This window comes from Eubalaena glacialis, chromosome 17 (genome assembly GCF_028564815.1).
Source record: "Eubalaena glacialis isolate mEubGla1 chromosome 17, mEubGla1.1.hap2.+ XY, whole genome shotgun sequence".
Classification (NCBI taxonomy): domain Eukaryota; kingdom Metazoa; phylum Chordata; class Mammalia; order Artiodactyla; family Balaenidae; genus Eubalaena; species Eubalaena glacialis.
The window spans coordinates 2,639,232-2,783,410 of NC_083732.1; the positions used below are offsets into that span (position 1 = coordinate 2,639,232).

Below are 144,179 nucleotides of genomic sequence, written 5' to 3' on the forward strand. Positions count from 1 at the left end.
AGTTTTCCATTTGGATGCGTTTACATTTGCTAAGTACAAATCTACATCAATATTGTCCCTTGTATATTGTGCCAACGTGTGGCAGGAAAGCCTGGCTGGTCACATCAAGTCTTATTTCTCATCTCAGGGTCAGAGCTGCCAACTATCTGGTGTGACTCGAAAAACAAATGGACAGACCTGCATCACTAAAAAAGCTTGTTTCTTTAAACCATTTCAAATAAATAATTCATATGAATTGAAACCGTACAGCCAAGTCGAATACTTTGCTGATTGCTATATTTAATTATTGCTAACAAATTCGGAACAGGCTGTTTTCCAGTCTACTGTGCTTCTGTGAGGGCGCACATCCCACGAGTGGACGCCTTTTATCTTGCTGTCCCTCCTGCGCATCTTACCTAAGCCTGTTTATAAACACAAAGCCAGTGAAGGTGGTACGGGGGTTGGGGTAGAAGTGTGCAATAAAAATCAAACTGGACCACAGTGCAGTCCTTAGACAAGGATTTCCTTCATTCTTTTTTGTCTTCTCCTTTAAACCCAGCAAGATATGTGATTTGAGAATAGCATTTCTATTTAAATTCTATTGGAAAATAAATTAATAAACACACTTGTAAAAATATGGCAGACTTCAAAATGCAATTAAAAGATTAAAAAACTCTTTGATTAGAAATAAATAAAATATAAAAATGTCACGTTTATTTTACATATACTGTACAAAAAAACCCAAAAGAGTGCAATGAAGAAATAAAAGAAAAGCATATGAAAATAAATAAGATCTAATATTTGACTGCATTGCTTTTCATCCAAAGAGTCTATCATAGTTTTTCTTTCCTTTTCACCTTAGCTGGGGGGAAAAAAATTAGTGCAATGTTGCAATTGATGATGCAGTATGGCACCTGCCTGCCTTAGTGGCCGGGGGGGCCCTCCAGATCCGTACACGCGGCTGCTGGTGGTGAGTCCCGCGGCCCGTGGCACTGTGCTCCTACACGTGGATGCCCTTCACCGCCTGCTTGATGCTCTCCAGCAGAGCCTTGCATTCTGGGGAATAGTCCCGCTCCAGATTGCTGTACATGTCTGTGAGCGTGTTGACGTACGCTTCGAAATTCTGCTCACTGATGGGCCCCTGAAGGAGGACAAAACACATGGCATCAGGCACGTGACCCAGGCTGCTGGGAAAAGGGGAGCAAGTCCACGGGGGGGGGAGCAAGTCCACGGGGGGTACCGTGACTCTGGCATCAGGGAGGGACGCAGGGAGGCAGGCGGCTGCTGGCTCTTCACTCAGTTAATGGGGTGAGCGTGACCGCCCGTAGTTTGGGGTCAGTTTGGAGCCACACCAGGTGGAGGTCTCGCTGCCGGGCTGGGCCCTTCCCAGCTGCACCCTTCTCCCGAGAGGGGCTCTCGGCCTCCCTCACATGCACGTGCTCAGCATGGAGACCTCGTCTGCAGAAGGTGGGTGTGGGCCAGGCCGGAGGAGGGCTTTGCTCGTCCAGAAGCTTCCCCTGACAGCCCTGGGCCGGGGTTTCAGGGCTGTGAGGCGGGACGAGGTGCCACCAGCTGTCTGGCGGGAACCGTCCTCTTTCATCCTCAGACTCCTTTGTCCATTTCCCCCTCGAGGTCAGGGCTAGGCTCTTCCCCTCTCTCTGCCTTTCTAGGTGGAACACAGGATTCACAGGGTCCGGTCTGTTCACCTCCTCCTCTTTGCTTGCGTGTGGGCCCCTCCTGTCCCTAACGTGGTGGCTCAAACAGAGCAGCCCTCGCGACGTGGAAACTGCACGAGTGGAAGGAACGAGCGGCCGGGGGAACTGCTGCTCCGCCACTTCTTGGGCCTGCATTTCCCAGCTTTTTGGAAACGTGCCTTACTTACTGCACAAGAGGCCTGGAAGAAGGGACTTGTGAAAGGTCTCAGTGCAAAGGAATAAAGGGCATTACTGTGATTGCTGCTGCTGAAGAGCTCAGCTTTCTCAGCGTGAAGCTGATCTCATTCTGCCCAGCCAAGCACTGACTCCACCAGCTGCCTGACACTGCTTTCCATTCCCTTGTCATTTCTGCCTTTGCCGTGTCACGAGTTTCTAGCTGGACGAGGACCCGGACGGCAGAGTGATAAAGGCCACCTCGCTTGTGCTGGCTTTGGAACCTCCATCAAATTACGTAAGGCTCAGAGCCTCCATTCCCTCCACCATAAGATGGGAGACCAGTGCTCAAAATAAATTGTAAACATTTAGTGGGACCTGCCCCCAAATCACCGCGAGAGTGCCTTTTATGTAACTATACAAAGTACAACTTATCTTGCACGGTAACAGTGATTTTTATGGCACCATTGAAGAAAGAAATATTACAGAATACAAATTTGAAGTATGAGTTAGAGAAATGTTAAGAAATAATATAAGAAAAAAAGGAAATAATATAACAATAATATTCAATAATTACCTTAATACTGGCCATAAAGTAATCATTTATTTTCCTTTGGGTTCTTTTTTATTACATTATTGATTTTTTAAAAAAAATATTGGTTTTTTTTCTTATTGTCAGGTGACATATTTGGAATTGGTGAAGATGAGGGCTCCATGCTGGGAAGTTGGACAAATTGAGAGATTTATGGCTTTCAGGAAAACCAATCCTATTTCTTTATTAAATTGCTGCTTTTTCAAACCCTTCTGTATATAAAATTTGCAGCTTTAGAAAACTTGTTCTAAACATGCCTGTACTGAGGAAATGAAAAGCATTCAACAATGCAGCCCTCTTCCAAATGTTTATTATATTTATGAAAATGTAAAGGAAACCAATTTTCTATGAATTTTAAATAGTTGCAATGCCTCAAGCATATGTTTAGGTTTTGGAAATAGTATGCCTTGTTCACTCTTGTGCTTTTTATTCTATATGAGGAGTACTCAAGTATGTTCTTCACACTTAGGTAAAGACGCAGACGTAGAGAATGGACTTGAGGACACGGGAGGGGGAAGGGTAAGCTGGGACGAAGTGAGAGAGTGGCATGGACATATATACGCTACCAAATGTAAAACAGATAGCTAGTGGGAAGCAGCCGCAGAGCACAGGGAGATCAGCTCGGTGCTTTGTGACCACCTAGAGGGGTGGGATAGGGAGGGTGGGAGGGAGACGCAAGAGGGAAGGGATATGGGGATGTATGTATATGTACAGCTGGTTCACTTTGTTATACAGCAGAAACTAACACACCACTGTAAAGCCATTATACTCCAATAAAGATGTTAAAAAAAAAAAAAAAAGAAAGCATGGGTCTCAGATTGTGTAAGCCACGTTAGCAAGCTTTCCATTTGGAAACAAATTTTGAGAGTGGGAACTTTGGCCTCCAATTTTCATTTACATTATAAACCTAGTTTCAAATAAACCCTCCTCATCTTTGAATGACTCCTGCGGTATCAAAAGCCCTTGGTCGTGACATAGGGTAAACGTAAATATCCATCACGTTCCCAGGGATGAAGTGTGGGCGGCTTGTCCCCTCGGAGCCCTGGGTGACGGCTCGCCAGCAAGGGGAGCCCTGGGACGGAGCCGCGCGGCCTCAGACTCACCACCTGTGGGAGCTGGATGTCAGCGAGGCTGGAAATGAGCGCTTGGCTCAGGCCCGCCAGGTCCTTCAGCAGGCTCTCGTTGCTCTGCTCTATCAGTTTGTTTTCCTCCTCTATCGTCTTTAAGTTGCTCTCCATAGACGTGATCTGAAATGGAAAGAACGTGGGAACGTGGGAAGCAGTTTGGAAGGACCGGGCTTCAGCGGAGTCCGGTGCTGACCAGGCACGGCCACGTGTCCTCACAAAGCAGCAGCCCTGCCACCCCCCATCGCTCTGAGGGCTGGAACCACGGTCCCAAGCGCGTCTCTTCAGCCCAGATTCTCCCCGGCTGCAGATCCACACCTCCACGTGGCTGTACGGTGGACTTGAAGGGCAAACCTTCGCTATTTCCCCAAACCTGCCGCCCACGCAGCCCCCTCCTTCCCAGCTGACGGCCGCTTGCTTGCTGTGCAGGCCTGGGAGGCGTCCCTGACGGCGCTTTCTCTCGCCCTTCACGTCCACTGGGCTCCCCCTGCAGAGGGCCCAGGATGGAGACGGCGCCCACCTGCACCGCTGCTCCCCAGGTCCAGCCACCGTGGGGACTGGGACCCCCTCTCAGGGGCGGCCCTGCACCCGGCTGGGCACCACCCAATCTCTTGCTGACCCGTCTTCACCCCACCTACCCACGCGGGTCTCTTCAAATGTCAGGCAGATTGTAGGTCAAATATGATCGTGTTAACCCTCGGCTCTAAACCCCCGTAACGGTTCTGTGTTCATTCACAATAAAAACCAACGTCTTAAAAAGGGCCTGGGAAGCCCTGTGTGTCCCCGGGGACTCACCTCCTATAACCCCCAGGTCACTGACCTGTGGCCACACTCACTCTTCTATTTCTCAAAACGCTGGCCCTTCTCAAGGGTTAGGGGTTTTGCATTGGCTGTTTCTACTGTTGGAAACACTCCTCCCTCTTCCTGTTTGGCTAATGCCCTCAGCTCCTCAAGTCTTGCCAAATGTTTCCTTCTTCCTGTGGCTGAGCCCCACTCTCCTCTCTGCATCGAACCCTGGCTGCTTCTCCCCATGCCCTGCCCTCGTGCGATGTAATTTATCGCTTATGATTTTTTGTTATTGTTTACCCCCCCTTCTAGACTGTAAGCTCCATGAGGGCAAAGGCCTTTGCTTTCTTCACTAATGGTTCTCAAGACAAGTTCTCATGATTGGGAAAACCACACATGACGCTCTCTTTGTAGCTTGGATTGCTATTAATGGAAGATTATGACACTGGTCACACAGAAACCTGCTTTTCAGGGGGACTAAAAGCTTCTGTCTTAGGCCCCTGTGAGTGAAGACTTCTGAGAGTCAGTAACCTCGGTGGCCCAAACCCCACATTTCAGGAAAGGAGAAAAAGGAGAGAAAGACACTTCAACTTAACTTTGTCTCATTCTTTTCCTTCTGATTTATTGCAATAGAGTTATTATGAGTGTTTTTAAAAATCCTGGACTGGGGAGTTCCCTGGTGGTCCAGTGGTTAAGACTCGGCGCTCTCATTGCTGGGGCCCGGGTTCGATCTCTGGTCGGGGAGCTAAGATCCCGCAAGCCTTGGGGCTTGGCCAAAAAACAAACAAAAAAGGACAAAAAACAAATCCTGGACTGAACTTTTAATTTCCTTGTGGGTAAATTTAACCAGGGGCTGGGGCAGACATGACCCAGGAGAATGCAGAATTGAGAAATTGCTTGAATTTTCAATAAAGAATGTCAGGAAAATCTGGGAAAAGATCCATTTCTATCAAAGACTGACTCATTCAGAGGTGTTCTAGAAAAATTAAATTTAAAAAGTTGCACTGTTTTACTTGAATTTCCAATAAAACTAAGGCCTCCCATATCTTCTCATGATGGTTTTTCTAAAGCACCACATACTCTAAAGGCTCTGCAATTATAGGATGATCGTCTTACTTGCTGATAAAGCCTTTGGTGCACCCAAGGCAAAAATGTGAGCAGTTTGGCCTACAGCTTCCAAACCAGTGATCGCCCAGGGTGATCCATGTATTCAAGCCTTCACAAGGATTGTGTACAGAAGACACACTCTGTGTGTTCATTGCAAAAGATCCGTATGTTTTTTGTTTTTCTTAAAATTTATTTTATTTAATTTATTTATTTTTGGCTGCATTGGGTCTTCGTTGCTGCGTGCGGGCTTTCTCTAGTTGCGGCGAGCAGGGGCTACTCTTCGTTGTGGTGCGTGGGCTTCTCATTGTGGTGGCTTCTCTTGTTGCGGAGCACGGGCTCTAGGCACACGGGCTTCAGTAGTTGTGGCACGTGGGCTCAGTAGTTGTGGTGCACAGGCTTAGTTGCTCCGCGGCATGTGGGATCTTCCCGGACCAGGGCTCGAACCCGTGTCCCCTGCATTGGCAGGCGGATTCCTAACCACTGCGCCACCAGGGAAGTCCGATAGGTTTGTTTTTTATCATAGTGTTTAATAGTTCAATGTGTTCCCTCCATTTAGGATTATGATTACCTAAAGATAACTCATTGCTCTCCTTCCTTCTCCTTTCCTCCATCCCTTCCCCCACTCCTTCCTTCCTTCCTCCCTTCCTTCTTCCTTTTTTTTTTTTTTTTTTTACCTGCGTCTGGAGTTTCATCATATCTGCTTCAATTTTAAGGTTGGACTCATTGAGTTCCTTTATTTCTTCATCCAAATGCCTAATTTCTTCATCACTCTCTATACCTGTAAAAAGTCAGACTCTTTTAGTTCAAACAGAAAATAAGAGACTGAGACAAATCTGAGCCCTTTTACATTGAATTTGTGGTTTGCTAAGTGAAAATGAGACTTTAATTTGAAACGTTGAATTTTTACCCATATCCAAGATTCTAAAAAAGTGGGTTCAAAGAGTTGCAGGATTTACTTCCTTAGTAAGAAATGCCCCAGCGTTTAATGTAGGTCTGCTGTGTTCCGGGTCTGCTGCTGGACAGGTTCACAAGTAACTTCTCCTTTGAACTTGGCTGGACCCTGTGGGGCAGGTGTCATCACCCTTCCTTCCCCCCACAAAGGCCAGAGCTTCACAGAAGCTAAAGGAGGCCACCGTGACCCCCGATGGGGCCGCATCACCTGCCCCGGGGCCAAAGGAAGGGGCAGAGCCTGCCTGAGATCCAAAGCCCGGGGATTCTCTCTTGTATGACGCTGCCAGGACAGGAAGACTTGGATTGTGCTGATTAACGACCAAACGTATGGGATCTTATGAGCCATTATTAGAGGTGGAGGGGGGTCCCGGCAGATGGGCTCGAGCCCAGGGACACACAGCTTGGCTTCTCCTTGGAATAGGATCAGGAGCAAATGCCGTCTGGGGAGAGTGTGGCTTTGGAGTCTGAATGCTGCCTGGCTCTTGTTCCTGAACTTGGGTCACTTATTCAAGTCCTTGTGCTTCAGTAAAATGTGGTGAGAATTAACGCAATAAAACATAAAGTGCTGAACATACAACAGGTTCTCAATGCACGGGAGTTATTTTCCCATCATTCTTTTATAGAAGGGATCTGAATACATTCTAAAGATTTTAAAAAGCTGAGAATAGGAGCTCATATTCAGGACGCCAGAAGCAGGATTTAAGGTCATTTCAACAGTCCAGAATGATGACTCTAAACCAAGAGATGACAATTCAGAGGGATAAATGTGAATGCCAGCACTTAGATTTAATGAGACCAACGCATGGGAGCAGGATGGGGAGAACGGACAATCTGTGTGAAACAGCTCTAGGCTCTGGTACTTTCCTGGGTCGCTGCTCTGGAACACAGTTCATCACCTACTGAAGGTGGACCTCACATGCTCCATGGCCCAGCAACTCCGTTCCTAGGCACACACCTGAGACAAACCTACAACAGCAGGATGTGTAAGGCGCATGTGGTATATTCTTCACGGAAGCACAACCTGGAAACAAGCCACTCGTTTTAAGAGTCACGCACGGATTTAAAAGATGGAGTGATGCTTTCAGAGAAATAAAGTAGCAACAGGTCACAGTCTCCGGCTTGGTTCTACCCATGTGCTAAAGACGCCGTCAGATAAAATCCCCAAAGCAAAGTAATTGTTTTGCCTTTGTTTCCCAGATGCATCAGGATGATCTTCGAAGGAAACAACACACGCTTGAGATAACGCTGGTGAGAACTCAAGAAAAGTACTCAAGAATCAGAGGGACACAGGAAGATCCAATATAGACCTCAGCTCAGCCACTGTGTATATTAACTGTGGTCGGGGGTTGACACTAGGAAGGCATGTAGAGAAATAGAGATGCTAAATTAAACCATGTGGATTCTCCATAAAAATACCCTTCTGAGGGTAGAGCAGAATTTAAGGATTCAAACATAGGTGCCCAAAACTTGAAATTTGATAGAGGGCTTATACCAGGAACACACACACACACACACACGTGCAGGCTCACACAAAAAACTACCATTTTCAGGACTGAAGCACAAAAGTTCAGCCAGTGTACCCTAATTCATCGAAAGTCTCATTGCTTGACTTTCTCTGCTGGAGATCCTTATTAAAAAGTAAGGAAAAAACCCCAAGAGATGGTTCTTTAGAGAAAGTTATAGTTTAGTTCAAATTTGAGGAAAGCTTCCTTCTTGCCTAGTCAAATCGCACTTCCCGTACGGAGGATGGTTTGGACACAGGACCCGTTGGAGACCAGGCTCCAGACCTCGGGGGTGGCTGCCCCGCCCTGCCCTCTTACCTCCAGATGCTTTGACCTTGATGGTCATTAGTTCTTCAGAGACCTTGCCCTTCTTGATGGCTTGTGCATTGAGAGGACATCCAGATAAGCTGTGAAAAGAGAAATTATACCGATGTGTGAAACACATATTATTTCTTACAAAAATTAAACTTTTGTACTCACTACTTACTCTTTTAAGTCTTTGCTTGCCTACTCATTACATTACAATCTGCAGTCTCTGTGCAGAAAGTAACAATGTCTATTAAAACAAAAGCAAAAGGCCCTCAAATAATGTAAAGTGTTGTGTGCTTTTTTCTTAAAATACAAATAGCTACTGTTGATAATTATCATTTAATTAATTTTGTTAAAATGTTACTATTTTGCATTCATGTAAGGGCCTTATTTTAGTAGTGGTTACTTTATTCACTGTAAATGTAAAACTGTATGCATATATTTTGCATAAGATTTGTTCCAGATTAGTCAAAAATGCCATGAATAATAAATCTACTTCTTCCTGTCTTTATACACACTGTCATCTGATCTTTACAGAATGACTCAAATTGATACAAGCCCAAAATAATATCCCTCCCCCCCCCCGCCACCCCCGCCCCCGCCCCCGGCTTCATGGCAAATTCAGTTTGGGTAGGGGAAAGTTTCGAATTTATTCTTTAACTTTTAAAACATCATTTTTCATTAAAAAATCTCTACCTGAAAGGAAGAGAAAAGGCAGGGCTGTATGTGTATTTAAGCACCCTCACTGCCCAGGCAGTGCGCTGCCCTGCAGGCTCTTTATACGCTTTTCCTGAAGAGCCACACCCTTCAGCCCTGCTTCCTTCCTATAATGTCATCTGTTTTGTTTAAATTACACCAAAATGATAATGACAACATTGAACGATACTTGTTTCCTGTAGTACACGATGAGATGATTTTGCCGCTCTATGCAGCCATTAATTCTTTTGTCATTTGGTTATATTTTTGGAGATAACATTTTTAAATAAAAGTAAAAATTATAATCAGCCATTGAAAATATTTTTTCCCAGAGAAATTTCGTTACAATTCATGCATGAAACAATCATTTTCCATCCAAAGATTGGAACACTTGGCAGAGTGAAAGGAGAATATTTCTGAAACAAAGCCCTTAATGTTCGCAGAATGAATTTTTTTTTAAGAATTTAAAATTGTTCTATATTAAGATTATATGAAATAAAATAATAGATATGTAATATTACATATAAAAGGAAGGCTCTGTGGTTTGCCAAGATTTGATAAATTATGAAATATTTTACACAGGAAAAGAAAATAATGGAAAAGCACAAACTGAACTTTGAACCTGATTTTTCTATTTTGGAAGCTGCTCACTGTAAAGAGTGGCCTTTATAAGCTACATTATCTTCTTTTTTTTTTTTCCTGGAAAGTTTGTACAAGTCTGTCTTGTTTTCTGTCACATATTGTGTTCCGACAAATGGTCACAAACAGGAGTAATGTTTGGCTGGTAAACTGTATTTTAAAAGTCACCTGTGGGAGGTTTGTAACAAGATGTTAATACCTCCCAAGAACTTCTGTCTCTCCCGTCAAGGGTCTGCACTGTTCAGACAACACAGGGTGAGCGTCCGGGGGGGACAGCGTGTGGAATGCTAGTGAAACTCCACAACCATGGGCGTTAGATCCGAGTACAGTTCAGTGATGGGAGGGAGGCTTTGGTCTAAAAAATCCCACTGGATGTTTTGTACCTCCCAATGTGGTTATATCTTCCAGGATATAAAACAAATCCTAAATTTAAGAAAACTGGGGCAAGAAAATATTTTTAACGTCCCTTTTCCTTTTGAGGATGCCACATCCTCCACAAAGCTCAGTCTCGCCGCTCAGGAAAACGGGGAGGTTGGCTGGGTGTCACCTGTGGGGTTTGGGCTCCGTATTGTAAGGCAGGAGAAACATGCTTTATACGGTCTGGACCAAATTCGCAATTCTATGAAGGCAGGGAAAGGCAATTTTTTTTTAAAAAAAGATTAAAAAAAAATTGTTTTTTAAAATTTATCTTTTAAAAATTTATTCATATATATATATAGTTTGGGCTGCGTTGGGTCTTCGTTGCTGTGCGCGGGCTTTCTCTAGTTGCGGCGAGCGGGGGCTACTCGTCATTGCGGTGCGCAGGCTTCTCATTACGGTGGCTTCTCTTGTTGCGGAGCACGGGCTCTAGGCATGTGGGCTTCAGTAGTTGTGGCTCGTGGGCTCTAGAGCGCAGGCTCAGTAGTTGTGGCGCACGGGCTTAGTTGCTCCGTGGCATGTGGGATCTTCTCGGACCAGGGCTCGAACCCGTGTCCCCTGCATTGGCAGGCGGAATCTTAACCACTGCGCCACCAGGGAAGCCCCAGGGGAAGGCAATTTAAAACTATATCTTCATCTGCCCTGTTACAGTAAAACGGCAGGTGACAAATCTGTGTGGTGGACATCACTGTTTATAATATATTAGTAAACCTCAATAAAATTACAGTTATGGTGTGGCACTAAATGAGTTCTATTAGTCACAGGACTTCTGGTTTTAAAGCTGCAAACATCCATAATGATGTGTATTTAATATAATATCATTTGTCTTCTCAGTTGCTATTCTTTCAAAGTGGAAGTCTGTAACATGAAGTCTTAAAGAAAGGTTTTAAAGTAATTAGTATGTAAACAAAATGCTGATGTAATGCACAGGTAATTGTTCTCAGCCATCCTCTAAGGTAAGTTTTGTAATTATTCCCATTTTGCTGAATCTTAAATGGGAAAAGTTACAGAACTTGCTTTAGAGGACGGCTGAGGAAAGTCTGCCTGGGTGCCTGGTGGTCGGGAGGATCCAGGAAACACCGGGGATGGGCTGGTACCTGGCTCGGGAGAGGGGCTCTGGGGTCCCGATGCTGTGAGCTGTGCAGGAGGGGGGCAAACCCTGAACTTCCCTGTGCTCTGATTCTTCTGTCAACTGAGGGTCACCGCAGTCCATGTAGCTTACAGGGTTTGTAAGGGTTTAAAAGGATAAGCCACGTGAGGAACTTAGATCAGGCTGTCTGCTGGGACAGAGCAGCCTGGAATAGCAGTTGGCCTTTGGCAGTGACGGGAAAGAGAACAGAACAACTCAGGACGTCAGGGTCGAGAACAGGACAGATAAAGGTGTGCCGTAGGTCAGTACGTGTGATTCCGGCATGTCATTCCTACTTTAATGAATTATTGCATAGCTACACATATATTAATATAATTGTACAGAAGGGAAAGGAAATAGTCTGTGCTGAACATCTACTATGTACCAGGCAATAAGCCAGGCATTTTATTATCTTATTTGTTTAAATACTATACATAGTAAAGAAAAGCATTCCACCCCAAAGAGAATACCCCAGGTTAAATTTGGGCTCTTAAATCCTTTGAGTAGCAAGAGTGAAAAACAGTGAAACCTGAATTATTCATTTGTCTAAATTCTTAACTGTTTTTCTTCTCCTAGAAAATAATATCTCTGCATTAATACTGCAGCCTATATTTTTGAACTCATAATTTCCTTTTCTTATTATGAAATAAATAGTATGTACACAGATACATACAACGTGTATTTGCAGTTGAAAGAATTCCCTTGAGGGGCATACCTTGAATTTACCTTCAAACACAGAACGTGCTTTGAAGCTTCACCTGCCCCATAGCAATAGCTGTCTCCTGTCCCCCAGAGACAGCCATTAACTCCAACTGCAGATGAAAAATTACCTAGTTTTTTAAAACGTGATTTTGCTACATGGTTTTTCACTTTGTGGGACAGAATCACACCACACGTATCCCTCAGCACTCTGTCCCACTCAGCACCTGCTCCAAATCTGCCCGTGGTGCCTTTGCATCCACACGGATCCAAGGCCCTGCAGGTGGAACCACCCCTGTGCCCTGCGCTGCAGGGGCCGAGGCGGCGGGCAGGCGGTCCCCAGCCTGGAGCCGGGAAGCCGACCTCCTGGCACACGTCCATCTCCATCTCCGGGTGCAGGAGAGCCTCTGGGACTGAGCCTGGCCGCCTGGCGGCTGGACAGCAGGGCACCCTCACCTGCTCCCTTACATCTGAGGCATCAGCTTCCTGACATGGTTCTACCAATTCCTCTTCCACTTACAGCTCTGAGGGTCCCTGCGGCTCCACATCCTCACCAGGCCTGGCGTCATGATGTAAAACCACTCCAGGATTTTTCAAGAGAAATCTGTTGTTCTAACTGAGGGATGCGCTTGCCACAGCCCAGCATTAATATTTCATTATCGATGTCGACATGGATATTACAGGGTCCGTGGTGAGAAAGCACCACTGCTGTGCAGCTGTGAGGCTCACTTGATTTGTGACTATCCTTCCTGAACAGGAAACGATGGTACAGACCCGGAAGAAAACAACGTGCACTACTGTGAACGTGATCAGGCATCTGAGAACCATCAAAAAATAAACCACCTAAAGAGATCAGGTTTTCTCCATAAGCAGGTGTGGCTCTTGGAAAACTTCATTTCCTGACACCGTCGACGTGCACCTCGAAAACAGAACCAGCTTTGCTCTGTTGGCATCCTGCCCATAAGCAGAGCGTCAGGACCCACAAAGCTTTGTTAGATCCTAAATCTGCATCGTGCACCACAGCCCCACGACCAGAGATGTGTGCAGTGAACCTTCTAGCTCCGCTCCTTTTTTTATTTTTTTTGGCCATGCCGCTTGGCTTGTGGGATCTTAGATCCCTGACCAGGGATCGAATCTGCACCCTTGGCAGTGAAAGCGTGCAGTCCTAACCACTGGACCGCCAGGGAATTCTGCTAGCTCCTCTCCCTGATGTAGAATGTGGACAAAAGCCTGGTCTAAGATCAGTGCTCCCGACAAAGAGCCTGGTTGAAATACATGCCACTCAATGGTGAAGGAACTGAGTCCTTGTGAAGCTAGAAAGGGTTTTCTAAATCTCTCTTGTCCTCTGTGTACTTAGTAACTGCTGTGTCATTTTCTTTCTGGCCGCTGGGGATGACTCACAGCTTCCCAGCTGCAAAATAACTACCATTTGGTCTGAAATGGAGCCAGTTCATGAGCGGAAGGGCGTGACATAAACACGTAAAGTGAAAGTTTACGATCACACAACAGTGAGTAGCTATCACCACTTAGAACTGAAATGAACCACTGACAGAACCATTAAAAAAAGCAGCACAAGCAATATTTTAGAATAAAAAAAACAGAAGCACAGTTTCAAAAGCAGTTGAAAATCGTGCAGTGAATTTCAGAAATAGAGAAAATAACATTTTCCATCCTTCAAACTGGTCAAATATCCATCTGGCAAGACTCATTACTTGGACATCTAAGGTGCTATGATTAATGACCTTGAGGGGGTCTCTCCCCTCCCCCGGATAATCCAGGTGACAAACAGTCACAGCAACCACACATTAAGAAGCAAAGCTTACCTCCTGTGGGTGACAAACACGTTGTTCACGTGGCCCAGCCCATTGCAGCCGGGCAGCGGGCAGTGGGGAAGTTCCTGTTTGTTCAGCTTCCAGGAGAGGGGGGCCCCATTGAGAGGGTTCTCCTTCTGTCTCTTGGTGGCCAGGGGACAGCCAGAAGCCGTGCGGTGGGATGTGTATTTACCTGATATGTGACCTTGGCCGTCACACCCGATCACAGGGCATCTGGAGAGACACAGCACAGTCGTTAGCAGCTGGGAGGGACGAGATAAGCCAGGTGAAGCACTGAGGCGAGCGAACGAGAAGGTGGTGGTGAGAGCAGACCACACAGGGGGCAAGTGGGGAAACGACAGCGTCTACCAGATGCCTTCCAGCCAGGGAGACAGCAGTACTGGCAGTAATGATGGGCCTCAGGCTCCCAGCTAAGCAACTGTCATGCATTATCTCATGAGACCCTCACTGCTCACCTGGTGGGCAGAGACGCTGTTACCCCATTTTAGAGGGGCGGAGAATGACTTCTAGAGCTCAGGGGACTTGCCACTAGTTTAGAAGGAGTGGAGTCAAGTTTGTGGCCACACTTCTCAGCTCCAGAAACAACCAGGGAAGCCCTTTGTTACGGGTTACATTGCCTCCAAACAAAGACCAAGGGTCTAACATGTCAACTGGCTCCCCCTCATCACAGAGTCCGTGGCTCAGAGAACGGGAGTTCCGATTTCCAAATGTCTAAATACTGCACGTTGTCGAGCAAGCCTCTGTACATTTCTGCACCTGTATCTGCATCTATCACCCAAGACCTGAAGCATATTTCTCAGAGGAGGGAATTCGCTTTAGATAAAATTGCGCCCTAAGTTTCAGGGGAGCCCGCAGCCATGTGTGTCACACTAGGGCATGTCCACGAGGCTGCTTTCCTTTAAAGCCGCTGGGAAAGGATGAAGTCCTTCTTTCCTTTGCACCATCAGAGAACCGTGTGAGCACCGCTGGGGAGGGGGAGGTGTTCTGCAGCCCCCGAGCTCTCCGTGCTGCTCCCAGGGCCTCGTGATGAACAAGACACGCAGTTGCCTCCCAACAGGAGTCTCCCCGTTTGTCCCACGAGTGGCCTCTGCCCTGATGCCGCGGCCTCAGCCGTCACACTTACTTGAGTTCAGGGTCTTCTTTTTCTTCCTTCGTAGGGGTCACCTTGACACCACCTTTCCTGGCACGAGGGCAGCCGGATAGGCTGAAATACGGACCCAACAAAGAACAAAACAGAAGCATGTGATCTCATGGGCGTGGCTGCCACCGCTCTGATTTCCATCTCGGGCATGGGGTCAGTCTTACCTTCGGTGGGAGGCATAGTTTCCGGTCACGTGCCCCGAACCGTCACAGCCTGGAGTGGGACACCTGGAAGACACGAGAGCGGAGCTGGGGCCGCGTGGGAGTGGCTAGGGGGTCATGACCCATCACACAGAGCCAAGTAGTCAAACAGGATGAGCTGATTTGTGGGACTCTTTTTGCTTGTACAGAACTGTTTTTGGCTAAGAATCCTTTTTTTAAAAAATAAATTTATTTATTTTTAATTTATTTATTTTTGGCTGTGTCGGGTCTTCATTGCGCGCACGGGCTTTCTCTAGTTGCGGTGAGTGGGGTCTACTCTTCGTTGCGGTGCGCGGGCTTCTCATTGCAGTGGCTTCTTTTGTTGCGGAGCACGGGCTCTAAGTGTGCGGGTTTCAGTAGTTGTGGCACGTGGGCTCAGTAGTTGTGGCTCGCGGGCTCTAGAGCGCAGGCTCAGTAGTTGTGGCGCACGGGCTTAGTTGCTCTGCGGCATGTGGGATCTTCCTGGACCAGGGCTCGAACCCGTGTCCCCTGCACTGGCAGGTGGATTCTTAACCACTGTGCCATCAGCGAAGCCCTAAGAATCCATTTTTAAAGGAAATGTTAAGATGTGTTAACTACTGTCCAATGCTTGGAAGACACTGTATTCATTGTTATCCTGCATTCTTTTTTTCCTTCTTTTTAAGCCTTATTTTTTTAATTGAAGTGTAGTTGATTTCCAGTGTTGTGTTAGTTTCAGGTGTATAGCAGAGTGATTCAGTTTTATATATATATATATATATATATATATATATATATATATATATATATATATATATAAAATATATATATATATACATATACACATATATATATACACATAAATATATACACATAAAATTTTTCAGATTCTTTTCCCTTATGGGTTATTACAAGTATTGAGTATAGTTCCCTGTGCTACACAGTAGGTCCCTGTTGTTTAACCTTATTTTGGAAGGAATCTGAAATTCGACCCACAACTTACTGCTGGGCTTCTGTCTACATCATGCAAAGTTCTTATCTTTTGCTTAAGAAAAAAGAGTTTCCAAATTGTTTCTGTGTGTAATTTATTTCCTTTAATTTGCTCCACCACCATGATAATCCCTTACATTCAGATGGACAACGGTGGTGGATGGGACAGCCAGAGACCTGGTGGATTAATGCAACTGCCAAAGAACCTAGGACATTTGCACCTGATCTCTTCTGCCTCATGGTCCACCTTAAAAGGTCTTGTGGAAACTCTACCAATAACTCTGACTGACAATCAACCATTAAATTTGGAGTCAGGGGAGTGAAGGCGGAAGGAGATTCCAATTCTACTTAGAATGCTAATTAGGAGCAGGGTTTCAAATACACTTGAATGCAAAAATATACAGAGATTCTCACTCTTTTGTTGTCTTAAAAAATGCCAGATACTAATAAAAATGCAGAGGTGGGCTTCCCTGGTGGCACAGTGGTTAAGAGCCTACCTGCCAATGCAGGGGACACGGGTTCGATCCCTGGTCCAGGAAGATCCCACATGCCGCAGGGCAACTAAGCCCGTGTGCCACAACTACTGAGCCTGCGCTCTAGAGCCCACGAGCCACAACTACTGAGCCCATGAGCCACAACTACTGAGCCTGTGAGCCACAACTACTGAGCCTGTGAGCCACAAATACTGAGCCTGTGCTCTAGAGCCCGCGAGCCACAACTACTGAGCCCACGAGCCACACTACTGAGCCTGCGAGCCACAACTACTGAGCCTGTGCTCTAGAGCCCGTGTGCCACAACTACTGAGCCTGTGAGCCACAACTACTGAGTCTGCGCTCTAGAGCCCATGAGCCACAACTACTGAGCCCGCACGCCACAACTACTGAAGCCCGCGCGCCTAGAGCCCGTGCTCTGCAACGAGAAGCCACCGCAATGAGAAGCCCGTGCACCGCAACGAAGAGTAGCCCCTGCTCGCCACAACTAGAGAAAGCCCACGCGCAGCAACAAAGACCCAACGCAGCCAAAAGTAAAAAAGTATAAATAAAATAAATAAATAAATAAATTTATAAAAAAAAAAAAACGCAGAGGCTGTCATAAAATGTTTGCTTTCCTGAAAGTTCTTGTAGACAAGGTCATTGTTATTATTTCACTTGTATGCCCACCCGGGTTCAGATTTCTACTAAAACAAGAGTTTGAGAAAGATAATAATCCAAAGAAGAATGTGAACACTATTCCTTTTCTTAAACTGTAACCCACTGAACTTTCACAGAAATTCTTTCATATTCAACCTTGAGGCGGAACATAGGGAGTGAATGCTTTTCTTGAAGGAAATATGAAATCTGCATACATCTCTTCGAGCTAACCAGAGAACCCTGCAATGATTCTCTAATCAAACATTTAGAGATTTAATATGTACTCTATACTGTAGGAAAGGCTCAGATGCTATTAATATTTTTAGTAAAATAGTGGTTTACTAGCATATTGCAATTCTGGAAAAGTCTATGCCAAAAAAACCTTGTTTTGAAATTCTCCCTGCATATCCAAACAAGAGGTCAATGAAATGTCCCCTTTTCTTTTTGTACAGAAAAAACCACAAAGATGTTACTTATTAGGTGGCTGTATAAAGCAGGTAAGTACTGAACATTGTTATAGAACCACTCAATCTACATGTTTTCAATGTATTATCCACATTTTTTTCTAGAAATAATGTTTAGAGAAAATACTTAGGAGAACTGATAGCTATTTTTAAGATACGGCAATATAGAAGTTCAGAGCAATTGAGTAAGATTGAGTGAGTATGCCTAGCTCTTCTCTCCTTTCAATCGGCTAATAAGTCTCCACTTCACATCCTTACATTTCAATCTAGAAAAATAGTAGCCAATAAAATGATTTCTAGAATCTACACTGACACTATCAATTGTACACTCACTTTGTATATTTTAGAGTTGTCTTTACTATTCATGGTACTAAAATTCTGAATTTTTATACCTGTTTAATATCACATCTTGTTTCATAAACTTTTTTTGGATAATTTTTAGATAAATTTTAAACAAGTTAAAAAATGGAAATACTAACAAAATATTAAGAAGATATATTCTCCGAAATTTTACCTGTAATTTAGACACCAAGTGTTAATTCTACTATTTACACAAATATTATTTTATCACTAGACTTAGTAACACTGATTTTTCCTAAAATGTTATGTGCAAATGCATTCTGTTAATTTTGCTTAATGTTAGTCTTCACCTTTTCTAAATGTATGCCTTATTATATTTTTAAAGGGTAAAAAGTGGATTATAACTTTTTATTAGTCTACATGTATTATAACAACACATGAAAATAACAAGTGAGAAGTTTGGGATAAAAGAAGATAATAGTAGGAAAAATAAAATCAGTCAACAAAAGTCAATATACGTGTGACTTTGAGATCCTGTAGACAAGGTGAAAATGAGCCAGAATTGTATGTCGCCCCCAAAAGTGAAAGGCTGTCGTATGATTCAAAATGCCCACAAGGCAAAGTACTGTGCAGTTTCCCTAAAGTCAGAAGATGAAAATGCTGGCCATACCCTCCTAGGTGTGATTAGTATACACGTTCTGAAAGTAACAGAGAAAAGGTGTCATAGGTGTTTAACATCATTGCTTTTAAAAACATTGTAAAATACAAGCCCTCCAAGGCCAGCTAATTAACTAAACTAAATTACAGTGATTTGGTTTCAGCTGTTTGAGTTTTTGGTGAGAGAGCGTGTGGTCGTAATTTACTTAGGTGCCGTCTGCCCCTGGTTAGGGCCACCCTGGCCGGACACTTACTTGAGTTCCTGTGAGTTGGCCGCCATGAGGGATTTCAGAGTCTTATCTGCCAAAGGACATCCAGAAACACTGAAGAGGGAGGAGAAAGCAAAAACAGAGACACACGCGCTGACACGTGCAGGCCCGACTCGGGGGCAGCCTGAGCTGGTGAACACATGTTCAATCCACCGACGGGGTTTGGGAAAAAGTCTGAACCTGGCTTTGCTGCTCTAGCCAGACCAGGCTTTGGGCACCTTGACTACTTGTCACAGATTCTGGTTTGCTATTTACCAAACCAGGGGCTTTAGCCCAGCGAGACCCCCGGTTCCAGTGATGACTGACCCAGAGAACCCTCCCTCTGCATCCCGAGGGATGGTGCTCAGAGGTTAAGGCCCTGCCCAGAGGGAGAGCGAATCACATGGGTGACACAGGTGGGAGGAAGGGCCGAGCACAGCCTCTGCGCTGCTGTCCCTCCAACCCTTTACTGAAGCCTCCCACGGCGTAAAAGGTCAGTTCGGGTCACTGCTGTCCTACCTGGGTTTCACTTGAGTCCTAAAGCTAGACAGGACCCGAGCCTGACATGAGCTCTAACTTCTGGGTTGTAGCCTGGATCATAGATCAGAAAACCATTTTTGACCAGAGAAGTACACTTTCTTTACAATATAAGCAAAAAGACTGAAGACTTAGCTTTATTTCTGAAAAACGAAACGAACCAAAACCCCAACTAACTCAGTCTCCAACTCCCGATCCAGATAATATCTTTCTAGAGGGGGTGAGGGTGAGTCCTTAAGGAGGACAGATGAGGAACGCCTAAGCGAGAAGGTGGGGAGCTACCTGCGATGAGACGCATAGTTGCCCGTGACGTGGCCACTCCCGTCGCATCCTGGCGTTGGACAGCTGGGTCAATAAAAACATAGAATCAGGGTCAGGTGCGTTCACGGATGCACTTGCTCTGTCTGACTGGGTATGAGGTAGCTTCTCTTTTCAAGACCAGTTAACACATATGGGACGTGCAGAAGCTAATGAACTAAAGATGTAGATTATATAAGGACCAGCAGACGAGACAAGAGGAAACCGGCATGATCCTGAGTTATTAGTTTCCAGCATCACATCAGCTCTCTGATTCAGATGATGTAGAAGAGTGATGTAACAGTCAGTGGTGTTCTATTTCTTTGAAAATATGAGTTATAAAACATAAATATTAAAAACCCATGCTTTATCATGATAGCCGCTCTTAGGTACCAATTATATCACAGATTTCAGAAAGGAATTTTTGTGACTTTTTTTTAAAGAAAAAGATAACAGAGTAACCTCATAAACATGTTAGAAAACACCTGAAAAAGAAGGTCTTTGAAAATACTACATATGGCTGAAATGTAAACTGACATTTTAGACGGGACAGTTGCTGATAGTACAGAAATAGTTACGAAGTTTAGTTAATAAAGCTTGTGATCAGTTTCATCCAAAGTTTTGAACCCAGCAAAGACAATCAGGAATTAACCACCTAAGCAGTAGGCTCTCCAGGCTGTCTGCCCAAGACCGGAGTCTGTCCCGGGCACTTCATTTATCTCAGGAGCTGGTCACATTCTGTGCATCTTATGTGTGTTTTAAAAATAATGAAAGTGGATAGTTATCCTGAGCAGTTTTGCTGCCAGAGTTAACAGATTCCTTGGTTTCTCAGCCATTTATTTCCCTCTGACGCTGCTTGAAAGTTGCTGGTGTGAGGTAAGCAGATTGACCCCAGCGCACTCGGTGGTCTTTGTGTCGGTGCCACTAATCAGGGGAAACATCAGCTATGTCACTCGTGCTTTCTGATGTTTTCGGCACCCTGCCTAACGTGAAGGCTCACCCACGTGTGGGATGCAGACTCTGCCTCTTTAAAGGGGCATCTGGGGATAGACTGATGACATCCAAGATTTCTGAAATGTCACCTTCTCAGTATTTTTTTCCCTGTGAGCTACTTTGCAATCATTCTCAGGTACTCTAAAGAAACTGCAAGAGTTAGAGCCTCTTCATCTCTCAGAGGGATGCGCGATTATCAGAGCTTGATCCGAGCTGAGCCAACCAGCTCTTTGCCCACCACCTTCCTAGATGGAACCTCAGGAAGGAAAATGCGGAAGCTACAAATATATGTAAATGAGTAAAGAAAAAAAAGAACAATGACTAACATCTGAGCCGAGTTATCTTGCAAGTGCCATTCACCCGCTAAACAGAGAAACAATCTTTTCTGATAATTACACAGCTAGAATATTCAGAGCGTGAGAGATGGGTTACAGTGCCCTGGGAATTCCTAACTTTGGAAATACATCGCCACCTGGTGTGCCAAAATAGATTTGCATTTATTTTATTTTACTTTAAATTTCATTTCTATTTTTAAATTATTCCTATTAATACCACCAGGAGAGGCAAAGTGCCAATGATTTTTAAACCAGACAGTTATAAATTACTTAGGAAGTATAATGATAAAGTGTGCATTTAAATAGTGGCTATTTTGTTTCAGCTTTGTGGTATAAAGAGGTCAAGGAATAAAGCCAAGATTGAAGGGGGCGAGGTAGTGGGAAAAGATCCTGTTTTGGATCCTGACGGCTGGCTTAATTTACAGATCTTCAATGAGAAATCTTGTACAATAACGTGTGCAGATCCCAGTTGGGTGATATATTCTGGAAAGATTTGCAGATGAAAGTATCACAACTTAGAGAAAGGAAACTAGCTAGTTCCCTCAGTAAGTGGCACTCAAACTCTAAGCAAATTCATGTTGATCAATGACATCAAAAAGTCCTATTTTAGCCAAACAGTTTCTGGTAAGCAATTAAGGTGCATTTATCTGTTAGAAGCATAAAACAAAGCATAATAAGGACAGGGTGAAACTGTAAAGCAGTGAGACATTTACAGAACCAGTGTGTGACACAGGTGTGTAAAAGTACGTGGTACCCACCCAAGTGCTCCCCTGTGCCGAAATGAGCGGAAAACCACGAGGCCTCTAGAGAGCCAATTTCCTAGGAATTCATGACTATATTCCAAAAATTGTTCACCATCTTTTTGGAGCCCTTTCTCTTTGCACCAATGAGAAGTGCCCATTACAAAATAATCACACTTCATTTTTCTGTCCAAAATGGTGATGCAGGTTAATTACCAGTTTTTTACACTTCATTTAGCTTGGAACGACTCTGGAAATTTCCAAAATCTACCTTCAAAGGATAAACATTGGCCCTTTTGGAAGATATTTGATATAATATGCAGAAACAAAATCCATACAAAGATTTTAGAAACTTGACTAGCAGGCCCACGGCAGCCTTAACACGGCTGCTCCAGGTCACCTCCCAGAGGGCGCAGTGCTTGGTGACGTGCAGCTCTGGTACGTGGGCCCTACATCATCAGGAAATGTTAACCTCCTAAGAGAACATCATGCTCGAGGCAGCAATGTCTGCCCACGAAATCCTTAAGGAATGCAGCATATCCGTTTATTTAAAAATCACTCGACCATAAAAAGAAACGAAATTGAGTTATCTGTAGTGAGGTGGATGGACCTAGCGGCTGTCAGAGTGAAGTAAGTCAGAAAGAGAAAAACAAATACCATATGCTAACACACATATATGGAATCTTAAAAAAAAATGGCTCTGAAGAACCTAGGGGCAGGACAGGAATAAAGACGCAGACGTAGAGAATGGACTTGAGGACAAGGGGAGGGGTAAGGGGAAGCTGGGAGGAAGTGAGAGAGTGGCATGGACATGTATATGCTACCAAATGTAAAACAGGTAGCTAGTGGGAAGCAGCTGCACAGCACAGGGAGATCAGCTCGGTGCTTTGTGACCACCTAGAGGGGTGGGATAGGGAGGGTGGGAGGGAGATGCAAGAGGGAGGGGATATGGGGATATATGTATATGTATAGCTGATTCACTTTGTTATACAGCAGCAACTAACACACCATTGTAAAGCAATTATACTCCAATAAAGATGTTAAAAAAAAAATCGCTCGAGGGCTTCCTTGGTGGCGCAGTGGTTGGAAATCCGCCTGCCAATGCAGGGGACACGGGTTCGTGCCCCGGTCCGGGAGGATCCCACATGCCGCGGAGCGGCTGGGCCCGTGAGCCACAACTGCTGAGCCTGCGCGTCTGGAGCCTGTGCTCCCCAACGGGAGAGGCCGCGACAGTGAGAGGCCCGCGCACCGCGATGAAGAGTGGCCCCCGCTCGCCGCAACTGGAGAAAGCCCTTGCACGGAAACGAAGACCCAACACAGCCATAAATAAATAAATAAATAAATAAATTTATAAAAAAAAAAAATCACTCGAGTGTGGACAGGACAGACTGATGCTGGACCGGGGTCTTCTGATCGACAGCTTCTGTGTGCAGGGCCTGTGCAGCGTCTGAGGTGTGTCCCTGTCAATGGGGAAACGAGCGGCAGTGCAGTGGTACCAGGGACCCGCGCGGGGACGTGGAAGCAGCAACCTCAGTGGCAGGAACAGCCTGCCCTCCTGCAGGCTGAAAGGCGGCGGGCGCAGCGGGGCTGGGAAGGGGGGGCCACAGCAGCCGGGACGGCCTCTCGGGTGGGTGACACGTGGGGGAAGAGCTGAGGAGGGGAGGGCGGCCCCGCAGAGATCGGTGGGCGGAGCATTCTGCTCAGGAGAGGGCGCTTAATCTATTTTAGTAGAAAAAGGTAAACGTACTTTTATGCTGGGGGATTCAGAAGAGAGGGTACAGATGCCAGGGCCTAAGTGCAAGGGTACCTCTTTGCTAGAAACTCTCATTAACTGGTAGCTTTAAATGTACTTGGGTAAGAATATACATGAATGTTTAATCACTTTCCTATGGAAAAGATTTTCTTGCATGTCACTCACTCACTCCCGGCAACCACCCCGCCGGGACTACACTATCTGCTGAGGATATAAATGCCCCAAAGCCACGGTTCCCGCCTTGCCTTTGCCTGAAAGCCCTCCCTCTCCCTGTCCCCTCCCTCCCTCAGTGTCCACCCTGATGTCTCCATGTCCCCCGCACAGTGGTGACCGGCAGATGAGGAGGAAGGCGGCCAGGACGGCCTCTGTCCCGGCGGCAGCCCAGGTGAACTCACACCCGTAAGCAAGCTGTGTGAGCCACACTCTAAACTCCAACAGCCCCCAGTCAGAGATCCTCGGGGCGAAAAAGGAATAAGGGTGTGCGAGCTGGGCTCAGGCCACACTCCGAGTTAATGTCCCTGCATCATTTGGCGGCACGTCCCTCGCACCCAGCTCTGCCCCCTGCCCCCCGTTCCCGCCGTGCGTCCCCCCGCTGGCTGGCCTCCCTTATTCCCGAGACCCACTCTCCTGGGGTTTGTCCTGCCTTTTCTGCTTTAACCTCTTTGAACTTGCCGTGGCATCTGAAACCATCAAAGGCCCAGGTGGGAGTTTTCTGAGCTCTCAGCTCCCATGACCATCACTTTCCTCTTCCTCCTCCTCCTCCTTCTCCTCGGCCCCAGGTCTTTATTCTTTGTGGGCTTCTTTTTCCCTGTCAGGTCCCAGCAGGATGTGTGCCCTCGAATTCTGGGACGGGCACTCTGTCCCCTTCCTTGTATACATCTTCCCTGGAGGCCCCATCTCCCAGGCCACACCTCACGATCTCACGTCTGCATCTCTAGTCAACATTTCAGATGATCTTCCTGACCCCAGACGGTCCCCACGCGCACCCGGCCTCTGAAGAATTCTGCACACTGCTTCTCCTAGGATACCCCAGCCCTAGTGCACTTTTCTGCTCAAACACCCTGTGGCTTGTTCACGCGAAACCTGGCCATCTTCTCAGGGCCCTCGTCCTGCTCTCTCTCTCTCTCTCTCTCTCTCTCTCTCCAGGTCACCTGGTCCTGGGGCTCAGCTTGGGGCCTCCTGCTCCGGATGACCAGGCCTGTCTCAGAACCCACTGCAGCTTGACTAGTACTTCCTGCCCTGTCCTTTCAACTTCTGAGTCACAGAACTCCTTGAGAATGTGACGAAAACCATGAACCCCCTTCCCAAATAACACTCTGCAGTAAGTTTTGTGAGTCTGTAGACTCCCTGAAGCCCTGACTTGACGCCAATGAGGTCAGTGGGTGTTAGATTAAGATCTTCTGATCAGAATATAAACATTTCTAATTGTTTTACATGTTTTGTTTTTCAGTCGATTAGACTTTTAATTCTCTTAGCATGAGATCATTTTTTTCATAATCAGGTACATTTTTTTCATAATCCTCTTAGTTCTGAGCATAGGTCTAGGTATATACAGAACATTTAACTACCAACTGGTTGAAATTGCCCTAAAACATTCGCAAAGTCAGCTCCATAAGCCAAGGCGTTATTCATTACTCAAGGTTTTGAATTGGCGTCTCCGTTCTAGAACCACAGAGTAAGCCATTCCAGATGACTTACGTGATTAGTTCTTTCTTGAGATCTCTTGCGTGGAGCTTGGGTTTAGGGCTTGGTATGGAGGCCTCTCCAGGGAACTTCTTTTCCTCTAAATTTTCTAGAGAGCTCACTGGGTCTTTCTGAAAAAAAAAAAAAAAAAAAAAACAGAAGCACACAGGGCATTAGGAAACCCTGGAAAGACAACTGTATTTGAAGTCATTGGGGTCAAATCTGAGTTTTGGCTTAAAGACTTAGATGACATCCCTCATCGGATTTGTACACAAAATAAATAAGATAATGAGTATAAGGGTAGATCTGGACTGCTATGGACATTTATGCTCGGTGAAGAATGAGAAATTATAACTCATGGGCACACCTTTAGAAAGTTTGCATTTTGGCAAATATAACTACGGAGGTATTTCTTGAGCTATGTAAATAAGTTAATATTTTAATATATTTCAAGTTTTACAGTGTAGCAAACATTTCCTAGAGAACATAGGAAGAGTTCTTTATGCATACAGCAGTCATTGGTAAAACACAAGAAACACTGCAAAAAATGAATCCACGAATTTTTAAACAGAGAAGGAAGAAGTAAATTTAGGTTAGTAGAATGTCCTTTCTGATAAGCAAATAATTAAGATTTAAATTGTTTGTATAAATATGTAATCACTGAGTCCACAATATCTAGGAAACATTTAGTTTGATTTTTCTGGATAATTGCTTTTAGTCTCACATCACTTCCTGTTTTTCTTAAATTACCTCTTTTGCTAAGTTGGTATTTTGTAATGGTTTTACTCATTGGATGGAATTTCTTGTTGGATTATCACTAATTTTCATGGCCTTATTTTAAGCTTAGTACTGCTCCTGATTTCATAAGGAAATCTCATTGATCCTTTCAAATCATTTATTTACCATCTGATATAGTATCTTACAGAAAACTAATGATGGTTTTATTCAGTCACATAATTAGCTTACTTGTATCATTAAGTTTATATCCAGTAAATATAATACGTTCTGGATTTAATATTAAAATCAGATAAACTAATATAAAAAAACTGTCTCCTAAATCTCAAAAGTATTGATCCATTTAAGGTGAGAAAACAATTTTGAGTTATTCAAGGTAAATCTCATTTAAATCAAATGAATATGAAATTGCAAGGGCAAATACAATTTTAATAATCCTAAGTCTATACCCAAAATCAATGGAAAAACAAAATCCCTGGATTTTCCCAACCAAAGAAAAATTCTAAGCCTTCATCTCAGTCATAAAGGCAAATGCAATTTCTTTCATTAATTACTTGGATAACAGTTCAATCAATTATTTTACATAGGACCATACAGTGGTAAATACATTTACACGACCTCAAGTAACATTATCTTCAGACCAAATTAATAAAACCTGGTTTGGTCTAATTTCTTCTTTCATATTATTTTTAATGCTGAGTATTCCATTTTATATTATTGATTACTGTTTGAAAATAGTAGCAGATAATAATACACCACTGAAAAATAAAGACAAATAGGTGTTTGATGATAGTTGTCTACTAAGGTAGAAGAGAAGGGCTATTTTAATGCTGCTTCCGTGGAATCTATAGAAAAGAAGTGAATTATGCTTATCCTTTTCACGTTTCACAGTGTAAATGCCTAAAGCGAAGCATTAGCACTCCCTTCCATTTCATTTGGCGCTACCTGGATTCAGCCCGGGTGGTGTTTTCCATTATAATTTACAAACGCCTTGGCCTTTTGAAAGTAGATACAAATGATAAATCCAATTCTGTCTCAGTGTGGAACAGCTTTTGTTTTTCTGTTCAGATGCTGAATTTTTCACAAAAATGGCATAAAGTGAAAAAGAGCTATTTTATTATTTTCTTTGTGATGAACAAGAGCAAAGTATCTCTAAGGAGGCGTGTACATGTACAGGTGAACACATAAAGGTCATTAGCTGTTGTTTGTTGAATCTGCACATTATGGAAGACAAGGGAATAAGGGATTTTGAAAGAAATGGTCAACTATGAAAGTTTAACTTATTTGACTCAAATGCATTCAAAATTCATGCTTGCAGAATATATGGTATTTAACTTAGCACAGTAGTATGTGGTGATGTTTCAATAGGATAATTTTATTGGATATGACCTTTTAAATATTTTGTAACTTCTTTTAAAAACTATGGACTCTTGGGTGTGTGATTGCATTATGAAATAATTGTCTTTTTCCCCTTTTTTTTTTCCTCAGCATTCTACCTCTAGAAGCTTGCAGAGAGCACAGGTATTAAAATACAGGTGACCGTCACTATAAGAATGCTTAATTTTGTTACAGAAGCATTTTATATTGGATAAACTCCTAAATAGCACACCATAAAAATATGTCAACATCATTTGTCAGAATTTTTTCAACATTTAAAGTATCATTTTGAAAATAATAAATTTATATTGGGGAGACATAAAGAGAAAATGTGGCATACATATATGTGTGTGTTTAGAGAGTATATGGGTGCAATGAAATTCCTTTAATGCACAGATAGAAGTTTATATAGATTTCAGTAAAGACCAGAACATAATGGGAACATGAATAACAGATAATAGCATCTGGCACTTTTAACATTTGAAGCCCTGAAATCTTTGGAGAACTGACAGTTGAATGAAACTGACAGCCCTAGTTATTTCTCAGCATTTTCCTTTCGAGATAGTTTGAGTTTTTTCCAGATTCAGGAGTTTTTTTTTAGAGGGCATCTGGACAGGCTATTTCACTGAGAGAGACAGACAATATTTTCTGAAAATTACCACCAAAATTAAGCAACTGTTGTGCATATGAACTAGATAACAATGAATTGGAAATAATCGCCCAGTTTCTGGTTGTGGGTACGGGTGTGAGTCTCGTGTGGGATGTGCGGGGCTGGGGAGGTGGGAACAGCCCACGTTCACAGAGCACCGCCGGGGCCCCGAGCAGCGTCTCTGCAGAGCTCACGGGAAGGACAGCCAGGACCATCCGTCCCTGGTTTGTGTGGTCACGTGGGGTCACGTCCTGTAACCGGGCTCAGGGGCTCTGGTCCTGCCATCCTGAGAAGCACCAAAACCACTGAGGTCTCCAGCACACACCTGGCCAAGTACCACTGCTTCATCATTCTCTTTTTTCTTTCCTTCCTGCTTTTTCTCAATATTTCCTAGCTGTCTCCATTTTCGCGTGTACTTTTTTCTTTTCCTTTTCTCCATTTTCTCCCTCTCCCTTTTCTTCATTTTAGGGAAGCCCAGGCCCATTACTTATTTTCTATATGACCAAAGAACAAAAACTTTACCCCAGCAAGCCTCAATTTTCTCCTCTAGAAACTTTGATAATAATCCTGCTTTTCAGAATTGTTAGGATAATGAGACGCTGTTTATAAAGATCTTGAATCTTTATTCTTACTCGACATGGCCTCCCTCTGCTACCTTCCCAACGAGGACATTGAATACAATCTACTTTTTCAAAATAATAACTATCGAGTATCACATTTTTCATTTAGGGATTCAGAACAAAATGTGAAAAATACTCTCTATTGGTAAATTACCTTGGCACAGAGGAAGGCACAAAGAACAAGGGTGAGAAACTGCCCCAGGAGTTACAGGGGTTCAGAAGCACCTTTGTGTGTGTCCCCGTGGGGACAGCGCCCCAGCAATGAACCACCCACGTTCAGACCGTGACAATAGGCATTAGGCTTAAACCATATTTTGTCAACTCAAACCTAGTGCAAGCACTTGGACTCCAAGAACTCAGCTGCTGTCTCCAAAGTCGTCTTTGTTGCCCTCAGTAACACTGAATTTCCACTTAGCTTGTCAATTCCAGACGTCAGAATACTTAGGTTGCCATTTGTAGCAGTGAGTCTACACTATCAGACCCGAAGGAGGTAAGCCATCCTGGAAGGAGCAGAAATCTAATCTAAACAGATCATCTTCCCCATGATTTTGCTGGCACGTTGAACACTGTCACAGGTCCGTAAGCCTTAGACAGGAGCGTACTCCAGCTGAATCCATAAAGCCACCCGGATGAATCCACACGTTTTGATAAAGAGAGAATATTTGTCATGAGACTGAATTTTCTGGCGATCTGAGGGATCAGAAGTACACACAAGGAGGTCCCTGAGGTGCTCACTAGACCCCCAAGCGGCAGGAGTGTCCCAGAATACGAGGGGTACCCTGTAGACATCGCTGCACAAACTTATAACCGATGTCAAATGACACAAGCACCCTGAAGGGGAAAAAGAACCCACTATGCTCCGTTACTGGTCGGGACTGGACCGGACGCCTGACTCTGTGTGAACAGAAAGGAGATTGCTTGTCAACGGTGACCTCAGCCTGTGTACAGCGGGCTCGCAGGGGTGAGGACAGAAAGTCTAAGCCCCCTGCACACAGCACCGAGACTCCCCAACACAGGGGCTTTCCTTCCAGCAGGATCATCCAAGAACAGGGACACCGTTATGCTTATCCGGAAGGGACCATCCTCTGTGCCACGTGCCTTTGACTGGACCTCCACCTCCAGGCCTCGTAACTGGGATTAGGTCCCCCTGTGGGGAGTGGAATAGGCCCGGTTGGCAATCGGGGGTCTCGTGGACCGGGGGCGTCCCCCGTCTCAGGAGCTGCTGTGCCGAATCAACAAACTTGCTCTCAGCCCACTCCCCCGCTTCCTGACTTCCATCTCAGACCCGCGTGCCGAGCGATCGCTAAGGCGAATACCGGCAGATTTCTGGATTGTACGATGACGTAAGTTAGGTGTAACTTCTGTGACTTTGTACAGCTGAAGCATCCGGGGATGTGGAAGAGGGCAGAGATGCACACTCACCGGTTCACAGTCACCACCTGAGGCGAAGCAGCTTCTTACATGTTGCAGGGTCAGTTTTATATTTATTAGAGTCAAATGTATATGATTTAAGAAACAGTTCTTCTAAAACAGTGTTATGATAGATTAACTAAGACCATCCCTAAATACTTGGGTGAATTTTTTTTTATAAATTTATTTATTTATTTATTTTTGGCTGCACTGGGTCTTCGTTGCTGCATGCGGGCTTTCTCTAGTTGTGGCGAGCGGGGGCTACTCTTCGTTGCGGTGCATGGGCTTCTCATTGCGGTGGCTTCTCTTGTTGCGGAGCACGGACTCTAGGCGCGCGGGCTTCAGTAGCTGTGGCACGTGGGCTCAGTAGTTGTGGCTCGCGGGCTCTAGAGCGCAGGCTCAGTAGTTGTGGCTCGTGGGTTCAGTAGTTGTGGCTCGTGGGCTCTAGAGCGCAGGCTCAGTAGTTGTGGCGCACGGGCTTAGTTGCTCCGCAGCATGTGGGATCTTCCGGACCAGGGCTCCAACCTGTGTCCCCTGCATTGGCAGATGGATCCTTAACCACTGCGCCACCAGGGAAGTTCTTGGGTGAATTTTTAAAAGCCAAGCAGAATGACAATGACTATACCCCGTATGGCAGACTCCAACCTGAAGCTGCCGCTGTGTCAGTCCCCCACCCTCCCCGTGATGGTGTGGCCAGTGGTGACGCAGAGCCTGCCTTGGGTCCTGGGGGCTCCTCCGGCCCTCCCGTCTACTCTGCGTGCCTGCTTAGCTACTCGCTGCTCCGTGAGCTTGGTTACAGGTCGGTCTTCCTACCAGACTGAGCACGCGTGTGGAGGAAGCATGTGCCAGGTGGTGCTGCATCCTCAGGACCGATCTTACTGCCTGGACGTGGGGATCACAGTGGAAGTGTGCGGAGGGAGGATGGGAGGGAGGGAAGGAAAGAAAGGGAACAGGAAACAACCCAATCTTGTCATCACTGCCATTGACATTGACTCATGCCCTGAGATGTTAAAGTAGATGCTAAAATCACACAAGGAACTATACTCAATATTATATAATAACCTATAAGGGAAAAGAATCTGAAAAAGAATCCATATACACACACACACACACACACACACACATACATATGTATAACTGAATCGCTGTGCTGTACCTGAAACTTACATGATATTGTAAATCAACTATACTTCAATAAAAAATAAAGCATATGCTAAATCAAATTAGTCTTCCACCAAAGTCTCTGAGCTTCACACAACTGAAAAAGGTGATGATGCACTTTCAAATGTCTATTTCAGTTCTTTAAACATGTCAACTGGCAAGTACCAACCACTTCCCTGACAAACAGAATCACCTACAGTAAAACTGGGGTCACATTTGCAATGTCACTGAGTCTAACCAGTGGAGGGTGTGGCCATGAACTCTTCTGAACGACACTGAGTCAAGGCTAATCAGACCCAGCTAGGGGGCTCCAACTGTGAGATCTGGGCTGATGAATTCCTGCACGGCCACAGTGTCTGGCTTCCAGGGGTGAAGCCACCTCCAAGGATAACCCAGCCCACAACTCTGGAGTTGCCATGGCTGAGACATCCCACGTCCACGATCAGTCCCCAGACCACGCCTCTGCACACAGGGATGCCAACACCATCCCTCCACGAAACCATGGAAGGGAATCTGACGAGATGCGTCCTTGCCCCCGGTTCGTTCTCGTGTTCCGGCATCCGGTGCAGAGCACACGGAGGCTGGCGGCTTGGTGTCGAGTGGCACCCTGCCCCTCACAGGCTGCGGTGTCCGAGGGAGAGATGACATCACCTCTCACGCAGCACACACTACTCAGCCATAATGGGGGTACAACGCACTCTAATGACATATTGTTTTAGGCAAGGGATGGGAAACGTTGGATTCATTTATAAATTCCTGCTGAAATTTAAAACCATCGTTTTACCAAAATCGAAAACAAGGTACAGAATTACGTATTATCTACACAGGATTGTGAGAATTAATCCAGGAGGAAAAAGCTGACCACACCCTCCGATCACGCTCCGTCTCAAGCTTATCGGCCGACATTGAAACAATACCTCTTTCTCCTCCTCTGTCTTCCCATGAGCTTTGCTATAGTTGATAGGCGTGTCCCAGCCCTCGTGATCACAGAGGGCCTGGTAGAAGGCGGCATTGACCAACAGGCTACTGGTTTTGAATGGGGAAGAGGAAGCAGTTGGAACAGAAGGGTTAGTGGAAGTTAGGGGTGCAGCTTTGTCCAGGATTCGGTTTTTTTTCATGCTTAAGTCCAATGTGCCATTTTCATCCACTTCTATCTCGGCTCCCTGGTATACAATAGGAAACAGAAAAACATTTAAGCAGTTTGCAGTGGTAGCCTAGCCATGTGGGCTTTTAAGGGATCATTTTAAATGCAAGCTTTTATGTAAGTATATCTGATTTTAAATCTAGCTTTCTGATTTGCTTTGGTTAATGTTCAATTCTTAGGCAGACTTTTCAGAGCAGCCCCATTAGTGAGCTTTGTGTTTCTGGGTTTAAACAAAGTAAGCCTAATATAAATAAGATCGTCCAAATACTAAATGTACTGGCTAAACCTGTTTTATCTTTTTTTTTTCCCCCCAAGTTTAGCTTTAAACCTTCCTTTCTAGTTTGCAGAATTATCACTCCCAATTCATCCTTTGAAGCATTAACACTTGAGTTTATAAAGAGGCACAATATTCTTCCCCCATCACAATATTAATCTAACGTGAAAAACATGCACAAATAACCAGCTGGAAGAGACGTTTTACTGGGAAATACGAGAACTATATTAGATTAGTATGAAAGTGACATTTTACCCTGGGTGCCTTGCGCCAGAAAAGCTTGGTTAACTCGTGGCGGGTGGGTTGGGAGAGGCGGGCAGTGTAAACCAAAGTTCCCCTGGGGGCCTGGAGTGGAGGTACCAGCTGTCACATGACAGGACGGGGCGGACGGCGGGGGTTAAGTTCTACAGTGAAAACTCCAGAATAAAGGTGATTCTTTTCCAGATACTCAGTATGAGACTTTAATTCTACCTCACGGCGTTTCTCTTCAGGAGACCTTTGGTTAAGCTTCGTTTTCTTTTTAAGGTTCAAGTGCCAACAAAGTCCCCATGTGCCCTGGACCTTCCACAACTCACGTGCCCGAGGATGGCGTGCATGGCCCTGAATCGTGAACACCGCCAGCCAGTAACTCCCAGAAGGCGGGCTGAATGAGCTCGTCACCCTCGCAAGTGGGTCAAATGAATACCTGAGCGGCATTGTCACTGTCATCCATCAATTCACAATTAGCTTCTGGACAATGTCTCTTCTCTTTTCCTTTTGGCCGGCAAAGCAGAAGTCTTCTCTGAATATGCTCCTAAGATCCCTGACGGTTACTTCCCAGGAGTTTATTTTAACTCCCCATTTACACTGCACCCACACCCCCTCCCCAGTGGTTCCCCCTGAGATGTGATCCACCGTAGCGACTGCCTGAGTTAAAAAATAAAAGCATCTCTTCTGTTTGCTTGTTTGACCTGCAAAGTTCCTATTCTCAATCTCTCAGCCTATGAGGTAGAAATGCTCTATTATATTTGTAGGAGGTAAATACACTTCTAATATATTTGTACTAAGATGTCTGGTCATATCTTTCTGTCCTTTTCAGTAAATAGTTTAATCTCCTGTGATAGTTTTAAGCCCTGAATTTCACAGTACAGCTTATCCGGGATAATAACTTAGTAACCACTACATCTTATGCCATCTGTATAATATCAAATACGTTTTTATACCAGCATTAATAAACCTTAGTTACAAAAATCCAAGATATTAACCATATCAGTGCTACGTGCTCTCTCCATGATACAATGTATTCTGCCAGGAGTACATCAAAGCAATTTTTGGCTTCAAAGCTGATACGTAACTATAGCAATGAAACAGAGCTATAGCTATCAAGTTTAATGGCCAATGTAAAGTAAAATGCTAAATATTGTAGTTGCTGACATTTTTCATTAAAAAAATAAAAAACTTGGGTTAAGACTGCACAACCAACATTCACATAAAATTCCAGACCTCTGTGACAGATGGCTTAGGAAAAAGGAGTCACGTGACTGGGCTGCAGTGTTTTATAGTGCAAAACCCATAAATAGTGCAGATTCGAGCTTGCTGAAAAAATACCAACTATTCCAAGACAACACTAATATATATTTTAGTTTTTACAGAAAAAAAAACTTCCAGTGAGTAAATTAAAAAATCGGAGATTCTCAGAGTTGTGATGGTCCTACATCTTGAGTAATCATGGGCTGATTGAAAAAAAAAAAATCACTCTTAATGTTTAAAAGAGGTGCTTTTCTGCACCCCGTGCCCCAGCCGGCTGCTCTGAGCACCTGACCGGGCTGGGGGGAGCAGGAGGCCGTGCGGGTACAGATGGGCTTTAAGTGAGCTCACAGATGTGTTCAACAATTACACACAGCACCAGGGAAGGGCCCCTTTCTGCCCGTGGATGGGTGGATCACACGTTTACTGCATGGATTTTATTCAGAGCAGTATCAACAGACATCACTTCTCTCTGTGCTTGAAACTCCAAATGGCAGGACAATGAGGGCGGGGTGGGAGAGGCGGCAGGAGGGGGAGGGAACGGCTCCACCCCGACACGGACGCCCAGCCCGACGCCTAATACGCTTATTTCATTAAAGGGCTGTTTTAGACCCTTGTTTTCATTATTTGAATTTTAAGCTTTTTGAGGCTGGTCTAACACTACTCATACACTTTCCAACTTAGGAGCGACATCAGTGACCATCTATTTCAGTTACTTTTGAGTTACAGATGCTACCTGTAATAATACAGATGTATTTATTCATGAAATGACTGAGAAAGCACACAATATTTTCAAGCCACTATGTTTACGGGGAAAAGAAAACTGAAGCATACAGTGTCCCTGACTTCAAGGAGCTTATTTTGTGCATATAGGACATTTTTAGTGAAATAGACTATAAATTATTATTTTAAGTTATATAATTTATATATAAATTATACAGTTATAAATTATTATTCAACTGAAAGTTGAGATAATTTTTCATTACAAGTCTTATCTGTGCTATAAAATAAGAAGTGACTCAGATGTCTGCCAACAGAGAAACGATACTGCACTGCATCTATTAAATGGCACGTTACAAAAATAAAACAAAATAAAAATAAAAATAAATAAATTTTAAAAAAGGGCTTCCCTGGTGGCGCAGTGGTTAAGAATCTGCCTGCCAATGCAGGGGACATGGGTTCGAGCCCTGGTCCGGGAAGATCCCACATGCCGCGGAGCAACTAAGCCCGTGCGCCACAACTACTGAGCCTGCGCTCTAGAGCCCGCGAGCCACAACTACTGAGCCCACGTGCCACAACTACTGAGCCTGCGAGCCACAACTACTGAAGCCCATGCACCTAGAGCCTGTGCTCCGCAACAAGAGAAGCCACCGCAATGAGAAGCCCACGCACCGCAACGGAGAGTAGCCCCCGCTCGCCGCAACTAGAGAAAGCCCGTGCACAGCAACAAAGACCCAACGCAGCCAAAAATAAATAAAAATAAAAATAAATAAAATTTTAAAAATGGCATGTTATGTGCTCAGTCAAATGATAATTATGAGAAGTTTGTTGCAACAGGGAAAAGACTTATGTCACTGAAAGCAGGAGACAGCCTGGCATGCTGGCTATGTGTACAGCTAGGGAAAATGGGGAGAAATTCATTTTCTGAAGAAGAGCAAACGGGAAAACACAAAAATTCTTGTATTTGTAGTTAGAGGATAGGCCGATGGCTGTTTTCCTCCAATATTTTCCGGGCAAATGATGATATTATATTGTTTCAACAATTAAAAATGATCTTACATTCAAAGATGGTGATGAAGTAAAAAAAAGCAAAATTGTAATTTTACCTTAAAAGTTCTGATTATGAAAAGCATTAACTTTCAAGACATTGATAGGACAAGAGAGCCTTGTTTTCCTTATTTGGCAGGTTTTCTGTTAATACGAGAGAGGTCAGCGCCACCTTGCCTTTGCGGCTGGGCTAAGAGGACGTGCGAAGACAGGTGGCCCGCAGCCTGGTTTCTGCTTCCAACTCGCCGCCCGCGCTCTTCTGGTCGTGCTTCACGGAGTTCGCTTGGGGGGGTATCTTGTCGGTATCGAAAGTCCCCTGAAATATGTTTTCAAAGTAGGCAGGGTACTGAGTAGAGTTCTCTGTGCTATACAGAAGGTCCTTGTTGATTATCTGTGTTATATATAGTAGTGTGTATATGTTAATCCCAAACTCCTAATTTATCCTGTGCTATTTATAGCACAGGGCACTCTACTCAATAATCTGTAATAACCTATATGGGAAAAGAATCTGAAAAAGAATGGATATATGTGTATGTACAACTGAATCACTTTGCTGTACCCCGTAAACTAACACAACATTGTAAATCAACTATACTCTAATATAAAATAAAAATTAAATTAAAAATTAAATTAATATTAAAAAAATCCTCTTGCCTATCCTCAAAAAAAAAATAAGTAGGCAGGGTATTAACAATAAACAAATGAGAGGCTTCCCTGGCGGTCCAGTGGTTAAGACTCTGTGCTTCCACTGCAGGGGGTGCAGGTTATATCCCTGGTCCGGGAACTAAGATCCCACATGCCACAGAAATATAAAATAAATAAATAAAATAAAGTAAAATAAATCAATGAACTGAAAACATCTTATTCTTACTAAATAGCAATCGAATATTAAAACTATTAAGAGTATAGACTTGTGAAATGTACTCAATATAAATGATGGAATTCAGAGGAGAAGCAAGTGGCTGATATAAGGTATAAAATTAAAGTTAAATTCGTAACCATTTCCCCCAAGTCTTTGTCTGGCACTTGGAATCACAGTGAAAACTCTTGGTGGGCCAGCAGTCTGTACACCAGGGAATGATAAACTCTTCAGGAAGGTCAGAAGTTAGACGCATGTGGATTCAAATTTTTGCTCCAATGGCTGTAGCTGTGCTACTCGGAAGCAATTATTTAGTATCTCCACACTACTTTTCTTCACCTGCAAAATGGGATAATGGTATCTGCTTTACAGAGTTTCTAGAAGGATTAAAAAGGATTATTATGGGCAGAGTGCTTATTTACAGTGCCTGGCACACAGTAGGTGTTCAATAAACAACAACTGATAATAAGAATAATTTGATTAGGTTCTTGGACCCGAAGAGACCTCCCTATGCTGTTCTACACTGAGGCAAAGAGGCAGTTTCCCCATATATGTTAGCTGGTTCCTTGAGATCCCAACTCAGGTCCCTCAGGACATTTCACTCACATTCTATAGCATCCTCTGACTTCATGTTAAAGTTACTGCAAAAGGCTGCTTTTGGATTCTAACCGCCCCCAGAGCCGCCAGGCTATTTCTGAGAGCAGGCAGCAGGAATGGCGATGTGATATCCTGCTGTGTCTAGGCCTTGTTCAAGCACAAAACAGACTTTGAACTTTAAACATTTCAAGCAAGTGTCAATTTTTTGTTTTCTTTCAAGGCACACTGTGCATATGCCACTTTGTCTAAACAGGTGGGGAAAACACCAAAACAAACAACAGAGCGCTTGGCAAGCGGCAGCGATCGGGATAAAGAGAGACCGTGTGCCTATTCCTACCTCTGTTGAGGGGAGGAAGAGGAGGAGAAAGATGGGGAGGAAGGAGGATGGAGCTCGGGTCTTAGGGAACGTGGTAAACCCCCGCCGCTCGCTCCTCCTGCCGCCCGCTTCTACTCAGCCCTGCCCTCATCTCGGGAGCACCCGTCTCCAGACTAAAGGGGGAGTGTTTGAAGCTGTGGTCCATGTGAGTTCTGCAAACTCACATTAATTCCAAATGGAAGTAAAGGACATTATACAAATCTCAGTACCAAGGACCGTGCTAGCAACGAGATGGGGTTCATCCTTCAGACAAAAGTACCCGTAACCATGACAATCTCCATTAAGGATTGCTATACTAACTTTTCCTCCTGACTCGATTCCTCAAAGCGATACTTAAAACACGCACAAGTGATTTAGGTGGCGTAGACCTGCTGGGTACATGCTGGACTGGATTTTAACAAATGAACAATTCCTTCTAAGATCTACTTTCAGGATGTGGTGGACTCAAGCTTGGGCAGCGATGGGCAGTGTTAGCCCTGGCATCTCAGCTCGGGGCTGCGGAGGAGCCGTGAAGGAGGCATTTTAGTGTTGGGTGGGCAGATGCTCAGGCTGAGAAACTTTGGAAGGAGGAGAACACTTTGGAATGAGCCTATCGTCCTTCACTGTCTTTAGAAGATGTTCTCTTGCATCTTTGAAGTCTGCCTCCACCCCCTTATCTTCCAGAAGAGTAGGGATTTTGAAAATCACGGATTCAGGTCTCCCAATAAACCTGGAGTCAGCTGTGAGTCTGCACACAGCATGAAAAACAATCTGTATTAGTTCCGACCAGTGGATGAAGGCAATCTCAAGGTTAGTGTCCTTTGGCTTGATTTTGACAAGGTCATGCTCCTGCACATGATCTGTAATTTGTTCTCCTCTTGGGCTCTTTAAGCAACTTCAGAGAAGCTCATCGGGTAAAGGGAAGGACATGGAGGCAGAAGGAAAATAAATCCCTTGTCCAAATTCTGATCAAATTCCCTACAGAGCCACCCATGCCTCCCCTGAACCTCAGGAACATCACCTCTGAAGACCCAGTTCTCCACCTGGAATGACCGCTTCTTTCGTCCTTCTCTTACAGTAAGCTCCTTGAAGGCAGGGTCTCTGAGGCACTCTAACCTGTGACTTGGGCAGCCCAGCACCTACAGACCTTTCAGGTGGGACAGCTGAGTCCACCTGCCAGAATATCTCTGGGACATCACAAATGCTTCTATGCTCTGCTATAGAAGTCAAGAGTAGGGAAAAGCTGTGTATCCTTCTTCCTAAGCTAGGAACTCAAGACATCTATGGATTTTGGCTAGAAAAAACAAATGTACTAACAGCCTGCCATGGAGGCAACACCAAATCCCGGTGGAGAGAGAATCAGGCTAGTATTCAATGTGGAGGGGAAGATTGTTTACACTTAATCCTACATTAAGCAAAGGGCACAGAGCAGAGGGCCACACGGACAATAGAAATGGCTGTCACATGGCTTCACAGGCGAATTCTATCAAACATTTAGAGAAGAGCTAACACCGATCCTTCTCAAACTCTTGCAAAAGATTGCAGAGTGAGAAACACTCCCAAACTCATTCTACAAAGCCACCATCACCCTGATACCAAAACCAGAAAAAGATATCACAAAAAAAGAAAATTATAGACCAATATCACTGATGAACAGAGATGCAAAAATCCTGAACAAAATACTAGCAAACAGAATCCTACAGCACATTAAAAGGATCATACACCATGATCAAGTGGGATTTATCCAAGGGATGCAAAGATTCTACAATATATGCAAATCATTCAATGTGATACACCACATTAACAAATTAAGGAATAAAAACCATATGATCATCTCAATAGATGCAGAAAAAGCTTCTGACAAAATTCAACACCCATTTATGATAAAAACTCACCAGAAAATGGGCATAGAGGGAACCTACCTCAACATAATAAAGGCCATATATGACAAACGCACAGTTTTTCAAATGGTGAAAAACTGAAAGCATTTCCACTAAGATCAGGAACAAGACAAGGATGTCCACTCTTGCCACTCTTATTCAACATAGTTTTGGAAGTTCTAGCCACGGCAATCAGAGAAGAAAAAGAAAGAAAAGGAACACAAATTGGAAAATAAGTAAAACTGTCATTGTTTGCTGATGACATGATACTATACACAGAAAATCCTAAAGATGCCACCAGAAAACTACTAGAACTAATCAACGAATTTGGTACGGTTGCAGGATACAAAATTAATGCACAGAAATCTCTGGCATTCCTATACACCAACAATGAAAAATCAGAAAGAGAAATTAAGGAAACACTCCCATTTACCACTGCAACAAAGAGAATAATATACCTAGGAATAAACCTGCCTAAGGAAGCGAAAGACTTGTACTCAGAATACCATAAACCACTGATAAAAGAGATCAAAGATGACATAAACAAATGGAGAAATATACCATGTTCTTGGATTGGAAGAATCAATATTGTGAAAATGACTCTACTACCCAAAGCAATCTACAGATTCAATGCAATCCCTATCAAACTACCAATGGCATTCTTCACAGAATTAGAACAAAAGATCTTACAATTCGTATGGAAACACAAAAGAACCAGAATAGCCAAAGCAATCTTGAGAAAGAAAAACGGAGTTGGAGGAATCAGGCTCCCCAACTCCAAACTATACCACAAAGCTACAGTAATCAGGACAGTATGGTACTGGCACAAAACCAGAAATATAGATCAATAGAACAAGATAGAAAACCCAGAGATAAACCCACACATATATGGTTAACTTATTTTTGATAAAGGAGGCAAGACTATACAATGGAGAAAAGACAGCCTCTTCAATAAGTGGTGCTGGGAAAACTGGACAGCTACATGTAAAAGAATGAAATTAAAACACTCCCTAACACCATACACAAAAATAAACTCAAAATGGATTAAAGACTCAAATGTAAGACCAGACACTATAAAATTTTTAGAGGAAAACAGGAAAAACACTCTTTGACATAAACCACAGCAAGATCTTTTTTGACCCACCTCCTAGAGTAACAGAAATAAAAACAAAAATAAACAAATGGGACTTAATTAAACTTAAAAGCTTTTGCACAGCAAAGGAGACCATAAACAAGACAAAAACACAACCCTTAGAATGGGAGAAAATATTTGCAAATGAAATAACAGACAAAGGATTAATCTCCAAAATATACAAACCACACATGGAGCTCAATATCAAAAAAACAAACAATCCAGTTAAGAAATGGGTGGAAGATCTTAACAGACATTTCACCAAGGAAGACATACAGATGGCCAAGAGGCACATGAAAAGACGCTCAACATCACTAATTATTAGAGAAATGCAAATCAAAACTACAATGAGGTATCACCTCACGCCAGTCGGAATGGCCATTTTCAAAAAAGCTAGAAACAATAAATGCTGGAGAGGGTGTGGTGAAAAGGGAACCCTCCTGCACCGTTGGTGGGAATGTAAATTGATACAACCACTATGGAAAACAGTATGGAGGTTCCTTAAAAAACTAAAAATAGAACTACCATATGACCCAGCAATCCCACTACTGGGCATATACCCTGAGAAAACCATAATTCAAAAAGAGACATGCACCACAATGTTCATTGCAGCACTATTTACAATAGCCAGGACATGGAACCAACCTAAATGTCCATCGACAGATGAATGGATAAAGAAGATGTGGCCCATATATACAATGGAATATTACTCAGCCATAAAAAGAAACGAAATTGAGTTATTTGTAGCGAGGTGGATGGACCTAGAGTCTGTCATACAGAGTGAAGTAAGTCAGAAAGAGAAAAACAAATACCGTATGCTAACACATATATATGGAATCTAAAAAAAAAAAAGGTTCTGATGAACTTAGTTGCAGGGCAGGAATAAAGAGGTAGACATAGAGAATGGACTTGAGGACATGTGATGGAGGGCAAAGCTGGGGTGAAGTGAGAGTAGCATTGACATATATACACTACCGAATGTAAAATAGTTGGCTGGTGGGAAGCAGCAGCAAAGCACAGGGAGATCGGCTCGGCGCTTTGCAATGACCCAGAGGGGTGGGATAGGGAGGATGGGAGGGAAGCTCACGAGGGAGGGGATATGGGGACGTGTGTATGCATATGGCTGATTCGCTTTGTTGTGCGACAGAAACTAACACGGTGTTGTGAAGCAATTATACTCCAGTAAAGATCTATTAAAAAAAAAAAAAAAGAAATGGCTGTCACTGGGCACTGTTTGATCAGAGCCCATTTTTCAGGGTTAATTACTTTGGCTTTTTCTCTTTTTTTTTTTTTTTTTTTTTGTTACAATAATTACCTTTTGTGGTTTCAGGAATTTATGAGGTTCTCTTTTATATTCAGAAAATAGGATCCAACCAGGATAGAATTCTGCAAACTGTTACAGTTGTGGGCAAATGCAGGCCTGGAAGAAGGATTCTGTACCAGGTGACAGTGTAGGGTGCCACAGTCATCCTATTTTAACAACCACAATGTCAAACAAGACAATTTTCGTGGGAAAAAGGTTCCTAAAACTGCCAGCATCACAAACTCTTCCTAAAAGCCGACTGGTGCACTTTCTGTCTCTTCTACCCTTATCATCAATGGTTTGGCTTTGCAGTTAGGGCTTGGTTGGCAGTTTGGAGGCTGAGACGTGCAGGGGGTTCCTGTCGCCCGGGGCAGGTGTATCAACTCCACAGAGCAACCCCGGCACACAGAGCGCTCCCAGCAGGAGCATCAAATACACACAGCGAGTCCGCTGTTTGAATTTTCGAAATGTGCCGATTTAACAGTCACTTTTCCGACCAGAAATGTGTTTTAAAAAGAGAAGAACATATACCGATAAGGGAGAATACTTTCAAATTTTAGTCATCCTTGTTTGATTCATTGTTTGGCTCCAGAAATTAATAGAACATGGAGAATATAAAGGTTAAAGGCAGAATTCTGAGGAACAAAACGTATCTACCTGTGCAGATGGAAAGCCTTCACTCTACAACCATTTACTTAAGTCATTTAAGCAGCTTTAACCATTATAATATCGGCACTTTTATTCTTGTAGGACAGCCTAGACAAAGAATAAAGCACCAAGAAGGAAGATAGTTTAGTATTTCTCTAACAAGCTGTATATCAGAATATCCCTTTAAAAAGAAGAAATGTATTCAGGTTTTTAAAAATGAATTAAAAAAAATAACCAGAGTTACATTTTAAAGGACCCTACATCATTCATTTATGTACATAATTTCTGCCTGTGATTTTGGAGAGCTTGGCATTTTCTTTATATTTTTGAGGCAGTGTGTTTTTCTTTGTTTAAGAACCTCATTTGTTTAAAAATTGTTTTTGAGTGGTTTTTGGCCACCAACTCTTCCTGGGGTTTACTTGGCTGAGATTTGTCCAGAAGCTAATTCTGATTCTTCTGTCAAAGGCTCGATGCACCGTGCGCCCTGCTCTCCTGAAGGCCTGGCACACGGCACAGGTGGCAGCTGACCACGCCGGGGACGGGCTGAGCTTAAAGGCAAAAGAGAGCTAGAGCCTGTGCTCGCCGAGTTTCGGGATAGCGTTTAACCTGGGCGATCTTCCACTGAAAGCAAGGGTAACATCTCTTCTCCAAATAAGCCTGGGCGCTCTCCTCCAGCTGGCTTCAGCTGTCTAGGTAGGAAAATAGCTTCTTTTAACAGCCCTTCGCGTGGGCAGGAGTTACAGGTCCCTGCTGACTGCAGGAAGCTCACGCTCCCTCTGAGGGTCACTGTTACTTTGGAGTATCACAACCCCCTCCTCAAAAGGCAAGACATGAAGGACCTTTGCTTTTTGTTTTCCTCAAGGCATCATAAACACAGATGTCTACTTCTCCGCGTTAGTCGGCGAGGAGAGGTTATTAGAGAAATGTGATTAATTTCGCGAGCTCCAGAAAGCTGGGGTCTCCATAAACTTCACAGAATTTGATTTTGGATCTGAATTTGGGCCCTGAGTTCTCAAGACACCCCCGGGGCCCTGTCTTGTCGATTTAACGGATCCAGGTTTTAGGATGTGTCCTTCGTGAAAACTACAGCAACTCAGACCATCTTACGCTATACGACAGTCACATGTACAATAGTGAAATTTCATGAATTTTGCCACTGTTTTACAGGGGGCTGTGTAACGGAACACGTCCTACCATCTTTGATTCGAAGGCAGTGAAAAGCTTCCGTTGTTCAGCGTGATTCTAGTGGCAATCTCTTTCCTCGTGTGCCAGAGTCCCCAACACAAAAAGAGGTTTGGAATCTATCGAGCTGCCCCCAACCAGCACCATACCGCGCCCCTGCCCCAGCTCTGGTGCACAACCTGCAAAAGCGCCACTGTCTCCCTCCAAGGTCCTTCCTCCCACCTCACTCATCCCTGCCCAGGTTCTCTTCCCGAGACAAGGGGGGCCGTGCTGCAGGGGCGGGGGCGAGTGTGGCCGGGATCACGCAGGCAGTGGATTTTCACTGTGAGTTGCTGCCCCCCCTCTGGGCTCTTGGCCGGCCTACCTTGGCAGGCAGACTCTGCGGTTTGTTGGAGAGGATGTCTGCGGCTTCCCTGCAGCGGGTGGAGAGGTTCAGGATGGCAGCAGCTGCCGCTACGTGGGTGTCTTCGCCGCGCTGACCGTGGCTGTGCGAGCTGGCACGGCCGGGGCTCGGTGTGTGGATGCCCGCACTCAGCAGCCGGTTAGGAAATTTCCCTGGATTGGAAAAATGCTTCGCTGTTGAAGAGAGATTTGATTAGCAATTGCACGTACATGGATTTAGTCATTAGACAGATTTGTTTTAAAGATAGAACTTCCTTGCATGAAAATACGTGAAGAATAAATTAAAACACGCTCCATTCTCCCCAGGTACGTTAAATGAAGGTTATTCAGAACGGTTTTCACAGAAGTTCACAGATCAAATGATGTGATTGTGGGGAAAGAATGCCTATTCTCTTAATATTTTTTTGCATTTCCACGTCTTATGAGAAAAACTCCAGAACTCACGTTAGCGGGCAGGTGCGCTGGCAGCGTGGGTAGCTTCAAAACCCATCAGGGACGAGACAGGCTTAAGGCCGGTACGTCCACAAACGGCGTATGCGTGCGGCCCAGTAATCCCAGGGGAGAAACACGGACCTTTCGTATTTGTTTTCATAATAACAGTTTTTACTTAGCCATGGAATTGCACTGTTTTGCTATTGGATGTGCAGGTTTGTTTCGTGCTTAAAGCAGCATGAGTTTTTCTTCCTCCAACTCGGGGGAACGGAGTTGGTGGCGGAGGCTTTCCTGAGCTGGCATCTTCATGCTCGGTACGGGGCAGTGAGTGAGGGATGCACAGAGCTTCAAGGGGGACGGAAAGGCACTGCAATGGAAAGGTAGCATTCTCAGTGCTACCGATAATGAGCGCTGCTTTATGTTCCGTTGTGGGTACCAAGGTGTTACTGAGAGAATTAATGTGTTTCTCTCCACTCTGGGTATTGGTAAACGTCACTCAGGGACCAGGAAACACACCCAGCATTTAATGTGGGCTAATATAAAGGCAGTTATAGCTGTTTCACCGTAAGTAGTGTTTACTTTAAATATTTGATCATTATTTTTCACGAAATAATTTAAAACATTACCAAATGTTATTCCTGTAGTTATAAAAATATGAAAATGTCACTGAATGTGCTACATTTTTAAACCAAAATCCATATTACAGGAGTATATAGAACACTCTTATTAATTAGTTTCACCTGAATTCAACATATATGTATGTGTGTATATTTTGTGTATATACCCTAGAACTATATCTATATCTATATTTATACAGATAGATACAAAACATTGTGTGTGTATATCCTTCTTTCCTGAGTCTAACAGGTTGTCAGTGGTTACTTATGTTGGCTGTACCCTATTTTTAGTAAGAACAGGTAAACTATCTTCTGGAGTTTAATGTGCTTCTTGTTGGTGGACAAACTTCTTTCAAGTCTGTTTATCCACTGTTAGGTTTTATACGACATTCACGTTCTTTACGAAAGGTGACCACAACACAGAAGAGAGAAGCATCCTGTGCTCCTAAGAGCCCTACATCTGGGTTAACTACGTGTGAGATCAAAGGGATTCCAGGGATTTGCACAACGTTGTAAAAAAATTCACGGTCTATGGAGGACTCCAACTGGGGGATTATTTTGCTTGGCAGAAATCATTCCTGGGTTTATTCCCAACATTTACTTTCTCGCCTTTTCATTAGAATATTCAAGGACTCTAAACAACTTGAAGAAACTGTTAGTAAAAACACCAGGTTTTATGTGTTATAGTGTCTTTGTGTTAGCATTAGAGAATGGACACATTTTAAATGTTTCTGCACTAATTCTTAAATTTGTGGATGAACATCTCCAAAGCCACACGTGTATTTTTTTTTTCCTAGTAAAACCTTGATTTCTGAATTGTGAGTTTCTTCTTAGACTTTTCACTTTTTCTCCCACCTTCAATTTGAACACCTTTGCTGATGTAAGTAGTATTTCCATATTTTTACCTATTAAATTTTCATAATTTTAATATGAATCAAACTTACTGTATTATAATAGCTATTGCAGTTTTCAATGTACTAATCCCAATCCTGGCTAAATGAGAATTAAATATTTCTTTAGAATTACTGTATTTAGATTCAAAAATGGCACCATATTTGTAGAATAATTAACCCACTATTTACCATACTCAGTGTAACTTCATGCAAGATCAGTAGTACTGATTAACTTATTATCGTTACCCTTATTTTATTTCACTGTACAATATACTTTCTCTCCTCCCAGCAGTAAATAGTACATTACATATTTAAATACATGCCCCTCACTCAACATGCACATACACAAGATGCATTTTTTTTGGAATAAGTATTAGAATTTGAAGCTTACATTCAGGAAATGGTGGTGTTTTTCGGCCTTGACCTGTTTGTACGAGGGGATGTTTACCAAAAACCTGGGCATCGAAACTGGCATAATCGAAAGGTACTTTTCCAAATTTCTCTTGCTCTTTTGACACCGTAGCTCTGGGAGAGATGATGGCTTGTGATCGGAAATTGAATTCGATTTGCTTCACCAAGCTTGTCCTGAAGAGAGAGGGGCACAGCTCAAAAGAAATAGGACGACACTGTTGGTGAGCATCCCAGCATCAGAAGTTAAATCAGGTCAGGTGTGTCACACCTGGAGTTTCCCACTGAGCCACGCACTAGGGAAAAGAGCTGTGGTCACACAGGATGGGGTGGAGTGAGGGACAAGGAAGCACTTCGGGCCCTGGGTGGGCTCGGGGAGGCTGCACATTGTGTGTCCGAGTTTCCCATCAGTAAGAGAGAAAGTGCCATCCTCCATTCATTTATGGGGATGCTTAAGGAGCAGGTATTTGACGTCTGCTAGCACTCTGAGCTACTTAGAGAAAAGTGCCATGGAACTATCATTAGGGCACTGATAAGGTGTGCACACCCTGCTGCTCAGGACTGTTCATCAGAGTAGCAGTGAAAAGTCACGAATGGAACTGGTGAGGAAATGTCATTACATTCCGTTCAGCACAGCTGGCAGGGCCCTGACGCCTAACAGGCGCAATGTCGGCACCAGAAACTGCATTCCTGAACTGTGAATTTCTTCTTAGGCTTTTCATCTTTTTCCCCACCTTCAGACTGAACGTTTTTGCTGCTTTAAGTAATATTTTAAATAGTATTTCAAAAATTTTATTTATTAAATTGCCATTGTTTCAATATGAATAAAAATTACTGTATTATAACAGCTATCACATTTTTCAATAGAATTATCTTAATCCAAGCGAAATGTGACTTAAACATTCCTTTAGAAGTACTGTGTGGATTAAACAAGGGTATCATATTTGTATAGCACCAATGCCGGCCAAGGGAAACACAAATGCTGTCGTGCTGTGGTCTAATGCTAAAAGAACACAAATAAATATACTTTCAGAATTTAGCAATATCAAAAATACATATTTTTCTTTTGATTTTCACCAGGACATACCTTACTCATCAGAATGTCAAAGTTTTGATGATGTTTCTTGGATTAGGTAAAAAACTTTTTAGCTGCTACATCAAAATATTTGAGTGATTAATTGAATTTGTTATTGTATATATAACTAACTGGGTTTATACCCCTAATATTGCAACAGTGTTCTAGTCTAAAATACTACTTCTCTTTTAAGAAATGAGCAAAATGAAACTTAATGCTATTTCTATGTTTGATAAATAACCTACTTAGGGAGAAACTAGAGAATACAGTACTGTAATACTAACCAAGAATCTTGTTATAAGATTTTTAACCCGTTATTCAGTAATTCATGATCTTTGCTTGATTTATGTTCCTCACTCATGTGATTTTGACTCTCGGCAAAGTCATGACAATTTGAGTCTTCTAATTAAACCTACAGGAGCAAATATTAAGGGACACCATATCTTGAAAATGTTCCTAATAACTGTTTTTCATTCCAGTGTCTCGGTAACAACAATGAAGATCTGGTCATCTGTTGTAATCCCAAAATCACTTATGCATATGATTTTTGTATTAATAAGTGTATCACCTCACACTGTGTCCTCATCCATAGTTTGTTATTTAGGTGTAAGTAAGGTCCTCCAAACTACTAGAGACTGTGAAGGACCTAGGACCAACAGGAGGTGTTTTATCCATAGTTAACAATTTGGAATGAATTTTTGTTTTAAAGAAACTGTGCGCATATCTGGAACATATCTGTGCGCATATCTGGTGGGACGACCATATAGCATCACATATTTTGAGTGATGAGGGATTATGAGGTGGAAAGGTTACGTCAACCATAAGGGGGCCCCTACCTGATTGGTGGGAGGGCTTGTGCTTAGCGACACAGAATTTGATTAATCTATGTTATCGTAGACTTTACATTTTTTAGATTCATCCATATTATGTGACCACTGCATGCAGACTAATTTCAAGTTAAACTTCTGGAGGGTCTAGCAGTTCATTTCAGTGACAGCATGATTAGCTGGCCCAGCCTCTCAAGTGGACACTGGTGGCTGGGCGTTGGAACGAAGGTGGCCCACGGTGAGCTAGCACCTGGGAGGAGAGGGACCTTCTGTGTAGGCGCTCGGCACGCAGGGAGTAACGGGAACCCCAGGGGAGCATCATACCTGTGTCCTGACCGGTCAGGACACTGCCCGGTTTTGGCAGAATCAAGCTGACTTTTGTCCTGGGACATTGCCAATTTTTCAGCTGCAGCAATTGGACAACCAGAAAGACTGTTAAAAAAAAAAAGTAGGCGGATCTGAGTTAAAGAGATAATGTAATTTGCTTTAGCACCTACCTCACAGCATCCTTGGCAAGCACCAAATGTTAAGTTGTATTAATAGTTCACTTAGCACCGTTCTCATCCTAAAAGATCCCAAAGGTTTTGCAAACTACTGTGTCAACGTTTGTCCCCAAACCTCATCTCAGAGGTGATAAAAAAACAAACTCATTTTTAAAATAAAAATATTATGTAAGGGAGGAATAACTAAATTATTGAGACTTCATGATATTTTAAATAGAATGCGCTCATCCAACCGCAATTGTCCAACTATAGATGTTAGCACGATAATTCTATGATAGCTTAGGGTCTTTTGCAAAATGTTAGGGACTTAATTTTATATCTCAGTTTAAATGGAGAGCACAGAATGTAAGTTTTCTGGCAATATGCTTATGAGTCAACTAATATCTCATGACCACATAATCTATACATGAAACACATTAAACGATAAGCATTTTCACCAAAAATACTTATATATATGCAATATATTTGTATATAAATGCACATATGTGGTTTTTAGTTGTGACCTCAGTGAAATAAATCTCAATGAAATGAAATGATGTTTACCTTCAGTAATCTGAAGCTCTTGGGTACCGTTTTAATGTGTATTGGATGGGATTCAAGATAACCCCTAAGCCACTCTTTCCAAGGTCAAACAGCTCTGGGGCGGGGGAGGTTCACAGCAGAGAGCAGGCTCTCTGTGTATCGCTATATAAAAGTATCTACCCCCGGTCTTCAAATATGACATTTTTTGTTGGCATACTTGGCTGCTCAATGAAAATTTATAGGGGAGTAAATAATGAGGTACTTTTTATTTTTTACTCTGCACGCATTGAGAATATTTGTCACCTATGTCAAGTGCTAACATATTTGATGCTGATCCAGCAATTTTGATAACACACGGCAAGTTCCTTGTTTTCTTGGTGGAAAGTTTCTCTCGAGTCTCATCCCAATTACCTCCTGTGCGTGTTGCGGTTGCTGTTCACATGCCCTCGTCCTGTGCATCCCGGGGTGGGGCACTTGAGCACATTTTCATGCATGGCAAGAACTAAGCACAAAATAGCACATAAAAGAAAAGAGCAATTTATCATCAATACATCACACACCAACAAACTGTCTCAACTTTGCATTCGAAGGAATTCAGTTACATCATCCACCACGCTCCCTCCCTATAGATCTTCGGGTTGAAGTAAACAAGTCCTGGAGAACTTCAAACATTAAATTCAGCAAGCCTGTTTAAATCAGTTTCTCTAAACTTCACGTACGGTTAAGACTAGACTTAAATGAGCCGTTCTCTGCTGATACTTAACTGAAACTGAGAAGCTCATAACCTTCCTTTCATATTGATGTGCTTTTCCTTGGGGGAGTGGACGGAGGGCATTATTTGCCAAACAGTTCTCTCTGTCTTTCCCCCACTGTGTGAACATAGTCTCCTTTATTTCCTAAGAGCTGTTATTTTGGCTCCTTGTCGGTCACCGCCCAATCCCCACCCCACTGCCACGGGTGGCTGGTGAAAGCGCACGGCTGAGTGGACACTCAGGTGACCCGTGTGGGCAGGACCGGGTGGAAATGACTAGATTCAGTGCTTTGCAGGACCGTGCCTTTGAGAAGGGTGACACTGAGACGCTCCCGTTACTGTGGGTTGTGTGGCCCAAGAGGAGTTGCAATAAGCAGGCTCAAAAGTGGAGGACGGAACATGTAGGTATTTCAAAACTTAGGAGCAGCCTTGGCCTCTCCTTTCCCTCCAGTTTCTGCGCTCACGGTGGGGCTGTGAGTGGAGAGACCAATGAGGTCTGCTCTCACTCGGGGCCCTCAGCAGCTGCAGGACGTCCTGGGTGACATCTCAGACACCAGGTGTCCCTGCCTGCGGACGGGAGGTGGGGGACAGTGGTGATGCACGTCCTGAGTTTAGGGGATGCACTGAGGACGCAGGTGAGAAAGGACTGTGGTGACACAGTGCATTAACCAGGCCCCTTATTTTCTGCATATTCTGATGCTTTGACATCAGGGTCTTGCTGACCCTGGAGAGATGGCCCCTCCCAGGGCTCCCTAATTCTTCGAGAGAAGAAACACTTTTCAAATGCAAACCAACCAATTGGAGCCCACACCCGACCTTCTCCTCTGTCTGACTCTCACACTTCAGGACACTCTCCACCTGCCCTAACCCCCAGGGCCGGGTCCCAGACAACCACAGCCAGCGCCCGAGGCCCAGAGCCCACTGGAAGAACTCCCGCTGGCCAGTCTGAGGCCAGCTCACTCCGCTCCCTCCCACGAAAGCTCAAAAAGCCTCTTGCTCCCAATTCATCCCTCCCCGCCGCTGGTCCTGGTGCCCCCCGGGGGCCCTGCCTGGCCTGAGGTGCCCCCTCCTCTTGGGAACTGTGAGTAGCAAATTAGGTTTTCAGTGTCAGCATCTCCTGATCTACTGGCCTCACTGTACCCCAAGTTTTCTATTACTACGCTCTGTTTTAAACACCCAGCTAGATGGAAATTGTCTTGACACGGAGGGAGAAAACTTGGTATTTCCGTTCCTGACTCCAAACTGGAGGAGGAAGTGGGTAACTCGGTGGACTTCTTTCAGGGCCGGGCGGTACTCACTCTCCAGGGGAACCCGCACTTTGTGAGGGCACCCCGAAAGGCTGCGGTGGTGAGGGTACAGCCCTGTCACGTGCCCTGTGCCGTCGCACCCGGGGATGGGGCACTTGGTCTCCCTCTTTTCAGGCCTCGGTGAATCTACAGAGGAAGTAAATCGAGAGAGACATCTGGTTATTCCCCTTCCCTCCCGTTCAGCCAAGCGGCCTTGCAGGCGACCTTCTCGCTCAGCTCAAGCTTCTCATCATAAGCGTTCTTCTCACATCGCCTTGAATAAGACCCTCAACTAAGACCTGCAGAAGCAGAAAGAATGTGTTCAATTTTCTTGGTTTCTTAAGCAGAGGCTGACACAGGGCAAGGGAGTGTTGAAACACAGCGACGGTTTTAAGTTGTCATGTCACAGATCATAGAGCCTCATTATGAAACGTCAGCCCTACACCAGAGGATGAATAGGCTCTGGAAAAGGAAAAAAAAAAAAAAAAGAAAAGGAAAAAGGAAAGCATTTATTTAAACCCAAACTATCCCCTATTGAAGGACTATGGAAAAAGCCAGATTCAAAAATCACATGATGAAGAAGCCGCCGCATCTGAGGAGGGCCCGTCTGGGCGGTCCAGTGGGTCCTGGCGGCAGGTCCAGGGGCCCCGGAGCTCTGGGTTTGAGCAGCTGTTCCTAGCCACGTGGGGAGGCTGCTCCAGTAAGAGTGAGCACAGGCGTCCGGAAGGCCATCTCGCGCCACGCCCGGCCAGCGGGCAGCACTGTGGGGGCCCAAGATGCCCAGAGCCCCACGGTTTGAAGCTCTGGATCAATGCGCAGTAGCTGCAGAGGAGAAGCTATTGGTTTCACTCCTAGTGCAGAAATGGGAGACAGAGGCAGCAGGAAGAGGCCTGGCAAAAAGGCGTTCTTGCAGGGGACTTACAGAGGATGGCAGCACACGGTGGGGGGGACCGCCGTGAGGGGTCTGCCGGGCGCTGCCAGGAACACGGGCTGGCGGGGCAGCTGCCGCCGCAGAGGAAAGGGACACCATGCAACCCATGCTGCCGGGCTGCCTAGACGGGGTGGCTGAACACAGCTCGGGGCCTCGGTTTTCTGGCACACACACTGCTGGCTTAGATAGAGGGATATATAAATACATAAAATAAACGAGGACTAACATGAATATTCTCATATTCGTGACTGAGAGGGTAGATAAGCTTAAAACAGAAATGCATTCTTAGAGCCGAAACTGCCCCCCTAACTCGTGCGCGGAGTGACAATGTCAGGCGTTGGGGCCAGCCTGCCCCTCACATTCAGGGCATCTAGAGGAACCAGGACCAGAGCGGGCAAGGCGGCGTCAGAGAGAGGACCAGCGTGGGATGGAGGCCGACAGGCTGCAGGCTTCTCCCAACGCGAAGTATCAGCCATCACCAACACACGACGCTGAGAGCGAAAATAAATAGTCTGTACCATCCTGCCGCAAGAAAGCTGCCGGCGATGGGTACGGAGCAGGGTCCTGGCTGCGAGGACGACGAGGGCCCGTGTGCTCCAGCTCCAAACGTGGCACCGAGAGCAGGGCAGCGCTGCCGGATGCGACAGACGTCCCCAGGGCGGACGACTGCGGGGGGCAGACGTGCCCCCGTGTCGCCACGCCACCCCGGCCGTCGGACTGGGCAGGTGGGTACAGCAGGTGGTACGCAAGGCAATTATCTGGGGACGTGGTTCCAGCCAAGGGGGAGGAGCCAAGGACCCTCCACGCTAGCGCGCAGCCAGGGAGGGCGGGGTCAGCAGGGAGAGGATGCGCGTCTTGGGTGGGAAGGGAAGGACCCGAGCAGCTGGCATGCGTGTTTCCTGAGACAGGATTTAACGCCACGAGGTGGAGACTACACTCTTTGCTGTAAGAGACAAAGGTGCATACGAAGGGTTCTGACATGCTGTATGATTTTGCGGGGGTATTTTTTACTTAGTCCAAAAAGGCTGCCGAATTTCAAGTCCCTTTGGGCACCTAATGTGTGTAGAATGCTACTCAAAGTCCCCAGTGCTTCACTTTGCGGAACGGCAGAAACTAACACAACATTGTAAAGCAGCCATACTCCAACGCAAATTAATTAAAGAAAAGAATATAGCGAGAAATACAGATCAGTTGAATAGAATTTTGACCAGAACTACTTCTTATGATGCATGAAAAAATAAATTTCTATTCAATAGGGAACAAAAAATCCCCGATGTTTGATTAACATGGAATTGGTAGGGGCTGGGTGCTGACACCCTGGGAGAGCGACTTGGAAAGAATCGGGAAGCAGGAGAGGGGATGTGAATTTTGATGGGCTTCCTCCCTTGGATCTGGTCCAGGTGGGGCCGCATTTCTAAACCACAGTGAGCGGTTTGGCCACACTGTCTGCGGGAAGCCAGGGAGGGTGTGGGAGATAAGGCAGGCTGGCACCTGACCAGGTGTGGGCTGCTGACTGCCAGCCCCTCCTCTGCGGGGAGCAAAGATGCCCCACGATGCTCTCCCGGGCCGGCGCCTGTGCTGACACGAGCTGGAGCTGCAGCTCTGGGGGAGCTCTCGGGCCTGGCTCTTCCTCTTCAATTTTCTTTGCTGAATGCTGCTTAATGAAAATGACCTTATACTCTGATGACCTGACGTCCTGGTTTGCCTGGGACTGTCCTATTCATACCTGATGGACTCGTGGGATTGTTCCCATGGCTCCCCTTCACCCCGAAAGTGTCGTAGGCTGTAGGATAAATTATATGGTGACTCTAGTTAGACTAGGGGGACCCAAAGTCTCCCTATTGCTGGGTGGCAACAGGATAGCAAAAGTTGGTACTGTTAGAATTGCCGACTCATCGGAAGGCTTGGGTGAAACGGTATTTTGAAATCCTAGTGTTCTCTCCCTGAGAGCAAAGTCGCATGTCCAAGGTGCACGGGGATTAGTGCTTACTTAGCAGCATGGAATACTCACAAGAGAAAAAAGCTCCTCTCACACTCCCACACCAGGGACGGGCGCAGGAGCGTGAACCTGGACATCCTCTGGATGAAGCCTGGAGGCCCCTGCAGTCGGCTGCACTGTTTTGCCTGTTTCTTCCTGGTCTAGTCTGGAGCTCCCTGCGTGGACTTTACATCCCAAGGCAGGACCTCGCCCTACACACAGGCTACACTGTGGACTCATCCAGTCCCATTAGCGATTCTGTAAGTCTCCACCGTGCACATTCTATTGCCTTGTTAATTTTTGTAAACAAAAAACCATTTTAAAAGTTCTATAAAAATGACCAAAGTATCGTCAAGTGTTTTAAGCTATGGCACAAATAATTAGTGTCTCCAAAGACTGGATTTCATTGGCTGAAGATACTATCAGTTGCAAGATGAAACATCATTTTGTGTGCTAGTAAGGAAGGAAAAACGATTGAAAACTGAATAACGGCACATGTTTCTAATTTCACAGAGATGCTAAGATGGGAAAACTGTGCATCTTAGAATGGATGAAATATAGGATATTGGAAATGATGGGGTTTTGGAATTTGAAGTAAATTTCATCTTTTTTTTCCTGATTTTGTAGTTCATTAAAAAAAAAAAAAGGGCTTCCCTGGTGGCACAGTGGTTGAGAATCTGCCTGCCAATGCAGGGAACACGGGTTCGAGCCCTGGTCTGGGAAGATCCCACATGCCACGGAGCAACTAGGCCCGTGAGCCACGATTACTGAGCCTGCGCGTCTGCAGCCTGTGCTCCGCAACAAGAGAGGCCGCGATAGTGAGAGGCCCGCGCACCGCGATGAAGAGTGGCCCCCGCTCGCCGCAACTAGAGAAAGCCCTCGTGCAGAAACAAAGACCCAACACAGCCATAAATAAATAAATAAACAAATAAATAAATAATAAAAAAGATGCTATAAATGAATATGTATTAAAAAAAAAAAAACCCACACAGGTAAGTTCCACAAGTTGGGTGTGAGTGGAGCGCTCAGAGCTGCTAACACATCCTGCTGCCCCAGACCACGTACTAGTCCTTAATATGCTGTCTCCATCCCAGCCCTTACAGTATGTTTGCACAGAACTATTATCTTACTCTTCACTAAATGACATTATTTTATTCTTTTTTTCTCAACTCTGAGCTGCAAGACAGTATTTGACAAGACTGTAGCTGAGTACTAAAATGGACTTAAAATATACAATTGATTTCTGGATAAATCTCAGCAATCAGGACATCTAACCACACTAGTGCATTATTCTTGTCAGCGCTTTAGGTCCGTGACCTTGATTATCTCTAAGATCCTCCTCCCCGAATTCTGTGGTTCTCAGATTTTAGGGCGCCCAAGAATCACCTCAGGAACTTGCTTTTAAAAACAAGCAAGTTATGCACATGAAAAGATGCTCAACATTGCTAATTATTTGAGAAATGCAAATCAAAACTACAATGAGGTATCACTTCACACCAGTCAGAGTGGCCATCATCAAAAAATCTACAAACAATAAACACTGGAGAAGGTGTGAAGAAAAGGGAACCCTCCTACACTGTGGGTGGTAATGTAAACAGGTGCAGTCACTATGGAGAACAGTATGGAAGTTCCTTAAAAAACTAAAAATAGGGCTACCATATGTTCCAGCAATCCCACTCCTGGGCATATATCCGGAGAAAACCATAATTCGAAAAGATAATGCACCCCAATGTTCATTTCAGCACTATTCACAATAACCAAGACGTGGAAGCAACTTAAATGTCCATAGACAGAGGAATGGATAAAGAAGATGTGGGGGCTTCTCTGGTGGCGCAGCGGTTGAGAATCTGCCTGCCAATGCAGGGGACATGGGTTTGAGCCCTGGTCTGGGAAGATCCCACATGCCGCGGAGCAACTGGGCCCGTGAGCCACAATTACTGAGCCTGCGCGTCTGGAGCCTGTGCTCCGCAACAAGAGAGGCCGCGATAGTGAGAGGCCCGCGCACCGCGATAAAGAGTGGCCCCAGCTTGCCACAACTAGAGAAAGCCCTCGCACAAGAAACGAAGACCCAACACAGCCATAAATAAATAAATAAATAAAAGTTAAAAAAAAAAAGCATGAATGTTTAAAAAAAAAAAAAGATGTGGTACATAGATACAATGGAATATTATTCAGCCATAAAAAAGGATGAAATAATGCCATTTGTAGCAACATGGATGGACCTGGAGAGTATCATACCAGGTAAAGTAAGTCAGACAGAGAAAGACAAATATCATATGATATCACTTATATGTGGGATCTAAAAAAATGATACAAATGAACTTATTTACAAAACAGAAACAGACTTGCAGGCTTCAAAAACAAACTTACAGTTACCAAAGGGGAAAGGGGGGGAGGGATAAATTAGGAGTTCAGGATTAACATGTACACACTACCATATATGAAATAGATAAACAACAAGGTCCTGATGTATAGCACAAGAAACTCTACTCAATATTCTGTAATAACCTATATGGGAAAAGAATTTGGAAAAGAATGGATATAGGTATATGTATAACTGAACCACTTTGCTGTATGCCTGAAACTAACACTACATTGTAAATCAATCTACTCTAATATAAAATAAAAATTAAAATAAAAAAATTAAAAAAAAAAGCAAGTTCTGAAGCAGTAAGTCTGATGGGATCCTGGAAATACTCATCTTAACAAGCCGAAGACCACCCCTTGGGAAACTCCATGTAACTGGAGGCCTCATCACCAGGCCCACCTGGTGCAAGACCCGGTGGTGGGGGGCATCTTTATGGGCACACGGAACACAGTTTTCCCAAAGTCTGAGGATCAGTTTTCAGGTCTCCTCCGAGCACATTGACTGTCTCATTCAAGTTTGGTCCAGATGTTTGTGGACCCTCAGTTAGAGAGCTTGTAAAAGCGCAGGCTTATAAAGGCATTAGCATCCAGTCTTGTCCTAAGAAGGATCAGAGCATCCTGCCTGGCGTACAAGTAGCCTGACACTATTTTGAAGCTCAAAAGCAGTCAGATGATCCCAGAAAGAGGGTGGGAAAGAAAAATTAAATTTCTGGAATTGATTTGATTCATAAAATGATTTAAAATCCAGTAAATACAAATGTACTTCTAACATACCCAATATAGTACTTTTTAACAAGTACGATATATATATATTTTTTTCGATATATTTTTTAAAAGCAGTCATATTAAAAGAAACACAGGTTGGGCTTCCCTGGTGGCGCAGTGGTTAAGAACCTGCCTGCCAATGCAGGGGACACGGGTTCAAGCCCTGGTCCGGGAAGATCCCACATGCTGCGGAGCAGCTAAGCCCGTGCGCCACAACTACTGAGCCTGTGCTCTAGAGCCCGTGAGCCACAACGACTGAAGCCCGCGTGCCTAGAGCCCGTGCTCCGCAACAAGAGAAGCCACCACAATGAGAAGCCCACTCACCGCAATGCTGCAACTGGAGAAAAGCCCACACGCAGCTACCAAGACCCAGCACAGCCAAAAATAAATAAATAATAAATAAATTTATTAAAAAAAAAAAAAAAAGAAACACAGGCAATGGTCTTTTTTTGTGTGAGTTAAAACCCTACAAACCGACCAAGCTTTAATCTGAGAACAATCTAGAGAGTAGGGAAAAAAATTTGTTAATTTTAAAATATAAATTAGGTTTTTAAATTGTGCTGTCAAAAAGCTATCTGGGAGAAGCAATCAAATCTTACTCATTTTTCCCCCCAACTCTAAAGCAATTTTAAATAAAATAGAAGCAAAACGGTGTCTTACGTTTATTGGTAAAGACTTGTCTTCCGCCCACGTCAATGACTTTGGTTTGCCTCCTCTCCCCCGAGAGATGCTCCAGCAGAAACCTGTCTAGCTCCTTGTAGGTGCTGTGGAAAACACAGCCTCGCTCAGCCTGCAGGGCGATCGCCTGCTCCAGCAAACTCAAGTTCCCCTTGGCTTTCTCTAGGGCAGCGGCTTCCTCCACCCCCGCGGCCGGACACCCGTGGCTGCGATCATCCTCCTTACTCCCAGGGAACGAGGGCTGGGCTTGGCCATCTGACGGGTCCACGGGAGCGTTCTGTGGGTCTCTCCTTTCCGTTTCCGAATCACACGTGCTTTCGCAAGAGATAAACTTGTCACCTTCAGTTTTTATTTCAGGAACTTCCAGTAGGTCTTTCCTATCATCCACTAGAACATACTTTGGGACGCTCTGAGGTTTGGTTTCTTCTGAGAAGTTGGAGTCGCTGTCCCAACCATTCTCTGCACTTTCAGAGTTACTTTCATTGTCGTCAGAGGAGCAGAACCGCAGCTGCGAATCATCGATTTTGTCTTTTCCATCGGCGGAATGAACCATAAAGCACTCATCCACTTCATCCCCCTCTGCTTTTAGAGACTGGATGCCACTGTCATTTAAGTTCTCACTTATGGTCTGAACAGATGCATTTTTTTCAAATTTCCCCAAATGCATTAGTGATTTGACCACGAGCTCTTGATAACGGCCGTATCTGTCTTCCTTCCCATCGGAATTTTCTTGTGCAGTTGAAGGAAGCTTCTCCTCCATTGGTTTTATCATGATTTCTTGTAGGGAAAAAAGAAAGCCAATATTTGAAAAACAAGAACAAAAAATATTTTAAGGAAATTACAGTGATAGATAAATAGACATATACATATACGATACATGCCATATGTGAATATGTGGACTCCATCAATTATATAAACATTGGGTAGAAAAATATATACCCTCTTGACAAAACAAAACAAAACTCAGACCTTAATATTCTGAGAATTGCCTTTAAAGAGATGAGCTATTCTAATTTTCAGCATGTCAGAGCTAAGCTCGTCTAGTTACTGAAATAAATACTCAACCATCACAGAGTCCTGAATGTGAAATTCGTGTTACTGTACCTCTTATATTTGCAAATCTCAGTCAACCGGAAGAAAATTAACCATATGTCCTACTATACATTATAAAAAGGAAGTATTCATCGAATTTCTCTGCTAGCGTGGCAATATATTTTCAAAGCTTACTTGGTTGATTTTCTCTGCCTCTGTAGAGTCCCAAACATACTTTCAGATTTTATGGAATGTTAGCTAAAATACACAACACATCTACACGAGATGATAACTAAAAGAAGCCTGAGGTTCTCGAGACTCCCTGATCACTGTCATAATTGTCACATGAAGATGCCATGCCGAGGGAAACACAAGTAAATGGGAGAATGAACACGATGGAATACTATCTTGAACAGTAGCTCAGTTTCTGGCCTGGTACCTGCATGCACTTGTGTAAAAAGGAGATGAGTCAGGAGTGGGGACGGTTGGAGGATGCTGAATGTTAACCAGCTGTTCTCAGTCCTGATGGTCAAGAAGGCCTGGGACTGAGGAGAGCGCCCACCCCCCAAGCGCCAGTCTGTCCATGGGGTGTCCACCGTCCCAGAGCAGCTGTCCGTGTCACCCCCTTCCCTCTTGGCAGTGGCCCAGTCGGGGTGACAGATTGTGTGTGTGTATATATTTATACGTACAGTCATCCTCTCCAAGCCTGTCCCGGTGCAAACACACCACCTGAGGTGCAGACTCGCCAGTGCCCCAGCCCTGGCCGCGCACACGGCGGGGTCCGGGGAGCTCGGCGCCCAGCGATCGCCAGGCTGTGAAATGCACCAGATAACCAGGCAGTGGTCCCGGGCAGTCACTAAGACAAAAAAAAAAAAAAAAAAAAAGAAGAAGAAGAAGCAGGACTATTTCTGTGTCTCTAAAGGCAGGGTGGCGGATGGGAACACAAAATAATAAGCCCCCTTAAAGACTGTTAAAGACACCAGGTGAAGTGCATTCTGTGTTAATAAACATCTTGGGAGGAAAGAAAAGCACAGCCGTCCTGTGGAAGGGCTGTGGGAGAGGGTGTCTGTGCAGAAGACAATGTGCCTTTTTTGGGTCTCGTTTAATTTTTTATAAACATTGTGTCTGACAAGGACACTCAAAAATGCATCTCCATCATCTTCCTTTCTGGTAATTATCTCCCTAAATCAACACTGGACTGCCAGGATCAAGTAAATATTGCCATAGTAACTAAAAGCATTTTTGGATGAAGGGAAGAATTCAGTCACAACACTAGCCCCTTTAAATAATGCTGATTATAGAGTGCAGTCTTTTGTTGGGATCTATTCAACATAAACTGAAAAATTTAACATTTTACTTCCTAGAAAAGAGGCTGGCGAAACCAGCACATAATATTTGAGAGGATGGTGTATCCTCTCCTGAATTCATATCAGAGGAACTCCAGGTTTAAATAATATATTAAACATAGTCTAAAATGCAAATGAAGTTTTTCTCAATATCACAGTTGGCTGTTAAGAGAAAGTGTAAAGGGTTATGATAATTTTAGAATATTATGAACTACAGAAAACAAATAAAAAGCATTTTCAGTGAATATGCTCAATTCATTGAACTATTCTCTCAACTCCACTTAACTACCCACATGTGTACAATAATGATTTATAGACATTATACCTAATTATGCATATTTGGGCTGTGTGAGAGTGCTAACAAAAGCTCTAGAAAGCAACAATTACCTCTGTTGCTTAGCTACATAGTTTAAAATATTCCTATTAAGTGCAGATCACCAGAGAGGCGGGGGTGACAGCAATGCACGTGTGCCCGACGATGCGTGTCACCGAGCCGCTGCCAAGGCGAGCGTTTTGGGTCATTTCCAGTTTACATAATTGTTTGGTTCAACTGTTGGTTATATGCTAAAAGAAAATATTTATTAATTATTCTTCAGAAAGAGAGGAGCCCTGCTGGTAGAGGTGCCTTCATGTGTCGCCCGCGGGGTTTCCAGGGGTGCTCTGCAAACCTGCAGACCAACTTCCCACGCGCCCACCCCCCTCTGCCATCACTGTCATTGTCACAAAGAAAGAAGTTGAGCTCGCTTTTGAGCAGACAGATCTGTGACGGGGCGCCCCTTCCCCCCAGCTTTGTAACAGGCTGCCTACTTTTTCTGTGCTTGTGTGTTTTTGTTTTCCAGGGTGGCCCGGTGGTCTGTTTTGTGCTTTTGCCACTGACATAACCCAAAGAGCCCTGCGTTAGGGACCTTGTTTGATTCTGGGCCTGGCGTGTGTCTCTGTGCCAACTCCGATGGGTTCCTCACCCTTTCTGAGCCTCATCCTCACAGGAAAGCAGGTGCCACCCAACAGGTATGCGGTGAAGGATGGCTCCTTCTCCCTTCCCTGTTACTACGGTAGAGTCAGCAATGGCAGAGGAGACATGGGAGCGTCCACCCAGATAAGGTGCGGCCCGTTTTTCATTCAGAGTAAGGGTGACCATGCCCGCTGTGGAAGGTCACAGTTCAAGTGTAAAGAGGACTCAGTCCGGTTCACCATCATCCACGTCGCACTTGCTATGCTCACCAACTGCCTTGGGGATGGGAGGGTCCGTGCACGGTGTGGAGGGAGACCTCCCGGGTCTGAGGTCCAGAGACTGGGGTTGTGTGGTTGGCCCAGCACCACCTGCCTGTATGGCCTCGGGCAGGCCGATATCTCCCGAGTCCTGGGTCCTCATCTTTAAAACGAGGATGATCTGATGTCCCAATGACTGGATGACCCTGTGACATGCTAAGACAACGAACTGGTATGTTCCTGGCATGGTGTTCAGTTACTCATTTCATTTAATCTTCACAACAACTACAAGAAAAGTACTTTCGACTCCCTGTTACAGGCGGGAAACCAGGGTTCTAAAGAGCCAAGGGCTTGCTCAAGTTCACACAACCAGCCAGTGCGGGGCTGAGATCCAGACCCACGGCCAGGTGCCTACTATTTTCCCACATTTGGATACTTTCAAGAGCGAATTTATAGGAAAATACCAGAATACACTTGTCAGGTAACTTGTAACGAAAAGCAACAATCCTTAAAGTATAAAGAAAAACACGTAAAGACAAACACAACAACAAACAAAAACTAACAAAGTGCATCTCACAACAACATGGGGTAGAAAATTCCTCAGGTGAACTTCTGGGGCTGGAGCAGGACAACATTTTCTCACGGAGCGAAAAAATAAATAAATAAACTTTCTTTTGGCCTGATATGTAAAAGCTCACATTTGTTGATTTACTTTAAACCAAAGTCTCTCCTCTGAGGGGTCTGGTAATCCTGAAGTTACCTGCTAGCAGATTCTCCATAGGTATCAACCGTTCTGCATCAAAACACCTTAAACAAAAGAAATCCTCTGAAAATCACGTTTTGAGTTTGATTCCTTTAGTACAACTGGATTTCAGATTTTAGTTCTATTTCTGTAACTATCTAAGTGACTTTTACAGGTAAATTAGTTTTCCAGGCCTCCTGAGTGTCAATTTTGCTGGGAATAAAAGCCCTAAAAAATGAATTCGTCTTTCAAAGTTTTAAAATGGGAGTGGCTTATCCTTTATTTGCTGTTTGTTGAGAGATAAGGTATTCAAAGTATCATCCCAGCTCCCAGAGCCTCCACAGGTGTGACGGGTTTCCTGGAATCACGATCACGTGCTCACAACCCGGGAGGATCCCACACACCGGCTCACCCCGCTTCTTTCCCTCGTCTGCACTGGGAACACACGAGTTCGTCCTGCCTCCTGAGAGGGCTCTGCAAGGTCATCTTCTGTTTGCCCCAGTAAAAAAATGTGCGTCTGCATGGTTCTGTCCAAATTTTCTTCTATCGTCCTTAACGCCCACCTGCAGCTCTTTGAAAGACAGCCAGGGGAGGGCATGGGGCACAATTTTGCCATTAAAGGGATTCAAGCTCATGACCTCAGCCTTCGTGAGCCTAACCCTCTCTCATCACCTGAACTGCCTGCTGAAGACAAAATTGGGCACACACCTGGTCAGGTGAAGACCTTGGGGCGCCTGGAGTGACCGAGATGGTAGATGAAAGCCCTTATGCTGGGCTTGGGCGCAAACTCAGCTCTCTTGCCTTCCGGGGGCTGGGGGTCACTTGCTCAGAGGGCTGAAGGCAGCTTAGACTTTTCCTCTCTCGACCAGGGAGAGAAGCATCTGTGACCTGTCATTTCTGGAAATGTGACTTCGTGATTTGACGTCGTAGGGACTTTGCCCAACTTGCCTTCCAAAGGTGGTCAGAGCGTGGGAAGGATTGGATTAGGGAGCACGGTTAGCTGGGAAATAGTTATTTTGCTTGTCCTTCAATTGTTTCCTAATTATCTTCTTTCCAACACCTACAAGCTGCGTTACCTTTAGCATTAAATCCCTTTGTCCTCAATGGTCTCATTTGTAAAAATGTGGCCATAATAATACACACTCATGTCATTGTTGGGTGGATTAAGTGATATGATTTATGTGCTTGGAATATATTAAGAATTCAAAAATAATGGCCATTACGGATGTAGTTTTAGCATATTCATTATGATTAGCAGTGGCTCTAATACTAAAGAGTGAACATTTGTGAAGCTGCAGATAGAAGTCCATCAGTGCTTATAAGTGAATATTTAACTGAGAACATTTGACAGTATATTTTCCTGGTTACTATCAAGCATCTACAATGATCATTCAGCTACAAAAGAAGGTGGGAAGCTGGTGGGCAGGTATAGCCCTGGTCCTCAGGGCGCCTGCAAAATGTGTTGGTGTAGAAGATGCCCGTCTTCTTAAATGCTTGGTGAATTAATGTCAGCGAGATGAATTATATATACCTAACCATACTGACTCAAGGACTTTCCCTAGTACTAGATTCAACCTACAATTTTCATGAATCAACAACAACAAAAAACTGACCAGCTCAAGGAAACAAACAAAAAAAGTCAAGGATGATTATAACTTACAGATGAGCCATGAGGCTTTAAGCCATATGTTAAATACACAAAAGCCAGAAAATTCAGCCAAACACTAGCAAATCAGAATACAACTGTTTTAACTACAGAATCTCCAATTACTTGTAAGCCGAGATTACTGGAGAGCTAATGATTGTGATCTGAGATCTGTGCTCACTCAGTCAATATGCTTTTATATCTTTTCTATTAACACCTACTGCAATTACTACCATTCTATATGCAATAGATATTTATGATCTAAGAAGCTCGTTGCCTTTGGTTTGTAAAATTTATACTTCTTTTCAAGTAACAACTTATTTTGTATATTTTGATTCCTTAAAAACTCACATTCAGAAAAAAATGTGTATGTAATAGAACATACACACATCTAGTTTCATTTTCTAAAAGGTCAAGCTTTAGATTTCCATGTATTTTCTAAAATAAACTTTTGAGACATTTTGCATGTCCTTCGATTTTAGCCTCATGCACAAAGTGGTCTGTGATGGTCCAGGTCCTGGAGGCACTGGGACAACCAGGGACTAGTCGGGGTGACCGCGAACTGCGGAGAAGCACATCCTAAAATTTCAAAAAAAAATTAGGGGCAGGGGATTAAGAGGCACAAACTATTACGTGTAAAACAGATAAGCAACAAGGATATACCGTACAGCACAGGGAATTATACCCATTATCGTGTCATAACTTTTAATGGTGTATAATCTGTAAAAATACTGAATCACTATGCTGTACACCTGAAACAAATATAATATTGTAAATCAACCGTACTTCAGTAAAAAATTAACAAAATAAAATTTCAAAATAGAGACTGCGTCTCATACGTCATATCAGAAATGTCTTAAAGCTTATATTGCAGGGGTTTTATCTTTCAGGGGCTAGACATCCACCCCATTAGGGAGTCAAGGTCCTCTTCAACTTTGGGGCTTAGTCGCTTTTATTTTCTTCGGAAAGAGGCACAGTCCAAACCCGTGCCTGGGGGCAAGGATGCTCTGTGCTCTGTGGCTTGGGCTTAGACTCCCCAGAGTTTTGGAAGGAAAACCGGTCCTTACTAGCGGATGCTGAGGGAAACCAATGTCTGGTTTTGCTCTCACGCTGGGATTTGCTTTTCCCACCATACAAACGGCATGTTCCCCTAAGGTTGGGCCTGGCTCTGTGTGCGGGGAGGAAGTCAAGCTGGGGCCACTCCTCCTCGCTACCTGCGCCGGGGTGATGGTGGGTCTCCGGGGGGCCGTCCTGCCCCAAGGCCTCCGCCGTCCTCTCAGCCCGTCCCTCCTCGCAGTCTGCGCTGGGGCTGTAGTGTCGGGGCTTCATGAGCAGGGACTTTCTCTTGTTGACCGGCACCCCCAAAGCCTGCTCCCCGGCTCTCCTCTTCTTGCCCGTGGAGCAGTCGTGCGCCGCGCTGCAGTAACGGAGACGGATTAAGAACATGGTGAAAGAGTTCACGGCTGTCTGCCCTTCGACCATCACCAAGCACGACCAAAGAAACCTGGGACCCAAGGTTTGGGGTTAGTTGTCGGCATTAATGCAAACAGCCCATCCGCTGAATTCACTGAACTGTGTAGATTCTATTTTACTGCCGATCAGAAGAGCTAAAAAAAAAAAAAAAATCCTTAATCCTGAGTAAGCATACGTTAATCTGTGCTTTGCCTGGCACTACAGTAAATACCCAGGGAGGGATGAAACAAGATTTGCACTGGTTTGTTAATCCCAAGAAAGAGCTAATGTGAAAAATATACCACCAGCTACAAGAAAACGTGTCCAGTATGGATAAATCACAAGGTTTTTCGGATAGTTGTTTGCTACTGAAACTGCTTATCTCTGCCACAGTTGCATGTCAACCTTGAGATGCCATATCCCGGGCTTTGACTTGAAAGACAAGGCATTAAGCGGGGGACAAGCTGTGAACATCTGATCAGCCCATCTCCAGTCCCAGAAAAAAGTGGAAAGATGCTCACGGCACTCTGCCGTTTGGTTCTTACCCATTTGGCACACAGAACAAACAAATAAAAGGAGGAGAAATAAGATTGGGTTTCACAAAAATGGACCACAGTTTATCCTTACTCCTGTTCTCGTACAGTTTTATTTGGAAGTCCTCCTGAGGATGGCCCTTTCAAAAGAGATTTCCTACATATAGCTCACTTGGCATTAACGCAGCTCACTCTATGTGCTGAAGTTAAGACAAACAATTCTCTTGGCAAGACCCAGGAAGACCAGAGGGTTTAGCCAACAGTGAGTCTCTGACATATATTTATTAAACGCTCTTTGAAGAAAAATGCAAACTTAAGATAAAAAGATCCGGAGCAGAGAATCTGGACTCACAGTAATGAGATATTACTCCATCGCTAAAAGAAGACTGAATATTCAGCATTATTACTAAGACAAGGCCTTAAATTGTTTTGAAGCATCAAGGTAGAGAAACACCAATGGTGGCCCATTCGTGAAAATTATTTGATTAGCATCACACATGAATTCTTGAATTTAGAAGAGTAGATTTTAAAACTTCAGAAGAAAAAAAAGTGCTCTTCCTTCTGGGAAAGAAAGAGATTCTGGAAGGAGAGATAATCCGAGAGGGTGAGAAATCTCTCGCAAAAGATTAAACATTGAGAACTGAAGATTATCCCGACAAGGACGAGAACAGTGAGTTTCCTAAATAAACTAACGTGCTTTGGCAAAATTTCTCTGATGAGCCCAAATTTAAAGGGACCATGGAGACTTCCCTGGCGAGTGGTTAAGACTTCTCCTTCCAATGCAGGGGGTGCGGGTTCGATGCCTGGTCGGGGAGCTAAGATCCCACATGCCTCGCGGCCAAAAAACCAAAACACAAAACAGAAGCAATATTGTCACAAATTCAATGAAGACTTTAAAAAATGGTCCACATCCAAAAAATCTTTAAAAAAAAGTAAATAAAGTGACCATGCACAGGCGATGGAGCGGCAGAGCATCTCAGCAGGTGAGCAGGGGAGCGCATACCTCTGTGAGGACACTGGAAAGTGCAGGCCTGCACGGCCCGGGCCCGGCCTGTCAAAGAGAACAGTCTACAACACGCGTGTCCCGTGTCAGGGCAGCAACGTGCAGAGCAGACCCCCCCGTGCAGGAGCCTGCTCTGTCCGGGGGAAGACCTCTGAAGGGAGAGGGGCAGGAGGGCAAAGTTCCCAGGAATGTGCAGAGAGTTCAAGGCCCCTAAACCAAAGTCTTCTAAATCAAGTGAGTTTCCATCCAGGATGCTCAGAAGATACCACAAGTGAGGCCACTAACCATTATCCCGAACCAAGAAGATTTACAGAAAAGGAGAGGCTCCTGGCAAATGACATTCAGCTATTAAAGCAGGGAAAGAAGGTGGATTCTAAACACTCATGTTAGCCTAGCACGGGCACTGGGAAAAAGCCTGAGAAAGTTTATTCAAACAAAGCTTTGTCAGTGCCAGGAAACACTGATCAAAGAGACCCGGGCTGGTGGGCTTGGTCGGTCAGACAAACGCCATTCCTTTCTTTGGTGGCTGGGGTGATGGATGAGGCTGAATGTGTACTTCCGGTAAGATCCTTACAGATTTCGTCTTGCTAATATTATTATCCAAGTTTACATAGAAAGACAAGGAACATTCCCCAAATCACGTGACCCGTAACTGGTGGGGCTAATATTTGAGTCTGGTCTGCTGGTCCCCAAAGCTCATGCTCTCCTACGTGTTGCCAAATCAGAACAAGGAACCTGGGTAATTTCCATCTGCCTTTGACAACCGGGTGGAGTAGGACCCGAATAAACCAGCCACCGCTCCAGCCAGAGGAACCTGCCTACCACAGGGCTGTTCCTAATGATTCGGGACACTCATTAGATCGGGAGATGATGCTGAGCTGCAGCAAAGAAAAATGCTGCAAAACGTGGCTAAGACACCGCCCTGCCCCCCAACATGTCCACAGTCGGGGGCAGTAGAACGAACGTGATGAGAAGACATTAATGATAAGAAAAATCAAGTTCAGTATTTGGGTCCAAATAATAACTTGTGGAAGGACGAAAAGGATGTTGAGGTTTTATCAAAAGTACATATATACACTAATATGTATAAAATAGATGACTAATAAGAATCCGCTGTATAAAAAAAAATTAAATTAAAAAAATGGAAAAAAACCAAAAAAACAAATTTAGCTTCAAATAAATTATTGTATTTGACACTGTGTATGAAGTTCCCTAAATAATATTGGCTGTGTCATCTGTAATGAATTAATTGAATCTTTTGGAACACTAAATTCCTTAGCCAACAAAGGGGGATAATAATTCCCATGTTATCACATGTCGTAGGTAAAGAAGGTGACATCTGTGCTGCGAGTGACAAAAATAGGTCAAGACAGGGCCGTTCGGACTCCTGGTTCTGACTCTCTGCACCTTGGACTCCACCAAATCCAGGCTGAGCATCACCTGCACAGACTCTCCAAGCTTGTGTGTCCATAAAAGCATTCTACTTTTAAACATGGTATTTGTATTCACATAAATTACATTAGATTTGTACATAACATTTGCTTGAAATCTCCCTTTCTGTGCATTTCTCCACTGCAAAGTAGCTATGGCCCAGGCAGCATTTGGAGCTAAAATGGAAGGCTTTATAACAAATATTACCCTTTGTGTGTGCATGGAAAATGGTCCCTTTCCCACGTTTTCCCTGAGGGCACACTATTTTGGCTTTATTGTGACACTTCACTGTGACACTGCAATGAGGGAAAGCCAGGCTTTACATGTCACTGAAAGAAATGCCACAAAATGCTAACATATCTTCTCAAGGTTGCCAGAAATAATTTCCACTGGGTTGTGTTTTCCCATCTGTGGAGCTCTGAAATGTTAAGGAAATAAATGAGCTCTATTATCTATATTTTTCTAGTAGATGAGAAAGAAAGGGAAAAAGCACACTCAGCCCTGCATTTATTGTTCTATTCAATCAAACTGTTGCTTTAAACATTCAGAGTCCTCCAGGGGACGTTACCAATGAGCCAAATACCTTTCAGCGCCATATTTCATATCTGCAGTTTTGATTTTATTAAAACATCTTTAAAGGATCTGTAGTTTTACCTGAAATTTTTGGTTACCTATTTGAAAAATGCTTCCATTTAGAAACTCCAATTCTAATTGGAAACGGTACTCCCTTTGATGACAACATATGGCTGAAATTTTATTCAAAAAATGATGGAGGAAAACAACAGTCAATAACACTAATGATAGTCTCATTGCTGGAGGTCTGTTTAGAAGTCAAATTCACTGACCTTTCAGGTTTCGGGAGAGAGTACAATAAAGTGGGGAACTGTGAATCCCCCCAAATCTGTATAATGAACACCGGACTCTAGAACAATTTTCCAGCTTATTTTCCACTTTCCACAGTAATAAATCCTCAATGCAAGTTACCAAAAGATATGTAACACAATTAAAAATGTAGGTTCATATATGGGAATAGAATCTAAAAAAGAGTGGATATATGCATACGTAGAACTGAATCACTTTGCTGTACAGCAGAAACTAACACAACATTGTAAATCAACTATACTCCAATAAAAATTAATTTAAAAAATGTAGGTTCAGCAATAGATACATTTTGGGTACATCCCCCAAAAAGAATAAAACAGAAAAACAAATGAAAGTTATAAATCCCTGAGTCCAAGGAAACTGTTTACATGCTCCAACATTTCCATGGAAAATTCATAGTGGGTATTCTTACTGATTTCTTCTAATTAGGCAGAATACCACAGACTCATGGGAAGGGACCAGGAAGTATGAATTTGAATTAAAAAGACTGGCAGGAAAAAACAAAGGTATGATGATTGAAAAAGCAAAAAAAATTATACCATTATTATTTTCAGAGACATGACTGTATTTGAGAAAAAACCCAAATAATCTACAGATAAAATATTAAAATAAGGAAGTAACTTCAGTGAAGTCACCATTAAAAATGATTTGAACTTCTATAAACCAGTGATAAAAACATTAGAAAAAATTTTAAAATAAAACCATTTATGATGCATAGAAATACGAAATACTGAGGAATAAATCTAACGCAAGACATGTAAAACTTATACAAAACAAATAACATTTTGAGAAAATTAAAGACGATCTTAATAAATGAAGAAATAAAAAATGTTCATGGAATAAAAGACTCAGTACTGCAAGATTTCAATTCTCCCCAAATTTATCTACTAGATTTAATGCAATCCCAAACAAAATCCCATGAAGAATTTTTTTTTTTTTTTTAGCAATGAACAAGTTAACTCTAAAGTTTGAATGGGAATGAAAAGAACCAAGAATAGCAAAAAGCATCTTGGATGTAAAAGTTATCATAAGCCACGCTTAGTACTTGAGATAGGTGTTTCTGGTGCAAACATACAAAAATAGAGCAAAGGAACAGAGTAGATGTTCCATCTACTGGGTCCAGAAATAGACTCACACATATATATGGTCAATTTATGGCAAAGGTGTCATTGGGGAAAGGGTTCTTTCTTCAGTGACTGGCACTGGGTCAATTGGATATTTATCTGAAAAAAAAAAAGGCTTGATTCTACTTGATGGTATATACAGCAAACAATTCCCAAAGGATTATGGATTTAAACCATGCACTGGAAAACAATAAAACTTCTAGAAAAAAATGTGAGAAGATACCTTCATGACCTTGGCAAAGACTTCTTAAGCAGTTTACAAAAAGCACTAATTTAAAGGAAAAGACTGATAAATTAGAACACCTTAATCTTAAGAACCTTTATTCATCAAAAGATACCAGCCAGTAAGGAGAGCTTTCTATCAATATTCTGTTTCTTGATCTGTTTACATGAGCTTGTTCAGGTTGTGAAGATTCATTGAGCTCTACTCTTATGATAAGTACATGCTTCTTAGGCGTGTTACACTCTTCAAAACAGTTATTAAAAGGCCAATAAGAGAAAGAATTCTTCCAAAGAAATAAGAAAATGACAATCAATTTAAAAAGTGGGCAAAGACATGACAGGCACATCACAAAAGAACTGATACCCAAATGAAGAGGCGCTCAGGCTCTTTCCTCTCCAGGTAAATGCAAAAACATAACTCGCTTGTTGACAAAGTGGAATTATAAGTGGAATCCTCTAAAACTTCTCCTTCCCATCATCAAAATAGCAAACCCAAACATCATATTCTAGAAGAAAGGACAATGATTATTGCCACCCTTAAAACTTAGAGGATGCATGGCTGGTGGTCCCTACAATTTCTCCCTGAAATTCACCAGTGCAGACTCTAGTAAGACTGATCCTGGGGGTTAACAGCGGGCAGCCACAAACCCAGACAAATAATAGTTCTAACTGCAGTTGCTAGACCGAAATATGGGATCTTTGCTTTGCAGATTAACAGAGACTCAACTACGTGCTTTGCAGTCACTGACACGGCAATTACATCCTTTCCCATCTCCATCAGAGAGCGAAACCAGGAGTGTTAGCATTCCAGTAACATAGAAAAGAGGGCAGATCCACAGTCCTGCTGAGGTGTGTGCAAATTCGGCTGCCCTCCGCCGTAATACAGTCTGAAGGGGCCTGGATGATCCGTGCGTCCCACAAATCATCACATGGGTAGATGAGGCTGATGACATCGTGTTGATGAGAGCAGATAAGCAGGAAGTGGCAAGTATTTTAGAAGCTCTGGGAAGACATCTGTGCCCCAGAGGGTAGAAGATAAACAAAGATTCAGGGGCACATCGTATCAGTGACACTTTGAGGGCGCAGTGGCCTGGGGCATTTCAGGTGTCCCCAGTGATAATAAAGGACAAAGTATTGCATCTACTCTTCCCACCACTGAGAAGGAGGCACAATGTCAGATTGCCTGATTAGGTTCTGGGGACCGCATATTCCACACTCGGGACTACCGCGCTGATCCGTGCTTGGGTGACAAGGAAGGTGGCCAGCTTTGACAGGGCTGCAGAGCAGGTCCCGGCTGCACTGAGGACAGCCTCGCTGGTTGGACATAAAACCTGGTAGAGCCTATGGTATGTCTGTAGGCATCTGTGGTCAAAGGAAAAGATGCTCACAGAGTTTGTGGCAAGATCTCATGGAAGGATCGCAACACAGAGACACAGGTTTCTGAAGCAAGGCCACGTCATTTGCAGCAAAGAACTACACTACTACATTCTAGAGATAGAACCCCTGACCGGGAGGCCAGAGCTGACCATCAGGAACTGGTTTCTATTAGACCTACTAAGTCATAACGTCAAGCAGGGACAAGGACATGAATGGTTTACCTAGAAGATCAGGGTCCAGGGGATCTAAGGAAGATGCCTGCGGGTGGACCTGTGAGAGTTAGTATGAGATGAGAAGGTCTTTCCTTGCATGATGACACCCACCAGAGAGCACATACCAGGGAAAAAGCATTCAACCACCATCCAGACAGAGTGGCCTGGTCAGAAGTCAGCTAGCCTCTGCCTTTGGCTTTCCTACGCTGGAGTTGATAGTGGAGGAGACATCACGGCAGGGATGGAGGGACAGGACAGGCCCCACAGCAGGGCTCCCAATAAGACTGATTTAGCTACTCTCGCAGCCCATCGTCCAATCTGTCAGCAGAAGAGATAAATGTCAACCTCCCAACAGGAAACCATCTCTTGAGAAGGCCAACCAGCTGCTGGACTTTTCACTGTGGAAGGGGCAGCAATTCAACTTGACTGGAATTAACACATATTCTGGGTATGGATTTGCCTGGCCCGTCTTCAGAGCCTCAGACAGTACCGCTATCTGAATGTTCTATCAATGAAAATTCTCATACGTCTCATGGACCAAGAGACCCAGTTAGGAAGACGACCACGGGAAGAGAATAATTGGATACACCGTTGGTATCACTTATCGCACATCCTGGAAACTGCAGCCCTGATGGAGTGATAGAACAACCTCTCGAAGGCATAGCTGAGATGCTGGCTTGAAGGCGATACCCTGCCAAGAGGGCGTGCCTTCTTTGGGGCCAATATGCACGCTTGATGATCATAACGTAATGTCACGCCCTCCATAGTCTGAATATATGGGCCCAAGAACTAACAGGAATTAGGAATGGTTTGGTTTACCATGACTCCCAATGACCAGCTTGAAGGATCTGTACATCCCTCACCCCAAATCTACCCCCCGTGGGTCTAAAGATCCTGGTCCCCTAAGGGAGTGCTTCCACCAGGGGACACATAAGAGTCCAATCAAACTTTCAGCTCTGCCTGCCTCTTGGTCACTTGGGCTTCTTGGGCTGGGAGACCAGCAGGCCAGGGAGAGAGTCACCATCCTGGCAGGAGCAATGGGCCCTGAACGCTGGGGGCAGCAAGGCTGCTGTTACATTAGGGGAACAGAGAAGAACACATCTGGCCCTTAAGTGACCCACTGAGGCGTCTCCTGGTTCTTTCTGGCCTAGCCTTGACAGCCAACCAGCATGGACAGCAGCCAGAGCATCTGAAGGTCCTGGTGAGCAGGGCTCAGCTCCCTTAGGGACGAGGGTCTCACTTCCACTGCCAGGTAAGCCGCCTAGATGAGCAGAGATGCTTGGCAAGGAGGGAGGGCCTCCTTCCAAGGATGGAAGAGAAAGTAGAGAATGACTCGGACAAACTCTGAGGAGCAATCCCAGCACCAGGGCGCCCAGGAGGAACGGCCTAGGCTTCCGCAGCAACTGCACTGCAGTTTGCTTCCCACTCTGCCCTGCCCTCTCGCGGCTACTGGACCAGCTTTTACGAAATCACGAGACAGGCCCCTGCGGGAAAGTTAAACCCTTGTTCATTGGAAACGGGCCTCTTGATTCCCAAGAGTTACAGGCCACCGCAAGTGACAAATTCACTTTTATACAGACAAGACTCTGAGACACTGTTCTTTCTTGGAGGATGGTCCCTGAATCCACGCCCAGCTCTCTCAGCCGCATCGGAGAAACTTGTGCCTGCGCTCGTGTTCACAGAGCTGAGCCGTGCACCCCGCAGTAAACCTATAATTAAGCTTCTCCTATGACTCATGTCATCAATTCAGCGACTAAGTCGTTGCTATCTATCGATGGTTGGTTTGCTGTCATGGAACACTGATTCCATTGGCAAGGTTATTTGATAATATCAGGTTTATAAGAGGGGAGAATTTTTTTCCCCATAAGGCCGGAGCTAATAGATGCTTTTTCCTCATTTAATTGGGATTAAGTTTTATGAGTGATAAATTAATTGCATAACATCCACAACAGTTTGTTCATAAAATAGTCGAGCCGTTAAAAGCCACATTGCAATAATAATAATTAATAATAATAATAATGATAAAACTTGCTCTAAATCCTGAGTAACAGTGGAAGGAGGTAAAAAGACTCCCTCAAACCTCCTGCTGCCCCACCACCTTCTCAGCCCCCCGCTGGCCGGACACACCTTCCTCTGGGATGTCATTCTGGAAACGCTGTCAGAACACATCCTTTTTACGCCACTGTGGGTTTGGCATTTTCCATGATTATAAAACTTAGCCCTCTGAATTGTCATTGTCTCTCCCAAGAAACTGGAACCATCTACAAGGGAATGGAGACTGCTTTTTGTTCATTTCTTATCTCCTGGGCATCTGTAAGGCCTGGGTCTTGGTGTCACGCTTGGTAAATGTGCCCGGAAGTTGAACTCCACCCAGATGCAAGCGTATAAAGATGACTTGGATGCAACTGCCTTTCCCCAGGAGAGTCATGAGAAAGCTACCCATTGGCTGTTCAGACCATGTGGCCGCCCACCCTCTTGGAACAAAAGGTTACAGATCCACACCAGCTTTTGTACGGGGGGTAGGGGGAATTAAGTTAACAGGAGCAGATAACTCAGGAAATCCTACTTGGCCCACACAAGGATTGACCAAATGACCAACTGGTCATTCCCAAACTCTGCTCTCCAAGAAGGCAGAACAATCAGTCAGTTTTAAAGACAGTTCAATCCTCACATGAACCAAAATTTTAAAAGAAACAATATTTAATCATCAACTAAAACACAAACGAATACACCAAAATTTGGAATACAGTCTAACAAAATATAAATGTCCTCCAATTTATACCCAAAGGAAAAGGATGCATCTCAGTGAAATAATGTGGAATTGCCAAGTTCCTTGTAATTGCCTATAGATTGACTAATTGATTCATTAATGTATAGCCACAGCTTAGCCATGCAATACATAAATAGCCCATTGGCCTCTTCAGAAATATAACATGATAGGTCATAGGGATTTCCCCGAAAGAAGAGAAGTTGGATCTATTAAGATAAAATTAGAAAGTAAAGACAGTAAGAGGTGGTTATTATGTGGATTTTAGAATCAGGATACCAAAAGAATTCACAAAGAATTTCAACACAAAAGGAGATTTGTTGTTGTTTGCTAGCAAATTTGGCTTCATTAAAGCCACACTGTTTGTTTTTTTAATTTATTGAGTAATACTTCAAATATATGTTCTAAAGTATATAAAACAATAAGATATATATGGTTTTATATTAACTTTGTCAAACAGCACTATAAAACTAAAAGTATTAAGAAAAATTAAATGATCTTATTTTGATCATGAAGAAATATAAAAATGAAATTCACAGAGTTCATGAATGTTTGCCTTAACAAAATATCATCTTTGAGGAGAAGATACCTAAAATGGCCTTACTTTAAAAAAAAACTTTAAATGATTATCGCATCATCTTAGTTGCTCTGATAGGTATTTTACCACAGATTGCATCTGCTAAAAAAATTAAATGCGGCTGAGTAATAATAGCATCTTGACAATTTAAGTTAAATGCATTTGTAGAACTGAGTTCAAAGTTACTCTTTTCGCTTTAATGAACTAGGCAATAATCTGAAATTTTTTTTTTTTTACTTAGTTTGTATTCCTATCCAAAAATTAAGATAAAATAAAATAATGAGAGTGGTGACATTCCATGATAATGAGGATAAAAATACTGTGCATTATCTTTGTGTAACATGTTAGTATATGATAAGACCATATACATTCATTTTTGTGCATATTCACAAATACCTAGTTTTAGAAGAAATTAAAGCAATCCCCTCTAATTTCCCTAGCACAGTATTTTACATAATTTTATGTAGCAATTGAGTTACCAGCAGAAATTCTATTAGCACAATATGCTTGCAAAAATGGTTAAATTAAAAAAAGGGCCAACAAGGACCTACTGTATAACACAGGGAAATATGCTCAATATTTTGTAATAACCTGTAAGGGAAAAGAATCTGAAAAAAAATATGTATGTATAACGGAATCACTTTGCTGTACACCTAAAACTCAAGAGACATTGTAAAATAACTCTACTTCGATTAAAAAAAAAAGCAAGAGGCTTGGGTGCTGTCAGCAGGGGCTGGGGGTGCCCTTGCTCCCCAGGCTGGATGGACAGGCTACTGGCTGCCAGGCTCCCTCCCCCACCCCCCGCTTGCTGGGGAGGAACCAGCTGCGCTGCTCAGCTCGTCCCTGGGGAAAGGGTTGTTAAGTCCCAAACTTGAAAGAAAGAGAAATCTTAAATGCCAGCATCTTCACGTTATTTTCACGTCACCCCCATGAATGAGATGCTTCATTCACCCTGCCATTTCATCAGCATCCCACCTCATCTTGTTTGGAGACGTGCAGGAGACTGACGTCCTGCATGTCTCCTCCCTGACTTTATACCTTATGACACTGATTTGTACTTTATGCATGTGCGTGTGTGTAACTCAGGGCCTTCCTGGAGGTCACGGAGCATTGGTTACGATCATGTAGGCACCGTGCGAGCGCTTTCTACAGTTGGATGAGGACCAGAAACCTTCCACGCACACTTCCAAGGAAAGAAGACACACTTAACTTCATCATAAAACTTGGAATTCAAAGTGAATTTGAATAATCTGATTATTTGGTAATCAGAACGAGAAGGTTAAGTTTTTACAGAGGTTGTTGACTGGAACGCTGGACCAGGATCCAGGCACAGGCAACAATTTCAGTTCAGAAAGGCCATTTCAACCCTCATCTTTGATTGGCAACATCAGACAGAGTACGTGACAGTGACTGTAAAAGTCACACGGAAAAGTCTGCTCCAAAAGTTACTCTTGAACCAAAATAATAAAGGTAATTGATATTTCATTCACGATCATGTGAGTAAACTCAGGATCATGTGAATAAACTCAGGATCGTGTGAATCAGCCAGACAACTCAGGGGGAAAAATGTTTATCGTGGGCAACTTATAAAAGACACTATTATGCACCAGGTCCAAATCTATCAAATACCAAGGTCCTATTTATGTTTGTGGCACAGACACATCCTTAGGAAATGAAAACGATCTCATTTATTCACAAAGTAAAGATCACGGACTAGTGATGGGGTTTGTAGCCTTTTTTTTTTTTTACCGTGGGTGATTCACTCCCGGAAAAACTCACCTCAGGGCCACAGAAGTAAAACTAAGTACATTTGGTATCTTTAAATGAAGACCAGGAAGCATAAGTACCAGCTATTTAGCACTGTAATGAGTAAAGTATAGGTGTCCTCTGTTCTCTACTGTGAACATTTATTTATTTTTTCTTTTTCCCAAGATGTGCAGATGTGACCTCTTTCTAAGGAACAGGCTCTGAAGGGTTGTTGAGAATGACACAGAGTAAGGCTTCATATGTTTAAAAATCTGATGTAAGAATAACATTGTTTTACATGCAATAGATAATTATAACCATATTTTGCATATTAGAAACTAACATAGTGGCTTCATTCTCTTTAAAATATAATGAATTCACTTCTTTAGATGAAATTTATGTACAAATACTTTTGTCAGGTAGTCTTTACATTTGATTATTTTTGTAGTAAGAAAGAGAGCCACATTATTTCTGTCACCTAGAACAGAGTTCATCAATGTTGACCTTTTTCATTATTCATTGATTTCTTTTTCTGGCCATTCCTGTTGTGGTTTCTACTATAGATATTTCTCAATGTTCAAAAGAATGGTTTTCTCAGTTTTGAGTGTGTGTGCATGGGGTCTAGTAGAAATATTTAGAGTAGAAATTTGCAGAAGAAGGAAAGATAATATGAAAAGAAGGAAAGTGAGAGAGAGGGAGAGAGTGTTAGGCAGAAGAGTCAGTGAACGGAGGCAGGGAGGCTGGGAGGAGGGGCGGAAACTAAGTGTGTGTGTGTGTGTGTGTGTGCGCGCGCGTGTGTGCGTGTCCTTGTGTGCCGGGGCACAGTGTCAAAGACCAGCAGAAATAGACACCGAGAGCAACCAACGTGAGGGAGAGGTACACCCACCGAGGGAAAACAAAACAGATGAGGCACACACACAGACACAGAGACACAACTTCATCAACTAATACGGCGATGTTTTGGCTTTTAACATGACGATGACAAAAGACTCTTTAAGACCATGTGGCTCTTTTATGACTACTATCGTAAATGCCGATTTTATTTCTTGACATTTACATGAATGCAGATACTTGGTCCATAAATCTCAGTTCCCTGAACTAAAAAAACTAGAAACCTACAGATACACACAAGGTCTTTGGTCGTCTGATATTTGGACGGCTTCCATTTATCCTTCTCGACTTCACCAAGACACATTATGAATCATTTCACAGTACTTGCTGTCGTGCCGGAGAAACATTTAAAAGGGGGATCAACTGTTAAAATAGCCAAGTGAGTGCTGAATTAGTAGGGATCACCTCCTTTGCTATATTATTAAAATTACGTGTATATAAATGTGTGTGTAATCTCGCTGTACATGTGTGTGTGTAAGTATATACATATATGTACACACACAAATCTGTGCAGTGTTGTGGCAGCCAAGTATCCAACTGAATCAGAAATAACTTGCTTTTAAGGGCTATTCCTGATCTAGGCGCTCTCAAGCTTCTACATTAAGCCTGCAAATCCACACGTCACTTCCCGTAAGGCACCCCTTAAGCGTATCCGTGCCATCCTTCCCATCAGAGCTCCTGAGGACCCCCCCTCCTGGCCCACCTCTGTCCCCAGGCCCCACCAAGTCAGGCAGGCTCGGCCCCAACATGGTTCTGCCACCTCCGGACCCGGCAGGCGGCCGTCTTCCTGGACCACTCACGGGATGCCCTTATTCCCATTCGCTGCTGGGCGCAGGGCGGGGTGACTACTTTGCCCGTGCCTGCCTTGTAGTTTACTATTCCATCATGTAACCTTTTTAAAAAATTCATATTCTCATTCAGAATACTGTACGACTGCTTCCCTGAGAACACCTAAGCGATAGGAACCCGCTTCCAAGCCAGAGTTCACTCCTCGAGACGACATGGACAGTGGCCCCTGAGACACAGCAGTGCTTCAGGGCCCAGAAGTGCTCGGGACCCCCGTTTTACCATTCCACCCCCATGCTGGCTGGGAGCTATCCTGTAAGTCATTGTTTTCGAGATGTTTCCATGGTTAGTAGGAATCATGAAGTTAGAAACCTGTGTGCAGGCTTGGTCTACAGTGTTGTCAAGAAACTGTCCTGCATCTGTTTTAGGTGTAGAAATAAACTGGACATCAAAGCTTAATTCACTGAAGCACAAAATGGAAGACACTGGGATCTCAGAGACCAGGCTTTCTATTGGTACGTGATTTTTCATTGCTTTTAAAAACATGGGGCCATCTTGTTGAGGAAGTGGGTTTGAAGTCCTGGAGGGAACTGGCCTTCATCTACACTCAAGGGACCCCCCCCCCCGTTCTCATCTGTCCCTCCCCCTTGACCCCCTGCCACCCAAACCCCCAGCTGGCCCAGAACCAGGCCGCTGGAAGAGTCTGCCTTGGTTAAATCTGGTTTAACCGAGTGCCTGTTTCCTGCCCGTAGGAGTTCCCTGGGTGGACACGTTCTCACCCTCCCAACGCAGGTCAAAACCTGGCCGGAATTCACTGCTCATGTCATCGTGCTCCTGTACAATAAGCCTCCCGTACAATAAACGCGGAGCCCCGTGATCCCAGGACAGACGGCAGGCTCTGTGTCGGCCTCCACCTCCAAAGACATGGGCCCTCAGAGGCTCTGGAGCAATTTCCATGGACCCTTCGCGGGCAGAGGGGTCTGAACTCCCTCAGTTCTCACGGGGCACCGGGAAGAACAGAGCCTACTCCGCGGTCCCTCCCGGGCGTGTGCCGTCATTTCCCTACAAGTTTTACTGCCCCAGCCTTGGACAGCATCCTCACCTCACGAGAAGATCCCACAGGTGGGGATGCGCTCCCGACCTCAGGTGGGGACCACGGTGAGGACCTTTAAGGATCAGATGCCCCAGCCCTCCGTTTCTCCCAAGTGTTCACACGTCCAGCAGCGGCGGCTTCACCTGCTGACCTGTGGCCTCGGGGTCTCCTGCCCACAGACTCACTGGCTGATTCCTTCCTACAAGCAACTCAGAAATGGGCAGTAGGCACTTCTGTTCTAGTTGTGATTTCTTTTCTGGACTGAAAATGACCAAATGAAACTAAGGGAGAAATTAACAGAATTAAGAGCACCTCATTTTTACGTTGTAGAGGAAGACACGTATTGATGGTAAGAAGATAAATTAGAAATGATTATTATAGCAAGAGTAGCACGGTTTGTAGTCAAGGGGCCGGGAGAAGCTTTGTTGACTAAACAGTCTAGACTTTAAAGGGACAGACGTAGGGGAAGAATCTAAGAACTGGAAGGAAAGAGGTTACAGGCATTATAAAAAGATAAAGAGAATCAACATGTTAAATAGAAATTCCTTGGCAGTGAGTTCCTAACTACATTATTCTCAAAACAAATATCGGTAGACAATGTAAAATAAGATATCTCAAGTAACTAGGGATACAATGGTGAATAAAACAGATTTCTTGTCTTTAAAAAGTTTACGGTGTATCAAAAAGAATTATATATGATTAATTAAAGTTTTTAAAATAGTTTATTCTTTTTTTTGATGTCTCCCCAACCAAATTCTAAACTTGAAGGCAGGGATCTGCTTTCTTCTGGATGGGCGGACAGCCGGATGGATGAGTAATAAAATAGCTACAATTCAAAGTCATAAGTGCTTTAAAACAGACAAGAAAAGAAACACTTTGGGGACACAATGGAAAAAAGTATTAGTCAGCCTGGGAGGTCATGGGGACAGCTCATTGCAGAGATGGCATTAGTCATTAGCCTTAAAGAATGAGTACAAATCCCATAGGGGATTAGATGAAGGGAAGAATTTTGCCAGGAATAGACTGTAACAGAGTTGAGATGGAAAAAGCATTATATAAAATAAAATAAAATAAAATAAAATGAAATAAAGTAAAACAGTAAAATAATAATATAAAATAAAACAAAATAAGAAGTAGCTTTAGGCTTGGGATTTCCTGCAGAAAACAGTCTGGTGATGAGACTGGAAGAAGAACATTTGGAAGTGGAGGTGATTCGAAAAAAGGACTTTCTCCTTCAAGGAGGATAAAATAAACAAGGAGAAGGATCACACAAGGGGGAAAAAAAACAAGTGAAAATGTAGCAAAGGAGAGCTTCAATGGCAAAGATGAATCAGAAGATACGTCTTAATAAAGCCAGAGGTCAATTTAGCTCTGCTTGGAGATGGGGGGAGCAGTTAGGTGAACCCAGAGGCCAAGACTCAAAGCGCCGTATGGAACAGTTTCCTTAGTCAAGAAGGCAGCAAAGATGTGACATCTGAATGTGTCTCCGAGGTCCCACAGCTGGTCTGACCGGACCCCCAGAACCCAGGGCTGCTGTTCACCCATGTTCTCGCCACCACACGCACCCGTCAAAGTCCAAGTTTGTTTTAGAGTTACGAGAAGTCACCCATGGAGAGGAAACACTGAAAACTAAAGCACACACACGCTTTGGTTGCAGGAAGTTGATGTGTCAACATTGAGGGACACATTTATCTCAGTTCACACTTCAAGCAGGAAAAACACGACAATTGTCAGAAATCTTATGTTTGCAAACATACACGGTAATTGAAATGGGACTTCAAGTGGGTATAGCTTACCTAAGAGATAACAGCAGAAATGAAGAGCTCTGCCTGGCGATTCAAGTTAATCGTTCCTTCACAGAAGATGAAGGAGAAACAAGAGATGGAATTCAATACTTTTACGTTGCACTAGAGATGCTCCAGAGCACATTAGGGCGAGAAGATCATGACTACATCCTAACCTGTGATGTGCCTGAGTGGGTTGAAAGGAACCTCAGCACGTTGGTTATCAATACATCAAGGTGACAAGGCAGTCACGTGACCTATGGAAGCCGACGGAGAGTCTGGATTTTGTTTGAAACATATTAATGACATCCCCTGAGAACACACTCTAGATGACTGTAGAGGCATATAAAATGGTGTTTAAACGCATCCTTACACGAATTCTCTTTCTAATGATCTGTGGAAAATATTTAAGGAAGATCTGGTTGATTTCAAACACGTCCAAGAGGTTAAAACAAAGACTCGCAAAAGACCAAGGCTTGTGCTTTTTGCTACACTACTGTCAACATTTTGTTTGTTCAGTGTTCTGCTATTCTCCATCAAGTAGAAATGCAAACAGTCATTAACATTAACCCAAGAATTCACAGACCAAGAAAATTCCAAAGAAACCCAGACACTTGTCTTTCCCTGCCAACCCACGCCATGAAAATTAACAATGGAGAGAAGAGCTTTTCCAAGTACGGAGTGAAGTCTAAGCTTGTGGGTGCCTCTGGAACTTTAATATGCAGGATAACAGCTCAGAGATCTCGCTAGAACAAAGGTTCACTCGGTCTGGGGTGGGCCTGGGAGCCTGCGTTTCTAATAAGCGCCCAGGGGATGCTCGGAGCAGCCGGGCTGGCTCCGGGTGACACGTGATCCCCTAGTGGGAGGGGACCTCTCTCGCTGCAGTGTCACCCACAGTGTTGTTATCACATACTTCCCTGGTTTATTACATCCATGCGCTAATTTTGTCTCCACTGCAGTACCTGGTACTACACTGGGGCAGAAGAAGTGCTGAAGCAACAAATATAGATGGAGATATTCTTTCCCCTCGTTTGTGTTACAAGAGAAGAGGAGCTAAATGGATAAAAAAATTATCTCTGTGGATGAGCTCTGCAAATCCGAAAACCACGGTGAAGTGAATCTTCATGTGCGGCCCGCAGGGGTGGCATGTGTCACGGTTTTAGAAAAGGTCTGATTTCTGGAGATGTTTGCGCCTTAGATTCCTAGAACCGTTGGCTGACACAGGCCACCGATATCCTTGGGATAACGTTGGAACATGGAAAGAAAAGGTAAAGAAAATAAAGCGCATTTCCTTGTTCTTATTTTTTTCTGAGAAACTTCACTGAATATTTACGTATAAGCCCCATGGTGTTTTACATCATAATGTGGGCATTATGATGTAAAATAAAACATATACAGTTAAGATGGGGTGCGCCCTGCCCCATGCAATCATCATTTTATATATGCAGACTGGAAGACACATAGCTGTTCAGTCTCTAAGCTCAGCTGTGAAGGGACAGGAGCCCACTGCCGGTCCAGTTCTAAATGCCTGTCCTTGACCTCACGTGGACGCAGAAAGGACACACACCCCACACTCTGTGAAATCAGTCTCCAAAGGGCAAGGCCCATGATAGCTCATCACCTGGGAGGAAGCACTTCGAAAGGAAAAACAACTAGAACGAACAGAGATTTGTACCAAATCCAGGTATTTTAACAGACTTAAAATCACATAATTAATTCATGGAATAAAAAATCCAGAAGGAAAGGACAGTGGCCTCTTTATAATCGGCAGTGCGTGAATCAAGAAAATGTGCTGGCAGGGAGATCAGCTCGGTGCTTTGTGTCCGCCTAGAGGGGGGGGATAGGGAGGGTGGGAGGGAGATGCAAGAGGGAGGGGATATGGGGATATATGTATGCGTATAGCTGATTCACTTTGTTATACAGCAGAAACTAACACACTATTGTAAAGCAATTATACTCCAATAAAGACGTTAAAAAAAAAAAAAAGAAAGAAAATGTGCTGGGGTTAGTTTGTAGGTCTGATATATTCCACCTTGATTTAACAATTTATTGATGAAGTTTAAGTAAATATTTCCCCCAAAATTCAGATGATAAGATAGGATTCCAGTGTGTCAGTGCAGGTTCATCAGTTGTAATGAACATACCACCTAGCGGGGATATTGATGGTGGAGGAGGCTGGGCGTCTATGGGAAGTTCTGCCTTTTCTGCTCAGTTTTGCTGTGAACCGAAAACCGCTCTAAAAAGTAAAGTCTATTGGGGAAAGAAAGGAATGCTAGGGTCTGCAGTAACAGAGGACAATATAGTGGCTGCAGTGGGTCTGGGGAGGCGTGGGGTGCACCCTGGACCACAGATGGGCCCTAAGTTCTGCCTCTGGTCCAGTCTCTTATTAGTCAAAGACCTTGTGTGTATAAAGCACGTAACCTCCCTGAACCCGGCTTGTGAGTTAAGTGTGGACAATGTCACTTGTCCCAGTGACCCTAGGGGCTGGTTGTAGGGATCTAATCAGATCCTGCACACTATTTCCACACCTCACTCAACAGACACCTACTGAAGGCCGCTCATGGCAGGCTCAGTGCTAAATGCAGGCCCATAAGTACTGCTGGCACACAGTTAATGGAATTTTCTTGTTAAACAACGAACTCTTTTCAAATTTTTATTCTTGTTGAAAGCCTCCCTAAGATATCTTAAGACACTTTTTTACCCCGGTAAGTACAGTACAGAAAACAAACTAACTCTCTGGAAGGATTACTCACGCCCCCGAGGCGCAGGCTGGACACCAGCCTCCTGCCCTTTACACGGAGGCGGATGAGGGCCACCAGGACGGGGGGTGATGGACAGTCATGCCTCAGGCACCCCCTTGCTAGAGACTTCTCTTCCAAATTAAGTCCTTATCATCACCTTCTTTGGTTATCAGTCTCACTTCCCCTCAAAGGGGTTTTAGGAAAATGGGTTTTCTTTAAGGTGTCAGTTCCTTGGATTCTAATTTATAGGTTTGGCCACGTTTAGAGAGACACATGGCTAACGGGAACATAATAGATATGATATGTTATTAAATATCCCAAACATGCACTGAGCCGTGCATTTGGAAATCACAGCAATAAAGGAAAGAAGAGGGTTTCTTCCTTCTTTTCTCCAACCTTGTGATTAAAACAATGTATTTCCTTTAACCTGGATAATAGATTTATGACACTTAACTTTAGAAATCAGTTTCTGTTCATTGTATTTCCTTCAGTTGAACATCCTCTCCAGAAATTCTGTGCAACAAGTCGTTCCAAGAAAATCATGACCATTAAAGGAAACTTTAGTCTCAAGAAAAAAAGAAAAATTGGAAAGAAAACTACTAAGTGTTAAATATTTAACTGATATAAAGACTTTAGTGCATGAAATAAGATAGAAGAGAAAGCCATCTAAATCTGTAAGTCACAAAATATTCTCATGTCAATTAAATATTGTTATTAAATCTATAGCTTACTGATTATAGAACTCATAAAATGTTTAATATTTTAAAACTTACAAGAAAATACCAAATGATAAGGTTTTGAATGAAGGAACAAATTATGTAAAATAAAATAAAAAGACACAACTAAATTAAAATTTTATTACAAAACTTAAGCCAACTGGGAGGCAGCAAGAAGACCATGAAAGGACAGTGGGATGTGCCTCTAATATAATTAAGAGCCTTGAATTCACTTGTGCCTCTAAGGAGTCACATAGGAAAGCCATTTCAGAGGCTGGAATGTATTTTCCTAATTAGAGGAGAGGGGCCGGAACTGGCGTAAAACACTTTGCCAACGCAGGACACAATTACCAATATTAGTAGATGCAACTGCAGGCAGATCAGATTAAAGATAATAGTAATAAAAGAAAAGAGCAGAGAAAATCCAATGGTCATGATTTAGATGGGCTCACGAGAGCCTTCTCAGCACCACCTGTAACCTCAATTGTGCTGGAGAAAAGGCTGGAAATGCTAATAAGGCACGTGATTAACGGTGGGTCTGGGGTTATAAATTGCTTTTTTAATGGTGAAGATAGAGTATCATAAGAAGATGAGAATGCCAGTATCAATTTTTATTAGTGTCAGGAACAATATGCCGTATATTTAAATCAGCTTCATTTGTATTAGTATTTTTATAGGTAGTAGCTCCGGAAGCAATAACATGTCCAATGCATTCTAAAAAGAAGAACTAAATAAAGTTGCCAATGTTCTCCACAAAAGACCCATAACTTTTACACTGAGGAAAATATGCCACATTTCCTGAGATACTCAGAATTCAGGTGCACAAAAATGCTGGATTCTGGACCACAACAAAGCTGCAGAATCAACTGGAGGAACAGTTGTAGCAAATGGATAAAGTTGGACAGAATTAAAAACACACTAAAAATAAACCTTCCATCTGAATCAGAATTTTCTTCCAAGATCTATGTACAATGGCATTTAGGGTCCATATCTGGGTCAACTTAAACCATTTAAGAAACAACTTGAGACCTCTTTAGCCTAAGCATGATCCGGCTGTTGAAAATAAGTAATTATCAAATTAACAATAATCAGTAATTTTTATAAACTCATTGTTAGTAAAGAAAAATAGGTGAATTCATTTTGGTTATGAATTTTCCCAGCATTTATCACCAGCTTCCTGAATTGGTCTAATGACAAATTAGGTAAAATTCAATATCTGACAAAAAGTTTTTTTAGAGAATTAGGAGACTAGGAAATGCTATTTTTAATTAAAATGTATTTTTCTTTTTTGAATTTCAGAAAACTAGGCTTTGAAAAAGAAACCATAAGGGTTAAACTGCAGAATTTTAAGAATCCAGGTTCTGAGGACATCAACAATGGACCGTGTTTTTGATCTATATTCTAGACAATTAGTATTAACTGCGCATGACAGAAAGCTCAGCCTGGTGAGTGAGAAGCTGGCCTGAGTCAGAAGTCTGGATTCCTTACTAGTTGTTTAAGCTTAGGCTATTTATGTAAACTGTTTATTTTCACTTTCTTCATCTGAAAATTGGAAGTATCATCGTTTCTACCTTCTAAGGTTCTTGGAGGATTGATGAGACAGATTGCTCCAGGACCCTCAGGACTGCCTGGCTCTCAATAAATATTAGTTTTATTGTAATTATTGATGCTAATAAAGTGCTTAAACAGTAATTTCTATTTCTCCAGGAGGGTCATATTAAACATTTTTCCTCTCAAAGTTGCTTCTCTCTGCTAATGTCTTCTTTTTCTCTATGAATTGTATATTTCTCCTTAATCCAAAGCATACAATGTATTCATTCCTTCAAATTTCTCTTTTTCTTTTCAAGTTATTCTTCAAGACACATTACCCTAAAGGACTTTTCCCTCCTCTGAATAGTTTGATTCCCTAAAAAGACTCCAACTGGAAACACAGTTCTTTAGCTGTGGGATGCCCGAGGAACCCACCCTGGGAGGGCACACATGGCAGGCTTCTGGAGCCTTGACCATTTTCAACTTCTCTCCATCATTCTACAAGGACATCAAGTCTCCAAACAAATAGGAATTGTTAACGAGAGCAGATGTAAAAAGCAAGAACGTAAGGCAGCCAGACACTCCGGCCATTTAATCCTGTCCCAATGTGTGGGTATATCTATGTTCTGCTCTCATAAAAGTAGTTTAAAATGTAATATTTTCAACGATAAAATCAACAACATATGCAGGGCCATGGATTTCCTACAAACACATTTCCACAGAGAAGAGCACCAGCATGAAAGCTTGCACCCAATTCTGATAGATCCAGTTCCACTAAGTTGATGAACCGAAACTTGCAGAATGAAGGTACTAAGCTAGCCCTCCAAAGGAAATCACAGAGCACAGTGGCCTGGAAAACAACCATGTAAATCATAAATGCATACATTGTAAATGTCAAGGTGTGCCAGACACTGTTACACATCCAGACACTATTACACATGCTCCAGTTTTCCCACATTTCCCAGAGGAACACATAGACCATCGCTGTTTTCAGAAAGGTGGATTAGACCCTGAGTTTGGGACTTTCTGGGCTTGCAAACCTAGAGAGGAGACAAGGGCCTCCTCTTGCTCCTGAAACATTTCACTACAAAATAGCATCAGGACAGAAAATGTATTGGCAGCATGCGTTTCTTTAAATATGCACTTAAAAAACAACAATGACTATACCTTGCAAAGACTCTGTGAAAGAAAACCCACTTGGAGTTTATTCTGCAAAACCTAGTCAGGTGGAATTTCCAGAGCATTGCCCGAGGCGCGTAGCACAGTATCTAAGGCGGAAGTGCTCAGATCCACCCCAAACCCCATCATCACATTATCTTCAAATGTCTACTGTCAAAAATTCACGTGATTATCTGATAGAATTATCTAAATTTTTTCAAAAATTGAAGTATAGTTGATTCACGATGTTGTGTTAGTTTCAGGTATACAGCACAATAACTCAGATATATATCTGAATATATATATATATATGTGTATATATATACACACACCATATACATACTTTTCATATTCTTTTCCATTATAGAGTTATTACAAAATATTGAGTACAGTTCCCTGCGCTAAACAGTAGGTCCTTGTGGATGATCTATTTTATACATAGTAGTGTGTATTTGTTCATCCCAAACTCCTAATTTATCCCTCCTCCCCCTTCCCTTTTGGTAGCCATAAGTTTTCTATGTCTGTGGTTCTATTTCTGTTTTGTAAATAAGTTTGTTTGTATCAGTCAAGACATGGAAGCAACCTAAATGTCGATCGACAGAGGAATGGATAAAGAAGATGTGGTACATAGATACAATGGAATATTACTCAGCCATAAAAAAAGAATGAAATATGCCATTTGCAGCCACATGGATGGACCTAGAGATGATCACACTGAGTGAAGTAAGCCCAGCAGAGAAAGACAAATATCATATGATATCACTTATATGTGGAATCTAAAAAAGAATTATCTAATTATTAAAAAGAAACATGGAGCATTCTGGACTTGGGTTATTCCTCACTCATGTTCTCGGATGAGCTCAGTTCCTTACGTCCATCAGCACGAAAACAAACCACACACGGGTGTGTGCACAGAGGCAGCACACCCTCCAAGGAGAAAGTGGAGATTTTCCCACATTACAGAACAGAGTTTTTGTGTTTTGTTATCAAAATATTAGCTGGAATTGTTTCGGATCGACAATCAGTAGTTTCTCCCTTTCTCAGTTTCTTTGGTGTAGAGACAGAGGCCAAGTGAAATAGGCCTGTTGGCTTATTCCTCACAGTAAAATGAGGATCCGAGGCTTGAAAAGTACAAAACATTCTAGTAATTAAAGTTGATCAATCTTAGAAAAAGTAAAGTAGGGCAACCCTTACCTGAGCTCCTGGATTAGAGAATCCATTGGTGCTATTGACAAAAAGAAAGAAAGAAAAGGAAAATCAGTTTATAATTTTGAAAACTGTATGACAGAAACCTTTTACCGCCTAGAGATAACGACCAATGTATGATTAGTGCAGACACCACTCAATTTCCCTCTGGGCCGATTCATCTTTTCTGGTTCTGGTTCTTTGGAAACAAGAGGACAGGTGACCATGGCCCAGAACAGATGGTTCCAGATTAGTGCCTCAGGTGACCCTGGGACTTCGAAGTCATGGATTGGACTTCCAAATACCTGTCTTCAGAGATTCATTGAAAAAGTACAGGAGCACGAAGGACTTGAACTATTTTTTAAATCAATTTTACTGTCTCTAGGAAAAATTTCAAAAGAATCCTGTTTACATTTTTATTGACATTAAACAAGCATTTAAATACTGACAAAGTTTTATTAATAAATATCCTAAGATTCTGCTCCATCAATTTCATTCCTGTAGAAAGAGAAGTTTTAGTCATGTTAATTTCAACATCTTATTAAAAATAAGATATTTATAGAAAAAAAGAGCTTTGATTTTTCTGAGATGATGGGAACTAAAGAAGTTCATGTTTCTAAATACCTGCCTACACCAGGATAAGCAGCATACTGAGAGAGACAACAGGTGGTTTTAAAGATGACTCATGCTGCATGAGAAACAGTTGTTTCAGTTCTCAAAGAACATTTTGGCTCTATTTAAGGGTGTGTATGTATGTGCCAAAAGGATTCAAAGTCCAAAAAGAATGGCAAATTAAAATACTCACATTTTAGAAGTATGCTAGAGTTGTGTGCTTTCAGAAGTCAGAATAAGAGAGTCGAAGAATCCAAATACAGTTCCTAGAATGCTGATGTTTATGGCAGACGTGAGCCTATGCTAAATAATGATAAAACTGTTCTTGTTTTAAAAACCTGTATTCCATAGAGAAGTTTGCTGCATAAAAATGTGATATTTCCAAAACTGCATTCCAAATATTAGGATATATGATGTAATTACTTTTAAAGTAACTTAAACTAAACCTGGAAAATAGAACACTGTAAAACGTCAGTTTGGGTAGAGAAAAGTCCCATATCTTGTACAGCATGATTCTGCATTTTGGTTATCATGGCTAATGATAACCAGGGTTGTATTTTAACTGAAAAAAAAAAAATCATCCTGGAATTTAAAAAAAATGGGGGATTCTGGACTTTACTGAAACAGGAATTATTTACCTTGACTACACACATAAACAAAGCTAATGAAAGCATTGAATTTGATTAGACATTTTCAACTGTAAATCTCAAAACACTTACAAATGACTGCCTGATAACTGTCCGACCCAACCTTTCCTCAGCAAGACCAACGTGAGGAGGGTCAGGTGGGGAACAACTGCCCAGCTTCCTTCCAGAGGCCAGGCTGAACCTTCCATTTAGAATGAAGGGTCACACAAATATAGCTAATTATAATAAAAGTTATTTTCCTTAAGGGGTATTATTGCCAGTCAATCCTGTTTTCCAGATGTTTAGATCATCAAGGGCCTGTTTATATTTCAATATTACATTACCATCTGTTGGTTACAAAAAGAGAGGGATAACTGACAAGTTAAACCTTTCAGACGTTACTTCGCAGAGCTGTTGGAAATTCCCAGCAGGGACAGTCCAAAAACAAACATCGTCATTTTACTTGAACTAAGTTTAGACTGGAAGCCACTAAACCGGATAACATAAAAATCAAAACCTGCTTTGGCAATAAACGAACAATTCGGTCTTTTCCCTTGGACATTAAAGGTCACGTCAATAATTTGCGGTCTCCATGAAGTGTTCTTCCCTTGCTGACCCTTATGCTATTCTGCATGATGTTTAAATCTACTCATGATTGCATTTTGTAAAAATTAGCATCCTACATCATTTGGACTATTCTGAGTCCTTTACTCCTGGTTCATAGTATTTCGCCTCTCAATGCCATGATCCAATGTCCTGGGTTGATTTAAAAATGGAAGCCCTGAGGAAGTTGTAATTCTTCTGACTACACGTCAGGGACTGAGCATGGAACGCCCACATTTCATGGTGTGGTGAGCACGGTGTCGTGGAATCTGCTTGCTAACTCACCCTTGGTTCCTTTCGCACGGGTACGCAGCGTTTTATCTTCAGCCTCTGCATCCATCTGTAACGTGAGCACAAAGTCCTGAGGTCACTGCTTTGACATTGACCAAAATACGAACACATGTCACTAGACGTTCTGAAGGTCATTATGAAAAGCAGAGTAGCCTTTCATGCTCTTGAACAGCATCTGACTCTGAAGAGATAGAGCTGTGACTACCTCACACCCTATGAGTTCTGGAAACACTTCTATAGATGCTGGAACCAGATGGAAGGGACAAGAGGGCAGATGTCCTTGCCCACAAGTGTTTGCTACTGATTCAAACACTTCCGGCATTACAAAGATGGAAAGAGGGATGGTCTGATTAACAGTGATTGTGAAAGAGACAAAACCTCAAATGCCAAACCAAAAGGTTTCAGATTAATTTACTAAACCAGATTCCTTTGCATTTCTAGAAACTTTCTGCTACATGCCTCTTTCTAAGTTAGGAAAAATAATTCCCACTGTAAAAATCCAACATGAACACAAAACACTGAAATGCCCTCATTGTAAAATACCACTGGAAATGTTTACGATCAACAATGGCATACATTTACTGCCATAATTCCAGAATAAATGTGGGTTATAATCATCCAAATCCGTAAGGAAAGTAAAATTTGAGTGTTGTGTCTGTCACTACCAAATTCCCTAAAACATCATTACTAATGATTTTAAATATAATCAAGCTAATTATCAAAGGGATGCCAAGACATAAAAAGCTTGTTCTTTTTGTCCACACAGAGATAGAGTCTGGCCTGACTACACCCAACCATTCCACTAGGATCCTCTAAGCATCTCGTAGTTTAATTCACTTTTGCACTTTATCAGAAGGAATTCTTAAGCAGAAAGAAGTTGTTCTGCTTGCTGAAAATCAGAAGCAGGCAGAAGGCGCTCTCCGTGGCTCATCCTTAAATCCCGACGCCGGCAGGGATGCGGTGTGACTGCAATGAGAATGGGAGACGCATCTCTGCTCTCCGAGGCTGAGTTGTGATGGAAAGCACTGACCTGCCATAGACTTATAATAGGGGAGCAGGTGTGGCAATGATGGACTTTAATTTCCTTTAATAAACCTTTTATGTGCCACACTTTTACTGCCATTCGACGCTCTCCAAGGTCCTGCACATAATAGGTTCATTACTTTTGATTACTATAGTCTATTGAGACAAACAACTCCAGAACACACTATATATTATGTTCAGTTAAACCAATATAGACTATTTATCCATTGTGCATTTTTTCACCTGCAACACTACAGACAAAATTAATGACAGCTCTCGTAAGCTAAAACTATTAAAACCACCAGCACCCTTTTGTCATCATTTCATAATAAACACCACACCAATCGCTGAACTGTTTTTCAAATTAGCCAACAAAAGTGTCCGCTGCTTTTTTGAGCAGCCATTGCTTTAGTCTAAATAAAACGGTCCATTGTTAACGAATATTTTCAAACTACATGATAAGAGAAAACAACAGGAAAACAGAGGAGATTTTTCTTTTTCCTCCTGTAGATTTCCCTTCTTTTAAAACCACACAGACTTATGACAGATGTGACACTGCCTGGGATTAACGTGGCTTGGTTTACACAGGATGGTGACCACCGCGTTGTGAAATCCTCCTCCGTGAGGGTCTCTGCTGCATATAAAGTGGCTCAGTTCACGCAAACTCCCTTCTGTGTGCTAAACGAGTCACTTGATTAGGAGAAACCAGTAGCTTGAGGGTTAAAATGGTGCAAACCATCAACTATTTCCGACGGAGCTCGTCCCATGGGTGAGCATCGCCTCAACACGGGTCTGCAGTTACCCTGCGTGCAGGTGCTCTGATAGCTCCCCCCGCCACTCCGGACGTCCCCACCCTCCCCCGCCCCCAAACACAGGTGAAGGTTGAACTCCACGAGTTTCTTTACAGAAACACGGTGTGCAGAGTGCCAGCAGGCATATAGAAATGTCAGAAAACTGCTTAAAACTGCTTAACCTTCTTCATAACGGCTCCAAGACTCGTGCTATTTCACAATTCAGCTACCCGAGGACCTGAGCGGACTGCCACCGCCTCGTGCAGCCACCTCCCCGTTAAAGTCATCGGAAGGGAGGCATAAATATTCATGGGCCTCTGCTTGATGGGGCCTGGAGCGCCAGCCTCACGCCTGCATTTTGTGGGGCTATTGTCCTCTTGCTGGTGGAGCACATACATCCCACACAAGCCCTGTAAGAACTGGCAACTCATCCACGAAGCTCAGCGTTCATTTTAACTTGCGGGCCAGGTTGTAGGTTGGGATGGATCAGGCCCCAGCATACAATCCATCCATTTCACCTCCTCTCTCCTGTTCACACCTGAAGGACCGTAGCTGTTACTAAGTTCAGGGTCTAGTCATGTCTTGTAGCTCTTTGGGAATGAGAACATCAGACACCTACAGCATACGTGCTTTTCTTTTGGGGGCAACAATCATGAGAAAGCTCGCTCTCTGGTAGATCTCAGCTTAAAAATAAGCCTTTGTTCTCAAAAACCTTACACATGGGAGCAGGAATCTCTAAATATTCTTTGTATGGATTATTCTCATGGACTTTAATAAATTGCCAAAGGGAAGACTTAATTTTTGTAAAATCAAACCTCGGATTCAGTGGGTACCACGTTCCGGTGATGGTTCATTCAAGGGGAAAGAGGTTCTACCTCACTGCTGGTGCTGAGACCCAGGGGGCGTGCAGCGGGGCAGGGGGACGGCCACCCCTTCAAGCTCTCCACGTTACAGAAGAGGCCACCAGTACGTACGATTCAGGACACTGATCTAACTAACATGGCCTGTATCTTGAAAACTCCACTTCCTGTTGGGAACGTGGGTTTTTTTTCTATTGGAAAAGGACACTTGACCATCTTTACTACCAAAGTCCCAAATTCTATCGACAAGCCTGCAACTGATTTTGTGAAACTTAATGAATCATTTCTTTTCCCAAAATAGAGCTTTGATTTTCTAAAAAGCTGTCCTTCTCCTCACTTCTTAGGACCTTTATCTCCATCCCATTGTTTATGGATAGGAACAAGACAAGACGTTTTCTGGCATTCCTATCATGGGTTCCTCCTGGCTTTGACAATCTACTCAATCGAGATAAAATATTAAAGGCAAGTTTTGCCACTCTTATTTTTCCTGAAACTAAGAAAAGTTCTTTTAACCTATAATTATGGATATGTTATGTATAATATTTATGTAGAAAGGAAAAGAAGTGTTCCTGCTTGCTATCTATTTCATAATAAAGCCGTGAAAAAAATTTTTAAAGACTTTCTCCCCCAGTTCTCTGGGGAAAGGAGTTAATACAAGAAGAGGCAAGAGGGAAAGAAACTTATAAAACAAAGAAGGCAAAGAAGCAAAACTTGGGGGAAGGATATGCCAGCACCAACAACGGAGATGAGCAGATAGGCGATGAAGAAGAAAAATGACCATAAAATAAATTTTCACTACTTAGTTGAATTTGGAAAGCTTTCATTTACTATCGCCACATATTTACAGACCTACATACAGGTGTGCACATTAATTCCCTAGTGACATTGACTTGACCCCCTTTTCCTCCTGGTGCTTAGTTAGTTACATCAGGGGCGATCAGGAGATCTTCCTTCTGCATCGCTCCAAGGCACAGATCTGGTGCCTTCTTTTGGGCTTGAGAGGGACCCCTGGAACTGCTGATTTGTGGAAGGGAGAGATTCAAGGAGCAGGACACCAAACTGATAAACTCAATTTTGCTTTCACTCATACAAGCAAATTACGGGTATGTGAGGAGATTTAGTTCCCTTTGATTTTATGTTTCACTCAAAAATCCTACTTTAACCTAATGGTTAAACAAACAAAATTATTTGTCAACAAAAACAACCTCCAAGTAAATATTTAATCACTTCTTAAGATTTGGGGAAAACAAATCTCTCGGTAATGCTGACGTTTTATTTCTCCTTTCAACAGAACTCTGGACAGTGATGTCCTCAATATATATTTATAAGCAGTCTTGAGTTTCTTAATATTAGTAGAAAAGCCATGGTGATCATAACGTTTTGAGGATAGTTTCTCAAAATCCTTATACAATTAATTGTCATACTGTTTAGAGACATATAATTTCATGCCGGTAGCTACTTTTAATTTGAGAAGTCCTTCACATACATTCAATTTGCAATAAGTCCCACTTTTAACAAGATTTCATTGTGTTCCTCTCCTGAGAGCTGGGAACTGACAAAGCAGTTTTGTCTGTTGTGTCTCATGACTCTTGTGGGCTGCCCCTTCAATCGTAGGAAACTCACGGCAACGGTGAGAGGAAGTTAGTTCTGTGCCTGCCCAGAGGAGGTCCAGGGGTCCTCCCCACGAGGAGCATCTTATCCTCAGCGGATGCTTTCTTTACAAAAATCATTTTTTAAAAAACGACAAAGAGAAACTCAGGAAGTTGGAAAAGGCTAAACCCAGAAAATGGAACAGCTAAATGATGCCAGTACCTTGGGATGAAACTTGGCCAGATTGAAGAACAAAGAACCCTACACCGAGTGCCCTTTCTTTTGATGATTCTGGCATTATTTTGTTTTAAACATAGCTTTGGATCAGCCCAAAACGGCAGCAAAAGATGTTTCCCTGTTATACAAGAAAAAGATGGGGAGAATGAGTTGTGATCCTAAAAGAATACTTGACTCATTGATAAGAATACCAAGATTGAATGGTCAAGTATGTTTTTTCTCTGTTCTTACCCTTTTATTGTTTTCCTGGTTCTCCTTTCATACATTTATTAATTCCTCAGGAAGAGTAATTCAGAAAGTAAACGCAAAAACATTTAAATGAATAAAATCAGGAGCTTTGACATCACCCTTGATGCCATGTTAATAATTTTCTGAACCTTTTCTGAATGCTTTATCCTAAATGAAATGAAAATTTTCTGAATCCTCTATTTAGGGCACAGGATCCCTGATGTCAACTCTCTGTTCCTGTCCGTCTCTATTTGTACTGCCTTTGATTCTGCATAAAAAGCTGAAGAATTGAATGATGGTACCGTTTACATCGGTGACCCATCTCATGTCCCCTGATCCCTCCCAGCCTGGCAAACACCACACCTAACGGAAAAGTAGGTTCAGCGCTCTCTCAGATGAAGCACAGCTGTCTGGAAAGAGCTCTTCCCGAAGGCCAAGGGCATCACATCCCCAACAGAGGAGATGCTTTTCAAAGGGAATTTCTAGAGTCAAGTGGAAATGCCCAGCAATGAAGGAAACCTTGGGCCTGGGAGAGCTTGGGTGGCTTTAGGAGGAGGCTGAGGTGTGATTCTTGCTTCTGATTTCTGAGTTGCTGCGGCTCCTGTGTGTAGACTAACCCTCTAACTTTGCACAACTGGCCACGTGACCATGAACCAAAGCCATACGTCTGTGTCCTTTTGCGTAACGACTCCAGGAAATAGTTCTATTATTCCCTTAGGTGGACAGCGTGTGCCAATGATTTCTATTAGTCGCCGAACCACGGCCTCTGAGTCACAGCTTTGTGATCTAAGGGGGCAATCGCCAGCTTTGTGTTTTCGGAGACTTAAAAAAATTTTTAATATGCCCTGTTTAAAGATAGCTCAGTGTAAGGAACACCCTGAAAGGGCCTTAAAAAATTTTTTTTTCTTGCTGATATTTTGAGAGGCATGTGTTGAAAAATGTGTAAATGTTAGAAAACAAGCTCCTTCATACAGGGATAAGTTATTTTAAATAGAATTTTTCCCAAGGACAACCCAATTCCTTACTTTTTAGTGTCTGTAGGAATGAACTCTAGATGTCAGCTATAGTGCTGTTAAAAACATGCTTTTAAAATATCTCACTTATTTACTCTTAATCCTCAAGTAAACTGATTTCAAATACAAATGAATTCAAATTGGAATTTTAAAACTATTTTAATGCTGAATCTTTCTCTAAGGGCAAATATGTTTAAACAAGTAACACATACCAATCAACATGCAAAAGGGTTTGTAGGTGCGGAGAACTTCACCTGTTTAATATTTTAAAGGATTAAAGTGACCGTATTTCTGACAAAAATCATAATTCTAAATTGGGCGTTAACAGTAAATTTCTGTCAAAGCAAATGGGCAGAGATAAAGCGCTGTTGTAGAGGAGAGCCTTTATATAAATGCTTTGATCAGACTCATTTTATTTCAATATATTCTACTCTTTAATAAAAACGTTGCCTTACCTCTCTCTTTCTCCAGGTAACTTGTACGCTAACTTGGTTTGCCCTCCTCTCTCAGAGTGACTGAATACCTTTGTCTGCTTTAGTGAGAAATCCTGCAATTCATTCTATTAAGACAGAAAGTAAGAGAAGGCATATAAGGTAGAACAAATAAGGTAGAAGAGCAATAATAAACAGTGAAGTGAACAATAAACAATTACCTATAATTCCGGTGGACTATACTACAAACAGAATGAAAATTTCATACTAACATATCAATGGGAAAACGATGTTTAGCTTTTTTAAGGTAAGCCAAATTAATTTTTGTTTTTCTTACCAAACAAAAATTGGTAAGAAAATTTTCTTACCAAACAAAAACTGGTAATTTCTCTTTCGCTCTCTCTTTCTCTCTCTCTATATATATAATTTATGTTATGCCTTCAGTTTACTAGGAAAATTGGATAATAGGGATTCTCAGTATCATTATTGTCATTTTTACTTTTAACCACCAGAAGAAAAAGTTCAGACACGGTCTGGCATGTGTTATACTCAAGAAGTCACAAAAGACAAGATTCCAAAGGCATCCGTATTCAGGGTGCTCTTGAATGAGGCTGTCTTAAAAGGCTACTAACGCTTTTTGCCAATGTTTTAACCTGCTTCCTGTGGAAACAATTTGCACGTGGCTTCCTTGCTTTCAGACATAATACACAGGCCTGTGTCACCTCTATTTGGTCCCAGGGATGGAATAGAATCTGTCTTCAGTCCATTTGGCCCTTGAGAGAACACTCTGAAACTCAATGTAATACACTCAGCCTGATAAGAGAATGGCTATTGGTACAAACACTATACATATACTATCTATATTAACGCACATTTACAATGGTTCACCCATCAGTTCTGACATACTAGAACCCAAGTCACCAACCTTCCTGGCAGAAGATTTCTCTCGTCCGTGTTTTACCCTTTGCAGTAGGTTGGCGTGCCCGGCTTTTTAACCATGGGTTTCTGTGTTACTTGAAAGCTTTGACCAGACATTAAGCAGATGCTTCTTCAACTCAACTCAGCAACTCTAGTTCCTGGGGAAAAATGGGGATAAAACCCTCAAGAGATAGAGCAGATTATCGCACAGGATGTAAGGATTGAAAAGTAGCACAGGACTCGGGACTTCTTAGTTTGTTTGATTGCAACTAAAAAAAAAAAAAAAAAAGAGCTTTCTCTACAAATGTGTTTGGCTTCTCCTCCTTCGCCCTCGGTCCACCTGCCTGTCCCCTTTGTTTGCCACACTCTAACCTAAGACAAAAGATCCCGGAAAACACTGGTGGGCAGAGCTCTTTCTAAATCCTGAAAGTAATGGCTTTTTGTCTACACCCTATCGTGTTGTGTGTTTATTAGCAATACATTTTCCATTTATTTTCTCAAAGATTGCCAATAAAGAACTGAATCACATAAGGGAGTAGCTGTAAACCCTCTGAGTTCCCTAATGTCAAACTCATTAGCATCCGAATAAGCACACAGCAGCACATCATCTGCACAATTGCAATTTTTTACTACTTTTAATAGCGTTTCTCAAAGGGCTCATTTTCAACTTTCTTCAGTGGTTAGTTGGTTCTCAGGGGAAAAGTAGCTTCCTGACGCTCGCGGCTTGCACGCAACAACCCGGCCGTTTGCTGTCAGATGCATCAGCCCTCTGCCCTAACCCCATCTGCTGTCTCTCCCCTCCCCGGGGATGAGAGTTAAGGCAGCACAGCTGAGATCCACGTGGAGCCGTGCACAGAGGGCGCCGACAACATATAAGTTTAGAAATATGATTTGACACAAACGGGCTGGGAAGTCCAAGTGCACCAAAATACGGATGGGAAAGAGGGGCCCGCGGACGCTCGCCGTTCCAGGCGTCCATCATTCGTAACTCCACCCACCGCCTTTTGGAAACACACCCTTGGCTGATACCAAAAGGAATCTTCCACTGCAGTCGGTTCCCTCCATTCCCTGCTTGTGTCCTGTTATTATATCAAAGAGATACCTTAAAAAACCCATTTGTATTCATTGCCATCTTTAATCTCTTTGATGACCTTAAACCATGTTGTGAAACTTAAGGACTTCCTAAAATTTTCATAGGCGATACACATTTTGGAAGACAGTTAACCTAAGACTTGGAATCTTGACCAAGCTCCCCCAACTTGTAACTGAGTTAGTTCTATCCCCCACCTACCAGGATGGACACTTTTCTATTGAAGCCCATCTCTTCATGAAACAGCAATCTTAAAAGGTAAAACTATATGACACCCAAGGTGTTGGGAATGGGCTACACAGTCCTTCAGTGTGTGCTCCAAGTAAGTAAGACATGGCTTCCCTTGTTAAATGGAGTCATCACAGAGTTCTCCGTTTGTCTGCTCTGCCATATGCCAATAATAGCGGATGGAGTCCTAAATTTACAGCCGCTTCAGGGGTAAGTACTTGCTTCAGAAAAAGACGGTTCTTTAAACCTATAATATAATGTAATGAATCTGCAGTGTTATTTTTAAAAAAGGATATATCAGATTACATTTTATTGGTGGTGGTGGTGGGGTGACCTAAAATGATAGGATGCAACCGTCAATTGTGTCCTTAAAGCAGAGAACCATAGATCTACTTAACGATTCAAAGAAAACTCTATATTAAAAAAGAATCCTCCAAACTAAACTCAAAGTGAAAAATTTGGTGAAAGGGCAAGTAAATTGAATATGAAATGTCGTAGCACTGGTAGCCCTGTGATATAACTACTATTTTGGGAATTTGCTTACCAATAGAACCAGTTGGGATGCAAAATGCATGGCAGGCTCAGAAGTTTGGGATGCTAATTCAAGCTCCAAACACCACTCTCAGATTTAGTTTCCTGCCAAGTAAAATGAAAACAGGAGAATGCCAGCATGTTAACCTCAGCACTGCTGACCCTTGAGGTCCTGTCTCCTAACCTCTAACACTTTTAACCTCTCAGTCACTAACTTCGGGATCTTCACCAATTGTTCATTAGTTGAAACGATGAAAAAGGGGGATTATTCTTGTTTTTTCCTTTTAATGGGAAGGCAAGTCCTTTATAGTTCTAAGTTTCCAGCATTATTTTTATATTAATCACCATGATAATTTTAGTGAGAGTCAAATTTCATATAAATCTGCCTGGACAGACAATCGAATTCTTTGGCTTTCCATTTGCCATGTTGTGCCATTAAATATCTAATGAAAATTTAAACCCCTTATTTTGATGTTTCTAGTCAATGAGCTATAGAATTGCCTTTCCTATCATAGCAAGAGATTATATATTTAGAAATTGATGCACACAATTTATGTTAGCCTACTGCCACTTTATATTTATGCCGTCAAAGATGACTTTCTTCTTCTTAGCTTTCCAGGTTGATATTAGGGGGTTAGGCTTCATTGGCTGGGGCAAATGAAGAGAAGTGGTGAGTTTCTTTTAAGTCGTTTTAGGCAAAGAAATATACTGTTGATTGGCCACAAGCTTTACTTTGACCATCAGCCCAGAATCAGGCTCCTGGTCAACATAGGAGTAGAAAGAAGAACTTCATCAAAACTGGAACAGTTCCTCAGGAAAAGCAGCTTCCACTGCAAAGTGAGGTGGTGGTACCACTTACTGTTAGGGGGGATGTTTTGGATTTTAAGTCGTTGCATTTTCAACAAGACTAATTCTTTGATATCAGCAACCAAATCGCCTTTCATGATCCATTCTGAACGTTTTTTGCTTCCCCAAGTGATCACTGAAGTTCAAATACAAACAAAACTTCTTGTTATGCAGTAGAGTTTGTTATTTTACAAGAAGAGGAGAAATAAGATGTGTCAATGTACAAAATTTCCATTGACGGATTTAATTGATTTTTACTGGTTTGCCTGGCTTTCTGAAATCTCTGCCCTATGGAGTCTTTCAAGGAATTTGAAGTACAAGGAATGCTATGGCAACTCTGATCTTCTCTAGAAAATGTAATTTTTTGCTTTGCAAATTGCTGTAGTCATACAGAGAATCAGAATAACTTCTGGTTTCCACTGAGATGGATAAGAAGTCACCTGATCCTTGTACTAGCAGGCATTATATTACTTGTGTTTGTCCTTCCATCACCTGTAAAAATAAAACACAGGGGCTTCCCTGGTGGCACAGTGGTTGAGAATCTGCCTGCTAGTGCAGGGGACACGGGTTCGAGCCCTGGTCTGGGAAGGTCCCACATGCCGCGGAGCGACTAGGCCCGTGAGCCACAACTACTGAGCCTGCGCATCTGGAGCCTGTGCTCCGCAACAAGAAAGGCCGCGATAGTGAGAGGCCCGCGCACCGCGATGAAGAGTGGCCCCCGCTCGCCGCAACTAGAGAAAGCCCTCGCACAGAAACGAAGACCCAACACAGCCAAAAATAAATAAATAAATAAATAAATAAATAAATAAATAAATAAATTTTAAAAATAAAAATAATAAAAATAAAACACAGGCCTCTTCTCCTTAAACTCTGACGCAATGCCAATAACTTGCGCAACACCCCTATTTTTTCCCTGCAAGAGGATTTAACTTTCACCTGATTTAAGTAACAAAATAGCCCTCAAAGCTACTTAAAGCCTTGCTGCAATTAACATAGCTGAATTCAGATGCCATTCATGACTGATAATTCCAACACCTTGTGGGGAAAAAAAGTTGCATGCTGTAAACATTATAAACATATTCAAATAAGCTTAACACAATCTGCCATGCTTATTTCTGCCTAGATCATGGACCAGCGAAATGGTTAATGCAAATGGATTTATAATTTGCTTTGGGGGGCCAGTTTCTTCTCCTTATTTATTAGCCCAGCTGATGGGGCAGATTTGATGAGGCACTTCTGGAATAATTGAGTCATCACACAAAGAAGGCTGCTAGCATTCAGAGTGGTTTTATCAGCAGCAAGCAGGCCTGATTACTGACAATTACACTCTGATCCGGTGATGGAGGAGAAAGAGCCAACGAGTGGGAAATGTCCGTGTTTCTATCCAGGAATAATTTCTACATTCATTTTACATGCTAAGTGTTTCCTATCTCTGCATAATAAACTGTAAACAGGAATCGATGGCACAATGTCCCTTAATATTTCCTGGTAATGAAGACACAAATGTACAGTGAGTGCTGATAAATATAGATGAAACATAAGCTATTCTCCTAGTCTGTATTGTTACCTTTAAAACAAATGCATTTTTCTGGTAAAAGCATAATCAGAGCTAATGCAAAAAAATGACAGAAGATTGAAACTGTCCTTGTAACTACATAGAAACTTTGGAAAAGTCCTCTTAATCACTGCTGCTCACGGGCTGAAGGTGAGACAGTAGGAACCACGTCATTCTGCTTTTCCACAGTCAACGGTGAAGAACTCCTTGGGTTACAAACATCAGAGGACACGGCAACAGTGACTGTCTTCAGCACGCAGAGCCCATCTCAGTGAAGCTGGCACGAGGGGGGCTTCGCCAGCGTGGGTTTCCATTTCCCCTTCATCAGGCCTTTCGACAGAATGGTGATCGTGAATAACCAAGTTAGACCTGAGATGGCAGGATCTGCCTTGGAGAGCAAGGCAGCGCTCTCTCCTGCGTGGCTTTTCAACCACTTGTTTATGGCATGGTTCTTAACAAAACACTATGAGCAAACATGCATCTCACAGAGATCATCTCATTAAACTAGCTTTCCCTCTGACTCAGAACCTAGTTGGAAATGCCCAGGGAAAGGGAATGTGCAGATTTCTTAGTGTGCTGCTCTAGATTTTAGTGGGAAAACTTTATTTCCTGTAATATCAAGTTTCCGCTTTTAAAAAGCCAATCAGGTGTAAAGCCCTGCATAATGAACCTGCTTGGGTCTGTTTGCTTCATCTTTTCTCTAAAGCCCCTTCCTGGCTTCCAAAGAAATAAAAGTTATCCTCTGTTCTCCTGTGGTAACTATGGAAACTCTGTTTTATCAAACTAACCACTTAACTTCAAGGCTTGTGTTGCAAGTAAATGTGCTATTTTGAGTAAATCTATACTAAACAACCCTATAATGTCAAAACATTTTTAATAACGTTCAAAGAGCACTTGTTGATTCAAAAATGAGGTTTTTTATTATGTAAAGGGAATTTTCTCTATTTAAGCTGTTTTATTATATAGATTGTTACACAATATGCTTGATATCCTAAGACATTTTCTATTTTCCTTGCCCGTTTTTAAGAGGTTTTTTAGATTTTTTTTTCCAACAAGTGTGCTGCTTTTCCCAACAGGAACTGTTCGTTTTGCATTAAAATCTTCACCATATTCTGTAAAATTGAATTAAGGTAAAAGAATAGAGTCATTTATCTTTATTGTCTGACTAGGAAATACGGGATGGGAGAATCTAACGAAATTTACAAAGAAATGACCTGATTCTCAAACATTGAAGCCAATGGGCACTGGATTTTCGCAGAATGATTTTTGGATTTTGTTCTCATTACAGTGTTTAATTTAATATGGATTCTGTTAATATAAGTCTCTTTGTCCTAAACACTTCACTTATTATTGGGTCAATACACTTTTATTGAGAACTGATGCAGGGAACTCCATGTTAGTCTCGGGCATCAAAAGATACAGAAGGCACAGCTCCTGCCCTCGTGGTACAAACCAGAAAACTGAGGATTCCAGTAGGATGTGGAAAGTATGAAAACTGTTGCTTCCATGTCCTGGCTATTGTAAACAGTGCTGCAGTGAACACTGGGGTGCATGTATCCTTTCGGGACATGTTTTTCTCCAGATACATGCCCAGGAGTGGGATTTCAGGGTCATATGGTAGCTCTGTTTTTAGTTTTTTAAGGAACTTCCATGCTCTTATCCATAGTGGCTGCACCAGTTGACATTCCCACCAACAGCGTAGGAGGGTTCCCTTTTCTCCACACCCTCTCCAGGATTTATCATTTGTAGACTTTTGGATGATGGCCATTCTGACTGGTGCGAGGTGATACCTCATGGTAGTTTTGATTTGCATTTCCCTAGTAATAAGGACCTACCGTATAGCACCGGGGACTCTGCTCAGTGTTATGGGGCAGCCTTGGGAGAGAATGGGTACACGTATATGTAGCTGAGTCCTTTGCGGTGCACCTGAAACTACCACAACATTGTTAATTGGCTATATTCCAATATAAAATAAGAAGTTTAAAAAAAAAACACCTAAATTCTCAAGTTAAAAAAAAAAATAGAAAGAAAGTATGATAACGGAAGAGGCCGAAACAGTGATGGGAGTGCAGCCTGGAAACACTTCCAGAAATGATGAATCCTGAAGAATTCATCCTGAGAGATTCAGAGACTTTGGCTAAAATAAATACACGTCCCCAAAGACCAGCTGAAAAAAATACAAACAGTCGAAATCATACTTGGCTTGGTGAAACAATGTATTAAAGCCATATATTTTTGTATAGTTACACGAGGGTCCAAGGAGACCAGCTGGTCAAATGACAGAGCTAAAATTCAATGTTTAGAATGTGTTGATGTTATTTGTAACTTCCAAAGGAACTTTTTCCCTTCGGTATCAGAGCTGAAAAATCTGTCTGTTGAAATGCGATGTGTCATCCATGCTGTGCTGCAAGCGGCCGCATCTCACAGAATTCTGTGTCCAAGTCCTGTTCTGATGGCACCTCCACCCGGATTCATAGGTGCTGCCTGACGCCACGCTGACTCAAGGTCACTTGATCGTCCCGGCGCCAGTAAAGCTCACGGACGTGAGGGGCTGTGTAGCGTTGACCTTTCATTGCAACATGATGTTGTGGCCAAAGTAGGTGCTTAATATGTTATTACTGAATTCAATTAAAATAAGCCAAAGATAATACTCTTCCGATGCTTGAGATATTATCCTATTAATTGTATTCAAAACATAACTTCCCAGCACATCTGGAACGTATAGATTTTGTCTGTTTGATTGCAATGCCAGGTAAGCAGCATTTACGATTTTGTCTTCAATGTTGTCTTCCCTTGTGTTAAAAAGTCAGCTCCCATAACGCAAAGGGGAGCAAGCATAGATTGTAACAGATTTTATGGTCAGATTTCTTCCCCAATGTCTACTTTCATCTAATTTGCATGAAAAATGACAGTATGTGATTTAAATCAGTCCCTTTGTGGGGATAAAAGCCAAAGGTAAAATAGAAATATTAGTCTTATTTTTCCAAAGTTGGCAAGAAAACCATTTAGGAAGATCTCCACCTCACTTAAACTCCATCCAGTCTCCAGTTTCTATATCTCACTTTTCTTACTCAGAATTTGTCAGTATGGCCAGTGTCCTAACCACTACGCACTTACATTTTACTTTAAACAACGTACGTCCATATACTCCAAATCGATGACTTTTCTATTGGAGATAAAAATGGAACCACGAGGAAAGACAAAAGTCATCCATTATTTTTTATCAAGATAGTAAAATGATATGGTATTTTCTAAATACGTTGAGCTCACCTTGACTGAACTCTCACCCCGTGAAAGACACTCTTATGAGCACCATAATGCACTCTTTTCCTGTCATCATCCCGTGCCTATGGGGAGACTCTACCCATTTCACAGTGAAGAAAGGGAACAACGTCAGCGTCCCCACGCTAGCGCCAGGCTCTGTGTGACAGTCCTGTGGTTCTAGGCGCCAGGCTCCACGTACACTGCAACGGTCCGATCAATTTTCTCTCTCCATCAGAGAGGTCGCCTTTCCCACGGACATTCCATTCCTCTCACCCAAGCCCAGTGAAACACAGATGTACTCACCACCGCAATAAAGCAGGTACTCCTTTGTACCTTGGAGGATACAGGCATCATGTTTACAAAAATATCACATGGAGAACATTTTTGGTGTGGGCAGGGGTGTTGCAACGCGGAAGAAAGAAATCTCAGATTTAGTGATAACCATCATTACAATCTACAGATTCCAATTCCTAAAAATGACTTATTAGTCTTGGCCTCTCAAGAAACTTTTCTTCTCTTCATTCAAACACAAGAAATTCTTCATAGGATTTATACTGTCAGCTGTAAAATACGTCCCATCTATAGGTTGGCTTATCTTCTGTATTAGTTTCCTGTTGCTGCTGTAACAAAAGTCCTCTAACTGTGTGGCTTAAAACAGCACAAATAAGTCAGTATCTTACAGCTCTGGGGGTCCGGAGTCTGGGACGGTCTCACCAGCCTGAAATCGAGTCAGGCTGAGCTCCTTGCTGGAGGCTGCAGGTCAGAATTCCTTACTGTCATAGGACTGAGGTCCCTGTTTTTTTCAGTGGCCGTTCTCAGCATCTCGAAGCCACTGCATTCTGGGGCCCAAGATCCCTTCCTCCTTCTTCAAATGGTTGGTGGAACTGAGTCCTTCTCAGGCTGCACCTGCATGCCTCATTCATCTGCTTCTCTCTTAAAGTCTCTGGGATTAGCTGGGCCCACCTGGGTAATCCAGGAGAATCTCCTCATCTCTAGACTCGCAATTTAATCACACTCCCTTTGCATGTAAGGTAACGTATTCATAGGTTTCAGGAATTAAGACATAGATGCTTTGGGGGGGGGGCCATTATGCTACCCACCACATTCTTCAGCCACATATGTAAATCCTGACTGTGTTAAAGTATTAATACTCCTCATATGAGACAAGTGAAGTCATAAATCAAGATGAACAGGTGTACACACTTCTCAAAAAAAATGCACAATTGTAACTCAAATGACCAGGATGAGACCAACATTAACAAAATCAGGCATCTTTGGTTGTCCCCTAAAACCAAGTTCCTTACATTCTCAAGTTTTTGAAGGCCATTGAAAAGTTAGGGATACTTCTCTTTTGGGGGGGAAAGTTTATTTCTAAATAGTCTTCACTTACCTTCCCTAGCGTCCACTGGATTTGAACTGGAGCGTTTCCATTGCTACTGACGAGAACCATCATCAGAGGGAAAATGGAAAGAAAAAGAGAAACTTAATTAAATGGTAATTATCTACAGCTTATTAACTGTATAAAACAATCTTTTCAAGTAATTTACATACTGACTATGAGAGAACGGATCAGGGCACAAACCAATCTTCAATAGTTCAACAATATTCATTTGAAAGAACTCCCCCTCAACAAGAAAAACAGGTGTCTACTGTGATCAGAAAATGCTTTTTAGATTTGAGTCCTTTTGTCTACAAGTACATTTGAGAACCTTTTCTGGGGACACACCTGAGAGTGAAAGTGAATTATCAATGACAGTCTTTTTTTTTTTTCTTTAAAAAAAAAAAAAAGAATCAGTGGTTTAACACTAATTTCTAATCAGATCCTACAGAAAGGAACAGCCCGCACGGCAGCTGTACTTTTCCCAGGGTTAATTACCTTTCACTGCTCTCTGCTAATGAGTCAGCTGTCCCTGTCAGAGCACAGCCCTGCTTCATCTGGAGGCCTCGCTGTGGACAAACAGCTAGTGACAGTCTTATTTACATATGGGGGTGTTTGTTGTGCAAAAGATTTCCAAAGGCTTTTTTAAAAAAAGATCCCTTGATTTTCATGTGTTTCCACGCTAAAAATATTCTTACAAATAAGATTTTACTTGGTCAACTATTCTTTTCTGCCCAGGCCACTGGCTTCACTACGAGAAGATGGAAAATGCCGAGTCCTGGAAAGAGGCAAACTTCACGGCCTCCACAGAAAGCTTTGTCTTACTGATTCCTCAGCATCGTAACAACGACCCTGTGGGGATGAGGCAGGACTTGAAAGTTTGCAACCTCCTTCCCTGGTAGAAAGACTTTCTAAAAAGATGCATTCCAGAAAATTAAATTCGAGGGTAGAAAATAAGATAGAAAGACACAAACACATCTTGGATTTATTTGTACATGAAAAGTGAATTAGAAAATTGAGTTTTCAAAAAAAATTAGACTTGAAAACTATGCTTTCTCTTAAAATGTCTAGGCCATTGTGGGATATATTGATATATATATGTGTCTATATACGTGTGTATGAGTATATATGTATATATGTGTGTGTGTGTATATATGTATATAGTGTGTGTGTATATATGTATATAGTGTGTGTGTATATATGTATATATGTGTGTGTGTATATATGTATATAGTGTGTGTGTGTATATATGTATATGTGTGTGTGTATATATGTATATAGTGTGTGTGTATATATGTATATATGTGTGTGTGTATATATGTATATAGTGTGTGTGTGTATATATGTATATAGTGTGTGTGTATATATGTATATATGTGTGTGTGTGTGTATATGTATATAGTGTGTGTGTATATATGTATATATGTGTGTGTGTATATATGTATATAGTGTGTGTGTGTATATATGTATATAGTGTGTGTGTATATATGTATATATGTGTGTGTGTATATATGTATATATGTGTGTGTGTATATGTATATAGTGTGTGTGTATATGTATATATGTGTGTGTGTATATATGTATATAGTGTGTGTGTGTATATATGTATGTAGTGTGTGTGTATATATGTATATATGTGTGTGTGTATATATGTATATAGTGTGTGTGTATATGTATATATGTGTGTGTGTGTATATATGTATGTAGTGTGTGTGTATATATGTATATATGTGTGTGTGTATATATGTATATAGTGTGTGTGTGTATATGTATATATGTGTGTGTATATATGTATATAGTGTGTGTATATATGTATATATGTATGTGTGTATATATGTATATAGTGTGTGTGTGTATATATGTATATAGTGTGTGTGTGTATATGTGTATATGTGTGTGTGTATATATGTATATAGTGTGTGTGTGTATATATGTGTGTGTATATATGTATATATGTGTGTGTGTATATATGTATATAGTGTGTGTGTGTATATATGTATATATGTGTGTGTGTGTATATATATATATAGTGTGTGTGTGTATATATGCACACATATGATTTATTATCCCGTTAATAGCTCGGCCACTCATATCATGGTTCTGCTCTCCATCTCACAATGTAGACAGGGTGCCTTTACATATTTTTGAACATTGTAGCCAAGAGGTTTACCCATCTCTTCCCCCTTTTTATTCCAGAGGGAACTGAGAGGGATCCACAAATAGTAAAGTACCCACTGATCCCGCTCAACAAAAATGTGTGTAGTTTGCCAAGCCCTCTACTACAGATGACTGAAAGTTTTGGCAAAAAGATAGATGGTCAGAATTTCATTTATTTAATTGCAAAATGAAGACAAACAAGGATGGAGTTATAGACAGAGGAATACTATGTAAATGTTTTTGTTCTGACAAGGGATAGAAAAACTGGAAAATGGAATGAAATCACTGGTACAAAGTGGTATAAATAATAACTGGGATTCAAAGTATATCATTTAAAATATACAAACCAGATAGTAAAAGATCATATTTTTTTAAAAAAGAAGAGAAATAAAGAAGAAAACAGAAGTACTGATATATTGATGTAAGGTAAACACTAGAATAAAATTAACAACTTATACCAAAAGAAATTAAAAAATAGAAATCACAATATAAAAAGCTAGGGAACATTTAATGGGTAATACTGCCTTGAAAATAATTAAGGTTTAAAGGTAATATTTCATCGTGGTTTTGTATTTTGTTGGCTGAATGACCTATTAATTACTTTATAAAATAAGCAAAACACATGAACTCTTTTCTTTTTTCATGCTGTTATCTGTAAACATTTCCTTCTGTACTCTCAGGGTTATTCCCACAGTTCCCTAATATAAATAAGTTGAATTAGGGTGTTGGAATATATTTTGGGCAGTGAAAAAAAAGCATCCACTGATCCCACTTTGACAGCCTCCCAAATGCCCCTGAATGGCGGGTACCCTCCCCTGTAGGTTTCCTGCTCTAACCCTCAGGTCAGTGGCTTTCAGGTTCTAATATGCATCAGGGTCACCTGGGTGTCTTGTTAAAGTGCAGGTCCTGATTCCGACACCCCGAGGTCCTGTAATCCTAATGAGGGTCCAGGGGCTCCCGCTACTCCACAGGCCACACTTTGAACAGCAAAGTGTCAGGGCAGTGGTTCTCAAACATCAGCCAGCGCCAGAGTCACCTGCAGGGTCGTCTGGAGAGGGCCTGAGAGTGTACCTTTTCAACATGTTCCCAGGTGATGCAGGTGCTGATGGTCCGGGGACCACACTTCGAGAACCGTTGCCTTAGAGAGTCACTAATACAGGCTTTGAAGAACTCCAATCCCAAAGGCTAAATCCCCTGCATCCACATGGAACAGAGGCACTTCCCCACTCTATTCTAGAGCTATGTATTTGCTCTGTATTTAATAGTTTATGATAGAAAAGAACAGATAAAAAGTGAATGTTCTGGCCCATCACTGGAGTACATTCTGAGAACCACTTTATAGCTTATTGAACTTGATCTTCCCTTCAGTTGAAGCCATTCATGTTGAGAAAGAAACAGCAATTATGTACTTCTTCATTACAGGTGCCATTATCAAATGTAAGCTCACAAATTACAGATCTAAGACTGCACAGCATTTAAACTGGCCCAAAGCGAATAAAATAAGAGGATGAATTAATTAAAAATGGTATCATAAAAATGAACTTCCATGTCACGCAATGATGCGTACTTCCTTGAGACGTTCCATGTTTTACCAGCCCTAGTAAATTCTGACTTATTTCTAAATGGCACAGCGAGTTTCTCATAGACGCTATGTGAAGTGTTCTGATCGCTGCTATTTTGAAGAACACATTATCCCGAAAACTTCTCGAAGGATGAAAACACCTCTTAGTCTAATACTAAAAATAAATTTGCATCGCTGTCCTGGTAAATACCTCAGTGACAAAGCTCTTACAAGGTCATTTTTCAACATTGTTCATTGGAATACATATTTTAGAATTAGGAGAGTACAAGCAGTTGGTAGTAAAATAAATCGTAGAAGGAAACACTGCTGAAGAGTGTTTTAGTAACGAGATGGAGGGCGATACTCCAAACAGAAAATGACTCACGGAGCAGAAGTTAGGTGCTTTAGCAGTGATGTGCTCAGGCCAGGAAAAGCTATTTAGTGTCCTGAAACGTGAACTTATCAAACAACACTCCAGTAAAGCTGGGAGAATATGGCTCAATATAAGAAATAGCAGTAAGCAAATGAGAACAGTTTTTTCGAATTCTTTTTCAAATTCTTTTCCCATTTAGGTTATTTCAGAGTATTAGGCAGAGTTCCCTGTGCAATACAGTAGGTCCTTGGTGGTTATCTGTTTTAAAAACAGCAGTGTGTACATGTCAATCCCAAACTCCCAATCTATCCCTCCCCCCAACCCTTCCCCCCCCAGTAACCAGAAGTTTGTTCACAAATAAGAACAATTTTAAAGGAATCAATGCCCCTTCTGAATTCTCACCACCTCTTATGTCTTGCTACCCCACTGATATTTATTTAACAAAGCTATTTTAAAAGTATCAACCTCATCTAAATACAAGATAATGTCACAAATAAGGAATTTGATTAATGCCGGTATAACCAACCTTCTCCGTATAGAACAGTATTATTGAATGAACTCATTAACTTATTCGCTCAAATCTTCATTAAGCACCTATTCTTCTGGAGAAGAGGGAAAAGTGTTTATATAAACAGGTGGAGTCCTGTAGAGCGGAGAGGGGTGTAAGGTGTGTGCCCCTCTCATAGCACAGATACTTCTGTCGAACAAAGCAAAGAGGCGATAAAATGAAAATCTTCGAGAAGAGGGTGCCGCGTTTATTTCTTGGTAAGTTGGGAGAACCATCTGATGGGTTTGACGAGCTCTCTCCTGAAGAAGCACACACATCAGGGTGTATAGTTTGAGTAGAGAAGAACTCATAATCCTACAAATTCAGGTCAGCCGTGCACGGTGCTGTCACGCCTGACTGTTGTGTCAAGATCCTAACCGATCTCTCTGCTTGGGCGGTTTTTAAGAGTTACAATGAATCAGACTAAATAAGAGCCTTTGGTCATTTGAACATCTGGTTGTACAGAGAGGTCAGGACCGTTCACGTCAGGCACTTTGTCCTGTGCTTATCCAATTCCTGTCTGTTATTTTTATTGGTTTTTGTTCGTTTTTGCTGGTTTCTCTCTAGATTCCAGTGTTTCATTATCTGTGGCAGGTTACTGAGGGAATCTGATCTTAGTTTTCCGTCAGAGGTAGCAGACTATGTATTTTGGGGGTAAATTTTTTGAAAAGTGTACAAGGAGAAAATTCCTTGGAAGAACTACGGAATTCCTGCTTTTAAAGACTTAATTTATACAGTGTGTTTTCAAAGTGAATAATGAGAACGCTCATGAAATGAAGACTTGGCCTCCAAGTAACCTGGATGGGTTTCCTCTCACCTTTTAACTCCTCCTCCCAAGTGTGGTTCCGTGTTCCCAAAGGAAGCCCCCCATAATGTATCACCCTCGACATGCTCTCCCCCTGCTCACTGAAGGCTCCTGCGGGGCCGGGACAATCTCCTCTCTGCTTTCTCCGTAGTCCAGAAGCCCAATGAGAGTGCTGGCTATTTGAGGACCACTGACCAATTATTAAGAAAATAGGGAACTGTGATCAAGGCACTGCCGCTGGGATATGAATTTTAGGAAAACAATGGATCAAGTATCTAGAGATAAAGCATGAAAGTATCCAGAGCATGTAGCAAAAAGTTATGCTGGTGAAAACATACAGGGTAGATCAACTTGTAAGACTAATAAATGTAACGCTTAAAGTAGATTATTAATATCTGAAAACTAGTGATGTACAGAATAACAATCTTATCAACAGTTTACTTGTGAATTGAGATTAACTTTACAAATTAAAAATAACTTTGCAAATTAAAAACGGACAAAAAACTTATGTAACTATTAATAACTATTAATAACCTTAATGACCATTGACGTTAACTCAAAGTGGGGGGGGGGAATTAAAACTTAAGGACTGTCACTGCCAGTTCAGTCATATGTTAAAAATAGAAGAGTGACTGGCATGTTACAAATGCCTAAAGAAACTTAATTGGGCAGTTCTTAAAATGTCATGAAATAAAATAAAATTAAAAGGTAATAGAAGAAACATAGTATTATTAATCATGAATGCGCTAAGCAACATGCTCATCTCAAATTAGACAGAGGAGGTGGTGGGGAGTAGAAAGTGGTGGACGATGCTTTAAGTGATCTGCAGGAGGCAAGACGTAAACACAAAATCAGAGGAGGCTTTCAGCAATCACTGCCATCAATCGTGCCTGGATGTTGATTCACACACCAGACTAGGCATCTCATGGTCGTATTATCTTATCTAAGCCTCATAACAACCTAAGGAGGGTGACATTATTATTCCTAATTTAAGTTGAGCTGGTGCTCAAGACCATGTGCGATGCCAGGGTTTCTCCTGCCGTGTAGCACTGGCTAAAATGGCAGGTGGAGCCTGTATGTCTTTCTTTGAGCAAACCCTGGAAAGACCCACGAACTCATGGAATGAGAACTTCTGTGCTGCATTTAGACTGAAAATAATGGGATAGAATGTTTAGACAATCAGTAATGCGTGCTAAGATTATGGAGACTCTGAAATACGGTAAAAACCATAAAACCATATGTGGGGAAATACAGTGATAAATGACCTGGGAAATGCTTGTTGATGACAGGAGACCCTGAGCCCTGGCCCAAAGCAGCAGGTGTAGAGGGGTGACGCCAACCTGAATTAAAATCCTAACTCTAACATTTGCTAGTTCTGTGATCTTAGGTCTGTATTTAACCTCCCTGATCTTCAAGTTCTTCAACTGTTAAAAAGATACCATAACAGAACCTCCCTCTAGAGCTGTGAGGACTTATGAGATGTCACTCATAAAAGGCATGGCACACAGTACAAATTCTATAAAACTCCATGATCCCCAAAGAGATCAATTTTCATGCAAAGCCCACAGGTAGGTGGTACCCAATTAATAACCCTGCCTGGTCATGGTGAGGACATGTGTTGGTGAGGCTGATTAAATCTTTGGAAATTTCACAGACCATTTTCTTTGTTAGTGGGAAAATTCATGAAGTATTCATTCAAAAATCTTTGTTGGCTTTCTCATTCTAGTATTTCTTTGTGCTAGATACTGTTGTAAATGCTTTATATTTTTATATATTAATTCATTTTGCACAACAATTAAGTGAATCAGGTATTATTAATTTTTCCCATCTTTCAAAAGAAGAGATTAAAACACAGAGAAGTCAAATGCTTGCCCAGAGTCACCCAGCTCTTGATGAGCAGCCCTGGGAATTGGACTCTCGCTGCAAGGTCCATGTGTTTAATCACAGCAACCCTTCATCATCATGAGAGAGGAGATGGAGAAGCAAGGATGGACAAGACAGAAATTATATTCTTGGGATTATATTCTTGGGAGCCAAACCAAGAGCCAAGGAAACAATGAGTGTACAGTGCAATTTGAAGCAGTGATAAGCGCTACGGGAAAATACTCTAAAAGATGGGGGGTATTTTAAATTGAAGTAATAATAATCTTTGTTCATTTAAGAAAGAGTACAAGAACTGTGCCTAGGTTGAAAAGAGTTAGAGCCCTCTATCCAGAATGTATAAAAAAGATCACAGCTCAATAATAGAAGGACAAATTACTCAATTAAAATTGGGCCAAGGACTTGAACAGACATTTCTCCAAAGAAGACACACAAATGGCCAACAAGCACATGAAAAGATGCTCAACATCATTAGTCACTAGGGAACTGCAAATCAAAACCACAGTGAGATACCACTTTACACTGACTAGGATGGCTATAATAGAAAGACACATAATAACAAGTGTTGGTGAGGATGTGAAGAAATCGGACCTTCCTACACTGTTGGTGGGAATGTGAAATGGTGCAGCTGTGTTGGAAAAACGTCTGGCAGTTCCTCAAATGGTTAAACATAGGGTTATTATATAATACAGCAATTCAACCCCTAGGTACATACCCAAGAGAAATAAAAACATATGTCCACACAAACAATTGTACATGAATGTTCATAGCAGCATTGCTCATAATAGTGGAAAAGTGGAGACAACCCAAATGTTCATAAACTAATGAATGGATAAATAAAATGTGGCCTATCCAATCCATGGAATATTGTTCGGCAATAAAAACGAGTGAAGCTCTGATACATGATACAACAGAGATGAGCCTTGAAAATATCATGCTGCGTGAAAGAAAAGTCACAAAAGACCACACATGATGCTATTCCATTTATATGAAATTTCCAGAATAGGCCTATCTACGAAAACATAAAGTAGATAAGTGGTTGCCTAGAACTTGGGGCAGAGGGAACATTGGAGGGTGATGGCTAAGGGGTGCAGAGTTTCTTTTGGGGGGAAGGAAAATGTTCTAAAACTGATGCATAACTCTGAATATACTAAAGACTTTTATTGAACTGTAACATTAAATGGGTAAATTGTACGGTGTGTGAATTATATCTCAATAAAGCTGTTTAAAAAACAGACGGAGTCATACAGACCATCGTGAGGAGTCTTTTTTGTTTGTTTTAAGTGGGATAGGATGCCCTTGGACAGATGTAAGCAGAGGTGAGAAAGCAGGGAAGTCAGCGTCCAGGCCACGGCGGTCATCTGGGTGCGAGGAGGTGGACCTCCTCTGGGGTGGAGGTGGTAAAGCGACAGCCAGCCTTGAAGTTCCATCTTCAGTGTAAATCAAGGAAAAGTACGAAAAGGAGAGCAATAAAGAACAGAAATGGATCTGCTGCCTGCTATGAGACAAACTCATCGCTCCCAATGTCCTCACGAGTCCTGGGTGGAGAGAAGCCAACCCCCCCCCTTCCCCCTCCCCCTCTGCTCACCTCTTCCTCATCAGCCCCAGACACTCTCCTCTTCCCCTCCCCCTTCCTAATCGTCTGCATCTTCTAAGACAGCTCGAAGCCCTAGCTCCTCTGGTTCTCTTCAGGCTTCTGAGTTTCCACGCCAATATCCATTATGCATAACATTTAGGAGTGAAGTAGAACCTGTTGTTTTTAATATGATGCAAATGTAATAATTAATAAAAACTAACATGTTAAAGGCACTTACAGTTTAAAACCATTCCACACAGAGTTGAAATAGGACTTTGCTGCCTAACTTTACAGAAAATTTTGGGGGCTACCTACTCTGAATGGTCCTAATGTCTCATCCTTACATGCACAGACCTACTTCTATCTGTATCAACTCCTATCTACTCTGAATGGTCCCAATATCTCATCTCATACATGTACAGGCATCCTTTTATTTGCATCCTCTCCTCTCCCCCTTGCTCCGGTTTTAGGGTGAGAAGTTCCCTGCTGCTTTCTGACGGTAGGCTCTCCATTGGGCTCTATTACATTTGCTTCCTACTTGATCTAGTTTGTTTTTCATCCATATCTTCAAACTTTCCAGTCTTCTTATGTCTTCTGGTTCCTTCTCTTCAGTATATAAACACATTTCTCCCTATATCTTGTTAACTCTCTTCAGAGTCAAACTCCTTAAAATCCCCAGAGGCTTTCTGTTCTCAGCGCACCGTTCCTGCACAGCCCAGGGCCACCTGGCTTCCGGCCCGAGTCAGCTCGAGCATCTCTGGAAAGACCACCAGTGACCTCTTAGTCAATGTGTCTCGCGCTGCATCGTCAGTCTATTTCCTGAGCAAGCCGTTTACGTCCTTGTCTTCCCCGAATCCCAGCTTTCTCCAGCCTTCTCTACATTCCTCCTTTGTTGGCTCCCCCTTTTCCATCTTCCCACCAAACACTGAGATTTCCCGGAGTTGCTAATTTTGACTTTTCTTACTCCGTGCATTCTCCTTGGAAACCACGTCCAAATGTCCATCTCTCTGTCTCAGATCTTGCCCTTGAATCTCAGATCCATGGATCAACTGGATACTCAGCATCACCGCCTGGCTGTCTTGCATTCAAGATGTACATCAGCTTTTCCTCTAAATAACCTCTTCCTTCTGAATCTCTTCACCTGGTTACCCAGCCACCTGTAATCCCAGCCACATGGCTGTCATTCATGACTCCTGACCGGTTTTCAAATGGCTGCCCTGGGGCTGCCTCTTGCATAACATGGGCCCCTTGGGACTGTGAACGTCAGTTTGCCCGTGTCACCTGCTATGGTATGAGATCTTACAATACTTGTGTCTGTACCCTCCATGCGTGACAGAGTTGCTGGAACATAGTAGATTCTCAAGAAGTTGGTTGACTGGATGGATTCAAGACCCTTTAAATGCCTCTTCTATGAAATCTTCCCTGAGGCTACTGCTAGGCAAAGGTGGTCATTCTATTCTTTAGGCCATAACCTTACCTTTTAGGGGAAAATAAAACTGACTGTGCCTGGTGAGGTGCTCTGGCCCACATACAGTAGGGCCGAGTGGCAGAGTGGAGTGACGTGTGGCCATGGCCTATTTCATCTTTGCACCGGCCATGGGGAAGCCCTCCATCCCGTGAACAATGACCCAGCCAAGGTTGGAGGCTTCACCTACACCACTGTGCTTTGCTCTGGCTCATAAAGTCCCTCAGGGCAGGTGCCACGTCTTACATCCACTGTCTATACTTCTGGAACCTTCTAGACAATATTTCTTAGTCAACTGAGAGCCTAAATAACCTGTTCACAGTTTTCTAGTGCCGATATTTACATTTCTTACTTCACTCTCTTGGAAACTATAAATACAAACAATATCTTAAATCATATCCAGCTGGAATAAAATATTTTAATCTCTTGTGAACTTCACGTGGTATCTACAATACCTAGGAAGAGTTCCATTGTGATCGAAACTCTTCATCCTTCGATTCTTTCTTTCAACAAACACTTTTGCATTTGAACTCACAATGTTCAAAGTTCCTATGCTAGATACTGAGAAGAATAAAATTATTTTAAATAGTTCCTCTTCTAAAGGATTTTTGTCCAATCTCATTAACTTGACTCTTTTTACTTAGTATTATATTTTCGACATGGTATTTGCAAAAGATTAAACAGTGTTTTCGGGTTAATCTTCTATAATAATTTAAGGAAACTATATGAGTATTATAATAGTAACTGCCTAATTAAGATCTAAAATGCAAAAATAAATACTACAATGAGCCTAAACATATTTGTAATCCGTAATTTATGTTTCCAAACCTTTTTTTAAGCAAAGTGAAATCTTCACAAGTCCACAGAGAGAAGGGAGCACAGAGGGTGGCTGTGGAACCCACGCTGCCCGAGGCCACAGCGCCGGGCGGGGTCAGTCTGGCTCTGACCTGCAGCCCTGAGTCCCCGGGCAGGCTTATCCATATCCCCGGCGGGGGGGCGGGGGGGGGGTCTCCACATCTATGAAAGGGGATGATGGCAGACCTCACCTATCGGCTTTTGCTCTCGTTGTGATTGTGGTTAAAATGAAAAGAATTCATATCTGGACTCAAAATAGTGGCTGGCACCAGGTCAGTGTTGTACTGTTATCATAGCAGAAAAAAATAATGTCTTCCGCTCGACACCAAAAGTCTCAGAAGAAGAATGCAACGATCAGGTGTTTCCAAGTATCTGTGCTTATGCTCACAGACCTAAGATTTCTGGCTATTTGGCAAATGTCTAACTTCGATGTGATGTTTAGTCTCAGAGCTAAAGCTCATACAGTTCTTAGAATAGGCCACTTCCGATACCAAGGTTACTGGCCTGCTAAACATCTATGTCTTAGGTATACTGAAGACATGCTGTCTGTGAACTGTTTTTCAAATCTTGGGATGTTTCATTATAAAAGTTCATGGAGTTATAGAATTTGAGGAACGAAAAGGACCCCAGTGGACACCAAGCTCAGCCCGGAATGTGACAGATGTTATCAAAATAAAGCAACTGGTCGAGTCAAGATCATTCAACCCTTAACCATACTTGGCTGTGAGCAGAGCCCAGAGTCCGTGGGACCCAGTGTCACTTGACACTATGTCGCTGACAATGTTTGTTTTTCCCTAATCTCTGTGCCCAGAGACCGCATAGCAGATAAAGAAATTAAGAGCATGGATTTGGGGAACAGTTAGATTTGGGCTCAAGCCTCAGTCCTGCTGGTGACCTCAGGGAAAGCACCTGAATGTGTCTCAGCTTCATTTGCTTTATCCGCTAAAAAGGGGTACGAAGGGAAATCTTACAAGTATTACATCACATAACGCGCGTAGGGGTTTAACACAGGGCCGGCACAGCGCGTGCACTGGTGAAGGACAAAGATTGCTATTTTATTACTGTTGTCACGTACATCATCCTTGTTGTGAAGAAATTCATGTGCACAATGTTTGTATCAGAAGTTCTTTTTCTTATTGGCCAAACCTAAGAAATAGTTCTTGGGTTGCTGACTTAACAGGTGTGCGTTGAGTGTGAGTGCGTGCATGTGTTAGGGAGAGGGAAGGACGGAGGTGTGTGTTTCCATCATTTGACAAAGCCAAGTCCTGGGATCGCACGGCTTCTGTCTGTCCCCCTCAGCTCACTTGCAATCTGCTGTGATACGGCCTATCTACCATTTCCAACCACAAAACCTGATTGTTGGAATCTCCGGGGTTGACCAGGTTCGATTATGTAGGAACAGTCCCAAGGAAGTAAGTGAAGCAGGCATGGGATGTCACCAAACTTCAACTGTTTATGGGAGCAAAGAAGGGCTACCAGAAGATTCCTGCCACAGGAAATCTAATCAGCTCGTGATTTCCTACAAAAACGCTTGGAAATTTGACCTTCAAACCAAAGATCCACATCAAAATGTACAAACTGTTCTACAATCTGAAATCTATGGCTGGAAGGTAATTCAGCCGAATGCATTTCAGATAAATAAAACCAGTGGAATATTCTATTAGCTCAAAAGGTCTCAGTGAAATAGATTCCATTTACCTGTGAAAACCAATGCAAGCAATATTCGGAAAGGTTTTTTATTCGTTTGTTTTGTTTAGACTTAGAAACTGCCTTTCAGGAGTGAAAAGGTAGAGCTTTAATCCCTAGGAAAAAAATTCCTAAATACCTCATAGAACTAGGATAATGCTTCATGAAGTCAGAAGCAAAAAAAAAAAAGAAAAAAGAAAAGGGAAAAATAACTTCCTCTACCATTAAAAATACCCACCACGGTACCCCGATCTCCATTCTTTCCCTTCCTCAGGCCTGACATTCTGTAGATGACCGCCCTTATTTGTCCCTACATGTTTTCCAAAATATAAAAGTGAAATAGAGTCCCAAGGGCACAGTACTTGAAAGGTTATGAGAGTTGGAGAATTTTAACCATGCCTGCCAAATCAGCAGATGGCTTGTGATTATAATTATATGCATCAATAAAACGAATAATCTTTACAAAATTTGAATTTCTACTAAAGTAAGGGATTTAGTAAGCAGATGCAACAGAATGCATTTTGTTTAACCCTTTTGGTAGACACTGGTATATTTCACACAGAAAAAGGTCAAGGGCTCTGTACGTAATAGGTCTGCCCCTTTTCTGGAGTAGTCATTTTGTCAGCTTCAATCTTTTCTTGATTTCATTTTCTTCATAAGCATATTTCACCCTCACCCCTTTTTCACCCTTCAGCATAGAAATGTTAAGACTAATTCCCTACCATTGTTTGTTATTTGAAAGAAGAAAATTTTAAAGAGGTAAATACCTTCATTCTAATTCATACCAAATATGCCACAGAAACGAAAGAGCAAACAGTAGATGCATCTTCCTAGCTGATGGTATTCTTTTACAAATTAGGTTTTCAGTAACAAAATTTTTCATTTTTTGTTTTCTTATTCTCTTTAATCTACTTGCCAGGAATGAAAATACTGTTTATTCTATTTAAATAATTAACCATTTCATTTCTGGCTGCTTCTGCCTAACATTGCAAATCCGGATAACTAAGTTTTGTCCCATGCCAAGCATGAATTCCCTCATATAGAAATTGGACATATATATGACACATCTGAAAAAAAAAAGGGTGAGGCAAGGTTTACACACTGGCCTTGAGCCATATTTCCTTCATGAGGAAAAACTCAAAATTTAGGAAATTAAATTAAACTACCTATGTTACTTGTAAATTTCGGAAAAGGTGGAGAAAATGTACCATCCACATTGGTATACTTATTTGGCAATGAAATCATAATGTAAATATTTTCTCATGGAAATACCAAGTGTAACTCTTCATCCTAATAGCATATCAATTAATAGGTATTTTACTCTGATAAACCAACAAATATAATATTTAGGAATATTTGGAGAACATATATTGTGCAAGTACCTCTATATCTTCATATTTACACTAAGTCAAATAAATTAAAATGCTCTGATTTTAAAAGCTATTATACTTTTGTAGTTAATACTACTTAGTAGTATAAATAAGTCACTAGTAAGACTTTGAACGCATTCACATTTCTGAGGTTGACGCAATTTACCTGTGGATATGAGATACATGAGATCAGAAATTCTTCTTAGCAACAAAATTCTCACAAAGTTGCAACTTAAATGTACAGGTCAAACCCTATCAGAACAAATATTCTTACAATCAGAATCTGAAGAGTTAAACCAAAAAAGTAACAAATTCGTACCTGAAAGCTTATAAATTTGATGCTACATTTGACAAAACACTGTTCAAATACTTGTAAGGACACTTGGGTGTCTTAGAGTTCACTGGAATGAAATTTTAAAATATTTAGCCGTCAACTAGTTTCAAGTTTCTTTAAATAGTTCATAGAATAAAATATTTTCCAATCATAATGTCCTTGAAAAAGAAAATGTTTTTTTACCAAATCAAAGTATCAATTAAAAGAAACAATCTAAGTCAAAACCTTATGAAATAAATCTCAAAGGGACAAAAAATAAAGATACTAATTTTAAAAAATGAGGAGTAAACCTAATAGTAGTAGATAAAGACCTTTGCTTTAACTAAATATTTAAATTATGGATATTCCGTTTTGAAATGAAATGAATTTCAATTTCACTGAAATGAAATTCAGTGTTTCTGCTTATAGAAAGTTGAAGTTGAAATGTAATGAAATTTTAGCATACACTTGATTGCTGTTAATAAAGCTATGCATAATCAATCTACTCACATATATCAATATACATTTGGTATTTTCAACTTGTTACCTTAGACTTGATATGAGCACGCAGCCATGTAAAATGGTTTTCACAGTCTTTCAAGGAATCTCACAAAATTGAGGGCTCTGAAAGTAAAAACATGAGAAAGAGTTCTGTAAGGGTGAGGCAAACGTGGAAGCGTCTTCACCTGATATTGGCAGGGCCACTCACTGGTTCGAGCTCCAAGGGAAAGTTAAAGCAGCAAAAGCTTTTTAAATACTTACATTATCTTATTTAGTTTTCACAGAAGTTGTAAGGCAAGATTTATCCACCCTGGCCCCCATCTAACAGACCAGAAAACTGAGGCCCAGAAAAGTTCAATAACTATCCAGGACCACAGATTTGGTCAATGGAAGAGCCAGGTTTCAAACATATGAACTCGGGAAGGGAGTGGGGTAGATTCTCTGGTCACTTTGTGTCACTCACATGACACTCATAACGACGGCCTTATCTCTAGGAAACGTGTCATAGTTCTGCTTAGATGGTGGGTAGTTAGGGCTGGAAATGAGCTCCCTGTACCACCCACAGCAAGTCATACAATCCTTTGAACTTATAATACTTATTTCTCAAATAAACCAATCTGAATAAAAGTTCAGTAACGAAGTTTCCTTCTGTCAACAGAAATGAAGTTCCTCACATTTCTTTGAAGAAGCAAGTTATACAGCAGATAAAACCACTTTCTTCGGGTATTTTCAGATAAATTTTTAAAAACATCTTTCCAATCCAAGACCAATACTGGTGAAAACAAGTTCACATAAAGCAAAAGTAAGGATCTGTGCCCTCTGATCTTAATTACAACACAGCCCGATTTTGTTTTGAAGAGTGACAATCATATTTCTGTGAAAGTAATCCCACTCAGTTTTATCCACAGTGATGCAACTAACAGACTTGGGCCAAGATTGCCCACCGTTTGCTGGACTGAAGGGCAGCAGTCAAATACGTACAGCCATCCGAAAGGATTGTGTGTTTTCTGAACCTTTCACTCCTATAGTAACATGATGAACATGAGCAACCGTAGAAAAAATAAATTATACTTCACAAGATTCAAATTTAAATTGTTCAGCACAGACAGAGAACCTCATGCACCTAGAACGCCCAGAAGAATGACCTAGTTGCATAACTCTGCCTTAAACCAAAATTGTTAGGTTGCAAGAGTAGCCACTTTCAGACAGCTTGCCTTTTCCACGTGTTCTGTCCCATTAGAGGCCTGGTGATGAGATGACATATTAGAAAAATCTGAATTAAGTAAAATCAAAGTATCTCTCCCCTACATATAGTTTACTTGAAAGAACAAGATGCAATTATACCACTTTCTTCACAAAATCTATTTCCCTCTAAATTCTGGTTACTATAAAAATAATACTTAGAGTTTGTAATACATAATATGTGTTATATACTCTACACATACAGTCTTAAATGACTCATATAAAGAAAATGAATGTTGGGAACACACTTGGAAGGAGAAAAGTACTTCAAGACAAAAAAATTTAAAAAGTACGTGACCTCTGGTCACCCAGACCATATTATGAACTATTATGAATCTCCCATGAATACCAGTAGCAAGCAATTTATTCTGTATCATAATATTTCCATATTCTTACATAAATAAAATGTTTCAGGGCAAGTAATGCAAGTTTACAAACTGGTTTCTATGTAATATGGAGAGTTTTAATTCATGAACAGATGACATGCCATTCTGATATTAAATGACAGTGTCTTCAAAAATTGAATCCTGACACGGATATTATGAATCCATCTATTTTAAAACAGCACACTTAACAATACTTTAAAAAATGTTTTCAATGAGAGTGTCAGAGTTTATTAAACCGTTGACAATCCACTGAGCTGACGGTTCTTAGAATAAAATATTGAATTTACCTGAATGTCGTGGAACAATATCATTCTCTCTTGAACTAAACAGCCTCTGAGTACACACGTCTAAGGCAGACAGACATTTCAGCAAGGCAAATAAGACTTTCTGGCAACTTCCTGTTGCCATATTTCTCTAAAAGGATTCTGCAACGTTATAGTTCAATACTAAATGCATTTTTCAAGGGACACAGTACCCCCGTGCTGCTCAGTATCAGATAGCTTTGATTTTTTTCCCCAAGTACAGCAAGCAAATAACCACTAATCCTACTCAACATTACAGATTCACAGCAATGATTTTATCTGCAGATTCAAGAGAACTGGAACGCACAAAAAAAGAGGAGCTTTTATCTCCTTGTTTTGTTGTGTCTGACTGATTGATTTTTAAGATACTGATCGAGGAAACGGTTGTCCCACATCTGTTAAATACATACTAGTGGAGGGGACAATTTTATATTAACGAGAAAGAACTTCACTGCACCCATTCATACCCCAGTTTCTGTTGTCTCCTAAAAGCAGTAGGACTAACTAAAATCAGAGTTACCTCATGCATTTCAAAGTTTTTCAAAGCTGCACACACACCTGAATGGTCGTCACTTGCAGAAGCCCCCTTTTTCCAGCAAATAGCCCACCTCTCCAATTCAAGTTCCCTTGCATTTTGGAGTACACTCGACTTTGAAATGTAAAAACTTTTATGAAATGGCAAAATGAAACAACCACAACAGCAACATAAGAGCTTTGATCACTGAAGCAGTATTTCCAGAAGTGATAGCAAAATCCCTTCATTCTGACCTACTTGTCGAGAATCGGACTTGCATCGCCACGGTTAGGCTAAGATTTGTTCTACTTTCTCCCTGGGGCTTAATTGCCAGACTGACTTACCCGTACCTCCTAGCCTTTGTTTTGCCTCTCACGATGACCTCAGGGAAGCAGTGATGTAGAATAAAGCAGGGGTGGGCTAGGGTAGTCCAGTGTTTGTGTCGTTGTGTGGTGTGCAGGGACACTCTGTGATACTCTAGTGAGCTGCTAAGCTTTTTTTGTAGGCTTTGTGTCATTTACTTAACGACCAATCTCATTAGCTGCCAGGGTACAATGGGCTGATGCATTTTCTATGTACATACTCTACACAGTGACCCTCAAGGTTGCCGAAGGTCTATTTAATCAGTCAAATGCTGAATATATTTGCAGTAAATCACTAAAAAAAAGGAGAGAGGAAAAAATATGAGACTCCCGAGGTATCTTACAGGCTTCCTATTTAAGGGTGGTTACTCACAGGTAATAAAATGCATGCATCTTTAGCCAAAACAAGGGTAGAGCAGGCGGAGAGGAATTCTCTAGTTGGCATGGGTGACCTTAATTTTTTTTAAACCGAACTTTCAGCATCAAAGATATTGTCTCTGAGCAAGGAACCCGGATTTGAAATTTAATTTCTGTCTTAGTTTAATCTTATTAGCAAAACCAAAACGCGCCGCATCCTCTAGCAGTTTCTCCTGACTCCGAAGTTGCCCCCCCGCCCCAGTCCTACCCGCTGCCCGAGCAGCCTTGGAACTGGCAAAGTTACGTTCCTGCCCTCTTTCCGTGACAAGGTAAAAACGCTTTTAACTCTTATGAAAAATGAAATGCTGACAGCACGGTGAATGACGACAGCTGTCCATAAGTATCAGGGAGAGCTCTATTGTCCAGGCAGTCGCTGGATAAAATGAACCCTTTACAGCAGAGGCTGTTCAGCTTGGCTAAAGAGTATGGGGAGAAGCGGAGGAGGTCACTGGAGATTTCGCACACTAATTTAATCTGGGAAAAGGACAGGCTCTGCATCTCCCCTGAACAGACTGGCAGCAATCTGGGCCCCACAGAACTATCTCCTTTTGCCTGTGCTCTATTTATTCCTTATCTCTGTTTACCAACCGCTAGGTCCCTTTCATTCACACCACGAGGCCGTTTTTCCTACTATCAGTCAGCAGCTGACACTGTGGAAGAGCCTCAAAGGCAAAAAAAAAAAAAGAAAAAAGAAAAAAGAAAAAAGATCAAAACTAAACCAAAGCTGTATAAACAATGCAACAGTACAAGTAAATGCATAAACCCTGATTCTTAACCCAACCCACAGGGTGCAAACAAACCCACCACAGTGAGCTATGACCACAGAGAAAGAAAAGTCCAAAACCATTCATGAAATCACCATCCGAAAAGAAGGGTTCGAAGGGATGCTGGCTGCTGAATCAGGTCAGGGGCGTTCTTACCTCTATCATAATCAATTGACTAGCAACCAGGACACGTTTACCTTGCCCGGGAAGGTGAGCTATACACGTGTGAGGGGAAACTCCATCTTACTAAGATGCCAGCAGATTAAAAAAAAAATCCACCAATACGATTATAAGTTAAAGGGAATTCAACAACATTAACTTTTTCAGTACCTCATCGTGTCGGTTAAATTTAAACAATTCAAGAAGCTGGGCATGAAACCTCTACCATTTTTATATAAAGATACTAAAAAGTCCCGTGCAATCCAGCCAACCAGATCTTTTTTCCATGTCCTATGTCAACGTGATTAACATAGAAAAGGAGTTGGGGAAAGACAACTTCAAGTACAACTTTTTATCTTTTGAAGTCCTCTACAGCGTGTGGGTAAAAACAGAGGCTGGAGTAATTAGTTTGAAGTGTAGAAAGAGGAGAAAACAAAACAAGTGTTATTTTGAACCTTGCAACTTTTGAGTAAAAATGAATTCTGAATCTGAAGTAGGCTTTATCTGCATTCATCTCGAGTACTAAATAAGTTTGAATATTTCGACAAAGGGGAGGATGCCACTTAATATTAGTAGTTCATTGAAGTGATTCGGGATATATATGATTTAGAGTAGGGATACGTATATATTGTAAGCATAGATACACACACTGCTACCCACATACACATACACAAAATGAGAACGTGTATAATTTGTAATGCTACAGTTCCCTGGATTAAAAATCGTGACTCACTTTAAATTTCCCTGATTTTTTTTTATCATTGAAATGATTGGAAATGATTGGTTATTATCATAAAAATCAACACCGTATTGACTCAGTCACTAAGACCTTTAGTAAAAAAGGGAAGACAAAATGTAGCTCATTATCTAGGATGATCAATTGGACCAGATTTCAGTTTGTGTTTTCACCTATATGCATTATGAGCAATGAAGTCTTTACTACTTTGGATCCTTTTTTCCAAATGAATTAATGAATTAAATTTATCCTTTCACCAGCTGCTAGGCAGCAGATGGAACCATTTCTGAAGCCTTGTTGAATTCAATCCATAAAACTCATTTCCTAGGATTAGCAGTCCAAAGTTTCTTTTAATGTTTATATACCGCTTGGGATTTTGCATTTCATGATGTTAAACTTTCAATTTAACTCTTCTTTTTGCACTTCATATCAAACAATTATGATCTTTTGGATTTCTAGAGCAGACATGGCAGGTCACATAAGGACAAGAATTAATTTCAAGAGCAATAAAGTCATACAAGTTACATTTTTTGATGTTTGTTCGCATTGCCCTACTACCATGGAAACTATTTGCATTGTGGTTTTCTATTAATGTCAACCTAAATAATTACATATCTAATAGCCTGTGATTTTTGTTTATTTACTCATAAATACTTTAAAGCTGCAACCAGAAACATTCATTAACATTATGGAAGCTTAAAGTTTTGCAATTGAATTGTAAGCATAAGATTGTTACATTACCTGCAAATAACTACTGTATATGCCCAGTTAATTTACCTAATAAGAATTTAATCCTGACCTTTTAAAATGGTAATAAAGCCAATTACACAGAGTATGCAGATATGCATTTTATAAATCTAACTTTTTAAAAAGCATGCTACCATGGACAGCTCCTGGCGTTTTTCTATTCTTTTCTAGTTAATTTGCACTTAAAATGTCTAAGTTAAGAAGAACCAGGAAACTTTAAATCTTACTGGCTGATGTTATAGCAGAATACTAATGGCCACTCTTAGAAAGAAAAAAAGAAAAAAAAAAAGGACTCCTTTAAACGTAACTAAATTAGAATCTCCATAAAAGTTCCAGTGTACTTTGAAAGGTTTTCAATACAACTACCTTATGCTCTCCAAGGTACAGTATATCCAAATTTAAAATATAAAAGCTTTTAAGCTTAAAATGATGCTGCTTCTATAACATAAATACAACTAAAAAAGAGTGAATCACTCTTACGTGCAACAGTGATTTCCGCTAATTTGGCACAAGAAATCTATAGTAATCTAATATTGGAGCAAGCCAAGAAGGCCACAATAATCACCACTGAGTAACTGAACATTTAGAATACGGAGAAAAGAGATCACTGGTAATCTTAGGTTACACACATAAAAGTAGGATAATATGCAGATGATATTTGCAAGGGGAACAAAAGTTAGGGAAAGTAATTTCAGTTTTATTTTAGACTATGAATCTGATTATTCCCTGGACCTTATTTATTTTTTCCCTAACACAAAGACAATGTACACAATTATATTTAAGGTTTCTTCATCAATTTTTTTCCCTTGAGTTTATGGGATTTTGCAGTGCTAGTTATGGCATAAGAGTTGGTATAACTTTTCTGACAATAAGCCACTTTCTTTTAGAAAAAAATACTGAAGAAGTTATTTTACACACTTCGCCTATGAGCTGCTTTGTTCTTTGAAATTGAAAAAAAAGCTCAGTATACCCCTTTAGGAGACTTCTATGATTTCCACATGTATCAAACCAAAGCATGTTTAATAAATGCCTTGTGAGGATGAAAGGAATATGGGGCCAAGTACTGTTTAGCAAGGTATTTGAAAATTTTCTCTATCCTTTAGTAATATTTCACTGAACTCATCCTTCAGGAAAATTTTGTTCAAGGTTCATTTTAAGTCTTTCTCCTTCTTCAGCCTTTTCTAATAGCACTCTTTAACTTTCTGAAGAGTCTCCTGACATCTGAATTTATCAAAAAATGAACTGTATCATTTTTTAAGACTCCTCTGATTCAGTTCTCTAAATATTTAAAGACAAGATTATAAATACCATACTTATCATTTTAAATATTTTTGGGACTTCCCACAAACTCTTTCCCTTATGTGTAGCCATGACCAGAATTTTGACTTTCCAAAAAGAATATATGAAACATCTTTTTGATATGGTTATTTGTTTATAAAAATAACCTATACTGTTGTGTTGATAACCCCCTTCCCCCCCGAAAAGATTTCCTCTACCCTAGTGAGCTGTCAGATTTGGGATCTCAATGGTAGCTTTTGTGATCTCAGAAATTATTTCCACTTTACTTTGTTTCAGAGAAAAAAGTGTACTAAGTATAATTTCGTATCAAATATTCTCTGTTGTAAATTTGCACATTTCAAAAAAATGTATATGAACAAAGGCATTATTGGTGCAGTATAAATGCAACTGCACCAAGACATTTTATTCTGAAATCCTTCTCAACGAAGATACAACAATCCTTTTTGCAAAAATTTAAGAAAGAGAGACAGAAAGAGCATTTAAAATAATGACCGAGTATATACCACAGGAGAAACCAGAAACAGAAGTTCAAAACAAACATCAGAAAAACCGTCTACATACTTCTAAACTTCAACCTTTAGTGCTCTCATTTTTTTTTTTTCCCCCAGAAACAAAACTCAATATGACGACCTAAGACACAAAAACTTACTACAAGGCTGAGTGACTTAAACCTCCGTGTGAGCAGTACGCGGTTCCAAAGTTTTCAACTTACTTTTTTGTTCGTTTCCAAAACTTATATTTCTCTCCTCCCTTGTGTGCTGAACGGAAGCACTAAAGCTGTTTCTTTGAAAGGTAGTTCCCATGATATGACATCCAGTGCCTTTGACTGCTCAGAGATAAGCACCTGCCTTGTGTCCTCTCTTTACGTCACACCTCCCTATTCAGACCGTCTCAATATGATTCACATTTGCACATCAACAGCCTCATGCACATACACAGATTTTTTTTCGGCTCTGGGCCCAAAACTTTCACTTTAATTTTCATCACATGATTGCCGTGGCATATGTCCTTCCAAACCTCCCATATATCAGTCATCATGCAAATGAGATGAGAGTATCACTCCTCGGCAGCAGATGGCCAGGGATGGTAACAATGGCCCAACAGAGGAGATTCAATGTCCCTGACTTTATCGCCACGGCAACAACAACCTAAAATATATGTAATGGAAGTGGTGCTTATTAATTTTGCAGGCTCGAGTGTTCTGATTTTGTGAGTGAATGGGCTGAGTTAAAAAGGGGGCTGTGTCCTCCTGCCTTTAGAAGACTATCTATAAAAGCCAGGGACCTGGAAATTATTTTCAGTGACTAAGAAGGCAACAGCCTAGCAATTATTTGAGTAATTAGGTGTAATTCCTCCCTGTAGGCCTTGTACCCTCCTGTGCTTGCTTCACAGAAGCTCACGAATTAGACAGGCACAGATACTGAAAAGAAAAGTGCCTCAAGATACAGCGGGAGAGCTTGCAGGAGCCCTGTCACTTGGCCTCCACCAGGCTTGGTAAACACAAGCCCCAAGCTATAAGTAAATAGAGGCCCCACTTCACAAACACAGACCAATTAAAATGACAAAGGCGACCACACTTCTGGGTGGAGCTTAGGGAAGCTTGATGCTGCATGGGGCTCCCACACAGAATGGTCTCCAGCTCCGAGCCCCGGCGCCCCATCCCTGCATCCCCATCCCTGCCCCTCACGCTGGACCCTGGCTTCACTTCCCTCTGCAGGTCGTGCCCAGCTCACCAGGGAATTTTTTCACGTGGCTCTTTTCATCCCTGACTCCTAGCGGATCCTTGATCTGCTTCTCTCTCCTGACCGTATTAAAGAAATGAAATCATGGGAAGAAAAAAAAAAAACAATCAATCCTTCAAAAATGTGCAGCAAGCCCTTTTACATTGGAAAGGGCAGACCCCCAAACGGCCAAGACAAGTGGGAGCTTTTAGGAAATGGGACAACAAATCGAGAGGAAAAATCTGGTTTCCAGATATTTACTTGGAAACTATTTTTTGAAACACCCTTGGCAGTATTTTCCCGCTAACCAATAACATAATGACGATTTCACTTTTTGTTTGTTTGTTTGTAGGGTTGAACCACATAGCAACATTTTGAAAAGTTTGAGTCGATTTATTTTTCAAAGAAAAACCACCATGGCAGTAGCATCTATGACAGCAGACTAGATTCTGTGTCCATAATGGGAAAAAAAAGACATTAGTAAGAATTTATTGCCTTAGAAGAGGATAACTATAAAAAAATTTTTTTAAAAGAATTAAAACTTTCTCACATCCTTTCAACATTGAACAAACCTCACAGACACTGTGCTAGGCTCTCTGAACAGATGAGGGATGTGAGATAAAGGACCTTAGTCTTCTCCTCCAGCAGGACCTTAATGAATTGTTTGAGACCCTTTCCCCCCACTGTTCTGTGTCTCGGTTTCCCGAGAGGCACCGGAATCCTGCCCCCTTCCCCGGTCCCAGACCTGGAGCCCAGGCTCAGGATAGGACTCCTCCAGCCTCCAACTCTCTGTTCACCGAAACAAAGCAGCCTACCACTTGCTTGGATCGGGTACGATACTAAATGCGTTACAACCTGAGTGTGTGGGGTTGCGGTTTATGCTTAGATTCACTGGCCTTCCGAGCGTGTGGGTTATCAATTCAACCATGTTTTGCAACACTTTGGCATCGTAAATAATCTGTTTGCCTAGTGCAAAATTTCATCGTGCTATTTAATCCTCCAACGCAAGGCCAAATTAGGAGCAGCGGATGTCCACTCTGAAAATCTCCACCCTGGGAGTGCAGGGTACTCTAACACCGCTCTTTGAAATGAGTTCCTTTCCTGAGCGGTCACCCATACCATTAGTGAACCTGCACAAGATGCAAATGTTTGCAGTGTAGTAACAACACGGATTTCTAGCTGACAGACCAGGCACTTGATCAATTTCAGTGACTTTACTGATACTATTGACACTGAAATAAACAATCACCTACTACTGAAAAATTTTTCAAGAACAGCTTTATTGAAATATAAATGACACACTGAATTAGTTACCCATTGAAAGTATACAATTTAATGGTGTTCATTTTGTTCATAGTTGTGCAACCATTATCACAATTTTAGTGCACTTTCATCACCCCAAAAAGAAATGCCATAACCATTAGCAGTCCCTCGCCATTCACCCCTCTCCCCCCATCAGCCAATCTAACTCCCTCCTTCAGGCCCAGATAACCACTAATCTATTTCCTGTCACTATGAATTTGCCTATTTTGGACATTTCATAATAATAGTACAATATCTTGTCCTTTGTTACTGGCTTCTTTCACTTGGCATATTTTCAAGGTTCATCCATGTCATGGCATGTATAAGGACATTTTTCTTTATTACTGAGTGCTGGTTCACTGTTTGGATATACCACATTTTATTTATCCCTTCACCAGCTGATGGACAGCTATGAATAGTGCTGCTATAAACATTCATATACAAGTTTTTGCGTGGAGGTATATTTTCATTTCTCCTGGGTGTATTCCTCGGAGTGGAATTACTAGGTCATTTGCTAACCCTACCTTCTGAATTGTTTTCCAAAGCAGCCATACCACTTTACATTCCCATTGGCAGTACACAAGGGTTCTAATTTCTCCACATCTTCACCAACACTTGTTATTATCTATCTATCTTTTTTTTCTCACGGCCATCCTGGGGCATGTGAATGCTATCTAATGGTTTTGATTTGCATTTCCCTAATGACTAATGGTATTGAGAATCTTTTCATGTGCTTATTGGTTATTTGAAATCTTTTATGGAGTACTGTCTATTCAGATCTTTTGCCCATTTTTACATTGGGTCGCTTGTATTTTTATTATTGAGTTGTAAGAATTCTTTATATGTGTATCCTAGATACAAGTCCCTTATCTGATATATAACTGGCAAAACTTTTCTCCTGTTGTATGGGTTGTTTTTTTACTTTCTTGATTTTGTCCTTCAAAACACAAAGGTTTTAAATTTTGATCTATGTGTTTCTTTGATTACTTCTGCTTTGGTGTCATATCTAAGAAACTATTGCCAAATTCAAGGTCACAAAGATTACATCTATGTTTTCTCCTGAGAGTTTTATAGTTTGAGCCCTTACATGTAGGTTTTTGATTCACTTTGAGTTAATTTTTGTATATGGCGTGAAGAAGGGGTCCAACTGCATTCTTTTGCATGTGAATATCCCGCTGTCCAAGCATCTTTGTTGACAAGAATATGTTTTCCCCGTTGAATTGTCTTGGCACCCTTGTTGAAATCAATTTACCATAGAGGTGGGGATTTATTTCTAGACTCTCTATTCTATTGATCCATATGTCTCTATTTTTTTTTGATCTATATGTCTCTATGTCTCTATTTTTGTTTTGTTTTGTTTTGTTTTTTTGTTTTACACCAATGCCACACTTGCTTGATCACTGTAGCTTTGGAGCAAGTTTTGAAATTGGGATGTGTGAGTCCCCCAACTTTGTTCTTACCCAAGACTGTTTGGCTATTATGGATCCCTTGAATTTCCATATGAAACTTAGGATCAACTTGTCAATTTCTGCAAAGAAACCAGCTGGGATTTTAATAGGGAATGTGTTGGATCTGCAGATCACTTTGGTTAGTATTGCCACCTTAACAATATTGAAACTTCTAATCCATGAACATGCCTTTTCATTTATTTAGGTCTTCTTTAATTTCTTTCAACAATGTTCTATAGTGTTCAAAGTTTTACACTTGTCTTGCTAATTTTATTCCTAAGTATTTTATTCTTTCTGATACTATTGTAAGTAAAATTATTTTCTTACTTTCTTGTTTTGTTTATTGCTACTGTGTAGAAATACAATTGATTTTTATGTTTATGTTGTAACTTGAAACCTTACTGAACTTGCTTGTTAGCTCTAATAGTTTTTTTAGTGGATTCCTTAGTATTTTCTGTATACAAATCTATATACTGCATCACGTCATCTGCAAATGGAAATAGTTTTACTACTTCCTTTAAACCTCCAGTACAGAACAGAAGTGGAAAGAGCAGACACCATTGTTCTGTTCCCGATCTTAGAAGGTAAGAATTCAATCTTTCACACTATGCATGATGTGAGCTAATTCTGGAATTTGGAAAGCTCAGTTTAAAAACATTTTAACCATAAAAGCTAATGTCTCCCTGGGACAGTAAACTGCCCTATATTGGTGTAACTCCTGGGGAGACCAGAAAGAAATCCCCCAGCTCTATAGTTTTACAAGTACCTGGTATGCGATTTGTCATGGTGATTACTGCCTCCTAAAGTGGAGTGTGGTCTGACACAGGGGATTCATTCCTTCCAGTTTGGTCTGCCTTGGTGGCTCAGAGCATCCCCAAGGAAGTCAGTAACAGCCTGCCAGAGCTAAGTGCCAGCGTGTCCTTTGAAGTCTCTCAGGTTCTGGTAGTAACGGTCAGCTGGACCCCAAGTTCAGTGACGTTGTAGAGGCCAAACTATAGGTTCAACTTCTAGGTCTTCACCTTTCATGTCAACATTTGTGAACACGCTGTCAAGGTCAGGTGTAGGTGGCACACCTATATTCCACCTGCTGCCTGGGGTTAAACCAAACTGCCTCAGTCATAAGGATACGGCCCATCCAGCTCACATTTGCCATTTTTAACCCCTACAGATGGACTCTGAGAATTTCCTGTACCTATTTGCAAAAGTAGACATATTTGTAGCCAATAAAACGTAGCAAATTGAATCCGATATTGGAAAATTATAGAATCAAATGACATTTTGATAGTAAATGAAAGATAAGACACCCCCAATGCAGCTACATATTAGCTCAAATTATAATGAGGATGGTATTACCCACAGTAATAGTAGCTAACATTTGACTTAGTGCTTATCTTCTGGCAGGCACTGCTCTAAGTGCTTTTCACAGGCTAATTTGGAAGCTGAACCCTAAAATCTCATAAATTTCCTAAATAGGTTCTGCTAGTAAAGCTGCTGACCCAGGCCTCAAGCTCAGGTGGTCTGCGGCCAGGCCCCCTTTTCTCAACCACCAGGCAGTTCTGCCAGCTTCACTCTTGTCCACACATCATATTCGATCAAAGAAAACCACCACGAATCTGATGGGGAAACTCTCCAGTGACTATTTTTCCCTTCATCTTTTGGCATTTTTATAAGAAATGGACACCAGTGTAAAAGGTATCCAATGCTCCGTCGTCTGATCTTTTGCAAAGCTGTTATCATTCAGGAAAATGAAGATTTTTCAAGCAAGATTGATGGAGTCAATAAGAAATTTTAAAGATCTTTCTTTTGTCAGGTGATGCTTTTCATCAGGAACCACATGAACACTGATATACAGTTAAGATACAGTGAGGAGTAAAATCTTTGCTGAGAATCTTGGTACATGTACCTTTACTTCTGTACTTGTATGTGTATCTTTGCCTATATCTACGCCCACACCTATGTCTATATTTGTCTCTATTATGTCTGTATCTATATATTTGCAATACGGCCTTGACATCAGATAGATATAGTTTTGCTTCATCCCCAGGCAGCTGAATTGCATTTGGTCCGTGGTGGGCAGCTCACTCACTCACTCTGCCTTATGACAGGCTGCATCACTCAGCTGCATGAAATCCGTGTTAAGATCCTTGTACCTACTTCACACGTGGTGACATGGTGGCCTCGGATCATGGACTTGAGGGATCTGAACAGGGTCGCCATGGTGATGTGCTCGTCCCAGTCATCCCTCCACACCCTGCTGATTCTGGATCACATTCCTGCAGCTGGAGGTCCAGCTCTGTGCATGCACTGAGCACACGCAACTCATTCTAGGTGTGTGGGCCCTTATTCTCATTTCTCTGCACAACCCCTCCTCCTCCTACACACAGACACACAGACACACACACACACTCACACACAGCAGTTATTCTATTTAGATAGATTTGGGCTTAAACAAGTGTCTTAGCTCAGGGTGCTGTAACCAAATACCATAGACTAGGCAGCGTTAACAGCAGACATTTACTTCCCACAGTCCTGGAGGCTGGTAAGTCCAAGATCAAGGTGATTCCATTCCTGTTAAGAGCTCTCTTCCTGGCTTGCAGATGGCTGTTTTCTCACTGTGTCCTCACATGGTGGAGAGAGAGCACTCTGGTCTCTTCTTCTCCTTATAAGGGCACTAATTCCCCCTTGGGGGCCCCACCCTCAAGACCTCACCTAAATTTAATTACCTCCCAAAGGCCCCACCTCCAAATACCATCACAATGAGGGTAGAGGCTTCAACATATTAATTTAGGGAAGACATAAACATTCAGTCCATAACAACTAGCTTGTTCCCCTCTTCCCAGGAAGGCAAATCAGGCCTATTATGATTCCACTTAGGAAAACCCCTGCATTTTCTAGACTTCCTAGTTTCCGTCTCACTGTGATTTGATGTAGTAGACCACAAGGTCTCCAAACAAAGGATTCTCTATGGTTTCTACAATTCATTTTGTAAATGTGTTTGGAATACGTGTCTTCATGACTGAACAGTTAGCATTTAAATATTTATTTATTTATTTATTTTTGGCTGTGTTGGGTCTTTGTTTCTGTGTGAGGGCTTTCTCTAGTTGCGGCGAGCGGGGGCCACTCTTCATCGCGGTGTGCGGGCCTCTCACTATCGTGGCCTCTCTTGTTGTGGAGCACAAGCTCCAGACGCGCAGGCTCAGTAGCTGTGGCTCACGGGCCTAGTTGCTCCGCGGCATGTGGGATCTTCCCAGGCCAGGGATCGAACCCGTGTCCCCTGCATTCGCAGGCAGATTCTCAACCGCTGCGCCACCAGGGAAGCCCTGAACAGTTAGCATTTAAAACAACAAAAAGAAAAGAGCAGAAGAGGAAGGATGATGTCAGAATGGCCCAAGCAAACAAACAAGCCTGTTGGCGAACACTCTGAATGTCCTGAATGGCGGGGGAGGCCAGCACGGTGCTCTGGAGGCCCAGCTGCTGCCACTGACTTTTAAAGAGGTGAGAAGAGAAAACACATCTAAATAAATCAGTTGCAAAGACTTTAAGAATGTTGAACGTGTTTCCAGAGATCACAAGATATTTTTCTTACCCTTTTCTGAACAGACAAAGATATGACCAGAGACTATTCTGGACCCCCTCCTAGGAACAAGGCAAGGATGACAAATGATATGACTTGGGGCCGTCTCGATTCAGGGGGGCCTCCTGCAGTCCAGCATTCACCCCAGTCCACAGCACAGCTACATCCTCAGCAACCTGCAAACACTGTTTCACTGGCCTCGGATTCCAGTGCCTGTCATTCTCATTGTTCCATGTTGGGTGAAACCCCAAACATCAACTTCTCAATCTGAGCAGGAAGTTCAGATGTTAAAGTTCTAGTACTACTGAGTCACTGGGTGGTCCCCTTGCGGACCAGTCTCCATGCTCTGTACGACACCCACACCCACACCGCGTGCAGGACCCCAGACTCCAAGGCCCCTACCATCCCCGTGGCTACAGCCCTTTACAAACTCTTGTGATGATCCCTTTCCAACCCTATTTCCAGGGCCCGTTCCAAGTTCCCATCATCCATCATCTGAGCTCCTAACATCATGGTACCCAAGCTCTTCCACAGTCCCAGCAATGTGCCTCTTTCCAGGACATCCTTTCCCGTGCCGCTAGCATCGTATTTTCTAGAAGGCAAATCTAGTTGTGTCCATTCTTGGCTTTCCTTTTCTTCCTGGACAACAACCGGGCTTAGCCTCCCACCCCCCTCTTTGAGGTTAGGTGTGGCCACGTGCAGAGACGGGGCCCAGCCTCACGCGTTCATCACCTCCCGTCCAGCCCACTCCCCTCTTAGAGGTTAGGTGTGGCCACGTGCAGAGACGGGGCCCAGCCTCACGCGTTCATCACCTCCCGTCCAGCCCGCCCCCCTCTTTGAGGTTAGGTGTGGCCACGTGCAGAGATGGGGCCCAGCCTCACGCGTTCATCACCTCCCGTCCAGCCCACTCCCCTCTTAGAGGTTAGGTGTGGCCACGTGCAGAGACGGGGCCCAGCCTCACGCGTTCATCACCTCCCGTCCAGCCCACAAAGCCCCCCCACTGTCCTCAAGCTTCATTGTCTTCTGCCAAATGCACAGAGATGACCTTGAAAGCCATATGTTGAAGATGGCAGATCCCCAGTCAGTCTGAGTCCTGAATGACCGCATGGACCAAAGCCCCCAGCTTCCCTTACAAAACACGAAGTTTTGAGACTATTTACATGATCAAAATTAAACTATTCTTGTGTTTGTGTTATTGTACATTTTTGTGTGGATTTCTTAGACAGCTAGTGTTAGCCTCATGAACACATCCTCTGCTGAGAAATCTCTTTTATCTGTAGGACTAAGCCCAGATGTCTTAGTACTACATGGAGTTTCTCAATTTTATCCCACTTTGCCTCTTCAGCTACTTTACCTGCTTCTCTTTACACACAGACTATATAGTTAGCGCCTCACTGTTTACTGGAAATGTCATGCTCATTCTTGCCCAGGGACAACTTAATTTAATCTCCAGACATCATGTATAAGAGGTGATGGCAATCACATTACAGTGATATAAATGTATCAAATCTATAATGTAAATGTATAAATGCATCAAATTAACATGTTGTATACTTTAAATTTACACAACGTTATATGTCAAAAATATTTCAGTTTCAACAAAGAGGCCTTAAATGTGATTCCATCTCCCCGAAGACTCCTCTCAAAAGGGGCCCAAACTTCTCACTGCTGTCCTCAGGCTATTATACTGCTTGTGTTTCTTCCCCAGAAACCCAAATATCTGGAGCGAAATTGAGGTCACAGTGCTTGTGTGAAGGGCTTCTTCTGCCTTTGCTGTCATTCTTCACTTTGGTGAGGAACTAACAGTTTCCTTAGTGAGCATCCGTGTCAGTTTCCATTTTCCGCACACGTCCCTATTGGGGAATTGACAGGTGAGGAGCTCGCTGCGATTTGGGTGACTGGATTCTTCTATCCTGTATGGACAGGAAGTGTCATTGCTGCCTCTTCTCCAAATAAATCACCTCCCAGGTAGACATACAGATGGCTCAAAAATACTTTGAGCTTGGCAGAGAAAAAAAGCTAAATAAATAATCCCAAAGTGTTAAGATAGATTCGTAAACCACTGATGTTAGAAGATACTGCAGTTATTTAAGGCAGGTACTTACCCAGACCTGAGTTTCACAGAACACCTTTGACAAGGATGAACTCGAGTGACCATCGAGGGAATCGGTTCTATCTTTGCAGACACCTGAGTGCCAAACGCTCTTCCTCATATTTAACTACTATTATGAGTAAACTTGTGTTAACATTTTTCTGTGTATATTTAATCCTTCGAATTTCTGATAATACCATATAGATTTTTATAAGTGAAATCTATCAGAGTTCCCTTCAGTTATTTTACACTCTTTAAAATAGTGACTTTGGGGCTTCCCTGGTGGCACAGTGGTTAAGAATCTGCCTGCCAGTACAGGGGATATGGGTTCGAGCCCTGGTCCGGGAAGATCCCACATGCTGCAGAGCAACTAAGCCCGCGAGCCACAACTACTGAGCCCTCGTGCCACAGCTACTGAAGCCTGCGCACGTAGAGCCTATGCTCTGCAACAAGAGAAGCCACTGCAATGATAAGCCCGTGCACCGCAATGAAGAGTAGCCCCCACTCGCCGCAACTAGAGTAAAGCCGCGCGCAGCAACGAAGACCCAACACAGCCAAAAATAAATAAATAAATAAATCTATTTTAAAAATAAATAAATAAAATAGCGACTTTTCCTGATTTAATTTATATCCAAGTATTTTGGGATGGGGATGTCCTGTTTCCTAAGCATTAAGAAATATGATATGAAGAAAACTGACAACCAAGTGGACTTTGTAAACACGTCTCCACAATATCCTCATAAATTAAGATGGAAATATTCCTTAAGGTGAGTGTTCCAGTCAGACCAATAATGTTACAAATTCAAAATTTCAAAAGTCACTGATCCAAAATGAACAAATGAAATAGGACTTGAACTTCCAATGGGAAATTATTTTTAAATTAAAAAATTGTGTTCGACTTTATTTTTTAGAGCAGTTTTAGGTTTACAGTGAAATTGAGAGAAAGGAGCAGAGGTTTCCCCAGTGACCCTCCACCACATGTGGAGTCTCCCCCATTATCCACACCCCCACCAGATGCTTCATTTGTTACAACTGATGAACCTACAATGACGCCTCATCATCACCCAAAGTCCACAGTCTACTTTAGGGTTCTCTCCGCGTTGTACATTCTGTGGTTTGGCCAGATGTATCCACCTCTGTAATATCATACAGAGTGTTTCCACTGCCCTAAAATCCTCTGTGCTCTGCCCACTCACCCCTCCCTCCCCACCAACCCCTGGCAACCCCTGACCTTTTCATTGTCTCCATAGTTTTACCTTTTCCAGAAGGTCATAAAGTTGGAATCATGAAGTATGTAGCCTTTCTAGATTGGCTTCTTTCACTTAGTAATATCCATTTAAGTTTCCTTTGTGTCTTTTTATGGCTTGATGGCTCATTTTTCTTTTTTTCATCATTGAGTAAAATTCCATTGTCTGGATGTACCACAGTTTGTTTATCATTCACCTTCTGAAGGACATCTTGGTTGGCTTCAGGCTTTGGTAATTATGAATAAAGCTGTTATAAACATCCATGTGCAGATTTTTGTGTGGACGTAAGTGTTCTCAACTCCTCTGGGTAAATAAATACTGAGGAATCCAATTGCTGGAGTGTATGGTGAGAGTATGTTTAGATTGTTAAGAATCTGCCAATCTGTCTTTCAAAGTGGCTGCATCACTTTGCATCCCAACCAGCGATGGATGAGAGTTCCTGTTGTTCCACGTCCTCCCTGGCGCTTGGTTCTGGATACTCTGGATTCTCAATGGCTAAATATCTAAGTTACAGTAACTTCCATGTCTTTAAGTCAACAGAGACTTAACTATGTGAATGTATATATCTAGTCAAGTTTGTTACTGAAAAGAAATTTTCATGCTCTACCAGGTTGTCACCAAAATAATAGCATGGAGCTATTGTTACTATATAATACCCCGATAAGTTGTATCATAAGACAGCATGGTGAACTTTTCCTGGGCTAATAACCCATATTACTACTACTAATAGCTACTATCTATTAAACACTTAGTGACCCAGGCACTGTGCTAATCACTTTATTTTCCTAATGTCACTTGATTCTCACGAAAACACGGAGAAGTATGTGCTATAATCGCCGTCATACAGACAAAGAAACTGAGGCTTAGATGGCATAAGAAAGCATTTGGCCAAATAGGGTAATCTCTTAACCACTAAGTAGAGTCAAAAAGAATTGGAGGCCCAGCTGTGGCAGTAAATCAATATATGAAATTAGACCAGGTTTTGTGCCTTAGTTTTTTGATTCTATAAGTGAGGAGAGTAGAAGCAAACAGATGGAAACTGTAAGATTTTTTTTTTTTTTTGCAATGAACTTTTATTTATTATTATTTTTTAAAACAAACCAGTGAAGGAAAGGACAAAAACCTTTGGTTCACTTATGTATTTATGAATGGAAAACATTTATAATGCAAATTCACTCATTAAAAACTTAGGTACAAATGACAACCTTACAGGTAAGCCTCTTTTTGTTTTCGTTTCACGTGGAGAACTTAGAGACTCAATTCTTTTCAAGAGACTAAGTACAAGTACTCCAAGTAAATATTACACAGATTGGAAGCACCTTGGATCCTTTAAGTATATTTCAATATATAAATTTGTATGCATGCTTTAAACAAACAGTATATTTCAAGAGATATGAGACAAAGCAAACAAGGTGTCCTCGAGGTTTGTTAAAGGAATTTTTAGACTCTGAGACCAAAAAAACGCTAGATTCAGCCTAATTTTCTCACCGTCTTTCCACACATGTATTATTGAGGAGTACTAGCAGACTAAGATGCGAATGGCTGAAAGCATAAGACATGTCTACTCGGGGGTCAGCAGCTGGGGCGTCTCCCACAGAGGATTAGCACCTGAAGGCCAGCACCCGGGGTGCTGGGGCAGCACCCCCCCCCCCGGAGTGGCCGAAGTCTGAGCGCTGCTGCGCACATCAAAACACGTACTACGATGAACACTCCCCTGGGGAATTTTCCTCTGAAACCAGAGAGATGCTTTCTCCATATCGATGGATCTGGGGGTGGGGATTGTTGTATCATCATATGGTTCATATTTGGGGGTTAGAAAATTCACCATATTTGGTCGATGAGAGCATTTCTCTAAGATTTTTGGACTTCAGCTCAGAGCAACCAAGGCTTCGTGGTTCTTGGTTGGCTGAGATATAAATCTGAAACTATAGACACCATGTCTCCAGGGATACGGAGGAGATGGTCTGCAGCAGGAGAGAAGGAAGCTCATAAAAAAGGAGATGCAGACACAAGAGGCTAAGGGATAACGTTCCTGGTTTCTGTTGTTCCTGACACCCAGCTACATTCCTGCCCTTCCCACAAGATACGTCTGCCCTTGTGGTCTGAGTTACAATTCTGCCCCTTGTCAACAGGAGTCCTGATGAGTACACAGCACGGACTCCAAATACAAGGCATGGAGAAATGTTCAAGAATAGGGTTTGACAATGAGAAAACAGAAGTGTGTGAGGATAACTCCTGACTATCCAGGGCACTGATTCTAAAGATGCTCAAAAAGGTAAGATGCAGCCTGGAGGAGGGATCGTGACTCAAGGGAAATTCGGAAAGGTGGCTTGTGTGTGAATTATCTTCTGTAACCATCGTTTGCTTCCACAGTCCTAAGTACTCCTCTCTAATCCCCTGGGATTAGTCATGACATTGTAAATGCACAGAGTTTGCTTAAAAAAAATGCAGGAAAAAAATGTTAACAAAATACAAATCTTAATAATTTTTTAATTGCCCAGATAATGAGCACTTGTTGGGAAATAAAAAGCAAACTTTTTGCATGAGCTCTCTACCTAATTCATTTTAATTTTATGTAGACAATTTTACCTGACATTATTATTCTAGAGGGAAATGTACACTGAATTTTAAGAAAACTCTTTGGGTTAAAAATTGACTATGTACATTATCTAAATATCACTGACATCTCATTATAAATATATAATGTTGTAACATACCAATATTAAAATAGTACTTTGTGTTAAATTCTCCAGGGCTCATTCTTTTAAAGAACCAATAAATAAATAGATGGATAAAACAGAGTGAGTCAAGACAATGAAAATAATTCAGTGTTGGATCTTTAAGAAAATGTCTACTATAAGGGGCTCACTAAGAAAGTATTACTTATAAAAAGATTACTTATCCATCTTATAGATATTTTCATCAGGTGTTATAGAATAAAAACTGTCAATTCTTAGTCACCAAATAGTTAAATTGACCTCAACGGTCAATTCTACAAGTATCTGGTTTCTGGAGGTTATACTGAGATACCCGTTTTTAAACGCTATGGATGCAAATACTTAACAAGTATTTATGAAGAACGAGACAAGGTACCTGTCACCAGCGAGCTCGAATTCCAGAATAAACAGAAAAACAAAAGAGTACAAGATGGGGGCTGTGTGTGCAAAGTGAAGGTGTGAGTGGAAAAAGCAGGGCGACCGGCTAGAGCCCCCCGTGTGCGTGTGGAGGGTGGGATTTGTAACAGAAGGCATCATAGAACACGTCACGTGGAGTTTAGAGCTGAATGACGCCAAAGTCGTGGCTGGTGGAGGGTCTGAGGGCAGAGTCTTAAGCAGAGGAAGAGGCAGATGCAAAAGGAGGGAGACAGTGAGGCTGGTCTGACTGAGAG

At 42.2% G+C, this 144,179-nt stretch overlaps 1 protein-coding gene across 1 annotated transcript; it reads right to left on the minus strand.

The window, feature by feature from the left end:
- Positions 1-979: 979 nt before the first annotated feature.
- ST18 (ST18 C2H2C-type zinc finger transcription factor) lies at positions 980-65,510 on the minus strand. Its single transcript, XM_061172247.1, has 20 exons — positions 65,279-65,510; positions 63,079-63,081; positions 58,489-58,867; positions 58,073-58,404; positions 51,384-51,518; positions 49,746-49,836; positions 48,634-48,741; positions 46,391-46,584; positions 44,020-44,231; positions 31,926-32,171; positions 25,072-25,187; positions 19,538-19,600; positions 18,725-18,793; positions 14,936-14,998; positions 14,754-14,834; positions 13,622-13,843; positions 8,228-8,316; positions 6,131-6,234; positions 3,543-3,686; positions 980-1,120 (listed from the first exon to the last, which is right to left on the minus strand). Exons 1-20 carry the CDS (start codon positions 65,508-65,510, stop codon positions 980-982), a joined length of 3,024 nt encoding a protein of 1,007 aa, XP_061028230.1.
- Positions 65,511-144,179: the final 78,669 nt, after the last annotated feature.

Coding starts and splice junctions, on each gene's coding strand:
- ST18 (XM_061172247.1), bottom strand. CDS start 65,510: ATGTTCTTAATCCGTCTCCGTTACTGCAGCGCGGCGCACGACTGCTCC. Junction 25,188..31,925: donor AGACAGAGGAGGAGAAAGAG/GTATTGTTTCAA, acceptor TTTTTTTTTCAG/AAAGACCCAGTGAGCTCTCT. Junction 6,235..8,227: donor CAAGGTCAAAGCATCTGGAG/GTAAGAGGGCAG, acceptor GACTTTTTACAG/GTATAGAGAGTGATGAAGAA.